Raw genomic sequence first — 123,063 nt, forward strand, 5'->3', positions numbered from 1 at the left:
TCTGATATATGCCTCCTGCTCTCACCTTCCCTCTGTTTTTTCTCTGCCTTTTCTCCTTCTGTATATAGTTTTTCTCCTCTAAACAGAAACATGGGCAACCCTCTTCAATTTTAACCAGCTTCGCTTTTTAACTGCTCCTTCCATCCTCTCTTTTCTACCGTCATTTCATTAGTTCATTAATGCTTCTCCTTTTCACATGTAATGTCAAGACACATGATAACCACCAATCTCTTTCTTAAACGACACAGATTATCTCTAACCACAAATGGATTTGCATGCTTCTCTATCTACAAATATAATTCAAAAGAGTCGAATAAAAAGGTGGAGCTTGAATTTTCAACCCCCGTTGAGATATGCAAAGGTTTTGGAATATCTTGGTACTTGCATTAAAGATTCATTATGTACTTAATAATTGAGATAAATACAATATTTTGGTTCACCACGGTTCCAGTGGGACTTTTTGGGAATGGGAAAAAGTACAAGATGTTGAAAATGTCCTGCATATCTGGTTGTATTAATATGCTCTAGCAGCTAGGTACCTTAGAGTGTGGGCCAGTTCTCACACGGAGGAACAAGGCATGTATTTACAAGACTAGCCTCTGGTGATGCACGTGTGAGCATGATGTGTTGTTGTTAGGAAGTGTGAGCTGAGGAACACTGAAGCCATTGATACATGACAGATAGTAAAAGAGAAAGGGATGTGATGAGGGTTTGGTCAAAGGGACTGTTCAAAAAGTCCATCAATTTGCTCAGATTCCAAAAGCAAAAGGGTGTAGACAAATATTGTGTAAGAAAATGGTGTATTCTTTGACAGGGAATAGCTAGATAGATACATCTATGTATATTCTGTTCTTTGGCCTTGCTCACTCCCATTAATGCAAACCAAACTTCCATTGGTGCAATGGGGTCTTCAATTTTCTCTTGCGTAGTACCAATAATTGGACTCTAGTTTTCAAACTTTCTTTTTACAAGTTTCAACCGGATTTCATGGGATGTCCATTTTCGATTGGATTTCCCACTCTATCAATCTTATCCTTCTTCATTTGGCATTCTTCCACTTTTTTTTACTCCCATAATTTCGTGACTCAGTCTTTCTTAACCTTTCACACAGTTTGGATTATTCTAATTCCACTGCTAAATTTATGGCAATTTGGAGAAATATGGTAGATGGAAGACACAAACTTGAAATTTGAAAATTAATAGTGTGACTAGTGTATGTACGAATGAGAATTTGTAGATGCCTCACAGTGGTCCTTCAAACTGTTTCAAAACCTGCAGTGGTTCAAGTTGGGTAAAATCTTAAGTTACATACAAACCCTAAACCCTTAAACTGCTACACTTTGCTTAATTAACTGCTGCATATGCATAAGAAATATGTGTTTTATGACATTATGATAAGTGTTTTCATGCATTGATTAATTAAATTCTGGTTTATATCTATGAAAGGTTAAATGGGATTATGGAAAGTAAATTATGATTTTTGTACTTGGATTTCTTAATACAGGTCTGAATATTGATTTGATGACATGAAGTTGTGAAAATAATCTACCTGTGGGAGAAAAAGAACACCTCCTTATTGTAAAGAAAAAGATTAAAAGGATGTAAATTAAAAAATATTTCAAAGATTAATTTACTTAATAGAGGATTATTTTATTGGTTACATAAAAATATAAAAGCACCATCATCATCGAAAACTTTTAATTTTAAATTTTCATTGAGAGGAACGGTCCTTGATTAGGACATATAAGCCACGTCTCCTCCAAACTTTTTTCATTTTATTTTTTTATATATTTTAATATTATATAGATATTATATGAAATTTAAAATTATATTTATATTTATATTTATATATTATTTATAATTAATTTTGGATATTACTACAACTATTTCAGTTTATTTTATATCAAGTAATGTTTGACATTTAATGATAGTTTTTTTGTGGTTTATCTATGATATGAGAGTGAATGATAGTTATATTTTTTGAATTTTACTATTATGTGTATATGTTTTTAGTTGACGAAATGAGGATTTTTTATTTTATTAAAAAAATTAATTTATGTATAAAATATCTAATTGGCACTTTGAATTTTTTGTCCAAATTTCGTCGGTGTTCTTTGAGAGAAGTTGTCCTGGTAAGAAAAATGAATGTTTATTTATACTCAATATTGACGAAGAGATTCATAAATGTAAAATTCACTTTTAATTAAATTTGATTTTATCACAATATTAGAATTTTCTACTATAAAAGAAAAAAGAGGATTTCAATTTTTGGATAAAACACTTTATAATACGTGAATAATCGTGAACTTCAAATTCTAACATAATTTTTTCCGAGAATGAAAAGTATATTAACTATTTGATTTAGTTAAGCTTAAAAACAATAAAAGATTAATAATTTCTAAAATTATTTCAAAGAGCGGAAATAGTTAGTTGTGAGCTGAGATTTATTTTTAGAAAGTCAACCCTTAATCACATACTATCTAAATAGAAGTTAAGTTTTCTTCCACTTAACTCTACAAGAGAGAACACGTGAAGAGTAAAATATACAATAGTCTTTGATTAAATAATTCATATTAGAATGTTCTGGGGTCAAGTTCAGTACAAAGGGAAAGCGAGGAATGTCTCGTGTAAGAATATTTATAAAAAGTATGGTCATATTAAAAGTGTGCTTGTTAGCGAGGTAATTTATGTATTAAGATTGAATAACACGACCTAACATTTTTATAGGATATTTATATCAATTTTATATCAGAGACTTAAAGGACAAAAGGTATTAACTACAGATAGGTTAAAAAGAGTTTTTATTAAATGGGAATATTATTAATAACTATAAAAGTTAAGAGTACATTTTATATGAATTGCAACTAGAATTCATATAGACACATTTTGTATCTATTCTAGTCAAAGTATGATATTTCTTCTAAATATTGTGCTCTTGAAAATTTCTACTAGACGAATAACCATATTGAGAAATTTCAAATATTTAAATTTGTGAGAATGAAAGCAAACTTATACTTTATAGATTTATAAGAAAACACACGAAAACAATTTAGATCTCAAAATCTATAAACGTTAGAAACAAACATACAAATCTATAAGTGACGATACATATAGATTACATGTAGAGTAAATATATATCTTTGAATCAAAATGCACGTATGATATTCAAGTAGGTTTAAATAAAAAAAGAGATTATGGATTAAATAAATTTGAAACAAAAATTTTAGGGATGAAAGTAGTTGAAAATTAAGAAATGTACTTTTGATTAAAGATGATGTCTCAATATAGGTAATGTCTCATATCGGAGAAGTGGTGAGAAAGAAGGAGAAAAACTGAAAGATGAGATAAAGAAGAGGAATGATATGTGTGAAATGAGACACAAACGTGAAAGTGATATTGAACTTTCTACATATTTTATGTAAGTTACCAATATAATATGTACTTTTTACATTCTCTATTAAAGAAAAGTCACGTAGTATGTATGTCATATTTTTGACATTGATTTCTTAAGAAATTTATATAGAAAATGCTATAACTTACAAATTTATTATTTTTTTAAGACTTTTTTGTGTGTGATGATGTTGCTTGTTTATTTTAAAATGAAATATTGACATTAGTGATTAAATGTAAAACAATAATTATAAATTAAAAAATATCATCAATAAATGTTTTATTTGAAAAGAATGCTAAAGGTAAAGTAGAAAAGGTTGACCATTGGATCTTTAAGTAAGAATTCAAGGAAGATTCACTTGCACAAAATCATCCAACATTCAAGTCAGTAAAAAAATATAAGTATAGTAGTGTAAGAAGTATTGAATGAGTACTCATTATGAGAATGTGTTGTATTTACAAGCAAAGGTTAATCAAAATTATAATGTCAGGTGAAATAGAAAATAAGAGAGCTATATCGATCAGTGTATATAAGAGATATATCAGTTGGCCCCAAATCTCATGGTCGACTAATTGTGATGAAAAATGTGCTAATTAATTATGAGATTATTATGCTAAACAAGATTATTAAAAGGTAGTTGGATCATTATTAGGTCAACATTAGGATAGAAATGTTCATTCAAAGACCTATAAAAATGGTATGTAGGTAAGACATTTAATGATTTGAATCGACTGCATTTATTGAATTTTGTCTTAACCGAACACTGACTTAAACGTCAAAGTGTCTTCAACAAGTAGCCCCTCAAATGGACCAAAGAACAAGGAAGGTGATTGTGAAACAGAAAGAAAACAACCATTAATGTGACAAGAAGAACGAAGTGAGTATTAGTGTATCTTTAGCCCTACAAGAACAATAATGTATGTTAATTGGCATAATTTTTATTTTTATAGGCATAATTTTTGTTTTTATAATTCATGATTTCTATAAGTGTTTATCAATCACCATATTTTAAGGAATTTGAAGTATATTACTACATAATCATATTTACTGCCATGTACTTTAATAATATTTATGTGAAAATATATTTATGGTAGGGATATTTTAGTATTTATTATTTTGCAACCTGAATGATGATAGGTACAATAGATATGAAAATTAAATACAAATGGTCAAAGTGATAATCAAAAGACGATGTTTGATGAAATTTAACCTTGAACAAATAGTATATATTCATTTTGAATTCTAAAATATAGTTTGGACCAAAATTATACATATATTATGCTAAATTATTAAAAATATTTATAAAATCATTAACAATGTGTTCATATGAGAAGATATTCCTGTAGACAGGAGTTTGGTGAGACAAATTTGAGGTTTAATTTATGTTTTTATATGCTGATTTGTAAGAAAGACAAAGAGTAGATTTAAAGGATAAGTTGAATTTATTACCTTCTTCAAGGTGTGCAAATTTTAATGGATGATGAATGTTTTTACCATTATATCCTTCCTCACATGCACTCATAGGTCTCACATATTTCATTTTTTTTTTCTTTTTCTGAGATGAAATGGATGTAAAGAAGATAGTGAGATACACTGAATAATTATTATAATAAATAATTATAAGGATATTAAATAATATTAATAATATTAAATAATAATAATATATTAATTTTAACTACAAGGTAAAATACTAATTTTATATTTTTACTCTATTAAACTTATTTTTTTATCTCTCATATTAATCAAATCACTTACAAACTCTCATAAATTTCATCCCAAAATCCACTCACTTTCACCCTCAAATCCTTTCAAAACACAAAAAATCATCAACTCAAATTCATACAAATCCATCCTCACACTCTCCCCAAATCCATATCTTCAAAAGAACACACCCTAAGACTTAGATATATTAACTAGTTTACCATGTTTTGATTCAATGTCCAAAAACTCAAAACTTACTTTAAGAACTAAGAAATTATAACATTGAAAGTAATTTGTCTAAAACATATATTTTTTGTTAGCATGGTGAATTTTATTAGAAGATAGGATAGAGCAACAACATAATAAGATACGAAACCCCCAACCAAAATGTAACTTTTATCTTGAATGCGAAAAGTGGACTTTAGTATTATCTCACACAATACAGATCCAAACATGTTATTATTTTTCATTATAATGTATATTTTTACTTTTTAAATAATGGCCAGGAATTATACAATATAGGAAATTAACATTTTCTAAAATAAGCATATATGCAAATAGATATAACGTAGTTTATCACTTCAAAGCTTTCATTAATACAATTTTTCTAATAAAAACTTCAAATCTTCTCAAATAACTTTTTGGATGAAAATTGTAAATCTTATACATTTCTTTGGTAAAAATTATAAAATTTCTCATACAATTTTTTTAGAAAAAATTGAAAACCACCAAATAACACACAATTATCCAAATTTCTTATAAACTTTAAAATTAATTTTTTTTTATAGTTGTAGTACTTTTATTTTATTTCCATTTTCATATTACTTGAGTGAGACTTTGGTAAATATATATATCCAACTTGTACGTCATTGTTGCTGACAATTCATTGATACTCAAAGAAGAATCTATCATCAGTATCACCTCAATCAAGTCAGATCCAAACACACATTCATCAACAAATTGCATAAAAAGAAAATCATCAAGATTAACCTCAAGCACATGTAAAGTTTGTTTTGGTTGAGATGTCAAGTTATTCCTCTAGCTTCCTGAATAAGAATTGATTACAACTTCAACTATGATGTCAATGCCGAGAATCATAAAATAGGAAAATAACTTTTTTATAGTGGATATACCTACAAATAAGAGCAAAAATAAAAACACAATATAAATTTAACATGATGCAACGCCTCAACACCTATATCAACGAATAAAATTATTATTATTAAACACAATTTTTCTTAACAAAATTGTAAACCCGCTTATAAGACACAATTACCCAAATCTTATACACTTAAGAAATTTACTAATTTGTGGTAACATTTCTCGAGTTAAATATTCATTATTATAACATTTTTTTATATTATTTTATGTTAGACTTTGATGAATATCCTCCTAAACATAGGGGTGACAATGCGACCTAGCCCATTTAGGCCCACCATGCACTTGGCTCATAAAATGCGACTGAAAAGTTTGACCTTCTCCGCATAAGTTTTGACCAGCGGGCCCACGGGTTGTCCGTTGTTGTTTTAAAAAGCCCTTATGATAAATCTTTTAATGTTCAATAAATTGGAAAACCTTAACAAATTCACAAAATTAAGCAAAGACTTTGAGAAGTTGAATGATAAATATGATAAATTGATAATTTAACATTTTCATCATATTGATATTCGTACTTTGACATGCACGGTGTATCCTTCAAATTTTACCATATTCAAAAATACATAACATTTGTTTTTTTCACTCATACAAGTATTTAGAAAGTTCATACAAAAGACCAAAAAGAAAGTGACCAATATAGATAAGTGTAAATTTTTTTATGCAAATTTTGAAGGTCAAACTTTTGCGAGTCAACGAGTTCAATATCTCAACCCGTCCGCATTTTTTTTACGGGTCAGCCCGCCAAACCAAGTCTATATTGTCACCCCTACCTAAACACCAACAAGAACACAATGTAATATCTTATAGATACGATGTTATAAAGCTTGTAGGTAAAAGTGTGCTTACAGAAATAAGTAACTTGCAAGTTGAATATATATATATATATATATATATATATATATATATATATATATATATATATATATATATATATATATATAATATATATATATATATATATATATATATATATATATATATATATATATATATATAATAAGGTAAAAGTCTATTAAACGCAAGATCATAAACATGGTTTTTCTCTCACACGAACTTTCTCATTAACCTAATTATGATTTAGGTTCTTTCTGTTGTGTAAACATTATTCAAATAATTGTGGTCTACATAGTTGGCCCAATAGCTATATACCGCATTCGTGCATGATGATAACGACAATTGCATAAACACGTATGCTATTATTAGAAACAACCATCGTGGATCAAGATAACGATAAGTAGTTGTTCTAGTTGATGTTGATTTCGACCAATTGCAGTTGTTTTGACCAACACTTATAACCATACACATTAAGAAGATAGAATTTTGATTAGTGATCCTCAAAACTTTTGGTTGAGAATGACTACCTTGTCCCTTCATGTAAATGAAATCAATCTTCTTACTTTAGCAATCTAATAACAAATTAAATGTTAACCCATCAAAAACATGTCTGTAATAAGTAAGTTTAAAACCTGCCGTTAGAAGTATCTACTTATGTTATTTAAAAAAGAAAAAGCACAATATCTCAAGTAAAATTTTGTATTTTTTTTTCAAAATTAGAAACTTCGAAAAAACAGAAGATAAAAAGCAGAATATACTGAAAAAAACAATCAATCTATTTTCCTGAATTTGATATTGGAAAATACATTTTTTATTATAAAATTTATTAGGTCTGACTAATCATTTCCTTTAACACACTAAAAGTTTTACAAGATTTTTTTTTAAAGTTGAATAGTTTTTCCCCTCTATTAATTATGATATTTTTTCAACGCTATGCCATTATTTTTGATAATCCAATTTTGTTCTCATTATTTTTTTAAGTGTTTCTTTTATTAAATTCATGGTGATAACGTTCCTATATATTGCTTATGTCATTTGAAAAAATATTATCTATTTGAAAAAAGAGAGTCTCTTATTTGAAAAAAATATTATAGTAACAGAAAAAAAAATGGAAATCATTTGAAAATGTGTGCATGGTTATAATAATAAGAAATGAAGAGAATGATCGAAAAGAACAGGAAGAAAGGAATGGAGAAGTTGGTCGGTTTTTAGATCTGAATATAGAGTTGATGAATACGTAGACAAAACACAATACATACATACTGCAGGTTCTATATTGTTTATTGAATAAGGCATGGTTAAGATGAATGAAACAAGTTTTGTTGGATATGGTGTTGGTAGAAGGAGAAGAAGAAGAAGATACGTGGAGAAAAAGAAAAGGGGATATCGTTGTTAATTTGTTTGTGAAGGGATTTGAGGCTCTCTCATAGAAGATATCGTTGTCTCACCAGTTTCCATCAAATTACATATTCTTTTGAAACTCAACATGGATGCTTGTCCCACCAAACCTAGACCTTTGATAGCGATATGGCAAGTGTGAAGCTCAATTCTGCAACTCTCAATTATTCAACTTTCAATAAAGCTGACACCTCCTCTCTTCTTTCTTTCTTTCCTTTTCACACAACACAACCATCACTTTCTCTCTCTATCACCTCTCACCCTTCTACTTAACCTCTTTATTTGTTACATTCCTCCAAATTTTATTATACATTAAATTATTCATAGATAAATTTATCAGTGTTAATTCATAGATTTTTAACCTTTATGTACATTTATTAGAGTTAATTCATCACAAACTATTACAACTAAAACTTTATAGTTAAAGGACTTGGTACAATTATAACATTTATAGAAAAGTTTCTACTTATCGATCAAGACTCAACTAATATAGAAAGTGTGTTCACCTGAAAATTTTCGTATCGAATCATCACCATCTTTTATGATCACAACACATAATCATAGTCGAAAAAAAGAAACACGATGCAAAATAAATATGGTGTGGTAGCTGAATCTACGATCTCGTATCTAAGAGAGGGCGCTCATGTGTTCGCTAGTGAAAGAAACACCGACACTCATAACAACAATTCCAATTGTAGGGGGCGACATGGTTGGAAATGTCGACGATGAAGGTTGGCTCAACAACGGTGAGGGTTGGCTCGATAGTAGTTTTCCCTTACTATGTTTGCTGGAAGAGACGAAACCCCGTGTGCAAGAAGAAAGTTGAAGCGGAGAGAGAGGTCTTCGCGTGGATAGTGGTGAGGAGGCGACAACGATGACAATTCAACAAGAGAAGAGACAAGAGTGAGGTGGAAGTGGAGAGAGATAGAGTTCGTTCTATGTCGATTCTAGCTATAATCGATATATAAAATTTTCTGTTTCATTATGAATTGACCATCGCACACACTTTTTATGTCCATTCTAGTGATACTCAATATAAAATTTTATCATATTTACAATTCTATTATCGTATCTTATTATGTCAAATGAATTATAACCGACATAATAAGTCGTCATAAAAAATTAATTTTGTACTAGTGATTATAAAATAGTATAATAGTATTCTTTTATTTTCTTTTACAGGATGCACTATCATCATTCTATAAGAAAAAAAAAAGTTATAGTTTTTTCATATTAACCTTTATCTATGTTCGAAAGCAAAAATAGCGAAAGTTTTAGTTCCTAGTATGATAGCTTCATATTGAATAATATGAAAAACAATAACTTTAAAGATATGTAAAGATTTGATTTGAAAGTAACCACAACAATTCAACAAATTTATTGAGCGTATAAAACACTTAAATAGTTGTGTATCAATGTAACATTTATAATTTTATCCAAAAAAATGTATTATTATTTTTCAGTTTTTGTGAAAAAATTATACAAATATTTATAATTCTTTTAGAAAAATTACACATTAAACAATAATATTTTCTCAAATACAACTTTTAGAGTAAAACACGTTAAAATTATTATGTAATTTTATTTCTATATTCTTATTTATAAACATGCTTAAAAGAATTGATTTAAAAAACTAAAATTACTCTCGTCCACCTAAAATAAATAAATAAATATATATATATATATATATATATATATATATATATATATATAATCTTCATTTAAAATTTAATGTCAAATCTAAGTGGGGTCAGATATACCTCCAAAGTGAAGGGAATCCAAAACAACAGTTACCAAAATTCTGCTAGCTAGTCAATTTTCCTGTAGCGTTTCGTTGCACAGATGGATAATGCTATAGTGACTGTCCCCACGTTAGAAATAAGCCATAGAATCATGTATAGTATAATTTATGTATTAAACAAAATTAAGAGTGCACAGTCATTATTTGGTAAAAGTAAAAGATTAAGAGTATTTATATGATCACTTCAAAAATATAATTTATAATAAAAATTTTGTGAATCCATGAATTCTGTTCGTATTGATACTGAATAATTTATATAGTACCTTACGTTAATTTTCAGCCTAAATTCATGTAGTGTGTTTAAAACAAAGTCGCAAGAAAGTGTCATTAAAAAAGACATTATAACAACTATGTCTAATGTCAACATAGACGCTATATGATTGATTATATATTGAGGATGTAGATATATGTATACAAAAATTTAATTTGGAAATTTGTGTTGATGATACTGAAAGTGTATTTGGTAAAAATTGTTTCTATGAGGATTATGATTTAACAGCAACGTTACTAATCATATCAATTGAGTTTTTTTTTTTCTATATTTGTTTAATTACAAACAAGGGTTATATTGTCAATTTATTAATTTACATGAATTAATTTATTATATTCAAATTAGTGTGCCATATGTAATTAAGTAGCCGTTGCTATTTTTAAAGATAAAAAAAGCTTAAATATCACTTACATATGAAACAAATTCAACAGAAACAAAATACCCACAAAAAGATCCTAATTCTGTATTTTATAATAAAAAATTGACACGCTTTTTTTTCTTCATAAAGGATATTTTATATGTTAAAAATTATATTTTAAAATCAATAAATAAATAAAGAATGGTACAATAAATTTTCATACAATACGGAAAGATGTATGTACAATCACGAGGTACATTAAGTAAATCGTGAACTAGGTGATATCAGCCATCAATTATGTTCCATCAGCTGAAAAAAGTTCAAATACGATCATGTTACAAAATCCAATTTGAAAAAAATAAGAAAAGAAGCGAAAAAGAGTAGAAACTTTACAAAATCCTATTTGAAAAAGATAAGCAAAGAGAAAAAGAGTTGAAATTTTAGCTATTTGAATCAAGAGCAAGAAGTGAGAAATAAATGAAAAATTTATAAATTGTTTAATTGATGGGAGAAAATAATTTTTTTTAATTTATATATTTAGAAAATGATTAAAGTATCATTAATTATATTAAAAATGTTAAAAGTATTTTATTACCTACTATTTGCATTTAGCCTTACTAATTGAAAAATAATATTCAATTATCTAATATCTGTAGTGTATATAATTTTTAAAAATAACTTGAATGTAAACATTAACTTTTTGAAATATAAAATAAATATAAAATGAAAATATTAGTGTAAAATGTTTGAAGAAATAAAAAGTAAAATGAAAAAGAATAAATCAAAATAAATTCTCTTCAAAACTTTTAAATTTTGTGACTTCTAATAAAATATCAGCCTATTTATTGAAAAATATTAAATGGACTTTAATTTGTATTGTGATTTAGAGAAAATATTAAAGTATCAACAAGTAAGGAAAAAATATCATATTTAAAATCTTTTAAAATTACTTAAAAATGTATTAATATTATATTGTTCAAAATAAAAACTATATAGCTAAAATTTCGGTTATTGTCACAGATTTGAAGCTCTTTTTTATTATCAATTTAGAACTGATAAACTAATTGATTACAAAATTAGAAGAAAATAAATTAATTTTATAACATATTAAAAAACACTCTTCTTCTTCCATTGATCAAACACTTTTATAAAACATTATTGTGTACCTATTGTAGAGAAAACTAAATCCAAACCAATAAGAGAATCATTCCTTCTATTATTAATTCTGTTTATTACTACAAGACATGCATAAGATAATAGTTGCAATGGCAACAAATCAAAGTGTCATCATTATCATGACACACAATGTCGATTTTCTTTTCATGTGAGTTTGTTATTCATGTTGAGTTTCAACCAAACTTTATATACCAAGTTGCATACGAAGAGTATTAAGTTGCAACTAAATTTTGAAGCTTTGACATTGAACCTACGTCGAAAATCAACACCATTGAATTAGACAATTATTATTTATCGGTGCATCATTTTAAATACATCACAGTTATTTCAAAACATTAAAAATTAATGGTTTAAATATATATTTGGTCCTATTTTCATTTCTTTATTTAATTTGGTCTTCATTTTCGTTTTATATGCAATTAGGTCTTCATTTTTGTCAAATTTTGATCAATTTGATCTTTTTACTAACGGTATTTAAATAGTTAACCTTTTGAATAATACATGTTACGTGTCAGCTCTTAGTTTTTTTTGTTTTTTTATTTTTTTTTTAATTTAAAAAAAAATGTCCACAAGTCACAATTGTACCACATGTCAATGTTAGTGCCATGTGTCAATGTCAGTGTCACATGTAAGTTTGTGGTTATATTATTTTCTTTTGTTCAATCTTGTCTCTATATTCGTTATTTTTTGTTCAATTTAGTTTATACATTCGTTATTTTTGTCCATTTTTGTCCCAATTTTGATTAAAATGAATCAATTTTGTCCCTTTCATATTGACACCAAATTTAATATCTTTTATAAAAATTATACTAATCCTTTTTCTAAAATAGACATTTTTATTAATTATTTTTGAAATTAAATTACCTTACACTTGTCATAAAGCAAGGTTCTAAAATTTAAAACTAAATAAGAGGAGTTCGTGAGCCATGTTTCAAATTAATATGAAATTTAAAAATGCAATTACTTAAAATTGTCTTATATTTTGCTTTAAGCAACATTATTTAAGAAAGATCATGAATGTCTAAGAAGTATCGGTTAAAGATTTCACATCAATTATGTTAGGAATGCAAGTGTGAGTCTAAATTTTCACATTGGTTAGAAATGAGAAAGTGAAACACTATATAAGTATAAAGACTCATAAACTCATTGTGTTAAGGTATTTGGTTGAGAGTGGTATTAATACCTTACTTGGTTGGGCTCAGGTCTCATTGGTGTTGTATTTCCACAATGAAACTCCCTTATCATTAACTGATTTTCATGTAATTCGTGCCTTTTGTGACAATTTTATTAATAAGAAAGTGTACTTGTCACAAAATTTCATCATTAACAAACTTCAAATTATATAATTATTGTGATAAAGTAACTAGGGGCAATATAATTAGTTTCTTCAAAAAAACCTATCAATATTATTTACCAATCATTTGTTACAAACATTAATATTTAATCTCAAAATTTACTAATTACACTTGTCACAATATATTTCCTACAATTTTTTATACTAGATTAATTCTTCTTACAAATTTGTAACTATTTATTAGTTCTAATACCTTAGTGTTGTTGCTCTTAATTGGTATCTCATATTAGTGATTGTTCTCGTTTTAATGTTTATATTTACACTTGATATGACACTTGACAAATTTAAATGAAGAATTGTACATATTCTTAAGAATAAGAAACCATCTTAAAAATACAAAAGAGCAAACAAGGAAAACAAGCCTTAAAGATAAACTTAAAATCTTATTTCCATTATTCACTCACAATATCTTAACACAAAAGTAACAAAACAAGGGCAATGGTGAAATGTGATATAAAAACCTTAATCACACACATTTATTGTACATAAGAGGATTGTGTGAAATGGGAATAAGACTAGATTCGTTTTCCTTCTTGAGAAGGCTCTCAAAGCTTCAATCATTTTTAGGTTTTCCTTGTTTCCATTTGAAAGTTCCCAATTAAAATGGTAAAGTAGTTGTGCTAGACAAAGTTCAATGCTAATTACTCCAAAAGAAATGTCAAGACATATTCTCCTTCTAGCACCAAAGGATATGAACTCATGAACTCTTTATAATCAATTGGACTATACATGAATGTCTCAAGATAAAACTTCTCTACATCATTCTAATACTCAGGGTCTCTTGCAATTGCTCATGCATTCACTATCACTTGTTGTCTATATATCACTAAATTTAACACTTCTGCTTCTCTTGTGAGCATATTCTTCTTAGTTTCCATATGGTGCGGTGACAATGTCACTAGAACCATAACACATGATGTTTGCACCAATTTGATGGGGTCTTTGAGCAAATATGACATCATAGGTTTTCAAGACATCTTTGGCCACTTTTGGTGATGAAACCACATGGTTGATGCCTCACCAAGTTTTAGGTGCATAAGAGGACCATATTTTTTAGCAAGTTCTCTCAAGCGATGGTGAGATAGAAATCCAACTAAGTGGTGTAAACTTCCAATGAGAGGTAGCTTCCATGGCCATGGGGAAGCTTCAATGATTTCAATGAGGTTTTATATATTTTTTCTATTTTTAGAAACTATGAAACAAAAAGTATGAAACTCCGTAAATATAAAAAAAAGGGTAAGAATGAGATGAAATGATGATCCACTTTGAATTTCTGTGGCAAAATGAACTTTAAATTCAACTGAATATTTCAAGATTAATTTTGTGAACTAAAATTTACCATCACTTCTACATCTTAATTTGACTTTTATTTTCTAAATAACTTGAGATCACAACCTAACTTACCTTAAAACAACTCATTATTTTCATTGTTACATTAATTTAATAACTAATGTAAAATAAAGAAAAAAAATATGCAAACCAACTAATATAAAATAAAATAAATAAAGTTAAGTAAATAACCTCCATAATTATAATTTTTACTTTTAGAAATCATAATGTGAATCAATTATTTACTAAAGAAATATTTCAAGGTACTTGTAAAGAAATATTTCACAAGAAAAGAAGTAAGACCAACATAATTAAATCAATTCATAAAATTCATAGTACTAAATAAATATTTTTCAAATAAAAAATAAAATATATAGTTAAATATATTTTTAATCCTAAAAAATAAAATTAATATTTGTTTTATACAAAATTTTGATATATTTTAGTCATTTTTCTTACATGATGGTGATTTAGAATGTTATTCAAATAAGAAAGTGTCTGACTGTACAAACAAATCAAATATCAATCCTAACCAATACGGTTTTTGACACTACATAAAAATTTAACACATATCAAAAATAATTTTATAACTAATATAAATAAAATAAAAATCCAAAACAACTAATATAAAGTAAGATGAAAAAAAAAACAGTTAAGTAAAATAGCCTAGGTACTGTTTGTATAACTTTTACTTTTGAAAATCATAATGGTAATCAATTTTTCAATTTTGCATGTTAATTTCCTTTATTTTATCTTAATAGGACTGCAAAATCAACATTAAGGATTTCTTATTGATTATACAATAATTTCGGATCTAACAATCAATTAATTTACCCAATGAAAAGCAGGTGGTTTTGTTGGTTGACCGTAGACAAGTGATTTTGTTGGTTGGCTTGTTCATTAACAAATCAATGAGTGTATTTGGGAGAATGGTTGGCTCTACTATTCATGTTGTGAACAAAGATAGTTATTCAAGAAGAAAAAAAAAAAAACTGATTAAAAATTTGAGCTCAGATGTCTCACGAGTCGCTTAAAGAAGAATGTAGAATGTGACAGGGTACTATTGTACCCCACACCACTGGTGCTTTTTGTTTTGTACATAATATGTGTTAGGAATCCAAGTGTGAGTCTAAGTCCCACATTGACCAGAAATGAGAAAGTCAAGCACTATATAAAAATAAAGACCCACAAACCCATCGCCTTAAGGTTTTGGGTTGAGAGTAATAAAGACCCATAAACCCATATCAAAATCCATTTCATGACTAATATAAATAAATAAAAAATATCCAAAACAACTAATATAAAGTAAGATGGAAAAACAAAAACAGTTATTAAATAACTTTATAAATATATTTAATAGAATTATAATATGAAAGAACTACAAAAGTAAAAACATAGAAATTATATTAAAAAAAAAGAATAAATATTACATGATTATCCTTATGTAGAATATAGCTGTAAAAATAATACAATACATTGTAATCTAAACAACATAGCTTTATTTTCACAATAGAAAATGAATCCATCTATATGAAACGATTATTTTGGTTAAAATATGTTTTTGTTGTAATTTTTGTCAAGTTTTATCAAATCAGTCCTAATTTTTTTTAAACTCAAATAGGTCCAAATTTTCGTCAATTTTGTTCAATTTAATCTCTTTTTGCTAATACTGTATAAATCATTAACGATCATGAATAGTGACTGCCATATGTCACTTTGTGGTTTTTATTTTAACTTTTTTTAATTTTTTTTAAATGTCCACGTGTCAATCTAGCGGCTTGTCACGTGTCAGAATCAATGTTTTATATTCAATTTGTTTCCTATATTCTTTAGTTTTGTTCAATTTAGTCCCAATTTTTTTTAACATGAACGAATTTTGTCACTCTCTCGATTGAGACCAAATTTAATTTTTATATTAAAATTCATATTTTTTATTAAATATTTTTATTAAATATATTAAAATTCACATCATTCTAAATTTTATAAAAAAATTGAATTTTATCCCAATTTTGAGATGGACAAAATTGCTCAATTTTAAACAAAATTGGAACTAAATTGAATGAAAATAATAAATATATGGACTAAATTGAATATAAAACATTGACTTTGACACGTGGTACAGTGCTGGGTTGACACGTGAACATTTAAAAAAATAAAAAAAAAAACAAAAACAAAAAAAAAAATCATGAAGTGACACATGTCAATTATTGTTTATGGTCGTCAGTGATTTAGATGGTGTCAATAAAAATAGACCAAATTGAACAAAATTGACGAAAATTGTGACTTATTTGAGCACAAAATCAAAATTAGGACTGATTTGATAAAACTTGACAAAAATCGAGAAAAAAAATGTTTTAACCTAATTTTTTTATAGTAGCTTAAGGGTTAGAGGATTGGTGAGAAAAACAATAGGAAAGAGACAAATGCATGGAGTAAGAGTGGGAAAGGAGAAAGTAAGGTTAACATGCTATAATTACTTTAAGTTTTTGCTTGCATGAAGTCAAAGTTATAAGGCTAAAGTAACCTATTCATTATGAATGATTTTGTGATAGTATATTTGTAATAGTTATAGTTTACGTGTCATTAATTGTTTTTCTTTCCATATAATTTGTGATATCTTTTTAACATGTTAGAATATAGTCGTTATTGACTTGAATCACTATCAAACTCCAATTTTTTTATAACAATTATTGTGATAAAATAGTAGGTGACAATATAATTAATTTCATTGTAAGATTCATTAATACTATTACTTCTCATAAATTTTAGAATTTTGTCATAAGTGAAAGTTCAGTCATTATTGTTGCAAATTTGTCACAATCTTTTTAGTCATAATAAAGTTGTTTTGGTATTAATTGGTATTTCATAATGATTATTTGTCTACTTCCAAAATCTATACTAACATTACTATACCACCTGACTAAGTTAAATGAAGAAGTTTACTAATCATTTTATTAAAGATGATAAATACATGAGGGAATAATAAAATTTCACATTAAAATACAACAAAAGAAACAAATAAATCAAGACTCTAATAAGGAGGGTATCTTCTAAAAAGATAAACTTCACATCTTAATTCCACCCCTGCACAATAGCTTTAACACACAAGTAATATAAAAAAAAGGGAACTTGGACAACGGTGAAATGTGATATAAAAACCTTAATCACATTCATTTATTGTACATAAACATTTTTTTCACACATTACAATGACTAAAATTTAATTAAGGTCTGATGAAATAGGAAGACGATTATGAGAAATGGGAACTAAGATTAGATCTGTTTTCCTTCTTGAGAAGGCTCCTAAAGCTTCATCCATTTCGAGGTTTTCATTGTTTCCATTTGGAAGTTCCCAATTAAAATAGTAAAGTAATTGTGCAAGACAAAGTTCAATAGTAATTACCCCAAAAGAAATGCCAGGACATATTCTCCTTCCAGCACCAAAGGGTATGAATTCGTGATGGTTCCCTTTATAATCAATTGGACTATCCATGAATCTTTCAGGATAAAACTTCTCTGGATCACTCCAATAATCAGGGTCTCTTGCAATTGCCCATGCATTCACTATCACTTGGGTCCCAACAGGTATCACATACCCTTTTAGCTCACAAGTTTCTCTACATTCCCTTGGATGAAGAAGAGGGAAAGGAGGGTGCAATCTCAATGTTTCTTTGATCACTGCTTTCAGATATTTTAGTTCCTCAAGTGATTCTTCATTGTCGTATCCTTTGCTACCAAAAACTCTTCTAACTTCTTCTTGAGCTTTGGCCATTACTTTTGGATTTTGCAGCATCTCTGATATTGCCCATTCTATAATTGCAGACGATGTATAAGTTCCACCACCAAAAATGTTCTGCAACAATAAAATTAGTTCAAATTTATTAGCTTTCGAATTTATACTTGCATGCACAAAGATGTTGCTTCTATGTGCTTTTGTTTACTTAATGTTATATTGACATGAAATGAAGATGGGTTCTAAATCCTATAATATGCAGTAACACAAACAAATGGTAACCGAAAGTAATGCAAACACTCACCATCATTACAGCCTTGATGTTGTCTATTGTCAAAGGATATTCGAGGGAACCTTGATTTCTAACATTTAGAAGAACAGAGAGGAGACTATTAACCTCCACTTCACCAATTTTTTGTTCTGCCTCGCTAATGATGTTTCCAATTATTACATCATATTGTTTGTGCAACTCCTCTAGTTTAGGTTGTTGGCCACTAAGCTTATGAAGCCATTTGTGAGAAGGGAACAAGTCAAGAATAACTAAACTTTCGGCCATTTTCACAAGTTTCTTGACAATAGAAATGAACTCTTCTTGATCCTTGCATTTTTCACCAAAAGTCGTCCTTCCAACGATGACACTTGTCATGGAGGCCACTTTTTCACTGAGGTTCACACAAGAACCTGTGTTGGTCTCAATATATCTTATTAAATTCAACACTTCTTTTTCTCGTATCGATCGAAATGATTTCACACGTGCAATGCTTAGAAGCTCTTGTGAGCATATTCTTCTTAGTTGCTTCTAGTACCCTCCATATGGTGAGGTGACAATGTCACTGGAACCATAACACATGATGTCTGCACCAATTGTATGGGGTCTTTGAGCAAAGATGGCATCATAGGTTTTCATGACATCTTTGGCCACTTCTGGAGAAGAAACCACAATAGTTGATGCCTCACCAAGTTTTAGGTGCATGAGAGGACCATGTTTTTGGGCAAGTTCTCTCAAGCGATGGTGAGGTAGAAAGCCAACTAAGTGGTGTAAGCTTCCGATGACAGGTAGCTTCCATGGTCCCGGGAGGTGCTTCAATGTTTTCGCTGAGGTTTTGGATCTCTTTCCCACTTTTAGAATTTGTGAAACCAAAAGGATGAAACTCACTGAATATAGAAAAAAGGGTAAGAATGAAATCAAGTGATGATCCATTATGAATTTCTATGGTATGTGAACAATCTGAGAATGAAAGGTATATATAGAACTTTTGTTCCACACCATATCATCATCAATAATGGATTGTTGTTGAAGATATTAAAAATACTTCAGTAAGTTTTCTACTGAAGATATTAGCTTCCTTAGTTGAACTTTCTACACTTTTAGGTTTGAAAACTAATAAATCTGTCAAATACATGTTCTTTCAGGGACCACAATTATACTTTCTTTTTATTCATGGGTGCAAGTGATATGGCAGGTTTAAAAAACATTATTATGATATATTTATAGATGATTCAAATAACATTTTATCAAGATGAACTTTAAATTTAAATTTTCAAGATTAATTTTGTAAACAAAAATTTAAATCACTTCTACATCTTAATTTTACTTTATTTTTTTAAATACGGTATTATACACGTTTATTTTAAAAAAATATTAATTAGTTTTTAGTTTCAACAAATTGAGGTCCAGTTCTTTTCTAAGTGATATATGTTTTTGAAGAAGAAGATCCTCATTTATAATATTTTTAAGTTTAAATCAACATTAACGATTTCTTAGTGATTATACAATAATTTCGAATCTAACTTTCAATTAATTTTATCAACGGTCCAGAAATCTCTAATGGGGTTTCATAATAAATTCCGTTCCTATTCAATAAATTATGGATATGCCAACCCATGAACTATATTAAATATTAGAACGTTTTGCATTACTTAGTGATAGAAAAATGTAGTTAGGGTGAAGTCGATCGTACGTGCGGAATCACACTCTTAAGCACATGGTTTTCTTCGTTGGCTTCTTCATTAACGAAGTAATGCTTTGTTGGATCACTCACATTCGAAATTATTAAGGAAAGAAAAGTTGAAATCAAAGAATAAAAAAATATATATTGAGCTCTGATGTGTCACGATTCGTCTGAAAGATCAGAAGAGTGTGATAGACACAACCATCACAGAGAACACAGTTTCATCATAGCTCAGGTGCACCAGCCGGGAATCGAACCCGGGTCTGTACCGTGGCAGGGTACTATTCTACCACTAGACCACTGGTGCATTTTGTTATTAAAATTTAATGTAGTTTTTTTATTTTGTTAAACCTTTCTCTCTTACGCCAACAACATTTACTTTGATTTCTTATACACCTTCCATTTGACATGATCGTAAATTATGGGTTAGTAGAAAATAGTGTAAATAGGAAAATTACGAAGAGTGAAGCTGTTTGATGATTGAATAGAGTATACATGATGTATAGATATATAGTTTTGTGTTTTATAAATCTCTTTTTATTAAAAAAAACTTTTTATATATTATGAAAGATCTATAATTGAGATTTGTGAAACACTGTAAATATATATTATATGTTTATGTAATGGTCTGTTACTTAATGTTTAATTTGTAATAGTTTAACTTAGTAGTAAAAATCTAGTAAAATGAGATATTACATAATTAATTAAAATACACATAAAATGAAAACATAAAATAAATTAGAAGATTTAAAAAGAAAATAAATTTGAAGATCAATATATCTGTTAAGAATTAAGTTAAAACAGATACAGCAAAATTATATTTAAGTCAAAATAAATAAAAAAACTGGCTTTTAAATTAGTGCTGTACACGTTTATTTTAAAAGATATGTTTTTGAAGAAAAAAATCCTCATTTCTAATATTTTGAAGTTTAAATAATTTTGATTATGCAATAATTTCGGATCTAAGTTTCAATTAATTTACATATATTAGATATTATCACGTTTTGCATTACTTATATAATATTTACTTAGGATGAAGTCCGTCATTCGTGCGCACGTACACCTTAGGCACATGATTTGTTGGTTGACCTTAGGCATGTGGTTTTGTTCGTTCTCTTGTTCATTAATGAGGCAATGGTTTCTTTGGATCAATTATTGTTGCTGTGAGTTATTATAGTTGAGACTAATGAAAGAAAATTTTAAATTAAAAAGCAAAATAAAATAAAAAAAAATCTTTGAGCTCACATGTGTCACGAATCCTGGTACTTTTGATATTAAAATGCAATCAAAACAATATATTTAAAGTATTTTAGTTAATAGATATTGTGAACAGGGATGATAAAATAATGTACCGTCTTTATTTGTTAAAAACTTTCCCTCTTCTAATCAGGACGTCAACGGAGCGGGTAAGGTATGGGTAGTAGCTTCCACGTACCCAATCCGCTGGATAAATATTTGTCCTGTACCAATATATATATCCGTCAGGTATCCGTTAGGCGGATAGTCGCCTATTTTTTCCATATCCGCGGGTATCCACGGATATCCGTAAGTATTTACAAAAATATTTAAACAAATAAATATTTAATTATAATTAGTACTTGAATCAACAAGTCCACTTTCTTCGATTGATTCCTGACAAACAAACAAATAAAAAATCACTAACAATTTATATTGTAGTTTATTTTTGAATAAAATATTAAAAAAATTACTAACTTCATCAATTTTTACATCTTGCAATATTGTATAAAGTTTCATGTTGTCCAATTTTAATCTAAAAGAGCCTGAAAACATAAGAAGTTCATTAAAAATTTCTAACAATCACTTAATTAAAATATCTAAGTAAAAGTGTTAATTTCATTATCTTTCATGTTGATCCATAATTTGTCTTGGAGACACATCAAAACTTAAGACTAGACATGTTTTTCTTATTGAGAAAAAATTCCAAAGCTTGAGTGATTTCAAAATTTTCCTTATATCTATTTGGAAGTTTCCAACTAAAATAATAAAGTTGTGTTCCCACTACCAGAAAAATTAATACAAATATTCACCATTAAAATCTATTAAAATCTATAAATATGTCACTAATAATATTTTGTACTAATAATAAAATTGTCACTAGAAGTTATGTGACTATTATACTTGTCACAATAATTTTAAATTATTAAACTTCAATTTTATTATGCTAAAAGTAATTATCACATATAATGATATACAATAATGACAACAATGAAATATCATAAAAATATAAGACTATGATGATAAATTAATTAGCACTAGTATATTATTTGTAACAGTGATAATAACAAGTTATTATAAATATATAAGACAGTGAAAATAAAGTATTTGTTACTACTATTAATTTTAATAATAAATATTATTATTTTATTGGCAAAATTTATGTAATTAGTTATTAATTACTTTTAATTATTATTAGAAATTATGATAAGTAGTTTCTACAAATAACTATCATATTGTAATAAACAGACAAAGTATATTTAAAATTTGAAAATAAATAAACATAAAAAGATAAAACATGAAATATAAAAATAAAATATTCATCAAAGCTAAAATATGTAAAAATATATGTAAACATGTACATGTCAAATAATACTTAATTTTAATTTAGAACAACTACATTAAATAAGTAATTAAAAATTAAACAATGACAATATTTTCAAAAATTTCGACCCTGTAAAATAAAAAGAAAAGTTAAATCATTAATATTTAATAAAAATTAATTAATAATATATTAGAAATGTAAGATGTAATCTTGGATATAATAATTATAAAATTTAAATATTAATAATATAATCACTAAAAAATTAATTATTTTTAGTTAGAATTATATTTGATATTTATGGAGGTTTGAATCCCGATTAAGGATGTTTCCAGCGGTTCGTCATTCTCGAGAAGAGTCAGCACTACTAACAAATTGGGATTTCTAGTAACACCTATAATTAGTGCAATTTATCGTTGGTTCAGAAGATCCCTGTTATTTCTTGGGGTTTGGAACCCCTGTTATTTTCTAAGGTTTGAATTATTGCCTGGGGTTTAAAATTCTCATTACAGCTTGGGTTTTGAAATCCTTATTACAGCTTTGGGTTTGAAACCCCCGTTACTCACAAACCTCATTATGTATACAGTCATGTTTAAATATTTTTAAGTGAGGGATTCCCATTTGATTCGTTTTGTATATTTTAATAATACATAAATCCTAAAATGAAAGAAAACTTATAAAAGATAAGAATTTTAAATTTTGGTATTTACAATTTGCGTATATCATTCATAAAGGGAAACACAAACAAAGTCTACGATTTTAATACCAAATAATGTAAATGACAAAGCGTAAAAATTAAAATTAGTAAGTCATTATACCGTCATTTGTTCTAAATTAAAAAAATAGATGTAATGAAAACTTAAAAAGCATTATTGTAATATGGTGTTCAATTATTTTTTTCCGTTAGGAATACTTCCTTTATCACATGCGTGACATAAAAAAATAATGAAAATTGATAACTTTTCAAAAAATGATATAAAGCATATATTAATTTAATCAATATTTAAATATTACAGGTGATGCATGACAAAGTAAAATCATGACATAACTCTCCTAGATAATTTTGCACCAAAAATGATCCATTGTCTTCATTTCATTGACTTGGGATTTCAATTTTTCCTTTGTCTTCTGCTGTTTTAGTTGATTCTGAATCCAAATCACAAGCATCAAGGAGCACACAGTAGTAATTTTAGTTGACAACTCTCTCTATTTCTTTTCAGTTGTGATGATAAAAAAAATTCTATTTATTTATTTATTACTATTATTTTCTACAATATATTTATAAAAATTTAGAGGTAAAATTATACAATGATATATAATTATATTTAAAATATTCATATATATATATATATATATATATATATTGTATGCATCTTATATCTACACCGTTTAGTACATCTTATATTTCATATACTAGAAGAGGAATAAGTGTTATTTATTTATAGTTTTCCCCTCATATACTGGCTTTCAAACAAGTGGAGGGAAAAGGTTATGAATAGGGTTCACTTGGACTGTTGGAGGTAAATAGAAGGTAACTCCGATTTGTCCTTCGATGACAATCGGCGCGTTCGGAGCAGAGAAAAAAGTAATGGTAGAGTTTCTCGTTCCCTGAAATGTTATAGAATTATTCATTGCATTGGTTTGCCATGCATTCCCCGGGAAAACAGCCACAATGTCGACGAAGAAGGGATCAGACATGTTTGGAGCGGCCATCTATGAGAAGGTTATAAAATTTTGTTTTTCACACACAATCATAAAATAGGAAAGTGAGATAAATACCACATAAAAAAATACAGTATATCATAATAAGATAAAAAGAAACGAAAATCCTCCTAGGTCCATAAAACTGGATTTTATTATACTTTATAAAGATATTGATTAATTTTGTAGTGACTAGTCAGGATAAATGAGTTCATGAGTAACTCAAGAACATCTCATCATACTAACTCGTTTAAATCCCCAAGGTCATACCTCCAACTACAATAATGAAATCTTTATTTATCATAAATTTTATTTCAATATTAAACCATATAATTATATAAATAAATAGGATCAATGGATAATTAAAATAGATATAAATAAATAAAAATGATCAGTATGTAACTGGAGATAAATATAAATAAGTAAATGAGAGTAAATATAAATTGAGTAAATAGGACTAGTGCATAACTAGAGATGAATATCAATAAATAAATAAATAGGAATGAGAACTAAATATAAATTAGAATGAGGTTAGGGACACCTCACTTATAGAGATAAAAAAAAATTATGAACAGATAAAAAAAATAAAATAAAATGATAGATGTCTCATCCCCTTGCCTTAGTTATTGTGAAAAATTATACCAAGGTTGTATGAGACTTTAATGATATATAATTTTTTTTCCTCTTTCTTTCTTCTCTCTTTCTTCTCTCTTTCTTCTCACACACACAACTCTTCTTTTCTATTTTTTTTCTTCTCTTCCCCTGCATTCCCTCACCACCTATTTATACTACTTTAAACAATGATTAGTATTAGTTTTATCTGAACTAAATTCTCTCCCACACTGTGTCAGTTACGATACTAACTAAATATTCATTCTTGATATTTCACCTTCAGATAGACATGCATTTAATGTTATTCTTTCCATGCTTACGTGACTTTAATAAATCTGTCAGAACTTGAAACAAATAAGGAAGAAATTAAATTTAGCATATCGATTGGATATGACATTCATAAACTTGATAATAAACAAGTCTTGCACAAACTTCAAAATAATATTCCCTAAAAATAATGAAATTAAAGACAACCATTTCAAAGAGCCATAAATGTTCTATGAACACCAAATTGAGGAACAGTTACCACATAAAATACATCAACTTATCATATTATTTTAATAAAACTCTATACTCTGAATATAAGTTTGGAGCATGTTGAGACAACAGCCAAAATTAGATTATTTCAATATTCGATTATAATAACAATCAGATTTTGTTTGGATAAGTTTGTTGAAAAGTGATTCTAACATAATTTTGTTTGAGTGCAACAAAAAAAATATATCAGCTTTTACATAAGAAAAAGTGTATGTACGAATCTGAAATGGGAGAAATATAAATGAAAATAATCATAAGCTACAAAATTTCATATTTGTTATTAGTTGGATATTAATTCTTTCATATTAATTCCTTCAAGTATATTCATAAAAACAACAATGCAAAATGATTTAGCTTTGTTCGTAGTACCAATGCAAAATGTTTAACCAACTATATAAATGCTTTTGAAATTTCTTTACCATACATTTCACCTAGGGGTGGCAAAACGGGCCAGCCCGGGCCATTTTGGCCCGGCCCGCCTGTGGCCTACCAAAAATGGGTCAGGTCGAGCTGGTCCGTCACCAATAAACGGGCTGGATATTGTAACTCATCCTGTCTTAGGATAGGCTGGCGGGTCGGTTCGCGGGCTGACCTGTCTTTTTTTTTTATTTTTTTATTTTTTTTAACTTTTTTAATTTTTTATAAATTTTTGTTTATAAATATATTTTATATATAAATAAATTTATTTATATAATATAAAAAACGTATTATTTTTTAATTATTTTTAATTTTAAACATAAAGAAATTAAAAATAAATAAAAAAACGGGTTGGCGGGCTGGTCCGTTTTGGCCTGCTAAACTAGCGAGCTAGGCGGACCGGGTTACAGTGGGTTGACGGGCTAAAAATTTCAACCCGGTCCGCCCTTTTTTTGACAGGTTGGCGGGCCAGCCCAACTTACCTGACCCATTTTGACATTCCTAATTTCACCCACATTTCTCAAATTGTCCTACAAAATGTTAAGATAAAATAATTAACATTTAAAATATTTCATAATAATAAAATACAAGTGTTGTGAATATGATTAGACCAAATATAAAGTAAAATTAATGGTAATATGACATTTAAAATGTCAATATATGAATCAAATTGATACCGATTATAATAGTGATTTATGTAATTTTCAAAAAATACATTATTCAAATAACGAAACATGTTTCAAGTTGTTAAACTAAGCAGTGACGGATCTTCACCATAAATTTTGGGGTTGCCAACATAATATACTCAAAATTTATATATTTTTTTATCATTTCACTAATACAATAAAAATGAATATATATTTTAATATAATTATTATTCTAAAAAATTGCATATACTAAAACATAAATTATTCTTTTTCTCTCTTATATTATTTGAATCCATTAATAATTAAATCAAAACTATAATTTAAAGTTATTTCTTTTTTAAGATAATTAATCATATTGTGTGGATGAAATTATCTTCTGTTTCATTTTGAAGTCTTATTTTTAAAAATTATTGCAAAAAAAAAATATTTCAATTTAAGTAAAATGTATTTTCTATTATTAACAAAAATTGACATAATTCAAATATTATCGATGAATTTTTCAAACTTAAATGACTAAGAACATCAACAATAAAACAATCAAGTTAAACTTTTAAACTAGTTTTCTCAAATAAGCAAGTAAGTAAAAAAATCATTATAAATATTTTCACATTTCTTCAAATTTTTAAATTTAATAGTTATTTGAGTTTTATTTCTAAAAAATATTTTTAATACTCATATTTTAAAACAATAAAAATATATTATTATATATTAATAAATAATGTATATTAAAATAATTAAAATATATTAAAATATATTAAATAATAAAAAAAATACGTTATTATATTATATTATATATATATATATATATATATATATATATATATATATATATATAAGAAAAATAAAAGTATAAATAAATATTATGAAAATCCCCTGACCACAACTAAGGTTCGCCATTGAAATCAAGGTCTTGTTGTCTACTCAATTTAAAGTGTTCTACCACTGAGAAAAGTACTTTTTTAATTTATTTTTCATATATCTCACTTATATTCTTTAAATTATCTTGTAAAATATTAGAAAAAATAATTAACACTATAGATATATTATAATGTCAAGATAAAATTGTTATAAAGATGACTCAATCAAATAAATTAAATTATATTATAACACTAAAGTAGTGGCCCATATAAAATAGTTACATATAACTTAATTTTAATTGATTGATACTTAATTTTAAATTATAATATAAAATATTTACTTAATTTCGCTTAGTTTTAAATTAAGAATAATTATACATCATATGTAATCATAAAGATAATAGATAGGATCAATGTAAATAAAAAAAATTAAAATCTAGTGTTTTCAAATTGTAAGAAAAGTTAAATATTAAGCAAATCATATTATACTATTTGGACAAACTAAAAACAAAAGCTGAAAAGCTGAATAGAAGTTTGTTTATGTTTAAGAAAATGTGATCGAGGTAATATATTGTTGCAGAAGTATAATGTGGTGATTATTATGAGCAAGAACCAAAAAGAAGAGAAAAAAACAAACAAAGTAGAAGAGAACATGGTGTGAAACTTAATAGAATGCAAGCTGAATAACCATATGAAGCAAAATGAAAAGTTGAAAATGGAGGAAACAAAAATAAAATAAAAAAATAAGAGGCAGAGCTCAGATGCGTCACGAATCGTCTGAAAGATCAGAAGTGTTATAGACTCCTCCATTACTTCGAACACAGTTTCTTCACAGCTCAAACTGCACCAGCCGGGAATCGAACCCGGGTCTGTAGCGTGGCAGGGTACTATTCTACCACTAGACCACTGGTGCTTTCGATAATAAGATACAATCAAAATAATTTATCTTAAAGTATGGTACAAAAAATAATGTAGTGTCCTTATTGGTTAAAACCTTTTCCCTCTTAATGGATTAATCTTCGCCAAATTTAGTGTTTTCTTACACCTTTTATTGGACATAATTAAATATGATAGTTGGATTGACCAGGGGCGAAAAGGAAGAAAAAAGAGGTCAGAGACAGAAAAAGGTTGCACGCGATGGGAAGATAAATATAAAAAACGAGGAAAATCATCTCTATTGTGAAACATCTTCTAAACTTTTTGGTCTTAAGTTAAGGAAACACAAAGAAGCATTATTACCAAATGGTTATTGGACATTTCGTTACCTTTTTCTCACCACAAAAATATTAAAACTTTTACTTTATATTTTGTTTCTTTTTTTCGTATTTGTACAATTTGGAAACCTCTCTATCGACATACATCCCTCATTATTGGCAACGTTTGCAGTAATTGTAAATTTTGCTGTTGCAATTTCCTGTAGCCAAATTGGATGAGTGAGTGGATGCACATTTTATAGGGGTGCAGAAAGAAACATCCATGTTTCTTCTACATAAAAGTGGGCTTTAAAGTGTGGGCTCTGTAGTGTGAGCATGGTAAATGTCTCTGATTAAAAAAAAGGAGCATTTCTTCTTGCACTTTTCTTTTCTGCAACCCTATAAAACCTATAAACCCAAGATTATCCCTCTTTAAAATAGGTAAGTTGGGTCTAACAATTTTATGGAGGCAGGAAGAATAAAACAGAGGGGTGCAGTAAGAAAAAGCCCTGGAATTTTTGCGTCGGCTACTAGAAAGTTAATAACGTAGCAACTTTTTAATATTTATTCAATAATACTGCATTAAAATACTTTGGGGCTTCTCCATGCACCTTTAAAGAATTCTTCAACATCCTGAAAATCTTTCAAATTCTCACATTGCTCCATCGTAAGGTTGAGAATCCGGGTCGGTCTAGTCTGTTTATGTTCGACTTGCATTAGGCCTATACATTATAAATTGAGTTGAGCTGTCTCATAGAAAAAACACATATTAAAATATGTAACTCGCTCTGCATTCCTTTTGGTTATGGGTCTGCAGGCTGACCCGCATTTTTGGAACATCATAATTTTAAAAGTTAATTGCCAACATTTAAATAATTTTAAGGATACAAAAGTTGCACATGCATTGATCAAATTAATTTGAAGATAAAATATTTCATCAAGACCATCGAAAGAGAGTAATATTCTACAAGCACAACAAAACAAGTCTTGGACATGAATATTAAGGATGCAAAGCAACCACATCTCATAGATAAAAAACAATGTAATAGTCCAATAGAAAGTAGTCCAAAAATAGTCCAATAGTCCAATAAAAGATAGCTCAAACTGTCCAAACTCAAACAATCCAAAAGAGTTTTGTTCTTGTATGGAACCGAGTTGCCTCAAGAGTCTTAATTCCTTTGTCTCTTCTTTGTAGGACTCCCTTAAACTACTACTTAGCGATGCAATTTGACACTCAAGTTAACGAGGCTTAAATCTTGCTTGTAAAAGGATATATTCAAAGATGATCCTTATCTTGGGTACCGAATGCCTTATCGTAACTATCATCACATTCATTGTGGCCCCTTACTCGTCCCGCATTGCCATTACTAATAAAAATCCCAAATTACCCTTTTCTCTTATCTTGTTAACACTGCATGTTATTCATTGCACTAACTTAAACAAGGAGAAGTGTCTCCAAACTTTGTTTGTGAGGATCTCGTCAAGTTGTCTAATTAATATAAGTTTATCATTTGATTACACACCAGTCAAATCTTGTAGAGAACTATTAAAAAATTTTAAAACACAATTCAACTTTCTCTTATTATGTTTTACTCATTTTATACATGTTACAATTATGTCCAAATGGGTGTGTGCAAAACATACACACAAAATATTACGTGTTTTTCATCTAAAAGATTGTGGTTGCATTCACATGGCTGTAAAATGTATGCTTATGTATTGCACGCGGTTTGACCATAAGGCTCTTAGCCTATGGTTTGGGTTTGAACTCTATGTTGGGTGTAACATCCTGTTTTAATAGTTTTTACGCTATCAAACAAAACATATTATTATGATAATTTAAAGCAGATGATAGGAATAGGCTGGTATAAAGTATCAATACAGTCATCCAAAAATAACCATACATGTACTGTCTATAAACACAACCTACATTGAGAAAGGTTTACAAAACACCCAACCATATAAGCAAAACATAGGACATATACTACTGCTGGATCGCTCACGTCACCATTCAACTCCTATCCCAGAGGGGTGTGTCTTCGCCTGCACTTTTATCTGCTCACACCAATTGTAGGCGATCATTGCAAAAGAGAAAAGACAAAAAAAGAAACAACACATGCAAGAAGGGTAAACTAACTTAATTAAGAGAAATCATGCAGTTTATTAATTAGACATCAATCAAGGCTTATCACATTTATTAGAATTATTCAAACCACCACAACCATAACACACATTCATGATTCTAGACTCGATATCCGGATTATGTAAGAGACATTGGAGCTCTTGGTGGCTTGCACCTGTGACGGTTCCCAAACTCTGCAGAATTTTAGGCACAAGGGGTTATCACCCAACCACTCTCAGGGTAAGTCCCATTCGTGTCTATGACGGATCAGGTCCATAGACTAGGACCTCTTGCTACTCCTCCCGACATAATCCATTATACTCTATATGAGTTTTAATGGTTATTGGAGTGTCAAGATACCACCAAAATAAGTCCTCATGTCCTTACATTCACTAAAACCTTCCTCTTTAGAATTTCCCTTGAAATCCTAATTCAATCACATTCTCTAATGAACCAAATTCACACAATTCCATCACGTATACTATCATTCATAAAACTCAAGTACAAAATAGACAAATATCACATCAATTCACTTAGTATAGCTTCATCTAATCTAAAATAGAGAAGTAATCAAATTCTGCAGTGAAACTCGCTCAAGCTAGAGGATCTCGCCTAAGTTAGAGAGTTGTCTCGCTTAGGCGAGTCACTCTCGCCTGGGCGAGACTCCAAACAGAGAGCAACCCCAAAATTTGAGCGAATTCTCGTTCAGGCTAAGTTGTTTCGCCTAGACGAGAGTGACTCTCGCTCAAGCGAAACCAACTCGCCTAGGCGAGACCTCGCGCAGCAACAAGGGTGAATTTCTGGTATTTTCGCTCAGGCGAGAGCTGCTCGCCTGGGCGAAACCATCAGAATTTCAATCTGTTTTCACATGCAAACCACACAGTTCATGCCAAAATCGTAATTCACCACACACAATTGTTTCCACTCATCAATCAACACCCAAATCATGCAATTCTAGCCCTAATCAACAATTTTTATCCGAAATTAGAGTGAAAGGTTAGCTTCCCTTACCTTTTTTTTAGTTAATGCTTTGGTGAAATCAACTTTAGAGAAGCAATGTAGAATCCTTTAGTTCAACCTAAAGAATTCATCACCAAGACACAGGGAATGAAGGAACCCTTGATTAAACCTAGAACAGAAACAAAATTTCGAGCTTAAGCTAGAATGAACCCCAAAACGGTAATGGAGACTTACCTAGAAGGAGGGGAGCCGAGAGTGGAAACAGTAGAAGGTCCTGTTGAAGTCACTCTTCCAGAATTTGTTCCAATTGTAAGGAAAGGGATTTAGATGGAGAGTGATTAAGGATAACTGTGTAGAGAGTGGTGGTGAGGCAAAGAGAGAAGAGACAGGAGTGGAGTATATGTGTTTGAGTGTATATGGAATGAGAAAAGAAGGAAAGAATAAAAGGGGGTATGGAGCCAAAATTTAAAAAAAAAACATGTTTCTAAGAGTTGTTGGAAAAGTGTATTTTTTTTAGTTGAATTATGGATGAAGGTTAAATTTTGCAAGATGTGTTTCAAGTATTAAATGGAGATTTACTTATAAAAAGATTTTATGACACTCAAATAAGTAAGAGAATATTCAACTATAAGATTATAAATAGGATGAGAAATAAACTCACCCTCACACACGTATGTTCTTAACCTACCTTGATTTTGAAAGAAAATATATCGATTAGTTGATCACATATATGATTAATGTTCATCTTTTTAAATTAATTATGACATAGAAATGACTTAAAAAATATATATGTTGTTCCTTATTAACATAATCGTCCATGTTTTAAGAATTTACTTTTTTTTTATAATTTACTTAACATTTATACAATTATTATTTTGTACTCTACTTAAAGAAAATATACCTGTAATTATTCTTTTTTATTTGATATCGAAGGAAAGAAAATAGAACTCTTTTTAATATTTAGTTAATGATTTTTTATCAGCAACATAAATTTATAATATCATATTTTTATTGTATTATTTTTACGAGAAAATTTATTAAATAAATATGGGAGTAGTCAAAATATGAGAATATTCATTATTTAAAAAAATGAAGATATTTGTAAGCAAATATATGTATGAATTTATATATGAGGTATGAAAATAGATATAGACAAATCCATATCTCAAAACCCATGAGTATGAAATTCTTTTGAATGCTAAATAAAAGCATTAATTAATGTATGATAGAGGGATTGATGAGTTTGAAAATTAAAATAAAAAAATTGATAAGAGAAACGCCACTGTAGTAGTAGTAGCAGTATTGGTATCAACAATGGAAGTTGTTTTAGCAGAGAAGGCACACGCGCAAAGAATGAACGGTCACGATCGTTTGTTCTGTGTTTGTAAGGGAATCAATGAGTGGCGTTGGATGCATCTGCATGGGGATCCATGATTTCGAAAGAAACCAAACAAGTAGTAACAACCTCGCGTGCATATTATTTCTTTATCGTTTCATTGTTTTCTTCAAACTTCGAAACCCACTTTCACTTCATTTTTGGTACTGGTTTGCGCGTGTCCCTTCCTGCTCTGCATGTACATTTACACGCACACCTTTTCTCTCTCTCCATTCTTTGAAGAAAATCTTTCAGTTTTTTGAAACAGTACAGATTAAGATTCCCTTTCCTGCTTCTCTCACCTTTCCCAAACACCCAGAACAATAATAAAATAACACGCTAATAATGAATAAACAATGACTTTCTCGCGTTTCGCACGAAGCCAACACTAACACACACGTACGAAGAAGGTGTGTATTCGCTCAAGTTTCAAACTTTCAAATGTCAGAGACAGAAGATGGTGGCACTGAACTCCAACTGAGAGAACTTGCAACCTTGTACTGTTCATCACTATTCCTCCCACTACACTTCCACTTTTCTGGTTAGATTTTGGCCCTGCCTTCTTGCTTTCCTTTGAAACTCAAATGGGTTTTGCCTCTTTCTTTTAGTGCCGTTTTTAATTGTGTTGTGTTGTGAAGTTTGAATACAACAATGAGTTTTTTAGGTGTTGAAATGTGTCTTGGGAAACATTTAGGCTTTATGCTAGCTATTTAAAATTTCAAAATAAACAGATTTTCTTACATTTTTTATTCTGGGATCCTACTTGCCACCACTATCTGGTGTTTGTGCCTGGAATCTTGGCTCTGGCTGAGTTATTAGGTGTTTGCAATGTGGTTTTCTAACCACATTTCATCGAATGCGCTTTGAGTGAGTGTTTTGCTTCTTTTTATCTGGATTTGGTGAAGTGCTTACTTGTCTGTTGAAGCAAGGATCACTGCTGGATCTATTTGTATGAACAAGGTTTGATCTTTTTTACCATGGACTGCTCAGATACTAAGCCAGTGAAACCCAACTCCAATAACATATCAGAAATGGTCTGCAAGTTTGCGAAAGTTTGTAGATTGAAGTCTATTGGGGTGTTTTCCTCTGAAATCCCCAATCTCCCTCACTTCCACAGACCCATTTGCAATGAGACTCCTTTGAGTGAAAACAGTAATGAAGAGGGGAAATGCTATCACCAGAAAGTGCATCCCCACCCCATTGAAGTGCCAGCCAAAGAGAAGGCTTGTGCTGGTTTGGAGGTGACGAGGAAGATATTTGATGCTGTTTCAGCGCTGAAATTGGCATACCTTCAGCTTCAGCAGGCGCATATCCCTTATGACCCTCTGAAAATAGTTGCTGCTGATGACCTGGTTGTTGCTGAGCTTGAGAAGATTTGCAAGTTCAAGCGCGAATACACACAGAAACATTGCAAGAAAGCAAGGTTCAATGCCTCTCGTTCTGCTCCCTTAATGGCTGAAATTGTGGCCAAGGAAGCACAGTTGGGGAAGCTTAAGTCTCAAAACAGTGCCAAAGATTCTGAGATTGTCCGGTTGCGGCGCGAGCTGCTGGATTTGGAGATAGGGAATAAAAATCTCACTGAGAAGATCAAGCAGATAAGTTTGGAGAAAAGGAGAGCGGGTGTTTTGAGTGTTACTGAGTTTCAGGATGTCTTCAAGGCTGCTTCAAAGTCCATTCATGATTTTGCAAAACCAATGATTAGCTTGATGAAAGCTTCAGGTTGGGACCTTGATAGGGCTGCAAGTTCTGTTGAGAATGGTGTTGTTTATTCCAAAAGGTGTGACAAGAAGTTTGCTTTTGAGGCATACATTGCTCGCAGAATGTTCCATGGTGTTGCGTTAATATCTTATGATGTGAGTGATATTATGAAGTTTGATGACCCTTTTGATGCACTGATGGAGAATCCACTTTCAGATTTCGCCAAATTTTCTCTAGCAAAATACCTTCTGGTTGTGCATCCCAAAATGGAAGAGTCATTCTTCGGCAATTTGGATCACCGAACGTTTATAATGAGTGGCAAGCACCCTAGAACCGAGTTCTATCAATTGTTTGCTAAGATGGCAAAATGGGTTTGGGTTTTACTTGGATCTGCTCGGTCCATAGATTCTTCAGCAACCCTATTTTCCGTGAACAGAGGAAATGTGTTCTCCAACTTGTACATGGAATCTGTTGAAGAAGAAAAGGAGAGTGCAAAGCTTTCAGATGAAGAAAGAACGACCCACAAAGTTCAAATCATGATCATGCCAGGGTTTAAGATTGGAAAGATGGTGGTGAAGTCCCGAGTTTATGTGTCAAAATATTCAAGCTAAATGGTGGCCTTTTTAACTGGTAATTCAGCTAACAGAACCACATAAATTTTGTACTAGAGTTATTTGAAATGCTAGAACCTCAACCACCAGCTCTGGTGTTGTAATCTTTTCTATTAATTAGAGACCTGATATTGCTAGTAGTTACGGTGGTCTTAAATTTCCTTACTGTTCTGTATTTTCCCTTTTAACCTTTCAATTTTCTCTATAAACTGTAAATAGGTGTTCATGTAAAACTGCTTTTCATGAATGCACTTTATTTTATTCGTAACAGAGTGAGAGCATGGTGTTATTGGTATATTTAGTATCATAATGTGTCTTCATAGTTAAAATGCTAATCTTGATTATTGCCAAAAAGACAAGAAGCAAGGATTCAGTTTTTCGAACAAAATCAAGATTCTGATCTATGTAAGTCCATAGGTGTCTGAGATAAATAAAGTCAAGATGGATCATTCCATAAAAGGTTTCATATAAACTACTACACTTATAGATTGCACACATCCAATTTTGTGGGAACACTGAATTGAAAATTAATAAATCAATATCTATTTACTCTCACACTCTCTCCTTGTGCCTTCACTGGGAACTGTTACTGTCCCCAGTGTCAGGAGAAAACAAGTCCTTACAAAGCTCTCCATAAAATCTACTAACCAAATCAATGTAGACAGGACATTTAAGGTTCTTCCAACAATACAAAAGTTCCTCCACATCCATCAAGTCCCTAGTCTTCCCTTCTTCCACAATCATCTCCACCAAATAATTCTCAAAACTCTTGCACGCATCTTCCACCTCTTGCCTCGAACCTTCTTCACTTTTCTCCACCGCACAAACCGGTGTAAGCGGCGAAGGAAAGAGTGGAGTTTCATGAACATTGGAGGGACTCCTGAGTCCTTGCACTGTGTCTGTGTGCTTAGATTTCTTTGGAGAACGAAACACTGACTGTAACAAAGAAGACATAGTTGGTCTTTTAGGGGAGGCCTTAGGGAATGAGGACTTATGAGCACGGAACTTGAGAGCTCTTATAAACACAAGCTTCTTGGGTTTAAGTCTGAAGAAAAATAGTAGCCTTTTGCATGGGTTGAGAAGCTTGGATTTAAAGACACCCAATGCTTTCCCTTTCATCTCTAACAAGCAAGAGAAGAGTGTTGTTGAAGAAAGTAGAGTGCTTTAGTTCAGTAGCGTTGTGTTTGTTGGAACCTAAGTTGTTGTTAACTCGGAGAGAATGAGGTTGTGATGTTGGGTAGAGAGAGAGAAGTGTATTGGTGTGTTGAGAGGGTGTGAGGTCTTTAACAAGTTGTGCTAATTGTGTAGTTAGTTGGTGTGTGTGGGTTTCACGTCTTTCAGTGATGTGGCATTGGATAGAAATGGCATAGCAGTAGCATCGATATGTTACCACACAACATACGCGTTAAGGGAATGAAGCAGTGCTGTCTTTAGCTGTACTATGAACATTCATTTGAGGAAAAAAACATTTTTCATTTTAATCTCTCTCATGTCATGTATATAGTGTTTCAACAATGAATATAGTAGGATTCTGCATTGTTCTGACTTCTAGTATAATATACGCAAAACATGAGAAAATAGTGTTAATAAAATATATTGGTTTGATTGAAAAACATTCTAAAAAATCTTAAACAAACGCACTTGTGCTTGTAATGATGTGTTTAGCTTTTATAGGAAAGGATATTAGGTGATAGAATATTAGAATTAGTGGAGCTGGTGGGTAAAGGGAATTTCGGCTTTGTCTTCAGTGTTGTCTCTTATTTTAGTTAGTAATCTTGGAAATGAATAAAAGGTATGTTGAAAACAGATAGGCTTTTACTTCCTGTACCATGCACCCTTTAAATTTCTTTTAAAAAATGACTATTTTACTTTTTGTAAAAGTGACTTTTGGATAACATATTTTTGAAAATTTTCGAAACAAACTTTTTAAAATAAGACTTTTAGAATAAAATATCCAAAATGCATGAAATACTTTTAGGAAAAAAAATCAAAATAGGATTTTCAGAACAAAAGTTTTGGAATGTATGGAATATATTTTGGAAAAAGATATTTCAAGATAATTTTTTTGGAATAAACTTTTCGAAACGCATGTAATGTCTTTTGAAACGAGTTTTTTGGAACGCTCTATATGAAATGTGTTTTGGAAAGGATTTTCTAAAATACACTATGATATGGAAAAGAGTTTTTCTTCACATTTTCTCTCTTCTACTTCATCTGCAGTGTTTTTCCTCTCTTCTTCCTCCACGGGCCTACGGCGATAGCGATGATGAAAGCGACAGTGCCAGTAGTGGTAACACAACAGGTGCAATGGTAAATGGTAGTCTAGTCTTTTTCTATCAGTGTGGTAGTGCAGTTAGTAATTGTAGGGGTTCTAGAAGCTATGATCAAACAAGAAATTATAAAATTATAACCCTTTACAATCTTATCAGGCTGTCTGTTATTGGCACCCCGAAATTAATATTCGAAATTCCCCATCAGTTTTTTTTTTTTTAATTCTTTAGTTTGACAAATATTAGGAGTGACAAAATAAGACAGTCTAATCAGAGACGGGCTAGTATGCCTTCGGCCTACTAATTTGGTGGATCAGACGAGTTGAACCAAAATAGATTGACAGATTAAAAATATGGGTTAATTATATTATTCGTCCCTCAAGTATTATGTGATTTTGTTTTTAGTCCTCCAACTACCGTTTGCTCCAATTTGGTCCCTCATGTTTTGAAACGTTTGGAAATAGTCATCCTCTTTTGACGCCGTTAGTTTTGTTTGACACCTGGCAAACGAACTGCCACGTATGGATCCCGTTTTAAGCTGTGTAAGTGGTCTAAATGGGTAGTTTGAGGACTAAAAACAAAATCACATAATATTTGAGGGACGGAAAACATAATTAACCCTACAAATATTAACCCAGCCCACCCCATTTTGGCAGACTGGCATGTTAGGCCTATACTACCAGTGACGGATCTTGATTAATATTTTAAGGGTAGCCAAACTAATACAATCAAAATTATATATTTAATTAGTGTCACCAAAGCAAAGATAATGAATACATAATTTAGTATAACCATAACTATATAAAGAAATAATAATTATTGTCATTTGTTCTTTTATATTCTTGAACTCATCAATAATTGGACCAGAACTAAAATTTCCAGTTATTTATTTTTCAATGTAAATAAACAAATTGTCAGCAAAATATTCACCTTTCATCTTTATTTAATATTCTTGTTTTGATAATCTTCATTAAAAAAACAATTTTTTTATTATAGTAATGACTCACCTGTAATTTTTTGAACTTTAAGAAAATAAATTTATAATTGGACAATTGAGTTAATAGTATCATGGTTCAGAACATATGTGAAAAAGTTGAATTTGTCTTATTTTCATCTTCACACAACTTCCTTTTTTATCATTTTTAAAATATAATTTGTTCTTTTATTCTTTACCAATATTTTTTTAAAAGACTAAGACTAATCTAATAAAAAATTGAGATGTAAATACTAAAATAAAAATTCATGATAATTAAACTACAATTAAAAATCGGTTATGAAAAAAAATACATAGTACAATATTTTTTTTTCTATATTCTTAAAATTGAATATACAAAAAGTTTGTTAGATAAAAAATAATTTTAACTATTAAACTAATATTTCACTATCAAGTAGACAAAAATTTTTTTTTTCAAGAAGGAAAGAAAAACTATAAGAGAAAAGAGTAGAAACAATGATTATTTTCCTCTTTAAAAATACAAAAAAAAAAATTAAGTAAAAGTAAAATATGTGAACAATATGTAAGAAACTTAGAAGACAAATAAAAAATATCTTAATAATTTTTTTTATTCTTTATTTTATTTAATTTCAAATTTTATTATTAATTAATATTAAATATTATGATTTATAAGTCAAATAAAAAAGATTTAATTTAATTTTCTTTGATTTTTGATATACTACACATAATTTTAAAAAAGTTTAAATACTATATATAATTTAAAAAGTTTCAAAATTTTTAATTGCATAAACTATAAAAAAAATCAAAATATTTTAATATACATAATTTTAAAAATTTTAAAAATTTTAAATACAAAAAATGATAAAATAATCAAAAATTTTGGGGGGGCCATGGCCCCTCCCTACTCCTATAATAGTCCGCCATTGTATACTACTTTGTCACCCGAAGTTAATATGACGGGAAATGTGTCATCTACTTGGACAATTGGCTTGCAATAATTAAATCCTTGAATGCATGGTCCAAAAGACCAAAATACGCGTTCCATAATATAGCAAGAAGGGTCAGGTTGGCCACTAACAATTCTAGGAGATCCAGTGCATTGAATTATTGTGTCGGGATTGCTTTCTTGTACAGCTTGATACCACCTGGGAAGTTCATTGTAAGACTCTTCCCAATCTCCAAACTCCTTAGCAATCGCTTTTTGCTTACCATTCCAAGCTTTGTCATATGAAATTGAATATCCGAAATGATTCTTGATTTCAGCTACCAAACTTTTGATAGGTATGGAAGGATTTTCCTTTACAGAGTTCATCACAATAGAACCAATTTGGTTGGAATCAAGATTGACATGATCTGCAGGTTGCATGGTTGACAAACAAGTGTGTGATCCATCAATCTTTCTAATCTCCTAATTTAGACTTCACTTGCTATAAGCAGCCGGACGACTTCATTTTTAAAAAAGGGGGGGGGGGGGGGAGCGGCCTTTGGGAGGACGACTTCACTTTTAAAGTCGTCCTCCCCCCTAACGACACGACCCACTTTTACAAATAAACTTTCAATCGACCCTTTTTTACAAATTCTTGGTCAAAGTGACCCAAAATTACAAATTTCCCATATATGACACTGTGGACTCTTTTGTGTCAAAAGACATCCCAATACATAGTGAATTTTCGTTCACTGGATTTGAAGCTTCAACTGAGGTGTGACTTGATGAGCCAATATGGATTGTATATTGGTTGGTAACCAACTCATGTTCACTGAAATCAGACAAAATATCTGGATATTGACTTTGTCCGGCCATTTCTGTGTAAATTTGGTGAAGAGTGAAAATTTCGTAGGGAAGGATAATAATAAGGTCACAAGAAATATATGACTTCAGAGTTGTATAAATAAATTGAGAATATGCAATGGTGTTTAAATCATGTGTAGACCATTGAAACACATTTATTATTCATTTTTCATTTTAATGCAGAGAAGCTAGTATTAATGGCAACGGTTTCTTAATAAATAACCATTTTAATGCACATAGAAGTTGTCATTAATGACAACGGTTTCTTAATAAATAATGCACAGAAGCCGCCATTAATGGCAACGACTTCATTAATAAGCAGCCAACAACTTCATTAATAAACTAGTGACTTCATTAAAGGACCACACGACTTAATTAAATTAACTACATTGAAATCGTCAGGCGGCTTGGCGACATTAATTGAAAGTCGTTCGCACCGATTACGACTTCACTTTGGTTGTCGTCCGCACTAATGACGACTTCGCTTTCCCAAGACACTGACACTATCACGCACACGAATCTGCGCACATTTATTTCATGTTTGACCGTGCCCGTGATGTCTTGATGTCCTCGCTGTACCATTGCCCAACCATGAATTCAGGGGAAATAGTGGAATTCAGAGATTCCTGCTACTCCCTATGCCATGCACAGTTTAAATTTTGCATGCAACGGTATAAATGAATGGCAACTTTTATTGCTTTTTCTGAATGCACGAAAAAAGACAGTAACAATTCACGAAAATAATTATGCACTGCACGAAAAAATAGTGCATTGATGGACAGCTACATTGTGCATTCACATGAGTGTTGAAGCTGATATCGGTTCAAATAGCTTCAACTTGTGCCCATATTCATCACTTTGGTTTGTGCATTGTGCTTGGATTGGCTGAAAATTTTTTCAAGTTGTGCGCGAGAGTATTCAAGACTTCATCACTCTTTTAGTTGCTTCTACTTTCAAGGTTTAAGTATCATTTAATATATTTTTTTTCAATTAATTTGCATACTTATGTTCTAACTTTCATTTACCATTTCTAAACATGTTTAGCATGGCACAAAATGGACGCCTACCTCGAGATATGTCACTACTCTGACTTCAGCACGAACATATCACTCACGACTTATGGGAAGGACGAGAACGAGTTCTTAGACCGAGAAGAGCTGGAGTTTGGATACTAAACAACCAACACATAATTGATCCCCGTGTCTTAAATTTAATTCATCGGACTGGATTCAGACATGCCTTGTATATTCCGGACATGGATGTGAACCACTTCCTCATCAGTTCTTTATTAGAAAGGTGGAGATTAGAAACTCACACATTTCACTTCCCCCATGGAGAGACCACTGTGACACTAAAGGATGTAGCCATCCTCCTTGGCCTACCGATAGACGGAGATGTGGTCACTGGTCCCACTACGGTTCAAGACATATTCTCCACCTTCCATGAATATCTAGGTGTCATTCCACCACCGACGGTGATAAGAGGGAACTCAATTAGAGTAACTTGGTTAAACACTACCTTCCAACAACTTCCACCAAATGCAAACAATGATGTTATTGCTCAATATGCGAGAGCGTACATTCTCACATTGATTGGAAGCATTTTAATGCCAAACACGTCCGTAGCTAGGGTACATGTCATGTACCTACTTAAGTTAGCTGACTTGAATGTAGTCAGAAATTATAGTTGGGGGTCTGCAGTCTTGGCTTGTCTATATCATTGCCTAGATCATGGCATTCACCTACGCCAAGAAAATATTTGTGGATGCATGATTTTGTTACAATGTTGGGCTTGGGAGATGATTACTTCTATAGTCCCACAACTTCAACCTTTAAGTGATCAGGAGGTGGTTGATGGGGATGGTTTCCCTGTCTGTAGAAGGTAAAAAGCTAACTTTTAAATTATTTTTTTTTCTTGTCATTTAACTAACTTTAAATTGCAACATTTTTATTTAGGTGGACGAACGTAACGCATCGGATAAATTCAGCTTCAATTTCAGTTACTGAATTTCAGTTGAGATTTGATCAAATACGTACGAGACAGGTAATACTTAAGGTAATTGAAAATTTTTTGTTTTTAAAAATTTAAAACTAATGTCTACAATTTGGTTTCAGTTCTTGTGGAGGTCTTACATTCAACCCGAAGTTAGTCGATTGATTGTGGTTGACATCCCTCCGGTGTCCATAGCAACAGTACCAATAATTGCTTCGCGACAGTAGAAATCCATCAGGCGGATAGGGTGATGCGTCAATTTGGTTTAAGACAAAACATTCCGCCTAAGCCGGTTAACCTGGATCAAGTTCACAAGGATGACTTGAGGGGGAGAAACGACAGAGATTGGGTAGCACATCATCACCAATGGATTGCAATTTGGAATGATCGACAAAATCAGATCATTCAAGGTACACCGTTCAACGAAAACGGTCATTTGTGTGATGAAACACCGTATATGCAGTGGTACATAAACCACACTATCCGCTATATATCTCCATCAGAATCTTCCGACGATGAGGTTATTTATATTACAATGTTGTACATTTGTTTATCATACATACTTAATCATTTTAAAAATATATTAATGTTTATTTTTATTTTTATTTCAATTTATTATCATTTACTGTTAAAACAAAAAAACTAAAATGAAGTCGTCATCTGCAAAGATGACTTCACCAGCGCCAAACCATAAACTGGCACTCCGCCTAACGACTTTCATTTCAAAAAAAAGAAAAAACCGTCATGATGGAGGACGACTTCACCCTGAAAGTCGTCCACCATCCTAGCGACTTAACCCAGTTTCGCAAAAAAAAAATAAAATTGAGGGACCCTATTTTACAAATTCGCGTAAAAGGGGAGCCAGAATTACAAATTTCCCTTAATATGACTGATTCTTCATTCCATTAGTAAGTCAATTAATCTTTACATATGTTCCAATGATCTTTTAAAGACAAAGTAGGAGAAAAACCAATAGATAAATTAATGATTTAGTCCTTTAATTTATTTTTTTGTTCATTCTAGTCCTCTTATTTATTTTCGGGTTCAATTTAGTTCTTTAAATATTTAAAAATGTTTAATTTGGTCATTTCCGTTGAATTGACATTAATGTCATGTCGTACATGTCACGTCTCAACTCGTAGAATTTTCAATTTTTTTTAATTTCTTTGATTTTTTAATTTTTTTAAATTACATAAACTACCACATGTCAGGTCATGATCGTGTCACATGTTAGTACTATGATTGTTGTTTTCAATTTAGTCTCTTTATTTAAAATTTCCATTCAATTTAGTCACTCTATCTTTTAAAACAATCTATTTTTGCTCTCTCCAGTTTGAGACCAAATTAATGATTAAACTTAATTGCAACTTATATATACATGTTAAAATATGTTTTTATAATTTATACATAAATCACTCACCTAAATACTTAAATTATTTTATTTTTAATTTTTTTACTTGTAATTTTTTACACTTGGAAAGATAAAATAATTTAAATATGTGGGTAGAGTGATTTGATGTATAAATTCTAAAAGTTATTTTAACATGTGTATATAAGTTGTAATTAAGTTTAATTACTAATTTGATTTCAAATTACACAAGACAAAATTAGACTGTTTTAAAAGATTGAGGAATTAAATTGAATATGTTGTTTTTTAAAAATTAAAAATTCCTCAAATTGATAAGTGATATGTATGGACTCCACATTAAAAAAAGCTTCATAATAATTTACAAATTGAACATTTTTTAAAATTGAAAAACCAAATTGAACCTAAAATAATAAAAGACCACAATAAAATAAATCAACAAATTATATGACTAAATCACTAATTAAATTATAAAATTATGAATAAACATTCATATAAAAAATAAATTAATGAAGCAAAGAGTTTTTTATTTCTATAATAGGAGATTTGTTAAACACTTCTTTGTACTTGATCTAACTCTTTACCCTTGTCCTATCGTTCATCCCTTAATTACTCATTTTGTTCTAAGTGTAAATAAAATATTTAGTAGTTTGTAACTATTAAGGCAGGGAAAAAAGTTTAAACTGGTCGAAACTATAAAAAAAAATTGTTTGAAACTGAAATTATAATTTTAATTGTTCTGAATTGTACTAAACTGTTTTTAAACTTTTTTGAAAAAAGAGAAATTACCTCTATTTTTCGAGTCATAGTATGCATAGCATGGCATGTTCTCTTCAAATTCTCATTGAATCGGAAATTCTCTAAAATTATAATATAAATTTCAATTGAGATGAGATGGATGGAGATGCAGAGGGGCGGCTAGAGATAAAGAACAAAAACATGTACACACTTCTAAATTAGGGTTTTTAATATATTTTAATAAAGGCTAAAATTAGAATTTGAAAATTTATAGGGATACAAGACAAAAAATTGGGTGCTGGAACCAAAGAAATGAAATCAAAAGTCAAAAATCAAATTTCATGAAATGGGAAATTTCTTCCAGTCCCCCATATTTTCTTACCGCATCCTAATAAGATAAAAAGTAAAATTTGCTCTCTTTTCTTCTTCTTCTCGATAGCACCTCCATACTTTGGTGTTTTAAAAAATAATGTGACTGTTAAACTATATCGAGACCCAACAAGAAAAGTTGTGAATAATTTTATACTATAGACGTATGACATAAGAATGATTTCTTCATGAAATTAAAGAAAGATGAAATCACCATTGTGAATAATTTAATTCAATATATTAAAATAAAAATGTTTAACTTTATACTTTAATATTTCTTAATTTTTAAATAAATAAATTATTAAATTTATACATGGTACGTTTATATAAAATATAGTACTATTTATGTTTTTTTTTAATTTATATAAACACACTTTTTTTTGTTTAAATTTTAAAAGATAAATATTATTGTATTTTATTTATGTATAAATATTTAAGTAATAAAATGTAATAATAAAATTTAAAATATTAAAGTTTTAAAATTTTAAAATTTTATATAAAATATTTTTAATCAAACTATTAAAAATTATTTAAAAATATACAAAAAATTGTAAAAATTATAAAAATTATAAAAAAGTTAAAAAAATATGATTAGATTTAAGAAATTGGAAATTGTAAACCCCTTTTTTACAGTTTTAATTCTTGGGCCTGGCCTTTTCGTAGGACCAAGGCCAGCCCAACTGTAGGACCCCCATACCCTTTCTGCTTCCTCATTTCTCATTGCCTGGGTTTTCAGAAACAGAGCTCCCTCCTGTCTCCCTCTACGAAGCAAAGTTCTGCTAGGGCACGTATCATCTCCCATCTCCAAGCTAGCATAACCCATCTTGTACTCCTGGTAAGTCGAACTCTAGAGCTTTAATTTAATTCTTCCCCTTTTCTTCGCTATTGAGCGTATTGGGTATATTAGGGTTCGATCTCCTAACCCCGTTTTGGTCCAGATCTTCATGTTTCAGCTCTACTCTAGTCCTTGTAGTTGCGATACCCCATAGCTAGGGTGGGTTGCTTTTGGTACTCCAAAACAAAGGTAAGGGGAGCTAGGTTTTTCGTCTCTTTTTGCTGCATGTGCTTGTTTCCACTACTGTTATGCATGAAATGACTGGAGGATGCGTGTATTTGTGTAAGATGGAGTTAAAATGCTTGATGTGGTTTGTTTCTGGGGTTGCATGCGTGGAACAGCGGGGGAGATCTGATATTCTCGCCCAAGCGAGCTCGTCTCGCCTAGGTGAGAATATCAGAGGCTCGCCTAAGGTTCTGCCTCGAACGCTCGCCTAGGCGACCAGTTCGCGTTTTGAGCGACGCCCTGTCTCGCTCAGGCGATAAGGCCTCGCCTGAGCGAGAGTTCATGAAATCCCCACTGTTGCATGTCTCGCTTGGGCGAGAGCCCGCTGTTTGAGTGAGGCCAGCCCCTCACCTGAGCGAGTTCGTGAGTGCATGCACTGTTTTTTGATTGTTTGGATGATTTGTTGCATGTATTGTTTGGATTATTCTTCCTAAATATGATGTACGTGAATATGCTTGGGTGTTTGGGTTTTATGAACGAAATTGGTATGTTTGGTATGAGTGATGGCATGGAATTGTACATGATGATTAGGTGAAATGAGAATTGGATGTATGAGATGAAAGTGGTGGTTGTGGTATGAGAGACATGAAATGTGTATGTGATAGGCGTAATTCCATGAGTCTCATGGGGAGACCTCATGGTGGTGTGTAGTGTATATATTAAGATATGGATTCAAGTAAGGATCGCATCCCGAAACTCTAAAGGGTCAGTGAGTCTCAGGTAGAGCAAACTGACCCAAGTGGTGAGAGTAGCGGGAGACCTTAGTCTTTGGCAGGATAATGGCCTTAGATGCTTGAAGGTTAACCTTGTGCGTGGTAGGGTGAAACCCATTGGCAATAGCTCTGCAGAGCAGTAGAGGCCACCACAAGTGCAAGCGTCCGATGAATCCGATCTTAGTATATTTATCCGGATAATTGAGTCATAGTGTCCTGTCTGTCTGTGATAACATGATTCGCTGTGCTCACTGTGTTGACATGCTTGAACTGTTTAAGTTCTAGTCTGCTATGCCATGTAAATTTTAAATTACTCTAGCTTACCCTTTCTTTATTGTGTATGTTTTTGCCGTGATTCTTTTCCTTTTGCAATGATCACCTTACGGTGGGAGTAGATGGAAAGAGCTCAGGAGGTGGATTTGCTGGTGGTAGCGGTGTTGTGTAGTTGGGACCAGTCTTTAATAGCCCTATTAGTAGTTTTTATAGCTTTAATGCCCCTCTATCTTATGATTTCCTGCTCTAGAAGTGACCTTTTTGGCAAGACAGTTAACGTTTAGACTTTGTTTCGTTCTTGGCATGGTTGTATGCCTACGTTTCCTTTTAAGCACTCTTATGGATAACTGTAATAATAGATTCGTACGTGTTCTGTTCCTCTGATTGTTTCTTATTATCATAATTATGCGATGCTTGTTTAGTAGATTTAATCTATTTAAATGGGATGTCACAGAAATTGTTACCACAAACCACAAAGACTTGTCCTCTACGATCTAATTTATTAGTCGACTATCCCATTTTTATAAAAATAAAAAGTCAAATAACCCACTTTTATAAAAAAATAAATTCCATTATTTTTCTTCGCATCTTCCAACTCCACCTCAACCTTATCCTTTTTTTTTCAATCTCATCTTTCATTTCCTTCTCCATTTTCATCTTCACCTCCATTCCATCTTCTTCCACTTCTATCTCCTCCTCTACCTTCAATAATATTTGTAAGTGTTCATTCAAACAAATGAAAATATAAAAAAAAAAATATGAAGTGTAAGAAAAAAAATAAGAATTAATGAGAAAAAAATGGAATTAGTTCGTGTGCATTCTAGATCATACAATTTACGGTACAAAATTACATTACAAATGGTATGAAAATGTAAATTTGTATTATAAATTATATAATCCAAAATATAAATTTATATATAACCCGAAACTGTAATTACAGCATGAATATAATTAGAATTTTACAAAATATACGGGTGGAGAAATCCCCCATGAAATGGTGCAGGTAGTTTGATTAGAAAAAGCAGAAGAAGAATGAAGAATTTGAGAGATGGTTAAGGAAGCACTGTGTATGCATGTGGGGGTTGTGGATAAAAAGGCACAGAATGCCATCATTGATAAAGCCAAGAATTGAGGGATAAATGAGTGAGGAGAGCACCAATAACACAAATGGTTGTCATGATTAGTTGTTCAAGGTCAAACATATATATACACCCCAGACAGAGCGTGGAGAAGCAGATCATGAGATTCAATCCTTCAACTCCAACCCAAAATTAATGTTGCTACTCACTCACACGAAAGCAATGTAGTTGCATAGCAATGACTGATACAAAGTGTTCAGAGACTTCAACCTCCCACGTCCCACAATATTAGTCACATAATGAATCATACATACACACTTTTACCATGCAACTTTTTAACACACCACGTATCTTGTAATTAAGTACTATGTTTCTTTCCTTTGGATCAATTATTTATCATCTAAACATTTGCAACATCTCAAAACCATGTGAAAATTCAATTAGTAAGTCTAAATTCCACATGAAAAAGTTCAACATTTATGGATTGACCGACTCGTAAATCTGTTGTTTTAAGGTGCTAAGATGGAAATGATATTATTCTTTATGTGAGATGGACTCGTGCTGTATCTGTCTAATAAATCTCTAAAAAAACTTATTAGAACATAAGGATTTTCTTGTTAATATTTTACCACTCATTTGAAATTCCTGAGGATTCTGAATTCCACTCTTCAGGTTGTTGATTAACTCTAATGGATTTTTGCAAAAGGAGGATCAATATTTTGTTTGTATTCATGATTTGTCTGTAAGATTTAAAGACTCTAAATATAATTTTCAATTTGGATTATGGTTGATGTTAAGACTTTTACTCTCTAAACTAAATAGAAATTAATATATTTTGTTCATGCTTTTTTTTTTCATAATGATGAATAGTGTGCTTTACGGAATGTTTGTGATACAACTATATTGCAGTTGTTATAATAGAATTGATAGCTTAGACGAGCGTGAATACAGAAAACCAATAATGTTGTAGTAATAGAAACAGTACGAGCTTTGTGCATGTTTGCTGGTAAGCAATGATGAGAGAAAGTAATTTGGTGGACAAACTTGGTCCCCTTGCTTTCATGCTGGGCACTTTTGGACCACCAATTTCAATTTTCTTCTTTTTCAACTGTTATAAACCTACCTTTCTTCCTTTATTCATCTTCCATTTCACCTTATATCTCAATTAGAAACATATCTGACCCATCAAACAAGAGAAACATAGAGAGTTAGAGTGTGTGTGTGTGTGTGTTTTTGTGTCTGTGTCTGTATTCTGATGGGGAATAACAGGTTTAAGTTGTCAGATATGATGCCAAATGCTTGGTTTTACAAGCTCAAAGATATGAGCAGATCAAGAAACAGAAATGGTTCTCATGTTATGAAGAGTAAAGTATCTTCACCAACAACATCTCAAAGGTCGCTGCCAAGATATTCACACTATTTCTCCACTGAGCCGATCAGAACTGGTAAGCTATACAACACTCCCATTCACACCAGAGATTTGGACATGCCATTCACTGATTCACCTACAAGATCATCCAAGAGAAGGACTAGGAGAAAAACCATTTACAAGCCTTCTCCCACTGTTGTTTCTTCCTCTTTCTTACCAACTTCCAACTATGACTCCACCGATCATTGGATCAAACCATACCAAGATCAGTCACCACCAGATTATGATGTGTCTTCAGTTGAAAGCTCTTCTGAATCGGATCTCCATGAGTACGCTTATTCTGAGTCTGAATGTGACAGTTTTTCTGTTCCTGATTTACTTAACGGAATGGCCCCTAATGGCAGCTGCAGAGTTAGCTCTTCCACTAACGACATCATCATTGACATGAACAACGACTCCTTCCTTGGGAACTCTGAAAACCAAGATGGGTTTGATGCAATTTCAGAGCTGGGTCTTCCCCCAATATTGACAAAGCCAGTGAATTTTGATGACAAGGTCATTGAAGCCACTGAGTTGAGAAGTTATGAACTGCAGTATGATCAGTCTTTCTCAATTGAAATCAACAAAGAGGAAGATAGCAGAACTCAAAGGAGGAGAAAAAGCAGTCATAGAAAGCCCTTCTCTAATTCTTCTGGCATAAGGCTTAGAATCAATTCTCCAAAACTTGCTAGCAGAAAAATTCAAACTTGTGCAAGAAGGAGTGTTTCATCAACTGCAAGCAGAGCTTCAAGGAGCACAGGTTTTCCCGATGGGTTTGCTGTTGTGAAGTCCTCATTTGATCCACAGAGTGATTTCAGGGAATCAATGGTGGAGATGATTGTGGAGAACAATATCCGAGCATCGAAAGATTTGGAGGACCTACTTGCCTGCTACCTTTCCCTCAATTCTAGTGAATACCATGATCTCATTGTTAAAGCATTTGAGCAAATTTGGTTTGACTTGGCTCAACTTAGAATGTAAAGATCTTATTGTTATCCAATGCATGTTTATAGTCTTGTAACTATCACCACTCTTTTCATCAACTTCTGGTCTGAACTATTATGATACCTCGTATAAAGGACATCCTCAAGTTTTGACAACCTGGTATTTATCTTAAGAATCAAATGATTTTCTTGCTTGGTTTTTGAATGTTTCCATGCAATGTGATAAAATATCTATGAAATGATGTTGGCAATTCTGCATCTTGAATAGAAAGATCTTGTAATAAGATGTAGAATTATTGTCTTTAGCCTTCCTTTAATTTTGTTTAGAATATATATGCATTTTAATGTAATAGAAATAATTTTAAAAAAATACTAAAAGTGACTTTTTTAGCTTCTCATCTATTCCATCGTTCCATGTGAGAACAGTTCTTAACTACTGGCAACAATGCACCCTGTTGTAAAACATCATTATTCAACTGCAATCCACCATTATAAAGCTTCAGGATCAAGGGACATATAATTAGCACTGAAGTTATGTTCAAATTAGCATATATCGACAATCATAGCTTTGAAAAAAACGCCATGCGCATCTAACAACAAATGAGACAAGCAATGGTGATACACCTCCTCCACACCTTTCAAAAATGGGGTCCATCATTATAAATCTTGTTTACTTTTTATGAAGCTCATTTTACCAGAACTGAATTCTTAATTAGTAGACAGATAAAAATGTTCAAAGGAAGGATGCCACACTTTGGATCCAAAATTCATGATTCATGACGTTTAGTTTCTCAATCCAAGTTATATAGCATCTAGTGTGACATTGATTTGAAATCAATCACGTTATAATTGAAAATATTTCCATTTTCATGTTTTAATACAAAATTATAATTGATTATTTTTATTTGAAACTTCCCCTTCAATTATTATTTATACATGATTAATTGGACAAATCTGCCAACAAAGTAACTAAACATGACCTGAGTTAGAAAAAAGTTTGGCAACATGGCTCTTAATTTTTATAGCTGACAGCAAAGTGCTCACATACATTCATATCTAAACAGCATGCAAATCGATGAATGCTTCAAAAATGAGAAAGCAAGGTAAAAGAAAAACACTGGTATCAGCATACTCTCGTCGACCAGCTTCACCAATTGGTTTCATTTTCATCTACAGAACAGAAATAGTACAACATGTTGGACCAGCATTCTGAGAAGACTTTTAACCCCAAAAATCATTTATTTTTACTAAGCACGCTCCATGTACATTTATACACTTAATCACATTCATCTGAACCTAGCTCTTCCAAACAGTGCAATGCTAGTGGCCAAACTTTAATATTGACATTTCCTTCGTTGGAAATCTGATAATTAACCCTATATTTAATCAACCAGATAATTTCTCAACCTTATAGAACAAAAAAGGCTGTGCATTGCATTTATTTATTGTTCAATGTTCAATGTTCAAGAGACACATCTAAATGTTTTCATCTCCTATTTTTTTCCCCCTTGCCCCTCCTTGAACAGTTCTCATTCCTAGCAGAAGATACATGATGTGACCTTTTTGTTGTAACATCACAAGGTGCCTGAAATCCAATATTTTCCACAGCACCAACTGTCTTGAACAACCTTCTTTTGTTGACCTCCTCAACCAGTGATCGGTGTAGTAGTTGGCTCCTTATATCAATCAATGACCTGTTCCTTGTTAATCTCTGATTGTTCATCATCATCTTACTTTTACTAGTAAAAGGAACCAGTGATCCTGCCATGAGTTTACATTGGTTGAAATTGCTCAAGTCTTCGCCAGGGGAAACCTTTTTGCCCTTGCTGTGACTCTTCATGATGGCAAGTTTATCTTTTCTCAAAGAATGCACATTGTACTGATCCTGATGATCATCCACAGAAGAGTAATTCAAGTTGGAATATGTCCCCTGTGAAGAGCATCGGGAACTGGTATCATCATGCGAATCATCTGCAACAATAGTTTCTCATGTTACTGTAGTTAAACCGACAATAGATTACATATTTTTCAAAAAAGCATCAATAATCCTATCCAAAAGAAGCCTACTATTTAATACAGCTTTAGTTGACCAAAACAAAAAGATCAGCTTTAAAATCAAGACTAGATAAACTCATATATCATCAGAGTTGAATAATGAATACATAAGACAAATTTCTGGAATAAATAAATAGATTAGGAGGCTCTCTGACACGTATTTATGTACATTGTATTTAGGTACAACAACAATTTTAGAGAATTATTTAGTTTCATAGAATCAAACTAAAACATTAGTTTTACACAAAAATTACAAATTGAATATTAGAGAACTTAATAGAAAATAACTCAAACAAATTAGCTTCCGTGTAAGCAAATTTTAGCTTTAAGCTTATGAAAAAGTCTTTTCTAGGTAGACTAATAGTGAATTGCTAAAGAGGCCTTTTAATAGTCCAAGACCATCCCATATTCATAGCCTTGATGAATTCCTGATACATGTAGTTAACTTTTTCCAATTTATAAGAAAGAGTTAATAACATTGTCATGTGAAGATTAGTTCCAACCATAGTAGTCTTAAACTATGGTTATTTGAACTATCTAACATTTCTTCCTAGTGTGAAGGTGGTTTATATGGAGCTATTGAACAAGACATTCACAATATCAGTAAGGAAAAGGAGCAAGTAGACATACCATGGAGCCAATAATATCCACTTGATATTTCCTCAGCTTTACTGACAAAATCTGCCATTGATTCTTGGAATGATGAACTTGAAGAGAAGGAGCGAAAATGATGATGAGGTGCATCATTATCATCACAATCATCATCTATATAACTGAATGTGTGGAAGGCATCTGAACAGCTAGTTTGCCTCCTCTGAGGTAGTAGAGCAGATATCTCTCTATCGATCATATTTGCAATCTCAAAAGGTTCCCAATCAGCAATCTCCAACTCTTTCACCATCTCAGTTGCAACATCAATAGGGGTGTCATGGAAAATATCAAAGGGAAAGAATACATTCCTAACAGAACCTGCAGAAACAGTCAGCAAAAAAGTTATTGTAACTTTAATATGACAATGTTTACTTGTAAAGTTTAGCCAATAAAAGCCTAAAGTTCATTAACAAAACATATGCAATTGTTTAAAGGTCAAATGGAAAGACCTTTCCTTAAAATCAACAAACTAGAAATTGTGTTGAGAAAAAGATTACGAACCATTCTTATCAGAAATTTGCACTTTGAGAAAGATAGTATCATCTTCAGGATTCAGTTTTCCTATCACTTTCATTCCAGTCCTCGGAAGATCATCATTTAATTGCAGTTTCTCCATCTCAGTGGCATTTAAAAATGGCTTCTGAATTGCAAATTTCGTTGTTGATGATGGATCATCAGATGCAAGAAACGGGTCAACCAACAATTCTTTTGCCGAAGGCCTCTTTTCTGCAGGTAGCAAGCATTTTCCAATAAACCTTTGTGCTTCCATGTCTTCAATCCGGAAAAACGCCATTGGTAGTTTTCCCTGAAATATGAAATATTCTTTCTAAATAAAACACCCAACAATACATATCTCCAGAAACATACACCAGAATCTGAAGTTACCGATGTCACTTTCTTGTAGATCTGTGCTGGATTAGAACATTCACTATATGGATATTCAGATGTAAGCATTTCCAACACACACATGCCAAATGAGTACACATCAGCAAGTTCATTGTATTCTTCCTCGTATAACTCTGGTGCCATGAACTCAGGGGTACCTAGCATAAAAGGAAAAAAAAAATTAATTGACAATGACAAATAATAGTGTTTCTTAATACCTGCTATGTGAAACAGTCATCGGAGAAAAAGTGAATACCTATGACACTGTGTGCTGATTGGGATCCACGAAGAATTGCAGCAAGTCCCAGGTCACCAATTTTTACTTGTCCAAGATGACCATTGACAAATATGTTATCACATTTAAGGTCCCGGTGGATCACTGGTGGATCATGGCCATGTAGATAAACAAGACCTTGCAAGATTTGGCGAGCCCAATTCTTTATAGCTTGTATGCTGACACGCTCATATTTCTTCCTGTATCTGCATATGCAAGAAATCATCAATTAATGTTCCAATGAACTCACTATTCTCCCACCAGAAGTTAAGGACTAATCATTCAAAATACTGAAAATAAATCAGTGCATGAAATGTAACTTGCAACTTTGTGTTCTTATATGCTTTTCATATACAAGCATAAAGTTGCAACATACATTTACGCTCATGGTTGTATTCCCACATAGCCTCTTTAGTATCAAACACAATCCATGTGATGAATGTTAGTCCTAGGTTGCTCAATTTTGTGATGAACTACATAATGGGACTGAGTAATTGCCTAATTTATAGTTGGAAAGGAAGTTAGTTACTCTCTAAGTGACCCTGATGTGAACAATTCTGTGATAAAGTTGAAGGCCCTGTTATCAACATCAATCCAAGAAGTGTAGAATCTTATGATGGACTGATGCTTGAGGGTACTGAGGAGATGAACCTCTGAGTAAAGCCTCTGCAAATCTTCAGGGGTGCGAAGCGCCTCATTGAGTCTGACTTGGTTCCATGCTACCTCAATTCCAAGAACCTCATCAATTGCTTTGTACACAGTCTTCATTGCCCCTTTTCCAAGAACATCTCCAAACTAATAATCAATAACAAACATCCCATATCATCAATCATTTATAACTGATAACACACAGTTTTATAACAAAGTATTTCCTCTCCATAATTTTATACATACAACTATGTGATTACCTATCAAAGTCCAATAATAACTAAATAGTCCTCCAGTTTAAACTTCCATACAAAACTAACCATTTAGGCCAAAGCATGTCTCATCTAAAACAACAAACCCAACTTATAAGTTATAATACACAAAAACAAGAGGTGGAATATATTTTTAACCGTTTGGCATAGCAAAATTATTAACCTAATTCAAATAACATAACAAATGACTAAATAAATGGACTGAAACACAGAGAAAGATAAGATAAACAGGGGATTAGAACTTACCCTGCCATAGCGACCAGTTGGGTCGGTTTCCACATAACAATGTTCTGCCATGATTTTGATTGTTATCTATATGTACTAACTTGACAACCGCCTCTTATATTTGTTGAAACACTATATCTTTTGGATCGTGCAGAGAAGAAGAAAGGGATAAAAAATATATATAAAAGCAGAACAGAATTGTCTTATGGTATTATCCTAGATTCGAGGCTTTCCTTCATGATTTACGTGAGAGAAGACCCCAAAAAATAGCCAGAAAAGTGTAGAATAGTCAATGCTCTGCATGATTTTGCCCATGTTTACAACCGTACATGTTAAGTGGTTATAGTCCTTAGCAACCATTTGATTTTTGTAGTTTCTGTTCTATTTGAAAACGAAAGTTGCAAGGATGAGAAAGTGGGGCAAGGTGTGGGTGATTGGATGGGAGAATAAGGAGGTACTATTTAACAAGGAAAGTGACAGGTTGGTGTCAAAGTACTCCCTTTTGGTGCAGGGGACTTGTGGCAGATAAGGGTTGAGCACAGGGTCAGTTTTGGGCATTCACAGTGCACAAAGAATGGTTGGCACAGATAAGGGAAAGCACTGAGACACGGAACTTGAAGAATCTGTGGACCCGCTTTGGTGTAATCATTGGTGGCAAACAGAGCAAAACAGAGCAACAAAAGCAAAACAGAGAAAAACAGAGTGGGATGATGCAGAGAGGGAATTGTTACATATAAGAGATGAAGTTGTGAAGGTGAGGATTTGGTGTGGTTTCAGGGTTTGTAGAGTAAATTTATAATGAATAATGGTTGGTGAAAGAAAAAAAGTCATTATAATATTAATGATGGTGATAAACAGAGTAAAACCAGAGCATGAGATGAAGTTGAATGGAAGTGGGTTTGTGGAACACCTTTTGAATTACTTGGCAGCATTGTTGCTGTGTCCTGTGTGCTAAAGTGTGGGACCACTGAGATAAGAAAGACAACTTGTAAAGTGCTTTGTCAGCATTAAATTTCTCTGCTTTTGCTTTTGGATTTATAAGGCTTCTCTTAATTGGTTTTATTTATGTGTATGCAATATATATTAATGTTTGGGCATAATTATACCTCTTTTGTTCATGTTCAATGATATGAATTTAATTTAATACAAAGTTTTATAATGTTTTAATGTTTCTTTAAGTATAATATGTTGCTTTATATTATCATTCAATCAACTTCCTAAAATAGATTTATTGGTGAAAGAATTAGAAATGATGTAGAAGATTTTACTTTTTCATCTTGTTAAAGTTGTATACACTACAAAAGGTTTTATGGTTTAATTATGGAATTTTTTTTTTGTAGTGATTACTTTAAAATATGTATTCAAGATCATATTTAATTGATTATAAATATTTACTTATTGACACTATTTAAAATACACTAAGACTATTCTTTTATACTTTAGTCTATTCTTATTCAAACTAGTCTTTTAATTAATTTTAAAAATCTTACTTTGTGTTTGATTATCTTATAAATTTTATTATTAATGCATATTTTTTATTTCATCACATTAATAAAATCATTCATGAACACGTTTATTTCTTTTTCATTTTCATTTTTCATTTTTATTTTTCACTTTTTTTTCTTTAATGTAAGCAGCTACATTTTTACTTTATTTCTCTATTTCATTTTATTTCATTTTCATTTTCTACTTTTAACTCTTTTATCCAAACACAACTTTAGAAAAAAGAAAATACAAATTATAGAATGAGAAAAAGTAGGAGTGTAAACTATGTATAAATTTAAATGTGAAGAGTATAAATTCTTAGTATTATCATCAAATAGATGATCCAGTGACTCCCAGATAATATTATAAATATTTTCTTACAATATCCATACTGCTATATCTTTTTTAATGATTGGATTAAATATATTTTTTATAGTTAAACTTTAATATAAAATTAAAATTTGTCCATGTTAAAACTTTGATACAATTTGGTCCTCAAATTTTAAAAATAAATGAATATTGTTTTCCTAATCCAATTTAGTTAAACTTTTTTAATATGTTGAATGACCTTCAAAATTGAAATTCAAACTAAAATATATCAAACGGTATAAATAACTCAAAAATTAAATCCACAACATCACTTAACATGTAAAATAAAGTTAACATATTTGACTAAAAAGAGTATATTCATTTATTTTTAAATTTAAAAATGAAAATCTATAAAAAATTTTAGCAAGTAAAAATATATTTGAACAAAATATTAGATCTACAAAATATATTATTTTATATTTGTGAGGTGAAAAGAATGGAAATTTTGTGATGAGAATTGCGAAGGATAATTTTAGTGAGTGGAATGTGGAATAATATTGCCCCACCATACCACTATCTCTCCCTACTCCTATTCTTATCACACTTTCATGGTAGGTATGGTGTGTGTCGCTCTGTTATTCATTTTCTCATGTTTTAGTTTGGTGGACTGAGTATGCAAATTCTAATTTAATAAATATCTTTTTCTTTATGTAAAATGAGTAAAAGAAAAAGTTCTATGGATTCACATTTTTGTTCTTTTTTTAAATCTAATTCTTACGTAATTATCAAATTATACAAGGTTGACAAGTCTTTTGAGTGTATTAGACTCTGCACTATTGAAATATAAATTAAATTCAAATTTATATAAAGAATTGACATAATTTCTAAAATAGCTTTTTTCTTATGGGTTTATATTATATTAAATGACATGTAATATAATGTGTATGTAATGTTATTTAAGATATTATATGTTTCTCTAACTTATATATTTTAAAATTAATTAAGGGATAAAGATAATAAATTAAAATTCTAGAAAGATAAAAATATAAAACAAAATTTACTCATCTTATAACATCATAAATAAACATTTTAAATTAGAAAATATTAAAAAAACTCTTGAAATATCAAGACTAAAATAGTAAAAATACCTTTAGCCTTTAATATAAGAAATTTTATTTCATGTATTCCAGCATATGTTTTTGAATATTACTCTTCGATTCTGTCAACGACGTTATTCGCGTACGTAAAGGCAGGTTACGCTATCACTGGGAATATGGTTTATTTTCTGTTTACTACTTTTATATAGATTTTATAATTTAATTGTCAGTTCGAAAATTAATTATTTATTTCTTTTTATCGGTGATATTTTTCTAAAAATAAAACCATCTCTACGGAAAAAAAAAAAATCTGCTGTTGTATTCCTCTTATTATATAGAAGCTAAAATTTGTGTTTTTGTGAAAGATAAAAGTTAGAAGGTTATAGTTGTTATTGGTATCATTCTAAAAGCAAAATTAGAAATATAAAAAAGTAATAGATTTAAATGTATTTTTTAGTTTATGTAAATATAATTTTATTTTTCTTAGTCACATTAAAAATAGTTTATTAATTTTAAATTTATGGCATTTTTTAACTGTGTTTTTATCTTTATCCCTAACTATGTGTAGTGAAAATTTAAAAATAAAAAAATTTAATTAAGATAAAAAATATTTCAAATTAAGAGAATTATGTATCCAAAAAATATGATTATAATAATTTACAATGTTTTTATTTCATTAATTAATAATTTTTTAGCTTTAAACACTTATAAAGGGCTAGAAAAAAGAATCGTCAAATCAATGACATTTAAAACTAACAAGTCAAAAATAAAAAATTTTAAAACTAATAAATATTTTTGTTTGGATTACAAGTATATCATAAATAAGTATTTATGTTATTGAAATGAAGCCTTAAATCTGATTGAGCAACAATATCTAAATATTATAGTTACTGTTGATACTAATATTTCATCAGAGGAAAACTTTCATATTGGTAAGTATATAATAAATATTTCAATTAAATATCATCGTATTGATAAAACATTTAAAATGTAAAATTTAATTAGAAAATAACGTCAACAACATTAGTTTTATAATAACATATTATAAATGTTATGAATTGATGTGAATAAGAGTGTGGTACAAAAATTGATCCTTTTTACTTTTGGTTGGGTTGGTTATGAGCAAAGTTCATTATGGTCCCAACCCAAGTGGTAAGAAATGTATTTACAAATAAAGTAGGAGTTGAATGTGTTGTAAAAGTGTGATAGAACATGAAATTTCATTCACATATCACATCATTTCATAAGATGCCTCGTAAATTGTTATCATGTTTTTGGATAAATGATGGTGAAGATCCGATTATCCACCTTAAGTGATCCTAGATACGATTTTAAAAAGGCTATTCCAATAACTTGGTCCAAACTGAATAAGATCGTGGAAATTTGTTTCCCTTCAAAAAGAAATCAAGAATAATATTGAGTTTGTTCCTCACTCCAATAAAGAAAGACCCACAAAAATTTTATTCCATCTTTATAGCTTTTAGATAACCCAAAACTAACCATTTCCATCAAATGGGTCAAGTATTATTTAGCATAATTCAACCATGGACAAAACAAAGAGAAGACAAAACAAAGAAAAAACAAAGTGAAGCGGTCGAATATTAATTACAAAAAGAAAGATTCATATTAAAGAATTTTAATATAATATAGTGTAATGTATTAGAAATATCATACTTTTGTAAAGTCAAGAATGAGCCTAAATCTTATATTATATAGAAATAAGAAAATAAAGTGTTATATAAGATGAAGATTCATAAATTCATTATCTTAAGATTTTGGATTGAGAGTGATATTAATATCTTATGTGGTTGACTCATATTTCATTGATGTTGTGTTTCCCTAGTGAACATCTCCACCTGTAGGCTTACGGCATAATAACCAGAGAAAAGATAATTTACAAGTGTAAACTTCACTTTACAAACTAATTTTGTAAAATAAATTTTAGTTTAAAGTTTATTTTTTAAAATAATGTAGTAAAAAATTTCCTTTATTAAATATAATATAATATAATACTTTTGGTAAATAAAAACTATTAATGTACCACATTAATTATATGTATAAAATTAAAATTGTTAAGGTGTTATTCTTCAATCAACCTTTTCATTTACGTTTATTAAAAACATTGTCAATTTGTAAACTTCAAGGAGGGTTGAGAAGAGAAGAAATTGCATCAATTTAAAAATTAGGAGGTCAAATTAAAATGAATGAACGAAATTTAAGAAAAATAAATAATTTAAGGGTTTGTTTTGTCTGTGTGCTTGGGTCCGTTAGCAAATAGGGTTGAACAAATTAAAGAAATAAAGAAGGTATCGGAAAGAACAGTAAGGTTGTTGTGTTTTATATTTCAACATATTTGCAATCTATGGTCAGCAAAGAGGCTCCATTTTTAGGTCAAAAGAGGAAGAAGAAAGAAGGATAATAATGAAGTAGTTTTTTAAGTTGGAGAACTTCTGAAAGGGATCTTCAACTCTAATAACTTAATCATAGAACGTGTACGGAACCTATGCCTTATTAGTTTCTCTCTTGTTACTTTCAAGGAATATATTTGTTAATCATCGTTGAAACTAAGCATTCAAATATACCATAGGTTTTCTCCTCGAATATATATATATATATATATATATATATATATATATATATATATATATAAAATAGATATATGGTTTAATTGGTTTTTATTGGAGTTAATTTACTTTCAAAATGCCGATTATTTTACAATATCTTAATTTTGGTAGAATCGAACATTTATCGTTAGGACAAAAACTATAATTATTAATCAAAGTATAATTTTTTATTTAAGAGAATAACATAAGTTCAAACATAAATTAAACTAGTGATCTTCGGTCTAATACTAATTATTAGGATCGAGTGTTTATTATTAGATCAAAAGCTATAATCTAAAAAAGTTATAGCTATTAGTCAAGTCACAGTTCTTTTTACTGTAATACAATTTTTTTTTTATTAATCTCACCTATAAAAAATTTTGATTAAGAAAAAATATTATTAATAAATTTTAGGATATGTTCATTGACATGTCCAAGATTTTTTTATTGTTGATGATGACTGCTATACAAAACTGCTATACAAAACAATAACTTTATCAAATGAATTCACACGTTGTTGTGACAAAACTAACTACGAATTTGAAAGCCAAATGTTGTGTGTTTCAGTAGAATTCTCTTCAGATTCTTTATGAGCTTGGATCATGTTGATATTCTACCTAATTATCATGCAAGGCTTTATCACTTTCAGAAGAAAAAAATGAGTTATAAGTTAAATCAATTTTAACATAAATTAAATTTTTAAAATCTCTCATATAATCTGTCAAAATTTTATTTTTAGTCCATGTACAAACTAATTGTTTCTCACATAAAAGTCAATTTCATGTTTTGTCATGTGTTTATCTTCTAAAACTTATTTTAGATAATCTCATGCAAACATATAAATTTAAGATATATTATTCCTTTTATCATCTATTATGATATATTGGTTAGAAATAGAATGTTTAATGAATTCCTCTTCTTTGAAATGGATATTTAATGAATCGCTACTCATTTATGTCTCGAAAAAATGTAGAAGGTAACAAGTAGTTTTTTTTTTTTTGTAAATTTATATTTTTAAAGTTTTCTTTTAAGGTTAGCAAATTAGTCATTTTTTAACCATAATATCACAATTTTTAAGACGTTTAAATATATTTAATATTAATTTTATCTTATTTCAACTTGTTTTATTTAGGTAAGTTGATCTAATTTTGAAAAATTTTAATTTTCTCATGTGAATAAATTATTTTAATTACAACTAAATACAAATAATTAGTTAATGATAAAATAATTATTAATTATTTAAAAATATCAATATCGATGATATTTTTTAATTGTTGGTTAATGTTAATTTTTTTGTCAAAATTTTCTCAAGATTTTTTGAACTCTTATTTGAAAAAGAAAATTCTCAATTGACCTCAACTGAGATCATTTTCAATTGATCTCAACCACAATCGATCAAAATTAATTATTTTTACGATATCGATGATCATATTTTTTTGCCAACGTTTTTTATTAATGTCAGTTGAAAAATTCTTCCAATTAAAATCGATAGAAAACATTCATAGTTAATATTGATAGAAAGTTTTCCAAGTTAACAAAAGAAAAAAAAAATCCTTACAAACTATTGATAAGAAACAACATTTGTATTAATGATTAAAAAGAATCACAAACATCGACAAAAAAAAAATCATTACAATCATTAATTGAAAAAATGCAATTCACATGGAAAAAAAGTAGTTTCTCTAACACTAGCTAATATCTAGTAAAAAAAAATAGCAATTGATTACATAAAAATTAATTTAACAATTTAAATCACAGATAACTCCTATCAATTTTAATAAAAATAATTCTAACTTATAACAACTGAAAAGTAATTATCCGGACGATGGTTGAACCTTTGGTAAGCCAATAATGTCCCAACAAATATCAAATAAAGGAGAAAATATGAAAAAGAAAGAGAAACATCTGAGAACATGAACATTTTCAAATTCTTACATTTTAAATGAAAAGTAAAATTCATTATTTAAAGTAATTCAATTACTTTAATAAAATTCTACAATTTCAATTTATTTTAAAAATTTTATTCAAATAATATATTTTATCATAAAATATTTTTAATTCTCTATAAAAAAATAATAATTATCTTGTTAAAAATTTTCTACCAAAATCTAGGTTAACTTATTAATTCTATTAATAAATGAAGAGTTAATTGCTAAGGGAAAATGTATCATATTTTAACTAGTCTTTCTCTCTTATTTAGGTCAAACAAAAATAATGCATGAATTTGAACCAGTTTCTTCACATAAACTGCTTTTTTTCCCCAGTATTTTCAGGTACCAGTTCTTCTTCCTTGTACACTATTTGTTGCAGACCTAATCATAAAATCACCTGAAATAACCTAATTCTGGTTGAACACTATAGCTCCTTAACTTAATCACATATACTGTTGTTATTTTCATTTTTTGTCAGATTATGAATTTGACATTAATTCACCAAAGTTAGAGATTTAAAAAACCTTCAGTGATACTTTAATCACAAGAATATTAGCAAAGATAAAATTACAGCAACATATTATTAGAAGAAGAGTGAGTCGTTAAGAACTCAAGTGTGTGAGTATAAATATCACATTGACTATAAATAAGGAAGTTAAGCATTGTATAAAAATAAAGATTCGCAAACTCATTATACTTTATGTGTGGGTCGGACTCATACTCATTAGTATTATATCTCTCCGATAATTTTTTCTCGAAAAACCCAACAAATGTAGGAAAGAAAATGGTCGTTTACATGTTGAAATTTTCAAAATTTATGCATTTAGGTCCATTTAACCTGAAGAGATAAGACAAACCCTTTAAGTAGAATTAAACAACCAAAGAAAATTTTAAGAATGTAAATATTGCAAAATAATTTCCAAAGTCTACCTACCTATACCTACCATCTCATGTTTTGTTCTACTGGGAAATAATGTTTACTCGATATTTAATTGTTAATAATTTGATGTGATATATGAACTGGGAATTTTCAATAATGGTGATGCCTTTCTGACTATATAAAAAAAATTGTATAAAATGCACACGATCTTTTGTCATTGATGATATCACTTCTTACTTGCACAAACATAAACATGTCCATATTCGTTGAATGAGGACAACCAAAATAACACTCCTTAAACACAGATAATGTTTTTTTTTGTTGAACCATCCCTAGCACACGCCAAAAATTAAATTATTACCATATACCTGAATATTTAGCAAGCCAAAAAAAAAAAAAAGTGTATACGTATTCACTTCATATATTCATACGTAGGTTTCACAAAATATATTAAATGATATAATGGTTTTTAAAATATATTCCCATTAAATTACAGTATAATCTGTGTATTTGTTTATCATTCTTTTTAGTCTTTATAATTTTCATATATATATATATATATATATATATATATATATATATATATATATATATATATATATATGTATATATATATATATTGAAAAGAAATTTCGCGCACTTAATTAGTATTAGTCAAATGATAGTGGTATGAAATAATTTGAGAAAAATAACACTGATTTTAAACTTGCGTATAAAAACAGATTAAAAAACTATATAAAACTAAGTTGAAAATTATTCAAAATTATAGAATATGTAGTTCATTATACAGTGTTTTTCCACTTGCTAGTAATTATTTAATTTGAAGAAAAAAATGAGTAGTGGGTTGGTTTTAATAATAGAAGTAATAGGTATTGATTTGAAGGAAAAAGATGAAAATAATTGTGTATAACAAGTGACTTCCAATTAGAAAAGTTATATTGTTGCATTTTCGAACAGTGCATGCACTATATTTCAGGTTTTTACTATTCTCCTTTTTCTTTGAAAATAATAAAACGAAAACAAACGAAAGTGCACGATTTAACGTTGATATAAAAAAGAATAGTTAAGAGCCTACAATATATAGGCTTCGAATTACGTTAAAACGTGATTTTTGGATTATTTTACAACAATATATGTGGCGAAGCTTTTTCTTCTTTTGTGAATTGCCAAAACTCATCATGCATATAAATATTCTAAAATTAAATATTAGTTTCATTATTATAACTTTATATTCAATAATTATATTTCATTATTTGATGTAATTAGAATACGTCAATGATGAAAAAAATATCACTTATCATCAAATCATATATTATCTTGTAGCTGAGAAAATAGACTTTTCTAACAATTGTTTGAAAAAAAGTCGTGTATGGAATAAACTTTTATCTATTAACATTGTCATTTTTTTTACATTGATGTATAAGAATTAAACTCCTCAAAGTTTATAAATTTGACGCAATTATTAATGACGTCTTATATTTAACGAGTTGGAAATTTCTTGGAACCTAAACCTGGATGTATGATGTAAAGGGATTTATGAAGGTTGTTTTTTATTTGAATTATTAAGAAGATAAAAGTCTATGAGTCTTTATGGTTGATTGAAAGGGTACGTAATTCAACGAGTTACCACTTTGTGCTCTACGAGACCTTTCCTAGGTTAACTCTACAGAATCTTCCTTTTTCAATTCTTAGTGGTTTTGGGTGCGATTACCTCAATAATGTGGAATAAAAAAATAAGCATGTATAAATTTAATTTAGAGAGAATAAGAAGTCATGATTTTGTGTCTTTCGTGACTTTTTACAAATACAAACTCTACTATCTTAAAGGAAGTATAGAAACAAAGAAACATATAAGAATTCAATGGAATGTGAAAAATTAAAAACATGTGTTGTTTCTAATCAAACCAATTTAATATTTGAGGAAAACTAATAAAAAAAAGTTGATAGAGTCAATTATATCATAATCTCATATTTGTTAAAAATTCAAACATGAGTCGAAACTTTCACTTAGTTAGAAATAAAAAAATTGATATATATATATATATATATATATATATATATATATATATATATATGATTTTGGATTTAATCAAATAAGTCATAGTGAAGAACTTATTTACTAGTTAATGTATTGAGTTAAAAAATCAAATTATTTAATTGCAATTCAAGTTTGAGATAATCACCATAGATATAAATGTTATGATCTTGTCCATTTTAGAACTTTAATATTCTATCACAATTTTATTTTTTTTAAAACACTCAAATAATTAAAGAAAAAAATGTATTTAAATTATTCATGATCGTGAATCCTAATAATAGGATTATTAGATATATCGAAACAAATTCTTCGGTCAAGAACTAAAAAGGATTTTGTTCCCAAAAATAATAGTTTCCATCTCAAGTCAATTACCAACTAAAAACATCATTATGGCAAAATAAATAGATTATATTGTCAGTACAAAACATTTCACTTATATCTCTTTGAAATGAGATGAATGTAAGTATATTGTTATAACTATTCTTCGAATTCATGATATTGTTAAAAGAAGATGATTTATGTAGATCTAAAATATTGATTAACAACTTATATATATTTCGAAAGAGAAAATATTTATGAAAAATGAAGTTTTGACAGAGAATTTAAAATAATGAATCAAAAGTGTTTAAAAGTGAGTTTAACGAAGAAATAATGTTAAATTAGAAAGACGTGTACAAACAAAAGCTTTACAGAGAGAGGATTTTGTTGGTTGACTTCTTGAATGGCCACTACCACTGTGTGGGCTTAGTGGGAGACCAACCAAATGAAAAATGTGGCGGAAGGTGAGGAGTGTATTTTCGAGAATGATTGCCTCTATTATTGATGCTGTGAATCATAATAGTTGGAGAATGAAAGAGAATTTGAAAAATAAAAACAAAAAAAGTAAAATTTGAGCTCTGATGTGTCACGATTCCTCTGGAAGATCAGAAGAGTGTGATAGACCCATCCATCACAGCGAACACAGTTTCATCATAGCTCAGGTGCACCAGCCGGGAATCGAACCCGGGTCTGTACCGTGGCAGGGTACTATTCTACCACTAGACCACTGGTGCATTTTGTTATTGATTAACTTTTCTTTTAATACTACAAACTGAATTGGCTATAACTTTGTTTAAACAAGGTCAACATTAGTAAAAGAAGCATCCTTTCATACCATTTATCACTTACAACACATGGATGCCATAACATCTCTTCATCTCCTTACCTTTCTCTGTATGAATGTTAAGTATATTCTTATTGCAAAATAAATGTTGCACAAAATAAGTGTTAGTCCATCGTACGTATAATTTATAGTTTGAGTATGTCATGCAAACTCTTCAATTTTATAAAGTTTTAAAGAGGAATTTTGACAAACGTATCTCAGAATTTTACTAAATCAATATTCATCGTTAAACAAAAATAGATTAAATCTTTTTGTAGTGACCAATCAAAATATTTGAGAAAACAAATGAAAATTAATCTTGTAACTCTATTTGAGCACAAGTAATTACTTTTTATTTTTCACATGATTTCACTAATTTACAACAAAACAATTATCAAACTAACTGTTTTATTAAATAAGAAGGGTGAAAAACCCGCCACCCATCAAATAATATTTCACAAATGATCAATTATTCATTTTTTACATATTCAATGTTTAATCTCAACATTCGTGTGTAGTATTGTTCTAGTTGAGGGAGCTAGAAATAAAGATAACCAACGTATCCTCAAATCTTAGAACATAAATAAAAGTGATGGATACAACTCTAATTATTGGTTCATAGTCAAACATAAAAGAAAATTTTAATCATTTTAAATAATCAAACTTATTTTTATATGTGCGTCAATTGGATTTAATGTGATTCATAACATATCATACTCATAAATATATTTATTATAAAAATAATTTGTATACATATTACATGATATCATAAAAATAATTATTTATTTGATGATATTATTGTTTAGTTCAAATGGATGAAGGAAAGTACATAATGCATTATAAATAAGTCGAGGAGAATTATTAATTCACTTATGTTGTAAATTTCATCGTGTCAAATAAATATTTTTCTGGTAACAAACAAAATACATATATCGATATACTAAAAAAGAATACCAGAACTCATTTCAAAAGTAAGACACTGATGAATACATCATGTTATAAACTTTAAAGTATTAAAGAAATATTTATCAAGTAATATACATATTTATATTTACTTTAATGTGTCTCAAATGTATATTTTGATTTTACATATGTGAAATCTAATATCTTATAAAAAAATTGTATATCCATAACAATATATAAACAAATATCATTTTTTATATTCATATTTCGTTATTTCAGTTTTACTTTTAATTATTATTTTAAAAATTAATTATTTAATAAAAAAAATTACTTTTAATCTCTTTTGTCTTAACATTTATTTTGAAGGTTATGTGGTGTATATATTTTATTTTTTTAATTTTATATTTAATAATTATTTTAAAAATTAATTATATATTTTTTATTGATAATAACTTAAATTTTTATGAAAAATTAAAAATTGCGAATAAAAACCGATTGTGTGTTCGCTAATTAAAGAATAAAGAGATTAAAATTGTAATTTTTCCTCTGCATTTCCTGGGATATTTTATAAATCGGGCCTTATTAATATGTATTTTGAATAAGGTTGAGAAAGTGGTGCATGTATGTCATCATCTTCGAAAAACTTTGGAGCGGATTTTATGTTTGAGGAATGAGATTAGAATATTTTGTTTCTTCCAAATTTACTCTCGTCCCTTTCGTCTTTGAGCTAACATGCTTATATAATAAAGTAGTAAATACACTATTCAAATTGATTTCAATAGCTAGAAATAAATTTTCTGGCAAAAAGAAATTAAAAAAAAAGGACTTTAGTTGCAAAAAGATTTTAAGAAATCAGAATTAGAACTTCCCATGAAAAAATAATATATTTTATAATTTATTCTCTTAAATAGCAGTATTTTACTTTGATACTTCCTAATATACGTTTATCTATAATTTAATTCCTGAAATTTAATCTTACTTTATAACCCATCTAGTTTTAGTATCTCTTACAACTTGAAACTTAAAAAGTAAATTACAGAAAAACCTACATTCAAAGATTTAATGTAGACGTTTGTCTTTACGAAATTGTATATAAATATTGAAGCCTTTATATATTTAACAAAGAAAGCTTTTATATTATATATACATAAACTAAACTTGCATTTGAGAAGAAAAGACATCCGAAATATTTTACTAAAAATACAAAAAAAAAAAAAAATGCGCCCTTTATCCGAAAGTAATTAAAAGTTTCTATAAATATGGTTAATAATATAGGCTGATGTAAAAACGAAGTATTAGATATTTCAAATAAAAAAATATGCCACATTCGACTTATTATTAAACCAATAAAATAAAAACATTAATATATAAAAAGTAAATACATAATTAACATAATAACTCCTTTAAATATTCTAAACTTGGCGCTGTGCTGCAATGTTATTTTATTATTGTTATAGTTATAGAAAACTTAAAAAGAATACTAATTATAATATTCGGTAAAAGTCTTTACTTCATATATCAAAAAGTTATTGTTAATAAGGTAACTGAAAAAAAAAATATGTTGAAATTAAATTTAAGTGTTAAGTATATTATGTAAATAATACTATATTAAAATCAAAGGAAAAACAAAACTATTCATGATGACTAAGAAAATGAAAGTAAATTGTATGATTTTTTTATTAAGTTAATATTTTATTTGATTGAATTATGCACTTAATAATGATATAATTTTCCTAATTTATTATCTATCCATATCTTAATATTTTTCATTTTACTAATCACATCAAGATTTAACTAATAAAGTGAATTACACAAAATAGAAAAACACTTTAGATCTAACATAAAAATTATATGCAAGGACTAAAAAAATCAATAATCTTTGAAATTTAAGATATTCATTTAAAAAAAGTTTGGAAAATGACACATTTTAGTTCTACTAAAAAACAATGTAGACAGCAAAACAGTAAAACGCAATTCTACTCGTATTTCTCTTCGCACCAAATAGCCTGATTAAAAATCCTACCATGATAAGACTACTTTATGTACAACGATAAATTCTTCACTAGTGTAAAAATACAACTCACATCCAAACAAAAAATTATGCTAATTCTTCTATTTGAATCCTGCTTTTTGGCTGGATTATATTTCAATCAAGCCTACGTCTAATCAAAAAATCTTATCATTATAAGCTACACATGATGATTACTACCACGAATTTTTCTGGGGGGCGTCATCAAGGCAATTCGAATGGCCAAGAACTCCACCAGAGACACTGCTGTCATCAACAAAAATAAATATAAAATATCATATAAATTGAAATATTTCGTCTTAATCTATATAAAATTAAAGACATATTGCTAGGAAAAACATCAGCCACGCATCAAGCATCTATATTCAGATACAGTAACATCTGGGGCTGGGCTAATCTCACCAAGTGAAATCACAAAATGAACCGAATAAAGTCACTGTAGTTTACTAAAAAGACTACATTCACGAAAGACAAAAAAACACTTGAAGTCTTGTGTAATGCTTCTATTGAAGGCTTTCTTTAATCCTCTTCAAACTCTTTCCAGATTTCAATAAGCTCTCACTGTTTTCTTTTCACATAAAGACTAAATCTTAAGAGAGACTCCGTCATCTTTTCCTCAGTACACTACTTCAGATTTCATATATCCCTGCTGATTAATAAAACACAATTCAACACCCAATCTATCATATTGCATCGACCATGTTCAACAGGAAGCAAACAAAAACGACCGCTAAAGATTTAGGTGAATCACTGATTTCTCCAGTGGCCTCTACTCACTGACACAGCATTTCAGCCATTCAGGCCTTTCTTCAATTTTGAGATCATCAAGCAAGCTCATGAATAAAATCATGGGCGAACACCCAAATGCCAAGGAAAATACCTAAATATACTTTCTGAAACTGACAGAAAATTTTGGGTATCCATTTCAGTAAGTTATCTAAACCTTCGGTTGTACACTTCAAAGCTACAAACAACAGAACAGAACTACAAACTCAACCTCAGGAAATCACCTGATATATACATCCCTAAATAATGAAAAATAAAAACGGATGCAAGAGGCAAAAAAGAAACCAGAATATACATGCACCTTTTGTACAAAGGACCAAATGAAGAAAAGAGGGAACACGGATAACATAACACTCCATCTAGTTTAGTCTATTTCGTTAGTTTCTAAGGCTACTCCCAGCAGTTTTCTACTTATTTGGTACTCTCATTTCTATCTGTTCTCCAATCTCTAGAAGAGACCCAGTGTCGAGGGAAGCTATCTTCTTTTTTGAGACGAATGCACATTGTTCTTACTTCTTACAAAATCGCCATCCTTTGGTAGCACTTGCTGAAAGGTAGGCAAGTCATAATAGTTTCCATGTATTCACCATTACTGCTAATGCTATTACATATTCACCATCCTTCACTGGCACTCAGTTGGAAAGTGGAGGAAAGTCATCTTCATTCTTCAAATGATAAGCTTGCACGTCAATCCTGAATCTCAAACCAACACCCCTTTAAAGAAGAGGAAAACTAGGAGTACAAACTATAATTTTAGTGCTTTAAGCTCTAATGAAAATTGCTATCTTTAACATCATAAATAATCTCAGTAGCAACAAAATAATCAACACTGGAAGAATTATATTACCTTTTGGAATCAACCACAGACAATGAATTAGGCTCCTCCTCTGTCACCACCCCCGTGTTTGGCACAGTGCCCCTAGATGTAGAAATCCCAGAGTCTGGATAATTGCTCATGTCAGTTCTTGAGGCTACACGAAGCTGAGGGATCACAGATCCAGATTCAGGTTTCTCAGATGAGTGAAGGAAACCGTTGGTATAATGTGACCCCAATGTAGAAGGTTGAGGGAAATAGGTTTCAGATGATCTTGTTTTGGTGCTACCAATAGCAGAGTAGCCTTCTAGAGAATATTCAAAGGTTCCTTCCGAAGACAAATTCATTTCTTGTGGAGCTAGGGCCAAGCCATTGTTACGAGTGTGTCTCTGCAGATGCCCATGAGAACCTGGTGCTTGGCCCCTTCCCCTTCCTGGAATTGGCCTATTATCCCTGTACGGACGAGAAGTCTGCAAAATTAAAAGCTTAACAATTATTAGACGATGACTCAATAACTACTAGAAAGTATGTGTATGCATAGATTAGAGGTGTCTGTCTAGTTTTAATAAGTATAAACTTTAAATACCATGTTAGGGAAGTATGCGCCTGTTCCTCGAATTTTCCTTTTTTCTTCTGAAGCAAAAGTTGTCATTGGAAGAGTAGGATGATTAATGACGTAAACTTGTTGCCCAATAACACAATTTGAGTTTGCCTGAGATCGAAGACTGTGATTAATTTGTACACATTGACGAACAGTTTCCCATGGATTCCTATTTTTTGGGAACTTCGGAGATCTAGGAGGGCTAGGCACAACAGGAGAGACAGTATAACCATTACACATCTGACCATATTGTAAGTTTCCGATGTGACTGTCATAATCCCCAGTAAGGTCCAACAACAACATTGAAGCTTCAGTACCCCAGAAACACTAGTGGTGTATCTATCACCATGAAAGAAATTATTTTCAAGGATATTAGCATATGTTGAAACAGCTGAACCATAAGATGCCATATTCTTTTCATCAGTATGTGATCTGGGAGAATTGCTCACCATACCTTCATCAATAACAGTATTTAGAGCAGGTTCACTGCTTGAAATATTACTTTCTACTTGCCCATTTGAACAATATGACAAATCATTAGCGCTTGATATATCCAATACCCCAGATGTTGCAAAATCCCTAGAATCTTCACTAAGTTTATAACTTGCGACTGCATTTCCATCCCCAGAGGAATCAAGGAACTCCCCTGCCAAAGAGGAGGCATCTTGTATTTCCTCTCTGCTTTCATAATTATGTTGATTTCCAGGTCCCGCATCCCTTTTGGATGCTGCAGATAAGCTAAAAACTGACTTGTCTACATTCATCTGAGTGCTTCCATGCCTTTCAAGAGTGTTTGCAAAGAACCTAATAAGCTCATCTGCTATTCTATCGTCTGGTAACATAAGAATCCAGCCAAGTTTACGGGCACCATACTTAAAAGCACTGCGTATTCGGAAAAAGTTCCCTGAGAGAAAAAAAAAAAATAACGCAATCATCAGGAAGAGACATTGAACAAAAGCAAGGCCTCAAACTATTTTTGTATGCTTCTGTGTCCATGAACATTATATCAAACAAAGCATAAATAGTCTCAGTACTGTTGCAGTGACAATGATTGCAAAGGTAGTACAATACTATTACTGATTTATAGTACAGAGGAAGGATACACAGATTAGGGAAGTTCACTGATTTACTAGTTGCACAATACCATATATTAATGCATATTACACCATAATTTGGTTACTATGCTCTTGATGCAACAGTGCCTTAATAATTTTACCAAATCATAAGTTTAAAATAGGTTTGAATATATCTTTTATTTCTGTAATTACCTTGATTTTGATTTTGTTTCTATACCTTAAAATTATAGCTTTAGTCTCTAGGTTCATTCTGTGACCTTTTTATTCTGTAGTTTTGTAACATTTAAATTTTCGTTCTTATAGTTCACCAAATTTATATTGATAGTTCTCTCGTACATCTAGTGGCAAATTATTGGTGGCAGGGACAAAAACCTAAAAAAACGAAACTAGAGGGGCCAAAACCAAAAATTATAAAGCATATAGTTGAGGTAAAATCTAGGGCCCTGTTAAAATAAATAATCTTTCATAGGATTTATTGTAAGGTATTTTGTGCTTTGTGCTGGACCTAGTTCCTAGAAGTATCTTTTAGAATTCTCTTCGTTTCCTCTCATTCAGTGTATTTGATGTGTCCTAAGCTATTATAAATATGAAACCATACAGAAGGAAAGATACATTCTCAAATTCACTCTAATTCCTCTGCATTTTTCTAAAGTGTACCAAAAAATGTATTTCAACCTTAACATATAATAACATTGGTTTTATCCATACACAACTCTTCTTACTTTCCATCGGAAAAAGAACTGGATGAAAGAAAAACATAAGTGCGTTAAATAACATACAAAAAAGCATGATGTAGATGCATCAAGACCATAAAATATGGTTAAGCTTCCTTTCTTTTATCAACTTTCTAATAGATGCTAATTTGACATCACAAACCTTTGATGAAAACATTTACCAATTATCATTTCTTCTAACAAGTACCTCCATAAGAATTATGCTAGTGTGACTTGAGCGAATTGTCTACACTGCATTTTCACTCTGAAGGGTGTCTACAAGGAAAAACCTACCTTCCAAAAAGCCATTCCGGGGAAGGCTAAAGATCTCAATATATGGTGGGAGATATGAATAGCTGATTTAATGGTGCTTTCAGATAGCATTTCTTACCAAAAATGAGTGGGTGATACGGATAGCATGTCAGATTCAATAAAGGATGACTCCATCACCAAAGGAATTAAGATTAGGTTTTAAAAGCAAAGCATTAAACTATACCACCTATTTAATCAGAGAGACATTTCAAAAGAATTAAAAGTCATATTATTCAAGTAAAATTTTTACAAGGCCCTGTGTAGAATTTTGTACAGACAATTTGAGTGTAATAAGAACCTTAGGAGAACCACAACATAAAATGACTCCATCACCAAAGGAATTAAGATTAGGTTTTAAAAGCAAAGCATTAAACTATACCACCTATTTGATCAGAGAGACATTTCAAAAGAATTAAGAGTCAGATTATTCAAGTAAAATTTTTACAAGGCCCTGTGTAGAATTTTGGACAGACAATTTGAGTGTAATAAGAAACTTAGGAGAACCACAACACAAAAGCTAGCTACTATAGTTGAGAGACCAAAGATATTAGAATCTCATTCTTTCACAAGACTCATCCACCATGCTCTTCAGCCACGCCATTGACACAGACTGGCTTAGCAGTAGTTCTTTGACTAGGACCAGCAATTACTGTAATGCTGGCATCACCACCCACACCACTTGTCAGCAGAAGATAGACAAGGTAGAAGGCCCAGGTAACAATGGATAAGGACCAAAAAGAACCACAATACAAAAGCTAGCTATTGTAGTTGGAGAGCACAATGTCTTACAAACCCCACGTAGAATCCCATTCTTCCAATGTGAGACTCGAGTCTCATACTCTGCAATTGAATCCTAACTACATCCAAAACGAAGTGCTTATTCAAGTAGAGCTTGACAAACTCAACTAACATGATTCATGAAATGCTTAAGAAGGAAATGAGCATGTGGGGTTTTGATAAATCATTAAAACTGCTAAGTGACCAAACCCAAAACTATTGATATCTACTCTAGAGCTTATAAATAAAAATTAAATTACTTAATATTACACACAAATTCATAAATAAAAATTAGGGTTAAATATGTTTTTGGTCTCTTAACTTTCAGTGAATTTTAGAATTAGTCCATAGACCAATTTAGTCCTTCATCTTTCGAAATACGTGGATTTAGTCATTTTAATCAAATTTTGTTAGGTTTATTTGATGTTTCGTACGCATTTCAGGATTGTATTTGAGTTGTTTATAATATTCGACACATTTTTGCTTTAATGTTAAGTCAAATAGTATTATGAAACACACTTGAAATGTCAAATAAACTTAACAAAATTTGATTAAAATGACTAAATCCCATTTCGAAAGATGAATGACTAAATTGGTTTAAAGTTTCGAAATGGACTAATTCCAAAATTCACTGAAAATTAAGGGACCAAAAACATATTTAACCCTAAAAATTATTCACAAGTAGAGACATTTGCATAATTAATTATTAGTCATAACTTTAGACTAAAAAGCAAGTGAATAACAGAAGTCAAATAGAGGGGCACGTCTGAAAGCAGTGCCTCTGATTCAGATGTATGAAAGGGTTTTCAACTCTACCAAACAAAAAGGGTTGCACTAAGCTACACCAAAAAAATTGGATGAACAACTAATAATCAGAGGCAAAGGTCTTCAAACCCCACCAAAAGAAGTTGTGTGACAAACACACAACTTGACCTATGAATCCTAATAGATTTAAAATCTGTCCATTCTCGTAATTTTTGCGTAAATCTGCAGCACATGTGTAAAAAAAGACCAATAGCAAGTGGTACAACAGACCAACAAACTTCCCTAGGATAGACTACTACTATCTTAGAAAATGAACTTTAAGTCTAACTTTCTAAAACCAGTTTATAAAGTGAATTTTGCACTCATTTATAGACTACAAAATGGTCATAACTCTAATTAACAATGACAACAAAGTTCCAATCACAAAGCAATGCGATGTGACACTACTAGAGTGGCCTTGAGGTGTTCTGTTAAAACTGTGGATTAATATAGCCAGAAAAAAATTATATATATATATATATATATATATATATATATATATATATATATATATATATATACACACACACACACAGCGACAAGTCCAGCTGTTATCTGAAAGAATTTGCTGCTGATAAAAACAAAAAAAAAAAGAACTGAAAGGATTTGCTTTAGAAACCTAAAATTTCTGGCATACAACTAAGAAAAAGTGTGGAGTGTGAATACATTGTATTATTAAGCTCGGGTAAAAACCAAGAGTGGCTTAATAAAAAGAATAAATTGTATTATTAAGCTCGGGTATTCAAGAGTGCAAGAAGTGGCATAGGGAATATTTGTAGGTAGAAATGACAAAAAATACTTAAGTCAGGAGTAGCAAAGTAAAAACTCATTTGTATTCATTGTAAGTTACAACAAAATGTAACTAGTGGAATCCTTTACGGGTTGTAAAAGGGATTGAAAATAACTCAGTATTTACTGTTGTCTTCGCTAAAAGCTTTTAGAATTGTGTATGTGAAAAGCTTTTCAAGATTATCTAACACACTATTCAACCCTCTTTCTATTATATACCTGTATTTTTCAACACTTCAATAATGAAGGTCAGCACAATATTTTTCTACTCTTTCCTTACCTTCTCTTTACAAGGTTTAATGAGGTTCTATCATTGAATTCGTCGGGCTCATATGTAACAAAAGATCGATTTATCATCTCATCATATTTAAATCTCCTTTCCTGAAAATTGACCTTAAGTCTTGTGCAAGCTTACACAACCTGTGTGTAATATGAGATTTAACCAATTTATATATAATAAGATGATCATATCTTTAGTCAATGTAGATCTCTAACACACACCCTTTATGCAGAGGACTAGACATCTCAAGCATGAGAATAGATATTTATTGATGGTTCAATAACGACCCTATAGCATGACAAGGCCAATGAACCTAGACTCTGATCTTATCATAAGTAATGGATCTTAAGTCTAATTCAACATCAAAAATCATCTTTTAACATGAGATTTTTATCCACTTATATACTTAGTTGATTATATCTCTAATCAATGTGATATCTCTATCACCTTTGGAAGAAGAATACAAATATCATTCAATAAATTCAATGGTAAAGATTATCCCCTCAAAAGGATTTAAACAAAATCTTTAAAAAGCAAGATAACAAGAAAAATATAGGCAAAGAACCTAACCACAACATTAAAACACAATTCAATAGTCAAGGAGACTAAAAGTTAAACATTACATGCCTTTATTGACACTCCGGCCAAGATTGTTGTTTTCCTTCAATGGATCAATGATGTTAAGATGTTTCTGGGGAAATGCACGCAAATTTAAATCAGGCCCCCTTGATGGTACTGAGAATGATTCCACACAGCCTCTAATGAATTCTTCAGTCAGTAGGGTATTTCCTCCCTTTTCAGGAACCTCAGCTTCACACAGCAAGAAACCAATAAAAAACATAAAGCTGCCTGACAAAACCAAAAAGAAAAAAAGAAAAATATGCCTACCTACTATATTAGGCAGAGAAGATTTGCTAACTGGTCCCTTCAAACTAACACAATAATTGTCCCAATCAAATTTGCTGAAGTAGTCCAAAAATCTGTAGAGAACCTGGAAAAAGGGCAGAGTGCACAAAATTCTTACTGAAACGATGCATCACCATCATCATGTGATGCAGATTTTCTTTTCCATAAGCAAAAGTATGATCCAGGTATATTTGATGGAGAACTTACTGCTAGAGGACCATCTAAGGATACATGAAACTGATGGAAAATATACAGAACCAAGGTTTCCAAAGCATATGTTGAAATCAGACCATGATGAGCACCCAGTACACGGCTCTCATAATAGCACCAAGCTTTAATCAGGATAATACTACGTTTGAAAAGATGATCCTTGGCAACAAGTCGATCAACCTATAAATTATAAGAACAGGATTTATGTAATACCATACACCAGGAATATCTGTGCTATATAATATTATCATATAAAACAAAAGGCAGAGTCAAAGTGTAGTAACACAATACTCCAGACTGCAACATGTGGATGCATATAGATTGCAATATATAATATTTGTTTCTAAAGTCTTGAGACTCAAACAAAATAAAGAAAATGGAATAAAATATCATTATGCTATATGAAACATTAAGCAAGGATGAATTGTATTACAAATATTGTTGTGGCCTTCAGAGGTCAGTAATACCTTCTCAAGAAAACATAATGTACTGAGTCCACCTAACTGATTGAAAGAGATGTCCACAACAATATCCTGTACTATGCATTTAACGAGCTTAACCTGCAGAAAAAGAACCCCCAACATGTGAACTATAAAGATATCAACACATTAAATAAAAGAGAAAATCAATTCACAAATATTGCACCAAAAAAGACGCACATTAGGCATCACGGATAAAATATTTTAATTCATCCTGGCAAGCAAAATCAGCATAGCACATCAACTTAGCAAAGTTACACAGATACACTGATTTTGCTATCTGTGTACGATGAGAAAACATAAATAAATCTAAAATCAACAAGAATTGCCAAGTGCTGATCTAGATCTAATCCAAGCTATCAAAATCAAGTAAACTACCCTTGCATAGATTGAAGTAACAAGTTGAGAAGCAAATTTACATAACTTACGAGAAGAGAAATAGGGGGAAGCAAGAAGCAATTATTTGGATGCTTTTAAACAACTCAAAGTTCCAATACAGGAGAAAAAATGCTTGCGCCCATACTTGAGTGAAATATATTCTCCTCCAATAAAATGTAAAAGCAAATATAGATCCAACTTTTTCCAAGCTCATGAGTCATAACAAGTTGACAACTCTGTATTTCTAATATACTTAGGCAGTTGGCATAAAATAAACTTAAACTAAAATGCATTCAATTTCTGATAAGCCATCAATTAAGAAAGCGGAAATAACCTCTGCATCAATGAAACGAACATCCTTCACTTCATATTCAGCAGCTTCATTAATTTCCTCTCCATGAAGAACGGCACGAACATCAGATACCAAGCCATCCTCAATGTTTTGACAACTGAGTGCAGTTAAATCAATATCTCCATCTGGAAGATATGTTTTTAATGGAACTGATCCATATGGAAAAACCTGCAATGAATAATATTTAACATCAATAAGTATACCACATTAGAAAGAATCCTGCCAATCACTGCCTGAAGTCAACAACATTTATTCATCAAAATCTGCACAGCAATCAGCTGCATTAAATTGAATAAGCCCTTTAGAAGAAAAGAGGCACAAACCACAAGCCCCGATCTATATGGCAGAAATATCTTCTTTTAAATTAAATAGAACTAAAATAAAAACAAGAGATCGTAGTGCATTGAGAAGCACTCAAGCATTTGGGGAACTCGCTATGGAGGGAGAACCCCACACTGAAATACTTCATCAAGCATTAAACCACAAGCCTCGATCTCTATGGCAGAAATATCTTCTTTTAAATTAAATGGAACTAAAATAAAAACAAGAGATCGTAGTGCATTGAGAAGCACTCAAGCATTTGGGGAACTCGCTATGGAGGGAGAACCCCACACTGAAATACTTCATCGAGCATTAAAAGTCAGTGATAAAGGGGAAGAACCAAGCACTTAAATTCTATACCAAGAATCCCAGAATACCTGATGCGGGACTTAGACAACCACAATACTTTAGACCGTATCACATACAATACAACCACACTGGAAGGTGTCCCTGGGTAATATCAATTCAGCACCTTTTGCCAGACAACATAGTGGCCCCTGAGGCACACTGTTCTTGTTCAAGCAACCCATGCCTTTAGAATCTTGCTGATTATAAAATAACTGAAACACTAAGTCTTTTAAACTATAGAGAAGAGAGAAACATTGAACCGAGACCATGTGTTTCTGAGACAGTTCAGGTGATTTGCTGATATTTAGAAGGAATCAATACAATAAATAAAGGAGATTTAATATTTTCTATTAACAAAGACATGATATGGGAATAGAGAAAAACATTCTTATTAATACATGTATAATCTAGATATTCTTAATTATATAGGATCAACTCCTTATTAACAAATTCAGTTGAGTACATAACCATGTGCCCATAGATGAGGGTAGAAAAACTTCCTTTGTTAATTGGACTTTTTCCACTCCTATTATTACCATGAATGTTAAGCTTGAGTATTTGACCATGAACGTTATGCTTGAGTAGTTGGTAAATAGTTGCCGTACAGAAAAACTAAGGTATTAGAAGAAAAAATCAAGGAAACTACAAGAATTAAGAAAAAAAAACAAAATTTAATGTTGGGCTTGGAATCACTAAAAACAAGGGCAATCTTACTTGATTTTGAAAAAAAAAAACTTATGTCTAGAAATAAGCATACAAAAATAAAACTTGAATTGATTTAGAAATCAAATTCCAAGTTTATTTAGATAAATTGATTTAAGTCACATTAACATTAAATTAATTCATTTTATATAATTAACTGAAATCAAATGGCAATTAAACTCAAACCAAAACAAATCTACTCAAATCCATTTGGTTTTAAATGGATTTAAATTAGTACGCCATAAAAAAATGGAATAGCTTTTCCAAATAAAAATCAATTACGATGGCATAACTTCGTAACAAATTTTATCCAGAAAAAATTATTTTCATAGACCAAATCAACTCTTGATTCTTCAAATATTTGATTCCAAATATACTCTAAAAATAGTCATTACAAACACAAGCTAACTGATGGCTAATAAACAATAATTGATGAGATAAAGGTACAGACAAGAACATAAATATTTGTTGAGTGCAATGCTCACCAATAGCTGTTTTTGAAACATAAATTAAGTTGTGGGCGTCAACAGACAATATATTGATAGAAGATATTGCATTTACCTCAATGATTTGCACTTATTAAACCAATATATTCCTAGCTTGGAAAATTACACTCACCTCATTTTGTTGGTTATAATTATGGGTCGCTTTATAAGGTTAAACATGAAGTAAGAGGGAGATCTATATAAGACTCTTAGAAAATATATTTTAAGCCTAACTTAACCTCACAAAACCAATTTATAAGATAAAATTTACACCAACTTATATATTTAAATTTGACCATATCTCTTTTCGACGTGGGATAACCGACATAAACAAGCAAGGGTACATGGGTGTAAGGGCAGTGCACAAAATTAAGAAAGGATATTGGTGTTATTCTGCAAACAAGGAAGGTTATAGTGTAATGAGAATCAACTCAAATAAGATCAGTGTAATTTTCCTTATTTAAATGGAACTTAATGCAAAATAGTCACATATCATACTGTTTGTGGTTTTTACTAATGTTGACACCTTTCATAAGGTGTGTGCTTTTTAGTACCTACAGCCTCAAATCAATTATAAGGTTAGAAAAGTGCATTTTGTCACAGATAGAAAAGAACTAAACTAATGTATGCCAAAAAGAATCATCATTGTTTCAGAAAATATATTTGCTTTATCTTATCTACAGTTTTTGAAAATCAAGAAGACATTAATTATTTCTGTCTCTGGAAATCAATAATAAATGAAATGAGAGAGCATTAATGGAATGATATCGTAAGAGGTGTAATATAAAAGCATCCACATGGCATAGTTAGCCAATGTCATGGTATCAAAGCTTTTAGTACCTAGCGGTCTAGAGTTCAATTCTGCCCACCCCCATTTTTCTAATACAAACTTCAAGCACACCACAATATAAATTAACCTACGCCCTATCCACACTTGATGTGGGGGGAGGCAGTGGCGTTAGAGATGCAACAATATCACTCTTGGGTCTTTACCTAACAACTTAAAATTCTGGGTGATAGGACATGGCACCCAACAAGGTTATCAGACTTGAGAGTCTACGTAGACTCCTGATTGGTCTCAAATGTGGTGAAATGCAAAATACAGGTTAGTATTTGATCTGCAAAACCAGTTTTCACCTTCTCTTTCGTTTCGTTCTTAGTTCTTTGATTAGGGTTATTGGATCTATGATTTGGGCTTCTAGATCTCCGATTTCTTTTAGATTTTAGATTTGGGTTTTTGAGGTTTTCATTTCGGATTAAAATCCGAAAACCCAACGAAAAATTTTGTTGTAGTTTCGTGCGATTCTACGAACTCAGTGACTCGCTCTCGAACTCGCAAGTCTATTACGAGTTAACCGAGTCTACTCAAAAACAAGTTTGCAACCAAGTCAACTCGTGACTAGTGTCCAACTCGTAGACTTTACAGGTGTACGAGTCAACCCGCGGGTTTGATAACCATGGCACCAAAACCTATATGAGCAAGTCTATAGATGCTGGTTTAAACTTATGTAAACACTTTGGAAAATTCCAACACAAAATTGCACATTCCAATGAATGAATTGGAAAGGGAGGATTTGTTGCTACTAGGATAAAAAGTATCTTTAAGCTCTGTCAACTAATATTATCAAACTTGAGCATCGGAAAGGTTGGTAAATTTTGTACCTCAATGATCATAAAACGATCAACACAGATCACAAAAAAATAGCTTATAATAAAATAACTAAGAATTCTTAATAAGTCATCAATCACCAAGAACATAAAATAATACGTCCAAACGACCAAAAGACCCAAACACACTAAAAACAGATTATGATAATAGGCCCAAACATAAGGCCCATTTCAAGTTAACCTGCAAGCCCAAAACCCACCTTCCTATCATTTTGTTTCTTCAGATGTGAATCCTAATCACTAACCTAAACATGTGACTAGACTCTTCCACCTCTACAACACACTAAAACCTCATCACCTCTGCCAAGCTCGATGCAAGGCTAATAACATACAGTTGCTAAAACGTGACCAGAAATCCTCGATGACATTTTTCATGATTTTCTCAATGCAACACCATCATGAAGCATTTTCATTGAAACCTGCAAAGGTGACAGCAACGTCCAACGACAATGTTGGCAACATTCAGTGACAGCATTAGCAATGTTCAACAACAATAGGAGATACAGGATCATCTTCATTTATCTAAAAAAGTGTACCAGAGGGATCAGCAATCCAGCAATTTTCTGCTGAAAACCGTGATTTGCATAAGCACTGGTCCCCTGAGCAAATTAACATGGGTCTCACCCAAAACTCATAGGATCATGCGAATTAGCAAGTTTACTCACACAATTTTCACAACATTGATTTCGCTTTAATCCAAACATGCACTTAAGCTTTTGAAATATTTGGTTAGTAACAGATAACATTTCATGCATAGTAATACTAATAAAGTACAATTCTGGGAAATGTAATTATTTTTCTAGTAAGAGGCCTATTGAATGCCTTTCTTAATCCTTGTGCAAAATCCAGATATTTTGAAAGATGTGGCTCTCTCTCTTCCTTCCATACAGAGAGCCATTGATGGGGCATCTTCTTTTCATTTTAATACATTGTTTGCAAGAATACCTGAGATATTCCTAATTCGGTCTATTCTTTCAGTAAAGTAAGGACTATTTCCAACCTAATGAATTAAATTATAGGGATGCGGCTCTCATAGTAGTTACTTAAAGTTAAGTTACCTTTTTGTATTTAAGAAAGAATGTCATGAATACAAACCAAGAAAAGGCAAAATGATGATGAAAGAATTCGACGCTATTCCGATGTGCTCAATGTAAACCCTTTTTTCCATCAAATGATTGCATGTTAATTTAAAAAACCAGAGTTGCTATGGTACCCTTATGGATATGATCTCCAAGCTTAGTTGTCAAGAACTTGCTGATAATTCATATCCGAATAAAGATTAAGGAATTTCTTAAATCTAAAAATATAATTAATAATTGATACAATGCTTGACAACTCACTTTGATATCAAACCTGACAAAATGAGTACAAAATTAATGCCCTTCGACAACTGACTTCTCATCAAATAACTTATTTGCTTATTTTCACCATATTTCTATTACTCAAAAGCATGATAGACATGGAAACAATACAACAGGCAGTAGAATTCAGCAAATTTAAAAAGTTAAAAGACACAACACTTATAAAACAACACTTAAATCAGTATAACATTAACATAAAACACATGTCTTAAATCAAAGACGGAATGAATATGTCAAAAGTGAACATAAGTCATTTAAAACATAATGAAGCACTTCAATTTACCTAATCATTGTGACATACACATTCATATAACGGACAATAATAAATACATAGCAAAAAAGTAGTAAAAAGAATCTAAAAATATTCAAAATGTCTGTGAAGTGTTCAATGACTGACATTAATACGAGTCCACCACAGATAAGTAACAGAAATAACGTAACAAAAAGAACTTAACACTATTTCGAAGTGGTCATGCTTACTCTGTCCCATGACTCTAACTCAGAGCAAAAGCATTCAAGATATGAACAACCACACCTCATTTTCTTTCACATTTAACTGCCCTAATCACCAGTTCCAAAAGTGAACTTGACTAATCTGACAACTTCGTGACGAAAAGCAGACAGAGAACAAGTTCATTCCATTATCAATTCAGCATTGCAACTACCACAATTCCTAATGAAGAAGTTATCATTTCTCATCAATGTCGCCCTAATTTCAAAAGCAACGCCCTCAAAACAACACAAATAAGTCCAAATTCGAGTCCAACACCTTCACAATCACCAAAACCATACAAACAAAAACATAAATAGCGAACAAGCACGCCAAGATCGTTCAACTGAATCCAATACAAAAAAAAAAAAAAACCAAACATCCACGCAACCAAAACGACGCCGGTGACACCGAGCATAATTGAATATTGATGAGAATCTACGAGTGCGAGCAACATCACCTCGCAGCGCGCACCGTACCGAATAAGCCTCTGGACGTAATCAACAACCTCCCTCCGCCTCCGGTCAGCAGCGAGCGTGGGCTGTATGCTGCGGAGTATCTCGCCGGTGGTTTGCTCGGCCGCCGCCCAGGCATCCGCCGCCACAGATGACGGATCGGGATTTGAAATCGGAAGCGGCGGAGACGGCGGCGAGGACCCGCACGGGCGATCCTCCCCGAAAACGATGCCGTTTGCATGAAGATCGCCCATCACTGTCGTTAAAACGGGCACAACCCGACCCGGAATCGGAGTCCGGGGCAGAGGAGAAAGAAAATAAAACGAAAATAGAGAGCGTTGGTGTGAATCTAGCAACAGTGGCGCGTGTATGGTTTTTGAAGACAGAAAACGAAGAGCGAACGAAGAAAGAGATGGGAATAAAAAAATGGATATCTATCTGCGAGGGAGCGAAAACCCAAAAAAAAAAAAACAAAAAAAAAATTAAGACAGAGAGAAGAGGGAAAAAGAAAGAAAAAATAGGGCAATAGGGCTCTTCTTTGCTTCTTAGAGTAGTCTCCTATTTCTGATTTTGATGAAATAATAAATGGATCAATATTTGGGCCCTTGGAAAAATATTATTTGGTGCATATCTAGGATCAAGAAAATGGTTTTTCATTAGTCAACTTCTTGAAATCATAAACTTATGGACAATTATGGATTTATTATGATAGGCATGGGAGGTTTCTATTTTTCTTCTTCTTTCCCTTTTTAGGGTTTGTAATTAACTTGCACGAAATGTACGCTGGGAAAGTGGACCTTGGTTGTGTTGGGTGAATAGGTGTCCGAGTTGTCAAGAAAGATAATAGTAATCTATAAAGTTCTGTAAGCAACCACTGTATGAAAGTTTTTGTACAAAATAAAATGTGATTTTAGTTAATAAAAATTATATCAACTATCTATGTGTAAACAAACATAGTTTGATTTTTAAACTATTTATAAATGAACATACATTAATTATGTCAATGTTCTTTTAGTTCAAATCGAAGTATTTTATTAAAAAAAACTACTTTAAGAGTAAGAAAATAGTAAAAGATAAATTTTCCATACTTAATAAGTATTATTGAAAGGAAAATAGGGTCGATAATTATGATATCACATGATTAATTAAGAGCGATTATAAATAAAAATGTCATTGAATATTTATATTTTTATAATACGATTTATGGTGGATTGCCTTTGATAATGTTTAGATTAATTTATGGTATATCAATGTCATTTGATTAATAAATCTTCAATATAGTATTTTATATTTTAGGAGCAAGTTTTCTACCAAATCTTATAGTGTGTCTGTGTTTTTTCTCTCACTTTTCACTTTTTCTTTTATTTTTCTTTTTTTCCTTCAATTTGCTGTAGCATAAAATTGTTTTCCTGTCTTTTTTTTTTTAGCATATCTAGATTTTTGTAGTCAAATGCTACGGTAATTGCTTTCTATTTTATCAACCACCGACAAGGGTTTGAAATTGTGATCGTGTTATACTTTTTATTCTATGGTATAATTTGTTGAGTAAAAAATATTTTAAGGTATATTGTTACTCCATGTTATATGGTTTAATATCTTCTTTCAAATTTTTAAGTTATGCTAAATTGTATTTTTATGTTTTTTAACCTAAGTTGTTATATGAAGCTTCTATTTCTCTGTTTTGAAGATAGATTTTTATATTTTGGCGACCATTGTGAAGGGTTTTTTATTCATAGCCCTACATACTCCATGTTCTTTTCAATTCCTAACCTCTACTTATATTTACTTATATGTATTTTGCATTTTTTACATTTTTTCAGTAAAAGTACTTTTGAATATGTGTTTTTAATGCATTTACTTAACTCCATTCTTAAACCCATTTCATTAACCGATATCATGGTTTTCGATTATAATTTTTCGTTTTTATTTATGGTGTGTAATTGCAATGCTTAATAAATTTATTTTGATTCGCATGGAGATAAGTCATTTATATTATTTTCTTTGTGATTCGAATACTTGATAAATGATTTTTGTTTTCTACTTTTTATTCATCTATATTTTGACTCATTTTTATTTATTTTTTCATGTTATCTAATAACGGTAAGAGATGAGACTTGTATCTAAACTTTAGGATTTTGGGAATGGTAATATTTAATTTTTTTAGCTATTTCTTGAAATGTTTTAGATTCTTTAAAATTTTTATTTAAATTCGTAGTCATTCTGGTTTATGTATTTAAAATTTGTACACATTTAAATTTTTTAGTTATTTGGATTGTAAAATTGTTTTATATATACTTAGTTGCTTGATATTATATTTTTAATTGTTCGGTATATCGTTATGATTTTATGATTCTTTAATTTTTCAAATTGCAGTTTGGACGAAATTTGGATTGTTTACAATCACTTGTTTTTTTTTGAAAAGTATATAGCTCTTTAAATATGGTTTAAATATGGTTTGTCAAATATTTTTAATGCTTTGGAAATTTTTATAGTTTTATTAAACATTATTCCTAAATCAATGTTTAACGTGAGGCCTGAATTTTGTTAAGTCTTTCTTAGTACAAATTTACCTCTACTTATATTTATATATATATATATATATATATATATATATATATATATATATATATATATATATTATGATTTTTTTACAATTTTCAATACAAATACTTTTAAAGATGTATTATTACGATTTTTCAATAAATTCATTTTTTCTTCCTATTTGGCTCTTGCATGTGTAAGTCATTTTTATTCTTTCCTTTGTACTTAGAGTACTTAAAATAACTTGTAGTTTCTTATTTCCTATTTGTTTATATTTCTACTCATTTATATTCATTTCTATTTGGTTCTTAATACTATTTATGAGTAGTAAGAGCTGGGATTTATGTTTAAACTTTATGAATTGGATATGAACTTAAAGGTATGATAATATTTAAATTTTAAATTTCTTTGTAGTTATTATCTTGAAATATTTTTGAATTATTTAAGATTTTCATTTAAATTCGTAAATATTTTGGTTTATTTATCTAAAATGTATGCATTTAAATTTTTTGGAGCTATTTAAATTTTAAAATCGGTTTTCTTACCGTTATTTGCCTTATTATTATATTTTTAATTGGTTGGTACATTGTCATGTTTCATGATTCTTTAAATTTTTTAAATTGCAGTTGAGATGGAAACTGTGCCAGTACAATTACATGCTTCTTGAGCCGTATATGGTTTTTTAAATATGGTTTGCCAAATATTTTTATGATTTGAAAATTTTTAATGTTTTATTACACACTATTCCCAAATTTGAACCTTTGATAAAAATAATTTACCTTTGTAAAGTTTTACAGTTTTCTTCGACATTGTTCCCAAATTGGTTTTTAACCTGATGTTTGCGAGTTTATGTATTTGTTAATACTAATTTACCTCTACTTATATGTATGTTGCATTTTTCACAAATTCCAATACGAGTACTTTTAAATATGTGTTTTTATACATTTTCTTAACCCCATTTCATTTCATGAACTGGTATTTTCTATTTATGATTTGTGATTTCAATGCTCAAAGAATTTATTTCAGCTTCCTATTTGGCTCTTGTGTTGAGGTAAGTTATTTCTATTATTTTCTACGTTCTTCAAGTACTTGATAAATGACTTTAATTTTCTTATTTCCTATTTGTTTATATTTCTACTCTTTTATATTCATTTTTATATGTTTTTTCAAGCTACCTATGAGTAGTAACAGTCGAGATTTGTGTGTCGGTAAAGTAAGAAAATTTGTGTTGCAAGATTTTGATGATGACAATTGCATGAAACTTTCAAGCAAATAATTAGAAAAAATTATTCTATTATATATTTGTTTAAAGTTTCTTGTAATAAGTTTTTGCTTGTGAATATTTATTATGTAGAAGTTAGCTTAGAAAATCAGCAGCTTGCACTTAATACTTTGTTATTTTTTAAAACAAATTCATATTCATGTTATTTTTTAATCATAATATTTATCATTACAAAAATAATATATCTTATTCCATATATATATATATATATAATTATAAAACTTCACAAATAATAGAGTCCAAAGTTATAAAGAAACTAATAAAAACCCAACCATATTGAATAAGTAAATTGAGTCTCGTGAATGTGGTTATGGGTTGATAATCACAAGCCACAAACAAATATAATTGAGTGTAGTGAAAAAAAAAACGTATATTAAACTAAAAGGATGAAATAGGAATGAGACATCGAAAAAGAATAGGAATAAGACATTGAAAGCTTTTTAATTAAAATTCAATATTTTTTTAGAACGGTACAGTGAATGGTGGTAGCACCTACTAGCTAGCTATTCAATTAAGCTACCCCACATTGCACAGTCTAAAACTGACGTCCCTCGAAGGTCTGACCAAACTGCCAATTAGCCGGTGCCACGTTGTAGCTTGTGACAGTTCTACGGTCACTGGTAGTGACTTGAAAAGAGAGACTCTGTCCATTGAGGAAGGAGTTGCTCTGCCAATTTTGCCCCCAGTTCCTTGACATGGGTTGCCAACCAGTTTTGGACCCTTTGATGGAGACTGCATTGACATCCCCTGCACCCGCGACGTTGTGGATCAAAACCAGGTTGAAGTAAGAGTGTCCATTAATTGTGAACCTTATTCCTCCCTTTTTCACACAAGACACCCTGTTTTCATCATAAAAAAAAAAACAAAAATAAAGATTCTATAATACATATAGAATACGAAATAAACTATTTTAGGTATTGCTTTTTAAACGATGTAAAACTAATTATTAGTATAGTAGGAAAAATTGACGAAGAAGTTTACCTTCTAAATTGCACAGGCACAATTCCAGCAGTGTACTGAGCAATTTTGAGGAAGGGTGATTGTGCCAAGTTGAGGTGCAGTGAAGGAGGGGTGCACCAAGTACCTGGAGGACAGAGGTTCGTAGCAGTGACAACAACAGTCGCAGGTTTGCACCATTTTGCGTCATTAACACACCTAACTGCAAAACATGCTCCGCAAGACAACCCATTGTTGAACAAAGCAGTGCTTAGAGCTGTAGTGTCACTTCCGTATCCCTCTGCGATCACATCCCCGTAACCACATGCACCTCCTGCGTATATATAATGCCAAAACCTTTTTACTAAACGCCACCATCTCTATTTATAATTACATTGCCTTTTATGATATTCTTTAATCACGCTTTATCACACATTTTTTAAATGAAAAAAAAAATATAGTTTATGAATCAGTTCTCAGCTTACACCCTGTCAAAATTCAAAATTCTAATTTTGAGAAACCAAATAATGAACTTAACTTACACAGTAAACTGTATTATCTATGTAATTAGTAATTAAAAGGACACACTGTGTTATGTGGAGAACAAAATTTTCAATAAAAATGCCCTAAGAACTAAATATCTACATCAGATCATATTTCCAAATAAAGTCATATATTAGGTACACATCAAATCATATTTACAAATCTTTTACTTTGTATACCATTTTTAAAGTTAAAAATAAATATCTACACATCAATTAAAAAAATTATAAAACTATATTTATTAAAGTAGAAAAAGTAGTATATTTCTTGTAAAACAATATTAAAAGACAGTTAGAAACTAATTTAATTTTTTTGAAACACACGTCCCAGACCATATTAGGCCTCGTTCAGTGAACAAACCTAATATCAAACACAAAACCAAGAAATAAAAAAAGTGTTAACTAAACGTACCCATGGTTTTAGAAGAACCAGTATAGAAAGTAGCATGGCCACCCTCCCAAGCACCATCGGTAGCAGTGGCACCACCCTGCAACTGCGTTCCAGCAAACACAGAAATCAGAAGAAGCAATGCAGTTGAATATGCATGTGCCATTGCAAGTGCCTTAAACAGGAGAATCCTCTTTTCTATTACTCTTGTTTGAAGTTGAAGGTGCAATAGGAAACCTCAATTTATAGGAAACAATTGGTGAATAGTTTAACAAGCACAGTTGTACAATTCAAACATTTCATTATTATTTATTTTATTTCTGGTTTATAAATTAGTTTCTTTATTTAATAAAGGAGTTATAAGTTTGAGAAAGTGATAAAGTTAGAAGGAAAAGTAATAATTCACTCACAATTAACAAAATGCTAACTACTAATTTAATAAATAAAGATAGTTTTCTTTAATTTATACTTTCAAAACATAATTTTTCGATCCTCGAGTAGTATGACAGATAATAAGTTTTAATGATTTAATTATTTATTATTTATCGTAAATATATTCATTATTTATAGATTTGTCAAAACGGTAACTCGGTCCGATCCAGCTCGACTCATCACAGGTTGATCATTTAGTGAGCCAACCCAACCTGATTTACATATTAACGAGTCAACAAAAATTTCAACTCGATCCAGCCCACTGCGGGTTAGTGGATTAAACGGGTTAGCTCACAGGCTCACTTAATTCAAAAAAATTATAATTTTTTATTTTTTTTAGTCAAAACTAAATTATAATTCTAATTAAAATTTAAATAAACTTTAATACAATTCAAATACAAACCAAAATTACAAAAATACAAATTATCTATGTGTTGGCTAAAAAAAAAACTAACATGAACCAAATACAAAGTCTAACTTAACACAAAAAATATTTGTGTGACCCTTTATTTGCGGGTTAGTGACACAACGCGGTTCACCACAGGTTCAACCCGGGTGAGTCGGGTCAAAAATTAACCCGTATTAAAATTTGTAAAAAATTTAAACCCAACTCGACCCAAACCCATGATAAGTCAGGTTGACTCGCGAGTTTCAACTCATTTTGACCGCTCTAATTACTTCTTTAATTCTGTTTGACCGTTGAATTTTTAGAATTTTTCTTATTTCTCTATTCAAACGTTATTTTCAACAGGGTAAGATGTACAAAAAATTGCTACAAGGAAAAGTTTTATAAATATTTTTATTAAAATTAAAATGAAGAAAATGTATTGTGTTGATTGGTTTCTAAAAAAACCCTTAAACTAAATTAAAGATAAATTGGTGAAGTATATTTATGGTTTTAATTTTTAAACCTAAACTATTACAATTGACTCATACGTGCTAAAAGTTGCTAAGTTAATTTTACTATGTCATAGATGAGATTAATTATAGTCTAATGGATTGAAAGAAAACAAGGAAAATACTCAAATTATATACTATGCAAAAAAAAGTTTTAATTTTTTATTTTTTCGATATAAAAAATAACTTATGTGATACTCAATTTGTTTAGGTTTATGAAAATAGACTCGTCAAATGAAAAATAAAATTGTCCTTTTATAAGAAGGTTTTAAGTACTTTAAAAAAGAAATTATTCCTTGTTTGTTATATACTTCATCTTTCCAAAAATAAAAAATAAAACTTTTTGTACATTTTTTCAATTTATAGACTAATCATCCGTTATCTTCTTCACCAACTCCAAAATTTAGAAGGAATTGAGTATAAATCAAATTCTTTTAATCATAATCTTAATTCAGGTAAGTTCCCTATTTTGCACAATGAAAATGTTTACTTTTTACTCTTTTCGTTTAAGTGTGAGATTTTTGTACTCATCTTATTTAATCAACCAGCAAATAGGAATTTCTTAGTTGTTTGAACAAGTTTAGATGATAATTTTTTAGTTTATATATTAGAAGCTGTTTAAGAGTTCCTAGAAAATCAAGGTGTGCCTTTAAAAGTCTATGGGCGTTTAAGTTACTCTTACCTAGAAACTCTTAATCTTACTTAAGTGCTATTAAACTTTTATATTGATGTTAGATTATTTTTTAAAACTTAATTAGTACGTAGATTTGCCACCGGGTGAAAAAGCCCACAAGGATAAGAAGAAAAAAAACACATAAAATTAAAAGGTTTATACAAGAAAAAGTTTATGAAGATAAAATATCAATAAAAGTTCTATAGGTTTGATCGATCTATAGGTCGAGTTGTATGAGTTAGACTCATATTAAAATAGATCGAGTTGTATGAGTTAGACTCATATTAAGATAGATATGATTCAATTAGATTTGAGATAATTCGATTGTTCTTGAACTTGAGTTAACTCGACTTTTAATATGGGATGACTCGTCTCGACTCTAACTTTTAGCATGAGCAGATTTGAATCAATTAATAAATGTGAAAAATACTTATTATTCATGTTTGATCGAACATCTTAGTTGTATTCATTAATGTGTTACTTGGAAAGATTTAGGATGGTTTTATGTTTCTTTTAAGATAGATATATTTTGTCTTTTTCACAATTTAGATACCAATTTATAAACTAAAAATTATTGATAACTAAAATAGTTTCTTTTATGAATTGGTCACTAACATTAGCTACCTAGGTTTGGCTAGCAAAAGAATTAGTGTCTAAATTAGTTTCTAATTAAAAACTTGGTTTCTAAATTGGTCTATAAACATATTTTTTAGTCAAAAAATTTGTCAATATTTGATAGTTTTCTTGTAGTGTTGGTTAAAAAATACTCAGGGTGATAATAAGGGCATGGCTCGGCGGGCTTGCAAAAAATGCCCGGGGCGAGCTGAGACATTGAACCCGCAGGCCTGCTATAGCCCGGCCTGCGAAGCAGCCCGCTTTAAAAAAAGAACTTGCACTTATGTATATTGGTTATTTTCCTTCTGGACTCCTGCATGAAGGTTCCAAATTCTTGTATGACTGGAAAAGACAAGTATTATGTATTTTTGAATGTCCTAAAATTTGAAGAATACATCATGTATGTCAAAGTACGAATATGAATACGATGAAAATGTTAAATTATCAATTTATATCCAACTTTTCAAAATCTTTGCTTAATTTTGTGAAGAAGTTAAACTTTCCCAATTTGTTAAACATGGAAAGTTTTATCATAAGATCTTTTTTTAAAAGAAAAGTGGGCTGACCCTCAGGCCCACGGGCTTGCACTTATGTGGGACGGGCTAGATTTTTCAGCTCGCATTGAAAATGTGAGGCAGAGCAGCCTGACCCAGATTTTGCGAGCCAAGTGCAGGTTGGCCTAAATGGACCGGATCAACCCCTATTGCCACCCATAAAAATACTTGCTAGTTTTGAGATTCTCGACAAAATCCGATTGTATCTCGTGGGACTTACACAATACACCGCAAATAAATTTTTAAGGACAATAAATCTACACTTCTCAAAAAGTCTTTTTGTTCATGTTTTCCTTTATTTATACAACAAATTAAAAACAAAAAAAAAATTATTAATATTTTTTTTCAAACCGGAAAAATATGACTGAAATTTAATTTTCTTTATAGTCTAATCTTACAGCCACGTTCAGGCATTTTATTTCATAAATAAGAGATAACACTTGATAAATAAGTAAATCTTATTATAGATCGACTCACATATTTTATAAAAATGTAGAGGTTAAATTAAAATTTTGATCACATATTGATTTTTCATTCATTTTTAGTCTTGAAACGTGTGGAAAATTAAGGATTAGATGAAAGTAGTAGTAACTAGAATTGAATATTCAATATAACAGTACATTTGTGAAGTCCCTAGTGGGTGCTCTAATTTATATATTATGCCATATATAAATCACCTCAGCTACTTTCCATAATCAATGCCTCTCTTAACATTTTTGTGGCATCAACAACACCTAAAACCTCTTCAATTATTATCCCGTTGGGGATTAATTTTCACACAATATATAGGTAATCACATTTTTTAATTTACCAAAATAAAGTTAATAACATGTGATTTGTTTTCTCCTAAAACTGACTCCCTTGGAAGGTCTGACCAAACTGCCAGTTAGCTGGTGCCACGTTGAAGGCTGTTACAGTTCTACCGTCACTGGCGGTGACTTGAAAAGATAGGCTTTGTCCATTGAGGTAGGAGTTGCTCTGCCAATTTTGTCCCCAGTTTCTTGACATAGGTTGCCAGCTAGTCCTGGACCCTTTGATGGAGACTGCATGGACATCCCCTGCACCCGCGACGTTGGTGATCAAAACCAGGTTGAAGTAAGAGTGTCCATTGATTGTGAATCTTATTCCCCCCTTTTTCACACAGGGCACCCTGTCATCATCACCACCAAATAAAAAAAAGAAGAGGTTTTAAGTAGGTAGGTTGGTAGGAAACTAGAACAAGTTAAATCAAATTATATATGCTCTTTCCCATCAATATCAAAGATCTCAATACAGAAAACATTTGGAAAAAATTGTTTCTCTTTTTGGTTATTTTCTTTTACAAGGGTTAACCATTTTAAAATAGATAATTTATTGAATTTGTTATAAAGAGGGTGAGACTTTTACTTTATTATAAATACAGAAATTATGAATGTGGGAATTGTTTACGAGTTTTTTTGTGCATGGATGAAGTTTGTACACTCCACACCATGGTGTGGAAAATGCAAACACAGTTTCTGTTAATGGCTTGGTCACGTACCTTCGAAATGCCACAGGCACAATTCCAGCTCTATATTGAGCAATCTGAAGGAAGGCTGGTTCTGCCATATCAAAGTGTTGTAGAGGAGGGTTGCACCAACCACCATCATTGTTCGGCAAAGCAAAGTTTGGAGGACAGAAGTTTGTAGCAGTAACAACAATGGTGCCAGGCTTGCACCATCTTGAGTCATCATCACACCTCATTTCAAAACATGCCCCACAACTCAAGCCATTGTCGAACAATGCAGTGCTTAGAGCTGCAGTGTTAGTTCCATATCCCTGACTGTACAAATTCCCATACCCACATGCACCTCCTGCACGCATCAAACAACAGGGTCAAAAATTACAAAACAAGATAAAAACAATGTCAAAGTAATGTTTACTAAAAGTCTCAGATTCTGAGTGTGTTTTACATGAAGTGGTTCTGAATACTGAGTAAATTTGTTTGGAGATAGATAAAGACAAAAGTTAAACTCACCCATTGTGCCGGAAGCATCACCGCCACCGTAGAAAGTGGCATGACCACCCTGCCAACCGCCGTAGTCAGCAAAGGCACCCTTTAAGTGCATGTGAAGGTGGATAGAAATGAGAAGTAGGACAAAAGAAGATGCATGGAGTGCCATTGGAAATTCCTTGGTTGAAGAGAGGAATGTGCAGTTAATTTGCTCTGCTCTGCTGTGATGCTGAATGGTTTAGCCCATAGAGGGGTGTGTATTTATAAGCATGATCTGGTTTCTGACAGGCACAGTGGTGGGGTTATTTCCTTAAAGTCACAGAACAAGTGCCAAATCGAATGCACATGCGATGGTTCTGGTTGAGATTCCCAACCGCTAATCTTGTAGGCCAGAGACCAGCACATGCATCCCCAACGGCCCAACAAACTTTATAGGCCTATTATCATATTTCTCTTAGCCATCACTTTAGTAGCATTACTTAGGTACTGTTAGTTGGATAAGAGTGATAGAATAGGGAGAGATTCTCAGACTCAAGGAACAAAAACGTCAAGGACATCTTATTAATTAATACTCAAATATCACTGCATAAACTCCGATCACAAACAGTTTTACTTAGTAATTGAAATAGTATCTATTAAAAAATCTAAAATCTCGTTATGGATCTCAAGTTATATCAAATTATCATTTGTTAGGTTTACAGAAGAAGTTTTACTGGAAAGATACAACACCAATAAAACCTGAGTCCAAATGAATTATCATTCTTTAAACAATGGATATCGATGGTTAACAGTTTGTGGTGTAGGTGTTTTGAGTTGGAGTGACAAGAGATATAAATGCACCTCCAAATGAATTGGGTAGGGCAGGGTCTTAATTGAGGAAATCAGAAACCTAACATTATCTTTGCACATGAAAGGGTATCTGTCTATCTGGGCCAGGAAAAGCAGGAGCATCTGAGGGCATTTCCATGATATATGCCTCTCCTTTTCCACGCGAAAAAGACGATAGTATCTTCTATGTGCTTCACAGTTTGGCACATAGACAGGATTTCATAGACAGTGTCATTAACTATGTGGTTTCTTCGATATAATTAAAGTGTTTGGTTCATAATTTATTAGAAACATGCTTGCCAAATCATGGTTGGACTCATACGTGGCCTAATGTATCCCCGTGTGCCAAAAAAGAACTGAAGAATGATTGGGTTGATGTGCATGCTCAGAGTTTTTTTATTAGATCGGATGAAAGTAGTTGCTTCACATATCATTTTCGATCATTGATTATGTGTTTGACACCCATTAATTAAGGCATTTGGATAAACCATTCTAGCAAATTTTGTTCTCTTCAAATATTTGGAAGTGCTTTATTGCATTTAGATGTTACTTGATCAAAATCATATCGTATAATTGTCATCACATGCCATAATCTTAAGAGGGAATGAATCTCTACTCTCTCTAAATATTCTAGAACTTTTTATAGTGATAGACATTTCATCCATTTGAACACAAGAAATATTAAACTTTTACATTATACTTCCAATATATACAATATTCTTCCGATATTCACTATTCCAATGATATTTTTAGATCAATTATTTCATTTAAAAGATTGTATCATTTGAACTTTGGAATTCTTTTATAATTTTATTTTGTAAGAATGCGTTTGTTTTAACGAAGACTTTATTGAAAAATATAAATTTATTAAATATTCAATACAATATAAAAGTTTAATAAAAATTCAATTGAAAATTTTTAAATTTATCACATACTTAAACTTTAATTAAGTCTTTATTTTATTTTCATTTGTACAGTAAGAGTTGTCGTAAATTCTAATGAAATTGAGAGAAGCTGTATCATTGGATTTATTTGTACTTTAATTTCAACTCTTACTTTTATTTTAATTTTTTTGAAAATTTAATTATTTTTTTAAAAATATAAAATAAACTAAACATATTTTTAAATATCTTCCTAGCATAACATTTCTTATAATAATATTGTTGAAAAAACGTATAATTTTCAAATAAAAATATGCAATTCAATTATTTCTTACAATCTTTCTATTTATGAAAATATCAGTTTAGATTAATTAAAATACTAGGTAATAATATTTTATTTTACCAGTTTCATTTGAAAAACTAAACACTTTTCTTAGATTAAATTTCCTTAAACTTGATACTAAGAATAAAAGCAATAAAAGATTTAGAATAAAAAGTTATAAAAGATAAAATTGTAATTAAATAAAATTTGTATTTACTACTATTTTTAAAATCAACAATACTTTTATATTTACATTCGAAACCAAACGAAGTACTCTGTAAATTTTATTTACAATTCTCCTGTTTTTGGGCAAATTATATCAGATATCTTTTCCTTTCTATTTATATATTTAACAGTGGAGTATTTAACAAGAATTCACTGAAAGGGAGAAAAATACATTTATGAATGTGCATAATTGTTTTGAATTAAAATCATATAAAATATATTTGGTAAGCCACTTTAAGTGTTTATAATATTTTTGTCTAAAGTGACTCTTGATAATTTATCATAGCATCTAGCTATTAAATAGTTGGTTTTCTGCTGTGGGTTTAGGGATCAATGACACTGCCCTTCACAAGGGACTGTCCCAAAGTGGTCACATTGTCATATCAAATTAAGGATCTTACTGTTGTGGAGACCTTTGCTGCCACGTTTTTTCTGTGGGAGGGATCAATCAGAAGCCGCAAACAATGACTACAACTCCGTTCAAGAGTAGGACTGCTCATATGGACTAATTATTTTTCCAATTAAATGACGAAAATAATTAAGACAAAAATTATCCATCAATTTTAATAAGTTTAATTATGTATAAATTTTCGATAAATTTAAAATTTTTTAAAGTTGAATTTTTCTTGTAATTTATTAAGTTCTAAAAATTTAAAATTTTTTTAATTGAATTTCTGTTATTATACTTTTTGTTACACTGCTTCTGAATAAACATTGTCACATAATATATAAAAAAGCACTTTCAAGAATTTATAGTTGTATTTACCTAAAATTATTTTTAAAATTAATTAAAATTATAAACTTATAAAATTTAAAATTTAAAAATTTAAAAATATTTAATATTTTAACTTCAAATATAATATTTATTATTTTTTTTCTAATATATTACACAGTTTTTCCATTTGTATTCTATGTAAGATTTTTAAATTATACTTAAATTTTTAATATATATATATATATATATATATATATATATATATATATATATATATATATATATATATATATATATATATATATATATATATATATATATATATATATATATATATATATATATATATATATATATATATATATATATATACTAGTCTCAAAAGAAAATAAGTGGAGTATTTGATTTTTATTTCTCATAAGATGCAAAATTGTAATATTTTAAAAAAAGTAATATAGAAAATTAAACCGTCATATTTTCAAATCTATGGAATCAATACCTTAATTTTTTTAATAAGATTTTGTTATTCCTAATGAGTTTTTTTAATGTATACCGTCTTTAAACAATAAATTTCAATGCATAGAAATGAAATCATTTTTATGAATAAAATGAAGGATAGTGAGAAAGTGTTAAACTTAGTTCAAATCAAGACTTGGATGTGGATAACTAATAAAGTTTCCAATGTGAGATTCATATACTCAGATTGGTGCTTGTGTCTAGATTTGTGCATTAAATCAATAGTGGAATAGGAGTTTGTTTTTTTCTTTGGTTAGTTGGGAGGGCTTTTGTAGCTGCCGGAGGTGTAGTCTTGTCCACACAAATCACATGGTGCTTGTTTGTTAGGTGTTTTGAGATATATTTTATTTGCGATATCTTTTTGAAGTTACACTTTTACTCAACTCATTTGTGTCTATCTAATTGTGTCATCTAGACGCAGGCTATATAGTCTAAAGATTTCTCTTGCAGAACACAAAGTGTGGGCTTATGGACCGGATGAACATACATAGAAAACAAAAGAGAAATTTTGTCACAAAATTGACTAAGACAATGATTTTTCCTTGAGCTTGTGAAATCCTCAACATTCTTTTGTTTCTTTGTCTTCAAAATTCTGTTCTGTTTTGGTTGTAAAATAATTATCTTAAATTGTTATATATTCTCTTCTTGATAGGTTATCGATGTTGTTTTCTTTTTTAATTTTATACAATTTTGTTCTTTGTTTTTTTATATGTAAAAGGGTTGAAGCACCCTAAATATTTCTCTATTTATATATTTTTTATTGTTGATAAGAAAAAAATAATGAACTTCAACATCGACATGTTACCTTGGGTGTGGTTCTTAGTTTTAACATGAGTTTCACACTTGTGATAATGCTACAATATAAAATAAACCCAATAAAAATAAAACTAAACAAGAAATATAAGAAAACAGAAAACTGCAACTATGCCGCTAATTAATTCAATGTATACCCTAAACAACAACGAAATCCACTTTAAGGAAAAACACGACACTAAAATTTGAAATAACATAGATGGGTGATGTTGATGCTTGGTAATAGCAGATACAGTGCATAATTTAGAGCTTAACATCTCTAAATTCAAAACTACTAACTAATCTTCAGCCTACCATTATTATTAAGTCATAATCAAAATTGAGATTCATTAATTTGATCTTCAATGGCTTTCTTAATCTCCACATTCCTTAACGACTGTGGCTTCATCAATCTTAAGTTCTTCCATCTGCTGCATAATTGTGTTCATACTCGCTTCAATCAAACCCAGCAACCCTTGAAGCTCTTCCTTGGTTAAATCTTTGAGATTAGGAAATTCTCCAGTTTCATCGTACACTTGAAGCACGTCAAGGAACAACTCCTTCAATCTATTCTCTTCCCTCAGCTTCCTCAGCTCCTCCTTCGCCTCTCTGATCATATTTTCTACTCTCTTCTCTTCTTCTCTCTCCATTCTTCTTTGTTCCTCTTGTGCCAACTCAACCATTTTCCACTCTTTCAACTTCTTCACCATCTTTTTCTTCTTCTTGAATGTTACTTGCCTCACTAACTTATGCCTCAAAACTACAACTTTCACTCTCCTCTGAACAAACATGGCTTCTTCTAGTGATAAAACACAATTGATTAGGGTTTACACAAGTGCTTCTTTGTTATGTGGTTTTTAGATGCAAAACGATGTGTTATTTATATAAGTAGTATCATACAAATTTCTCTTGGGTTTCTTTATAAGAGAGGAAATTTAAAAAATGAAGCTGTTTATCAATTAAAATTAGTTTATTTGTAAGTTATAAAGAAAAATATTGAAAAAATGTAGTATTAAAAAGAGTTATATGCAGTTTTTTTTTTTTTTTTTAAGTTAACTTATGTACAGAATTAATATTAATCTATGTAGAAACTTATCTTTTTCCCTCTTAAAAGTTTATAGGACAAAGTTTCTTTAGACGTACAGATAAATTTGAATGTTTTTTTTACACCTAATGGGTACTATCTATCTCTTAATTATATTATTTGCTGATATAATGGACAGATATAGTTTAATAATTATTAATCAGTTTGACAACTAATAATTAAATGATAAGTTTAGTATAATAAAAATTAATAATTTTAATAATTAGTGAAACTTGAAAAAAGATAATAAATTAATGTGTTAATTGAAATGATTAATTTTAATCTGAAAAATTTAATAATTAGTACTGAAAATTAAGTAATATTGAAGATTATTTATATATTTTATAGTTAGTATAGTAAGTTAAGTCATATATAATAATAAGTAATAAATGAATAAATGTAATGACAGATGAAATTTGAACAAGTATAATTTAATAACTATTTATAGTTAGTGATAATTTATAAGTTTAATATAATAATAAATGATAACTTTAATAATAAGTAAAAGTTTAATGCAGTGATAAATTAATATGATAAATACTCAGCAAAACAATTAATATTTTAAATAAAAACAATTAGTAAACTTAAAACTTTATAGGAAAAAAATGTAAAACTTAATGATTAATAAGTAATAAATTAATGAGTGATGTAATAAGCTATGAATTTATGATTTTTCTTTATATTTAATAATCAGGAATAAGATAATTAGAGATAAAACATTCTGCCCATACTATAGAATTAATTACCGTTTGATTTTCACTTTGATTTGAAATGTTTCAATGTGGTTCTAGATTTTAAAAAAGTTTCAATTACATAAAAAAATATCAATTGCGTCATAATTTTTTAAAAATTGTTTCAATTACTGACGAGGTTAAAGACATGTCACATATTAATATGTGATTTTTTTTTAAATTTTTTTTATACCACGTGTAAGGTCTTTAGTATGACACGACATAACACTTTTTGTGTCACGTGTCAATGTTAATGTGAATGTCAAGTGTAAGTGTCATTGTCTATATTTCAATTTAATCATTATATATGTTTATTGGATTCAATTTAGTTTCTACATATATATCTTTGATTTAATTTAGTTCATACATATGTTTCTTTGATTCAACTTAATCTTAATAATTTTTTCAAAATAGAACAATATTGTCCATTTCCAATTTAAGACCAAATTTCTTATTTGTATAAATGTTACGCTGATATTTTTTTTAAATGACTTTTTAACCTATTACATTATTATATATTATTAATCCATGTCTTGTTAATCATGTTTTTTATAAGATTAAAACTAATTAAGTATATTTGTTTTTTACAAAAAAGTAAGTTTTTAATACTAATATATTATTAAACTATGTTTTTTTTATAAGAATAAATTAATTAATACCATTTATACAATAATAAATTTGACCATCTTTTAATTGAGACCAAATTTGATATTTGTATAAATGTCTACGAATATTTATATTAAAATTTAGTGCTAAAAGTCATGATTAATAAACCATGGGTTAATAATATACAATAATGTAATACGCTAAAAAATCATTTTTAAAAAAAATATCAATATAATATTTATACGAATAAAAAATTTAGTCTCAAATTAGAAATGAACAAAATCACTCTATTTTAAAAGTAAAGGCCACAGTAAAATGTTCATATCAAAGTAGGACCAAGTGAGTAATTAAACTTATAATATATTTTGTTATTAAAATTAGTTTGTATTCACTTTTATATTTGAACAATTTATTTTCAATATTTTTTTAAAACATAATAAAAGATAAAATAGTAATATAAATATGTGTATTTATTGAGAGAATTATTTTATATATACCAATGAAAATATATGCGCTAGGTGCATGTGTTCTTTTAATTTTAAAAATAAATATAATTATTTTTTAAATTTTATTATGAATATTTTTTTTATAGATATTTTTATTTATTAAAGATACTTATTTGAAAAAAAAAATATATGATAACATATTATAAAAACATCAAGTTAATTAATAATATAATAAAAATCATTTCATAAAAAAAAGTGACTTACATTAGAAATACATGGGTTAATTATTTTTCGTTTTGAAATTTATTACTATTTCAAAATTTGATCTTGTTTGATCCTCGTATTTAAGAAATGTATGAATGTAGTTTTTCTCACATCGAAATTAGGTTATTTTATACTGTGTCCAATTATATGTGTCCATATATATATATATATATATATATATATATATATATATATATATATATATATATATATATATATATACTTTTCTTCTCGTGACTGTTCCTCATACCCTACCCTCCGTTCCTCCCCCTGGCCTCTGCTCCCCCTACCCTCCCTCCCTTCCCCCACCCTTCTCCTCACAATACCTTTATTCTAATTCTTAACCTCTAGCATGCTCAATAATGAGATTTCACTATTCCCTTCAGTAGCGTAATTCACATAAACTACTTACAAAATATGAACTTTTTCTACCCAAATTCCTTATCTTTTTGCGCTCGAAAATCCAAGCCTAGAAATTTTCATCTTCCCAATAGTAACTACAATTATTCAAACATCAAATAAAGCATTAAGCAAACAAGGGGCAATGATTTGGTCTAGATATATAAGATCATGTTTTAAACAAATTAAACTGATAATAATTGAAAGTAGATAGGGTTTAAGATTTCCCCCAAATTGCAACATACACATTTTATAATTACTACAGAATCACTACAATATAGTAACTTCCATTAATTCAAATTAACAAATCCTTAATTCCGGCTCTCTCTTCTCCATCTCTTTTGTCGATCTTAATATTTGCCACCACCGTCAAGCCAAGGAGTCCCACTTGCGCGCCCTTTACCTATTCCATAAACATGAATTAGGGTTTCTCCACACTCTGAATTCCACTTCATAATCTCTTGATAATGAGATAATGGAGGTTCAGAGACCGGGAGGGTGCGAGAGGAGGAGGAAGGGCCATAGAGGGTGAGGTATGAGGAATAGTTGCGGGGAAGGTGGGGAGGGAGAGAGATGGGTACACATGGACACATACACACACGGACACACATGGTAGTATGTTTGTTACGTAAAAAAAAATCTAACGTCATTTCGCTACTCGACCCACAACAAAAAATCTTTTATGTCACTCGTCCAGTTACCCGCCGAATAACCATTTAGAAAATATCCGTGAATTTTCTAAAACCTATGGATATCCATGGATATCCGCATATATTTAAAAAATAATAATTTAGAATAAAATCCTAATAACATTATAAGAAAAATAGAGTTGAGCATTTTCATTGCCAAGATCTAAAAAAAATAGAACAATAATATCAATATTTGATTAATACAATGGAATAAGGATAGAGTTGAACAACAATAGAGATCGAAAATTAGTGGTAATGTTGACGGTCACATTCGACTCCGATGCAAACGACGAGGCAAGGTTGCCGCGCTCTGGCTTCACGACTCGTAGATATGAAGGAAGATCATAATTCCTGCTCGAGAGAGAAGAGGAGACTATGGCCTATTCGGTCAACAACGTCACAATGATAGACAACAATGACACAATGCAACGAAGATGGAGGGATGACATTACCTATGGTTCCAAGAGGATTTTGACGCGTGAAGGAGGTAAAGAACGGTGTCATCGGTGCCAGCGATGCCCTGGTTGCGCCACATCGACACTGGTGAAGAAGAGCAACTAATTGGCAGTGATTGCGGAACAACGCCACCTGTGGTGGTGAGCTCAATGATGGTTGCTTGTTCTTGCTTGACCATGCATGAAAGTCTAAGAAGAATGAACACAGGGAGTAATTGTTGTTGCTTTAGTGTTTTCACTTAAAATTTTGCAGAAGATCCTGGACTGAGACATTGTTAGAGAAGAGAAGCAGTAGAGGGGTTGTTGCGAGAGGAAAATCTAATTTTAACTATGTGTTAGGTCAGGATAGATTATAAATTATAAATTATACTTTTAACAAGTAATAGATACCGCGAGTACAAGCAGTATGATACTCGACTTTGTCTCATTAATAAGAAGGTATTATTTTACCCATTATCCTCGCAAGTATCCACAAACTATCCGTGACTTGTTTTATTTGTGGATATCCGCGGACACGAGTATTTTTGTTATCTTTATGAGGACTAAACCAGATCCAACTTTGAAATATGAACGAATTCTAAAATTGTATTATACTTTAAAGACAAAAACATAATTAACTCAAATACATAATTGAATAATGAATCAATATACATAAAAGATAATATTAGATTCAATAACAATTGATATATACTTTTCGGAAGACTAATATTAAGTAGTCTAACTATGGAACTTCTCCATGTTATAGGGTGCTTTGGCCACCACATTTTTTTCATATATATAAATTAATATGTAAAAAATAATTTATTTGATTGGTATAATTTTGTGTACATGGTATCTCCAAAAAAAAAAATCATTTTTTTGACACTTCCAAAATACTTATTGAAGATCTATCACTAATGTCATACAAAATACTAACACTTGACTCACTCAAAGATTTATATTAATAACGAGCCTAAGGTCAAGGATCACTCAGAGTTCATTATAACCTAAGTCATACATCTACAAATGTTACAATGTGCAAATACTTTTTATTTACTTCTCATTACATGATGCCTTAGTCTATACAACTTAAACCATCAATAAGGAAATCTATATTATATCATAGATTCCTTTAAGTAATACACAAATTCAACTATGACCCACATGTCATCACAAGCTTGGGAACTTTAATTTTCATACATGTATATATCATTCGTAAACATAATATTCATAATATCATACACCATTTAAATAAACTAAACCAATAATGTTCAACATTGTCATCATCATATATCACACCTTTTTACTTCATTATATTTCATTATATTGTATCAGAACATCATATATTACTCTTTCATATATTACTTTAATTTCCATACATGTATATATCACAACATCATATTGCATGAGAATTTTAAAATAACTCATAAAACACAAACATTTTATGACAATTGTTAAAGATAATAAGTCATGTCGAGTTTCTCTCATCCAACCATACTCAAATATAACTCAAACAAAGCTAAGACGATAAACTGCTATCTTTTTCGGACCTTAAGTTCAAGAGGAATAATTTACTTAGTTTAAAAGTTCAAAAATAATAATAACTTCAACTAAAATTATCAACTTGACCTTTGCTCACTAAAACAACCAGAATTATAGTTTGATCTTTTGTATGATGTCTCACATAATATTGTCCGATCATTTTGTTACCTACAAAAGTATTTTGATGCTCAAGTAAGTATTTGATCTAAATGGTAATAATAAATGGAAAAAGTTTCAAAAATATTAAATACTTCACTTACATACTCAATTTATAAAGTCCTTGAAGAGTCTAATTATGATATGATTTTCTAACCTTCTTTAGCGTGATAATCCAGAAATTATCATGTTAATATTACTTCTGCCATGACGATCGATTCAAGGATAGAACCGGTATGTACATTATTCTTCTTCTTTTATATACCTTCGTTTCTCATCCCTGATACATACAACATTACCAAATCCGAAATCCGAGCAGTGCACTGTATATTTCCAAACAATGTCATCCTATTTTGGAAGACATAACTCCAAATAATAGAATTATTGTTTTTAATTATACATTCCCTCTTGCATCTTTTTATTTGTTATACCAATTTGAAATACAAAGCTAGTTTATAAAATACTCATTTTAAAATTAATTTAATTACTTTTTAAAATATTTGTTTCATAATACTATTTTATCATTTTCCGGAATACTCACTACAGGGAGAAAGATGTATTATGGATCATGTGCATGAAGAGAAATGGGTTTATGTGTTCCAGATTATTGTTGAGGAAGTGACACACTGATAACATTTTGGATTTTAAAAAATTACTTTAAACTTCAGAGATAGTGCAGGCTTAGAATTTTTAAGTGTAGGAAGAACATGTCCTGTTTGCAGAGTCTACTAGGGACCCACTTGAGCATCATAAAATTGTTTCAAATTATGTCCTTTGCCGGCATCATTGATTATGCATCTGATACCAATATGGTTGCATCATCATGCTTTGGGACAATATTTTATAACTATATCGTGCTTGGCCTACATGTATATGCCATCACATCACCTAATATTCAGATTCATTGTTTCTATGTTGGAGATCCAACGTCTGAAAGTCACTGAAATGAGTACTTTATGATCACACTATGTAGAGAAAGAACAATATAGAAACTTAACGCAGAAAATTATACAAGGATAGCACGAAAACTCAATATATGAAATGAAAAACGAAGGTTATGCCGGAGTTACAACAGAGATATAGCTTAAAGAAGCTTGGATAATTACTAATAAAATGCTTCGCTTGTATGGTTGTGGCTAAACATGCTACAATCAAAAGTGTAATATTACAAAGATTTATATTTGGATTAATTTATGTGTGCTCCGTTAGATTATAATCACTAAGAAATGCCAATTACTAAAAAAAGGTCTGATCTCGGAAGAAGCTTTTAATACAACAGGAATCCAAAAATCTTGGATTGTACAACGACTATGAATAACCAAAAACTAAGTAACTAGATTTATAAAAAAAAAAAACGAGTCCATCTAGGACTATGAATGAAGTGAAACACAACAATAAATCACACAGTGTACATGCTATCACGTAAACAATGATACAAAAGATCAGAGGATCGATGCATATCCCAACATACAAAGATACAATGGGAACGACCTTTCATTCCCGATATTCCAGCGCCCAGAAACACCAAATGCCTTGCTGAAACACGATTGTGTGAACTTCACAACAAAACCCCAAGGGTGCTTCCCCTTTTTGGTGAGCATCCCTAATAAGAATAAATAGTTAAGAATTAATCCTCAAATCTGAATCATGAAATAAGGTACCTTCATCAGTTGACTAGACGTCAACACTACGAACAATGAATGAAATGGATAAGTCAGCAGGTCAAGTGATTTCAGTCAATTCAAAATGTAGTGCTACTCTCACTTGCAGAAAGTGAGGGGCCTTCAGACTTCACCAGAGTTGACCCTTTGCTACTAATGTCAAGCCCCTGGAAACGACCAAGCTGGTCATTTTGCAATATTTCTGATAGTGTATGAGAACTAGTTTGATGCAGTGGATGAGTTGGCATTGTTGATGGGGAGTGACCAAATGATGACAACTGGATGTTTTGGTGACCAGAAGGGCCTGATTGTGACACGATTGGACTGAAAGTTGGTCCCGTAAACGGCATATGGTGCATTCCCAAATTAAAGGATTCAGTGTGGCTCATCATCTCACCAGTAGCAACTTTAAGTCTCTCAACTTCCTTTTTCAATGCTTCATTAAGAGCTATAACATATCAGAAACTAATTTCAGTACAATTAGCTAATCCTAATAACACACTTCTAAGAGTTACATTAAAAAAAGTAGTAAAGTACGTATTTTTTATGTATATTAAGAATATAATGATGGTTACCATCTCGAAGCTGTGCTTGCTGCTCCATGGCTTGCAGACGGAGCTTAAGCTCGGTATTTTCAGTACTCAGGCCTGTCGTGTCCCTCTATAAAAAAATCAAAATAAGTATTTGTGTCATTTCTATTTAGCCACAATTGGTTTGTATACGCATACGAAATAAGTCAACCCAGTAAATCCTCAAAAACAACGCCCCATTACATTACCATGCAGCATCAGGAAATCCCTTAACAAATCAGAGTCTACTCCGTAAAATGGAACGTCTAAAAGCACTTTAAATTTTAGACACGCACAAACCTGGTATAATGTCAATTGAGCAGAAAGAGTTGTGGCTTCCGTCTGAAGTGTTTGAACCTTGCGCTCGAGTTCTTGTATATAGCGAGCTTTTCTCTCTTTAGATCGAGCAGCGGATTGCCGATTTGCAAGTATTCTATTCACAAAAACAACAACATCATGACAATAATAATAAACAGAATCCAATTCAAAGCAATCACTTAATGAAACAAGTGAGCACTAGTTTTAACATAAACCCTTCGCTCTCGGCATTTAAATGGTTCTTCATGCTGTAACAAGGTTTTAAAAATGCATTCACATCCTCAATTTCAGCCACAACGACAATTCTTTTTACCAAATTATGACCATAACTTTTGCCACAACAAGGTTCTTTTACACACTCCAACCAAGTGGCAAACGCAATTTAAGGCTACATATGCCTGACTTTTCTAGCAAATGTCATGGATTGCCGTGAAACAGTGACGACGACTGCAACTAAAAACCCTGACCTCTAATTATTCATTAATTAAAACATATCAATTCACACAGCATCATCAAAATATCACAACAGAGAGGTCAAGCAGTTTCAACCTTCAGCAACAAGCCTCAATTTAACTTCATAAACCAATTAAATTTGAAACGCGAAAATCAACTAACGTAAAACCTTAAACTGATAAGACCAACTGTTTACTAATTCACACGTCACATCGAAGTGTAATCATTAGAACCCAAAATCAAAGTAAAAGAAGCATTGCTGAGATCGCAGTTGAGTTGAGAACCTCTTAGCACGCTTAGGATCAACTGTCCATAGCTCGGCTAACTTATCAGGAGGCATAGCCTTCTTAGCTTCCATAATTTCGCCAAACGATGAAGAGCCATCGACGGAATTACTGTGCCGGTGCCTCGCCATCGCCGGACTTTTCTCCAGTTCTCCGGTCGGATCCGCTCCATTTCCTGCACCGCCCGACCCGTTTGCACCTCCCAGCTTGTCCACGTCAATGTACGTCGAGAACAAGTCGTCCTCGGATCCGATCTCGTCCATACTCGCCGTAGATGACCCGCCGGCAAACGGATCCGACGGCGAAAGGTCCATCATGTCGTCCGGAAGCCGGAAACTCACCTCCGAGTGAGCTCGCCGGTGGTGAGGCCCGCCGGAGCGTGCGAAAATCGAGGACGATGAGGCGCCGGCGCCGGCGGCCGCTGTTGACGGTGCCGGTCGCGGTGGCTGAGATGCGGCATTGGCATTGTGAGGATTGGGATTGGAATTGGAATTAGGGTTTGAAGATGGATCTTGCATCTGTTCCCTAAAGCTAATAGTTTTGTCACCCAACAGAGTTGAACTCTCTTCCTTCTTTCTCTCCACTTCTAACATTTCCGATAGACACGAGTAAAAAAAAAACTATATATTTAAATAATAAGAATAATAATAAATATATTATGTTAAGAGTTTTTTAATCAACTTAACTATAATGTATCCATAAATTCGTTTTACGTTACTTTTACATTGTTATATACGATTTTATTTTTTATTTTTTGCTATTCTTTAGAATGAATGATATTATTAAACATAAACAAAAAAAAAATCACCATTAAAATGTTGAAAGGAAGTATTTATACTACATAACATTTTTTCCAGCTCATGATTATGAAAAATAAAATTTGTAACAGTATACTTAAGATTTTTGATTCATGTATATAAAAACATTATACTAAGCCATTCAAATTAAATGATGACTTTGACTTTGAAATAGTTTTTAATAATTGCATTAGTTATGTATAATTATTATATTCAATCCAACTAAATTATTCTAAAAAAACGTTCCTCTGAATTTTAAGGTAGGGCACTTTCAATATAATAATTAAACACATTAATAAAATAATTAATTTATTTGAATTTTTAAAGAATATTATGAATGTATCATATTATTTTTTTATTATTAATGGTTTTTAAATTTTTTTTATTATAAAGTATTTTATAAAAAAGATAAACAAATCCCGGAAAATATGTACTCTATAATAAAGAGCAAAGGGAGTAATTACTTTCAAATTATAAATAATTATTTTTGTGGAAATTTTAATTAAACTCTTTTTTATTATTGTTGTAGAAATAGAATAATATTCTTTACTTATAATTTTATAAACTACCTTGTGATCCCCGCCTTGTACAAAGGAAAGCGATGTGAATTAAACTATAGATATTTATATATATTATGGTATATATTGTTGAGGGCCCAAAAGATATTTAATTCGTTGTTGCCCAAAAAGTCCTATTTAATTTGTATCATATACAATTATATATATATAGAATTATAATTTATGCACATCATTTTCAAACATCACGTAATACCACATGTACAATCATGTGACACGGTTGAAAAGGTCCATTGATATGTCACTATACACTCTGTGAATTAATGTTTTGACCTTTTAAAAGGTATTTTTAAACATATTAAGTATGTAGGTGAAGAAGTTAAAGTAAGTAGAATAAAAAAATGCTATGAAATGTTATTAGTTTTAAAATTTAGCTTACATCTTATTTTTTTTTTCATAATGATGTTGTCATAAGAATTTGGGTTGAGTCAAAATATCGGTGTTGTATATGAGAATAACAATTTCTCTTGCTATCGACGAGAGGTTTGAAGGTTTGTTCCAGTATATTCAATAGTTTCACAGTATTTAGGAGTTGAGGTCAAACACAATTTAAATACCTATTCTTTTCTTCATCCATTGAGGTGTCTGTTAAAGACAAAACTGTGACGACATTTTAAAGTAGACAATACTTTGCAAACTGTGGGGACAACAACTACCCTTGCCCTTCATATATAATTTTTATCATGAGTTTTGTTCAATTTTTCTTGCTTTATATTCTTTCATTTTATTTTTTATTTTTAATAACTTTTAATGTGATGACAAATGATTAATGGACTTTAGAACATCAATTTTTAAAAGAAAATTCATATTTTAGGTAATACGAGAAAGTGGAGAATGGAATGGTGTTCACTACAAAAAATTTATTGATGAATTATTTTATCTCGAAAAATACAACCAATTCGTTATATGATTCACAACAAAAATGACAAATTATTTTTAAAATTTATCATCATGTTCATGTAAATTAATTTTAAGAATTTAGAATATAATTTTATCATGAGTTTTGTTCAATCTTCCATGTTTTATATGCTTTTATTTTATTTTTATTTTTAATAACTTTTAATATGATAATAAATGATTGATGGACTTTAGAATATTAACATAATTGAGATGTGTAAGTTTAAATGATGGTTACCATGACCTTATTTGAAAAGTTAATTTAAAAATTTATTATTAATATTTTATATCAATAAGTAATCGATATTATTATGATTTAAATAACACTTAATAAGACAAATATTGATGCTTAATTAACATTTAAAAACTTAATAAGAATATTTTATAGTTTAAAAACTATATGTGAAGCAAAGATTTTTCTTTTATAATTTCAATTTTAATTTTGTAACTTTTACAAGTATCTTATAAGAAAATTCATATTTTAGGAAATTTGAGAAAGTGAAGAATGGTGTGTTGTTCACTACAAAAGTTTTATTGATGAATTGCTTTATCTCGAAAAATACAACCAATTTGTTATATGATTCACAACAAAAATGACAAATTGTTTTTAAAATTTATCATCATGTTCATGTAAATTAATTTTTAGAATTTAGAATGTAATTTTTATCATGAGTTTTGTTCAATTTTCCATGCTTTATATTCTTTTATTTTATTTTTTATTTTTAATAACTTTTGATGTGATGACAAATGATTGACGGACTTTAGAACATCAATTTTTAAAAGAAAATTCATATTTTAGGTAATACGAGAAAGTGGAGAATGGAATGGTGTTCACTACAAAAAATTTATTGATGAATTATTTTATCTCGAAAAATACAACCAATTCGTTATATGATTCACAACAAAAATGACAAATTGTTTTTAAAATTTATCATCATGTTCATGTAAATTAATTTTAAGAATTTAGAATATAATTTTTATCATGAGTTTTGTTCAATCTTCCATGTTTTATATGCTTTTATTTTATTTTTATTTTTAATAACTTTTAATATGATAATAAATGATTGATGGACTTTAGAATATTAACATAATTGAGATGTGTAAGTTTAAATGATGGTTACCATGACCTTATTTGAAAAGTTAATTTAAAAATTTATTATTAATATTTTATATCAATAAGTAATCGATATTATTATGATTTAAATAACACTTAATAAGACAAATATTGATGCTTAATTAACATTTAAAAACTTAATAAGAATATTTTATAGTTTAAAAACTATATGTGAAGCAAAGATTTTTCTTTTATAATTTCAATTTTAATTTTGTAACTTTTACAAGTATCTTATAAGAAAATTCATATTTTAGGAAATTTGAGAAAGTGAAGAATGGTGTGTTGTTCACTACAAAAGTTTTATTGATGAATTGCTTTATCTCGAAAAATACAACCAATTTGTTATATGATTCACAACAAAAATGGCAAATTGTTTTTAAAATTTATCATCATGTTCATGTAAATTAATTTTAAGAATTTAGAATATAATTTTTATCATGAGTTTTGTTCAATCTTCCATGTTTTATATGCTTTTATTTTATTTTTATTTTTAATAACTTTTAATATGATAATAAAAGATTGATGGACTTTAGAATATTAACATAATTGAGATGTGTAAGTTTAAATGATGGTTACCATGACCTTATTTGAAAAGTTAATTTAAAAATTTATTATTAATATTTTATATCAATAAGTAATCGATATTATTATGATTTAAATAACACTTAATAAGACAAATATTGATGCTTAATTAACATTTAAAAACTTAATAAGAATATTTTATAGTTTAAAAACTATATGTGAAGCAAAGATTTTTCTTTTATAATTTCAATTTTAATTTTGTAACTTTTACAAGTATCTTATAAGAAAATTCATATTTTAGGAAATTTGAGAAAGTGAAGAATGGTGTGTTGTTCACTACAAAAGTTTTATTGATGAATTGCTTTATCTCGAAAAATACAACCAATTTGTTATATGATTCACAACAAAAATGACAAATTGTTTTTAAAATTTATCATCATGTTCATGTAAATTAATTTTTAGAATTTAGAATGTAATTTTTATCATGAGTTTTGTTCAATTTTCCATGCTTTATATTCTTTTATTTTATTTTTTATTTTTAATAACTTTTGATGTGATGACAAATGATTGACGGACTTTAGAATATTAATTTGTAAAAGAAAATTCATATTTTACGTAATACAAGAAAGTGAATAATGGAGTGATGTTTACTACAAAAGTTTTATAGATGAATTGTTTTATCTCGAAAAATACAACCAATTTGTTATATGATTCACAACAAAAATGAAAAATTGTTTTTAAAATTTATCATCATGTTCACATAAATTAATTTTTAGAATTTAGAATGTAATTTTTGTCATCAGTTTTGTTCAATCTTCCATGCTTTATATTCTTTTATTTTATTTTTTTATTTTTAATAACTTTTAATATGATGACATATGATTGATGAACTTTAGAATATCAATATAATTGAGATGTGCAAGTTCATAATGATGTTTGACCTTATTTGAAAAGTTGATTTACAAATTTATTATTAATATTTTACATCGATAAGTAATCAATATTATTATGATTTATATAAAACTTAAAAGGAATATTTTATAGTTTAAAAACTATATGTTAAGCAAACATTTTTTTTTATAATTTCAATTTCAATTTCAATTTTGTAACTTTTACAACCATCTTAAAAGAAATTCATATTTTAGGTAACATGAGAAAGTGAAGAATGGAGTGGTGTTCACTACAAAAGTTTTATTGATGAATTGTTTTATCTCGAAAAATACAACCAATTTGTTATATGATTCACAACAAAAATGACAAATTGTTTTTAAAATTTATCATCATGTTCATGTAAATTAAGTTTTAGAATTTAGAATGTGTCTCATTATCAATAGGTCTCTTTCACATGATTTAATTTCATTATTATTATTATTATTATTATTATTATTATTATTATTATTATTATTATTATTATTATAAGAAGTTGTGACGAACATACATATAACCGAGTATAATAGGCAAGCACCCTCCTCATTTTGTTTAATTATTACCAAATATTTGGTAAAAAATAGTTTGCCCTCTTAATCCCGTAATTTTTCTCCCCTTAACTTTTTTAAAGATAGATTGATTGATAATTATTATTAAATTTCATGATAATAATAATTATTAATTTATATTATTTGAAAATTAAATTGCCCCCACTGACTTAGGATATTAGGTCCACCACCGGGAAGAAGAGTTATCTCTTAAAGGAGAAGAAGGAGGGGATTTTTCACTCTCTACCTCACCACTTGACTTTAAGATCATGATTGTCTTGATTAGGCAATTCAAATACCCATATCCCAAACACTTAAAACATTTTATGGAACTTGACCTTGGAGAAGGGGAATGGTGGGAGGGTGACCTCTAGGTGAATTACTCTTGGGATGTGGCTCTTGGTGAGATTTTGAAGGGGACTTATAATGTTTTTCCTTTCTTTTTCACTTTAAAGAATGACTATAATAATCATTGTGTGTGTAAAGCCCATTAAATTCCTTATTTTTTTTTTCTGCCCTAAATTAAAAGGTTGCCCCAAACTATTGGGCCTAAGGGCTGACCCAAAGAGAAAACATACCCTAAGTCTGCCCTAACGCTTTCGTTCCATTCACTTTGCAGAAACAGTTCTCCCTTTCTCTTTAGAGCAACCACAAACCTCTGCTAGGGTTTCGCATCCCCTCTTACGCTGAGCTAGAAGGACTCCATCGACTCGAGTAAGTTAACCTTCCAACTATTTTCCCCTATTCTAGCTCTGCTGTCTTGGTTTCAAACTGAAGCTTTTCCTTATTGATCCAGTTTCACCTTTGTTCCGCGAATCTCCAGTTCTTTATGCTAACCTCGGAGCTGATGTGCTCGCTAGTTTTGATTTAAGAGTCTTGTGCTAGCTTATTTCCAGTAAGGGAAGCTAGAACCCTCATGTTTGTTGGTGTGATTACTGTTGTTTTGCGTTTGTTTCGTGATTGATTGAGTTGTATGCTGTTATGGATGTATGAGATGGTTGGCATTATTGTTTGGGTATGAAATATGACTGTGGTAGGGAGAAATAGTGGCGAGGTTCGACACACTCGCCCAAACGGGCCTGTCTTGCCTAGGCGAGACTTGCAGGAATAGATCAGAGCTGCACTCGAGCTCTCGCTCAAGCGAAAACTCTTGTTTTGAGCGGGGCACTGTCTCGCTCAGGCGAGAGACGCTCGCCTAAGCGAGGACGCGTGAGAGCTCTGGGCATGTTGCTCCTGTTTTAGCCTAGGCGAGGAACCTCACCTTTGGGCGAGGAGGGCTCGCCTAAACGAGCCTTGCGAAAGCCTCCCCATGCCCCTGTGGTGATCTCGCCTAAGCGAAGGCATTCCTCTCGCCTGAGCGAGGGCTCCTGGCTTGAGCGAGATCTGCTGCGAGTTGTGCTGTTTCCTTCGCTTGGCTAAATGAAATGTTTGATTTATGATGTATCCTATATAATGCATGAGGCCTACGAAATGAAATGCATGATATAAGCTGTGGTTACAAATTGGATTGATATGATTGTATGATCTTGGCATGTGAAACAAATGAGATGGTTGGTGTTAAAGTGGCATGGTATTGGCATGAGGTGAAATTTCACAACTATGGTTTGAGAGTAATGGATGGGTATGGAACCACTGGAAAAAAAATGAAAGAGGTGAATTATAAAGAGTTGGTATGTGATGTATATGTATATGTGCGATAAATCTTTCTTGATTGGTCTAGTATGCTTGGTCCGTGTCAATGCGTAATTCCTTGGAAATCTCTAGGTGAGATTTCAGGGTCGTGCTTCAGTGGTCGGGATGTAATTCCATGGCCCCTGTTAGTGGGTGTCCATGATGGTGCCTCATCTATATAACTTGATAAGGATTCAAGGTAAGGATTGCATCTTGACACTCTAAGGAGTCAGTTAGTCTCACTTAGAGCGGACTGACTCTTGTGGTGAGAGTAGCAAGAGGCCTAAAACTCATTAAGGGCTAACTTTGTGTGTGGGAGAATTGATTCATTGTAACACTTGTAACACATAGCTCGGGGGTGAGCAGAGGTATCCACCACAAGTGCAAGCATCCGCTGAATCCGACTAGATTATATATATCCGGATGAGTCGAGTCGAGTCGTAGTATATGGATTGAAAGTTCATAACATGCTTGGATGATGTATGCGTAGTTGATTGTTAAAGTATGTCTGATTACCTGTTACAATCATGTTTGGCTCTAGCTTACCCTTCTGTTGATGTGTGGTTATCTCTTTTGCAATGATCATCAACTTGTTGATGTGAGCAAATGCGAGGAATACCCGTGGTCAACAAGGAGGTGATTCCGCTGCATAGTCCGCTTGGGCTGGGCTTCTTGTGTTAATTGGGTTATTCTTTTAGGACAAAGGCCCATGTACTGTCTGGCCTTTGGGCTTCCTTTTGAAAACTTTGTCGTTAATCCTTTATGTTTTCTTTTGGCCTCGTGGTGTGCCCTAACTATTGTATGGAGTGGTATTTGTACTCCAGAACTGCGTTTATATGTTATTCGATGTGACGTTTCCTTTTAATTTTGGTTTATCAATTAAATGGGACGTTATAGTGTGAGTAACTCCTTCTTGTCCCATCTTTTCCTTTCAATTGAGTTATAATTTTTAGGACAAGGTGGAAGAGATTTTCAATTGTGCAATACTCATACAATTCTACTAGGCCTTGAATGTTTCTCCATAAGCCATTCATAAACCTAGATACCTTTTCCTCATTAGATTCATTTATTCCAACCCTAAGCATTAAAAATTCTAGCTCTTTAAATAGTCCTTCACTCACATTTGACATTGTTGAAGCCTTTGGAGCTTCAAAAGGAGTTCCCTTCTATAGTAGGAAGAAACAAATCTAGCTTGCATAATAGATTTAATTTACCTCTAAGAAGTCGCAAATGACCCTTGGTAATTGTCCATACAAACTTTATGCCACCAAATCAAGACATGTCCCTGGAACTCTACTACCACTAAGTCCATTTGTTCTTGATCAACTAGGTTTGCATTAAATATTAAATATTTGGTTAGTGTTGACCTGTATTGTCAAATACTAGCAAGTGCATTGTTTAAATTGTAGTGAACAAGTGACGCATCCATAGGATTTGTTCATATTTAACAATAACTTTGAATCAATCTAGATTTAGAATTAAACAATACTTTGAAAGTTTAATATTGATCCAAAAAATTACAAATAAATTAGATAAACTAATAAGAATGAGCATGTTGAGATTGAGTTTCACTACTCTGTTTCTACTTCACTATTACTGATTTACTAAGTATCAAACCATTATTTAGTGTTCCTGGAAATAATAAATTAAAGGTTAAATATATTTTTGATCTCTTAACTTTTAGCACAAATTGGAATCAGTCTCTCTTTGAAACTTTGACCCAATTTACTCCCTCCTAATTGAATGAATCCTTGCATTAAGAACAAGACCATATAACAAGCTAAAACATATAGATCTATTCCTAGGATCTAAGAATAATAAATAGTTTGGTTGGATCTTAACTTAGACTAGTTTCCTAACTCAATCCAAGTTGATAAAATAGATGAGTGATTAGTTCATCCAAACATTAAACATGAATCAAATCATTAACATCTGAATAAAACATTTACATAAATAGAAATTGGTGCCATTCAATAACAACATAGGAGAATTCAACTGCTCGTGACGGATCTAACAATAACAACTACAAGTTGTTGTTCCTCCCTCATGTCTTTTACAAAGGTGTTTAAGATTTACGAGAGAAGTGTTCTAAGGATTGGCTTTGTTTTCATAGACTTCTAAGGATTGGCTTAAGCTCCAATCATGGTGATCAACACTTGGGGTTTCCCTGAGTTTCTTTTTAGTTCATGCCACTCCTATGATGGTTAACTTTGGAGGTTTCCTCCTAAAGTGGGGTTCCTTCATGGTCTAGCTTCCAAATGTAGTGTTCAAGGTTTTCTTCACGTGACTTAAGCACCAACATAGTTTCTCATTTGTGAAGGCCAAATTTTGATTTTGACCTAACCACCTTTCAACGCTCAGTTACAATTCTAGGACTTAACCTGTTATCCTTTAATTCTTTCAAAAAGTGTTACAATTCACCAAAAATAGAGTAGATTTTCATATATATGATTCTTCATACCTCGTTATGTAATTTCTAAGTGAAATAGGATTGTTTTAATAAAAGTTAAGTCAATTACTTGCATGTTTAAGGTTGATGTTTAAGGTTGGTTTCCTTGGAAGTGTTATCTTCAATCTCCTTAGGAGCTATATGGTGAATGTGAGGTCCTTCTCCATCTCCAATCTTTGAATTGTCTCGCTAAGTGTCCTTCACTCTTTTTTTTTTTTTTTGTAGTTCCTTTTGTTTGAGAAGCTTAACTAGAGATGACTCTTGGTTGAGTTGAGTCATTAAGGGTTCTCCAACCTTGGGAGTTGGATGAAGTGTTTGACATGTTGCACCTACACACAAAAAAACCAAGACCAACAATAAGCTATAAATGAGGTTAAGGTTAGCAAAAAACAAAATAAAAACAAATAAACTCCGACAATGTTTGGCTAGCTCACCAAATTTCAAGGGTAGGTTGTACTCAAACTCTCAAGCCTAAATTCATGAGTGTTCAAATTCCTTAAATTCAAATTCTTGAAAGATGGATATCAAATGAAAATATGCACACTAACCAATCACTCAAAGAAGTTCAAGGAAAGAAAACCATAAATACAAACCTTAAGAATATCCTAAGACAAAAAAGAAAAACACAAAACAAGAAATAACACACTAATAAAAAGACTTGTGGACAAAAATTTTTAGAAGACTAAAAGATGAAAAACTTGAATTAAGACTCAGAAAATACTCATACATGCAATAAAATCCAGCCAACTACACATATCAAAAAGACTAGTAAACCTACAAGAATGGAATTAATTTGCCAAGCTCATCACACAACCTAAAATGGCCAATTCTATAACCAATGGACATACAATTTTTTAGCATCAATTTCTTTCCAAAACAACTTTAAAAGCTTTCGGCCAATACAATTTTGTGTAACAAAACAAATTCAAAAATTAATTCTAGAATGGCTTAAAGATGTGAAATGGTTGCTAGGTGAAAATGAACTAAACTCCTATGTTTAGGATCAAACAATTAATTCAAGATACATGCGTACTAGCCTAAGCATTTTTTCAAATACATGCAAACATCGGAAACAATGACATGAAAACTACAATTGGGCATTCATGTCATATGACTCAAGCAAAGATAAATGCATTTAAAGACTTATAAAACACAAACAATGACATAAACATAGACTCAAACATGTAACTATCATGCAATTTTCTTCAAGATGATAATACCCTATGACTAAGCACATAAAAGCATGTTATCCAACAACATTTAAGCACATTGAGAAGGCATAAAGCAATAGCCAAAACTACCAAAATAGAACATGGTAGTAAGACTAGCGCCCAACAAATAGAACAACGCCTAACAAACTGCAACTCAATTGCAACCAGAGCACGACGGTAGGGAGGTGGTGCCCAACGGTTAATGTGTGGCACCCGACACTGTGTAATCAGTAGCCTCCTATCAACAATTCCCCCAGCATGATGAATGGTGCCCAGTGCGGTATGAAGTCAACAACTCACTTTTTCTTAGAAAGTCACCAACTTAGCCAAGGATATGATGATTTAGAGCATTTTAAGATATCTACACAAGACAAGATTACCAAATGTTGAAAGTTACTTTTGTTGATTTTAAGAGGAAAATGTGTTTTTATTTTTTTGTTTCTTAAGAAAACTCCAAGAAGATTCCAACTGAACATTAAGATAACTAAGTTATCTAGATGTGAATGTGCATTTCATAGGAGCTCAAAAGAGAGAAGAGGATGGATTCAAATTAACAAAAGAAAGAACATAAGATAACAAAGACAACATTAATTGTGGAAGCATAAAATGAACATAAGAACATAAAACTTGAAATAAAGAACAAAGACTAAAAAGAGAAGGGAAGGTGGCACATCACTTGGGAGATGAAGCAATCAAGATGAATGGTGGTTGTTGCCACTTGAACCAAGGTTCTAGATAAGACTAAGGGATAGACTCATTCTCAAAGAGAAGCATGCACAACCAAATTGTCTATAATAGTTCTACTTCATTCAACAAGTGAGGAGGAGGTTCTCTTAAATAGGGATCTACTATTAATAATACATAGATGAATACCATCTAGCAAAGTCAAAAAGTCTATTTCTAGAAGTATAACGATGAGGGAGAGGGAGAATATTCTCTACTCATTACAAAATCAACAAAAAGGTGCATTTTCTCTCCTCCAAGTATGCATAGTGGTTCCCACTCCAAAATTTTCTCTTGTCCACTTCTTCGATACTCTCCTTTTCCACTTCCAAGGGGTCTCCTTAGCAAAACTAAGGATGTGGTGAGATCACCCCTTTAGGGTAGACTCCTCCATAACCCTTCATTCCTCTAGAAGGTGACAAACTCAAAAGAAGAAGGTGCCACTAGTAAACTTATAAAACACAAGATAAACACATGAGTTCTATATTTTATTTAAGACAAAATTAAACAAAATAAAAGAAAGAAAGTGAAGAAAGTTTCTTCCTAAATTTTTCTTAAATATTTTCCTTATATTTAGTAGGGGTTAGGAGCTCATGAAAACTACTATAGTATGATTCTTTATTTAAAATTATAAAACTGTAAAGTTATAAATTTTTTTCTCACACATTACTTAACTATTTTATTTTCATTCGGTGTAAAATTCGAACTTATAATTCTTAACATAGTAATAGTCTTTCCGTTATCAAGTAACAAACTAAAAAATTTATTCCCATTATTGACAATAATATATTAAAAGCATGAGCTTTATATTTATTATGCTTTATATTTATTATCAATCATATATTCAATTATTTTCACATTCTTAATCATATGCATCTAGATTCAAAAAATACGTACATAATGTTTCCAATATTTTAAGCTTTTCCTAGGGCCATGTTATAGATTGTAGTATTTTTTTTCTATCATATTTTTATCCCACATATTCTCAATATATTTTGGGTAGATGATAATGGGGTATGGCAAAAACCAGTTTCGTTATCCTGTATCCATCTTTAGAGAAAAAAAATTTATCCACATCTCCGTACTCAAATTCAATGGTGCCTCATCACTATTACTTAATGAGTATATATTTGTATCCGTACCCATTTTCTTACTGTTTCTATCAATTAATTAATTTTTATAAAATAATAAAGTTAGAGTAAAAGAAATATATTATTATTAAATATTCAATATTAAAAGGATGATTGTTTCTTCAATATCAAATATTTAGAAAGAAATTATAATTGTATACATTTCAAATTATAATACAAAACAAAATTTCATAAGAACAAAAACACTTATTAAATTTTCAACTGTTAATGAAACCTAGTTGATAAATATTTTAAATGTATGTTTACTTCATTATTTAAATTCTAATGAAATATCTCTTTTTATACACTAATAAAAGTTATAATACATCGCTTGATTACAATTACACAAAAAATAAAAATTTTCAAATTAAAATATTATCAAATATGTGTCTTAGAAATAATTTAAGAGACCATTGAATGAAATCAGATAAAAGAAAACAAATGTATAATTAAGGGTATGATATGATTAGACGAAAAATACCTTACATATTTAAGAAAACTTTTCAAATATCAACCTAGTG

General features: G+C 30.4%; 11 protein-coding genes, 1 long non-coding RNA gene, 6 other non-coding genes and 1 pseudogene across 21 annotated transcripts in view; 4 read left to right on the forward strand and 15 right to left on the reverse strand.

Moving 5' to 3' along the window:
* The window catches only part of LOC114193176, a 2,952-nt gene extending 2,536 nt beyond the window's left edge, over window positions 1-416 (reverse strand). The window contains exon 1 of the mRNA XM_028082890.1: window positions 1-416. This exon is cut by the window's left edge and continues 726 nt beyond it. The gene's annotated coding sequence lies outside the window, so the exon portion shown is untranslated.
* A 17,489-nt stretch (window positions 417-17,905) lies between these two features.
* On the reverse strand, window positions 17,906-19,704 carry LOC114193045 (annotated as a pseudogene).
* An 897-nt stretch (window positions 19,705-20,601) lies between these two features.
* Window positions 20,602-20,688, reverse strand: LOC114195750. The gene has a single exon (XR_003606580.1). It is a non-coding gene; the product is annotated as a small nucleolar RNA snoR114 (small nucleolar RNA).
* A 3-nt stretch (window positions 20,689-20,691) lies between these two features.
* On the reverse strand, window positions 20,692-20,762 carry TRNAG-GCC. Its single transcript has one exon. It is a non-coding gene; the product is annotated as a tRNA-Gly (tRNA).
* A 7,774-nt stretch (window positions 20,763-28,536) lies between these two features.
* Window positions 28,537-28,621, reverse strand: LOC114195752. The gene has a single exon (XR_003606582.1). It is a non-coding gene; the product is annotated as a small nucleolar RNA snoR114 (small nucleolar RNA).
* Window positions 28,622-28,625: 4 nt separating this feature from the next.
* Window positions 28,626-28,696, reverse strand: TRNAG-GCC. Its single transcript has one exon. It is a non-coding gene; the product is annotated as a tRNA-Gly (tRNA).
* Window positions 28,697-33,547: 4,851 nt separating this feature from the next.
* Window positions 33,548-36,010, forward strand: LOC114193543 (protein GRAVITROPIC IN THE LIGHT 1). Of its 2 annotated transcripts, none has more exons than XM_028083379.1 (2): window positions 33,548-33,974; window positions 34,424-36,010. In XM_028083379.1, the coding sequence occupies exons 1-2, from the start codon at window positions 33,875-33,877 to the stop codon at window positions 35,740-35,742; spliced, it is 1,419 nt and encodes a 472-aa protein (XP_027939180.1). In that variant the 5' UTR covers window positions 33,548-33,874; the 3' UTR covers window positions 35,743-36,010. The 2 variants fall into 2 exon arrangements, with proteins under 2 accessions (XP_027939180.1, XP_027939181.1); XM_028083380.1 differs by having other exon boundaries at window positions 33,900-33,974; window positions 34,363-36,010.
* Window positions 36,011-36,178: 168 nt separating this feature from the next.
* Window positions 36,179-37,107, reverse strand: LOC114195239 (transcription repressor OFP17). The gene has a single exon (XM_028085637.1). The coding sequence runs from the start codon at window positions 36,859-36,861 to the stop codon at window positions 36,316-36,318; it is 546 nt and encodes a 181-aa protein (XP_027941438.1). The 5' UTR covers window positions 36,862-37,107; the 3' UTR covers window positions 36,179-36,315.
* A 2,767-nt stretch (window positions 37,108-39,874) lies between these two features.
* LOC114195096 lies at window positions 39,875-40,333 on the reverse strand. Its single transcript, XM_028085492.1, has one exon. It carries the CDS (start codon window positions 40,331-40,333, stop codon window positions 39,875-39,877), a length of 459 nt encoding a protein of 152 aa, XP_027941293.1.
* A 1,477-nt stretch (window positions 40,334-41,810) lies between these two features.
* LOC114193066 (protein MAIN-LIKE 1-like) lies at window positions 41,811-43,297 on the forward strand. The gene is made up of 3 exons (XM_028082765.1): window positions 41,811-42,637; window positions 42,712-42,799; window positions 42,871-43,297. The coding sequence occupies exons 1-3, from the start codon at window positions 42,012-42,014 to the stop codon at window positions 42,973-42,975; spliced, it is 819 nt and encodes a 272-aa protein (XP_027938566.1). The 5' UTR covers window positions 41,811-42,011; the 3' UTR covers window positions 42,976-43,297.
* Window positions 43,298-45,948: 2,651 nt separating this feature from the next.
* Window positions 45,949-47,644, forward strand: LOC114193314. Its single transcript, XR_003606251.1, has 3 exons — window positions 45,949-46,056; window positions 46,160-46,245; window positions 47,390-47,644. It is a non-coding gene; the product is annotated as an uncharacterized LOC114193314 (long non-coding RNA).
* A 1,674-nt stretch (window positions 47,645-49,318) lies between these two features.
* Window positions 49,319-50,778, forward strand: LOC114193787 (transcription repressor OFP1-like). Its single transcript, XM_028083722.1, has one exon. The coding sequence runs from the start codon at window positions 49,602-49,604 to the stop codon at window positions 50,733-50,735; it is 1,134 nt and encodes a 377-aa protein (XP_027939523.1). The 5' UTR covers window positions 49,319-49,601; the 3' UTR covers window positions 50,736-50,778.
* Window positions 50,779-51,802: 1,024 nt separating this feature from the next.
* LOC114194436 (probable serine/threonine-protein kinase WNK4) lies at window positions 51,803-56,489 on the reverse strand. Its single transcript, XM_028084633.1, has 7 exons — window positions 55,730-56,489; window positions 55,093-55,358; window positions 54,546-54,769; window positions 54,290-54,447; window positions 53,906-54,209; window positions 53,384-53,722; window positions 51,803-52,669 (listed from the first exon to the last, which is right to left on the reverse strand). The coding sequence occupies exons 1-7, from the start codon at window positions 55,778-55,780 to the stop codon at window positions 52,185-52,187; spliced, it is 1,827 nt and encodes a 608-aa protein (XP_027940434.1). The 5' UTR covers window positions 55,781-56,489; the 3' UTR covers window positions 51,803-52,184.
* Window positions 56,490-66,942: 10,453 nt separating this feature from the next.
* Window positions 66,943-67,029, reverse strand: LOC114195751. The gene has a single exon (XR_003606581.1). It is a non-coding gene; the product is annotated as a small nucleolar RNA snoR114 (small nucleolar RNA).
* Window positions 67,030-67,032: 3 nt separating this feature from the next.
* On the reverse strand, window positions 67,033-67,103 carry TRNAG-GCC. The gene has a single exon. It is a non-coding gene; the product is annotated as a tRNA-Gly (tRNA).
* Window positions 67,104-70,107: 3,004 nt separating this feature from the next.
* Window positions 70,108-85,859, reverse strand: LOC114193188. Of its 2 annotated transcripts, none has more exons than XM_028082905.1 (9): window positions 85,237-85,859; window positions 79,384-79,569; window positions 78,660-78,752; window positions 78,190-78,372; window positions 77,965-78,067; window positions 77,704-77,886; window positions 72,311-73,229; window positions 71,758-72,194; window positions 70,108-70,367 (listed from the first exon to the last, which is right to left on the reverse strand). In XM_028082905.1, the coding sequence occupies exons 1-7, from the start codon at window positions 85,483-85,485 to the stop codon at window positions 72,373-72,375; spliced, it is 1,854 nt and encodes a 617-aa protein (XP_027938706.1). In that variant the 5' UTR covers window positions 85,486-85,859; the 3' UTR covers window positions 70,108-70,367; window positions 71,758-72,194; window positions 72,311-72,372. The 2 variants fall into 2 exon arrangements, with proteins under 2 accessions (XP_027938706.1, XP_027938705.1); XM_028082904.1 differs by lacking the exon at window positions 70,108-70,367 and adding an exon at window positions 70,377-71,603.
* Window positions 85,860-89,476: 3,617 nt separating this feature from the next.
* Window positions 89,477-91,143, reverse strand: LOC114193943 (expansin-A2-like). The gene is made up of 3 exons (XM_028083946.1): window positions 90,945-91,143; window positions 90,036-90,324; window positions 89,477-89,893 (listed from the first exon to the last, which is right to left on the reverse strand). The coding sequence occupies exons 1-3, from the start codon at window positions 91,084-91,086 to the stop codon at window positions 89,590-89,592; spliced, it is 735 nt and encodes a 244-aa protein (XP_027939747.1). The 5' UTR covers window positions 91,087-91,143; the 3' UTR covers window positions 89,477-89,589.
* Window positions 91,144-94,662: 3,519 nt separating this feature from the next.
* LOC114193799 (expansin-A4-like) lies at window positions 94,663-96,283 on the reverse strand. The gene is made up of 3 exons (XM_028083740.1): window positions 96,088-96,283; window positions 95,611-95,923; window positions 94,663-95,241 (listed from the first exon to the last, which is right to left on the reverse strand). The coding sequence occupies exons 1-3, from the start codon at window positions 96,230-96,232 to the stop codon at window positions 94,938-94,940; spliced, it is 762 nt and encodes a 253-aa protein (XP_027939541.1). The 5' UTR covers window positions 96,233-96,283; the 3' UTR covers window positions 94,663-94,937.
* Window positions 96,284-107,903: 11,620 nt separating this feature from the next.
* Window positions 107,904-110,578, reverse strand: LOC114193127 (transcription factor RF2b-like). Of its 2 annotated transcripts, none has more exons than XM_028082831.1 (5): window positions 109,979-110,578; window positions 109,224-109,356; window positions 108,930-109,014; window positions 108,458-108,790; window positions 107,904-108,296 (listed from the first exon to the last, which is right to left on the reverse strand). In XM_028082831.1, exons 1-5 carry the CDS (start codon window positions 110,569-110,571, stop codon window positions 108,136-108,138), a joined length of 1,305 nt encoding a protein of 434 aa, XP_027938632.1. In that variant the 5' UTR covers window positions 110,572-110,578; the 3' UTR covers window positions 107,904-108,135. The 2 variants fall into 2 exon arrangements, with proteins under 2 accessions (XP_027938632.1, XP_027938631.1); XM_028082830.1 differs by having other exon boundaries at window positions 108,458-108,802.
* Between the last annotated feature and the right edge of the window lie 12,485 nt (window positions 110,579-123,063).

Source organism: Vigna unguiculata, chromosome 8, assembly GCF_004118075.2.
Source record: "Vigna unguiculata cultivar IT97K-499-35 chromosome 8, ASM411807v1, whole genome shotgun sequence".
NCBI classification, from domain to species: Eukaryota; Viridiplantae; Streptophyta; class Magnoliopsida; order Fabales; family Fabaceae; genus Vigna; species Vigna unguiculata.

What these genes read in the sequence shown, in the direction of transcription:
- LOC114195096 (XM_028085492.1), bottom strand. Translation starts at nt 40,333, where the DNA reads ATGCAACCTGCAGATCATGTCAATCTTGATTCCAACCAAATTGGTTCT.
- LOC114193127 (XM_028082830.1), bottom strand. Translation starts at nt 110,571, where the DNA reads ATGTTAGAAGTGGAGAGAAAGAAGGAAGAGAGTTCAACTCTGTTGGGT. An exon ending in GATCCTAAGCGTGCTAAGAG is followed by an intron (nt 109,357 to 109,978) that starts GTTCTCAACTCA and finishes TTTTGTGAATAG; the next exon opens with AATACTTGCAAATCGGCAAT. An exon ending in GCAAGCACAGCTTCGAGATG is followed by an intron (nt 108,803 to 108,929) that starts GTAACCATCATT and finishes GATATGTTATAG; the next exon opens with CTCTTAATGAAGCATTGAAA.
- LOC114193787 (XM_028083722.1), top strand. Translation starts at nt 49,602, where the DNA reads ATGGGGAATAACAGGTTTAAGTTGTCAGATATGATGCCAAATGCTTGG.
- LOC114193943 (XM_028083946.1), bottom strand. Translation starts at nt 91,086, where the DNA reads ATGGCACATGCATATTCAACTGCATTGCTTCTTCTGATTTCTGTGTTT. An exon ending in TGGTTCTTCTAAAACCATGG is followed by an intron (nt 90,325 to 90,944) that starts GTACGTTTAGTT and finishes ATATATACGCAG; the next exon opens with GAGGTGCATGTGGTTACGGG. An exon ending in GTGCCTGTGCAATTTAGAAG is followed by an intron (nt 89,894 to 90,035) that starts GTAAACTTCTTC and finishes TGATGAAAACAG; the next exon opens with GGTGTCTTGTGTGAAAAAGG.
- LOC114194436 (XM_028084633.1), bottom strand. Translation starts at nt 55,780, where the DNA reads ATGGCAGAACATTGTTATGTGGAAACCGACCCAACTGGTCGCTATGGC. An exon ending in CAACTGGTCGCTATGGCAGG is followed by an intron (nt 55,359 to 55,729) that starts GTAAGTTCTAAT and finishes ATTGATTATTAG; the next exon opens with TTTGGAGATGTTCTTGGAAA. An exon ending in TGGATATTATTGGCTCCATG is followed by an intron (nt 52,670 to 53,383) that starts GTATGTCTACTT and finishes CTATTGTTGCAG; the next exon opens with ATGATTCGCATGATGATACC.
- LOC114193066 (XM_028082765.1), top strand. Translation starts at nt 42,012, where the DNA reads ATGGATGTGAACCACTTCCTCATCAGTTCTTTATTAGAAAGGTGGAGA. An exon ending in GGTTTCCCTGTCTGTAGAAG is followed by an intron (nt 42,638 to 42,711) that starts GTAAAAAGCTAA and finishes ATTTTTATTTAG; the next exon opens with GTGGACGAACGTAACGCATC. An exon ending in ATCAAATACGTACGAGACAG is followed by an intron (nt 42,800 to 42,870) that starts GTAATACTTAAG and finishes ATTTGGTTTCAG; the next exon opens with TTCTTGTGGAGGTCTTACAT.
- LOC114195239 (XM_028085637.1), bottom strand. Translation starts at nt 36,861, where the DNA reads ATGAAAGGGAAAGCATTGGGTGTCTTTAAATCCAAGCTTCTCAACCCA.
- LOC114193799 (XM_028083740.1), bottom strand. Translation starts at nt 96,232, where the DNA reads ATGGCACTCCATGCATCTTCTTTTGTCCTACTTCTCATTTCTATCCAC. An exon ending in TGATGCTTCCGGCACAATGG is followed by an intron (nt 95,924 to 96,087) that starts GTGAGTTTAACT and finishes TGATGCGTGCAG; the next exon opens with GAGGTGCATGTGGGTATGGG. An exon ending in GTGCCTGTGGCATTTCGAAG is followed by an intron (nt 95,242 to 95,610) that starts GTACGTGACCAA and finishes TGATGATGACAG; the next exon opens with GGTGCCCTGTGTGAAAAAGG.
- LOC114193543 (XM_028083379.1), top strand. Translation starts at nt 33,875, where the DNA reads ATGTCAGAGACAGAAGATGGTGGCACTGAACTCCAACTGAGAGAACTT. An exon ending in ACTACACTTCCACTTTTCTG is followed by an intron (nt 33,975 to 34,423) that starts GTTAGATTTTGG and finishes TGGACTGCTCAG; the next exon opens with ATACTAAGCCAGTGAAACCC.
- LOC114193188 (XM_028082905.1), bottom strand. Translation starts at nt 85,485, where the DNA reads ATGGGCGATCTTCATGCAAACGGCATCGTTTTCGGGGAGGATCGCCCG. An exon ending in TTCTCTGCCTAATATAGTAG is followed by an intron (nt 77,887 to 77,964) that starts GTAGGCATATTT and finishes TGCTGTGTGAAG; the next exon opens with CTGAGGTTCCTGAAAAGGGA. An exon ending in TGGCCGGAGTGTCAATAAAG is followed by an intron (nt 73,230 to 77,703) that starts GCATGTAATGTT and finishes TTTTTCTCTCAG; the next exon opens with GGAACTTTTTCCGAATACGC.